Source organism: Vigna unguiculata, chromosome 8, assembly GCF_004118075.2.
Source record: "Vigna unguiculata cultivar IT97K-499-35 chromosome 8, ASM411807v1, whole genome shotgun sequence".
Taxonomy (NCBI): Eukaryota; Viridiplantae; Streptophyta; class Magnoliopsida; order Fabales; family Fabaceae; genus Vigna; species Vigna unguiculata.
This window is the reverse complement of record NC_040286.1, coordinates 3,447,263-3,583,462: the sequence shown is the minus strand read 5'-3', so window position 1 is coordinate 3,583,462 and position 136,200 is coordinate 3,447,263. Positions and strand designations below refer to the sequence as shown.

Here is a 136,200-nt window from a genome sequence, read left to right as displayed (position 1 = left end):
CTAATACTATGATACTTGTATTCGGCCTGCTAACATGTGGATATTAAAAATACTCGTACCTGTTATCTATTTATAATATTCATTTTTTATTTGTTGTAGATTTTATCCGTAAATACTTGTAAGTACGAATTTTGTTGACATTCCCAATAAATAATGTTAAGAATCATAGTATGTCGTTAGTAAATGTTGTTCATATATTGAAAGACTATACATATTTTATTATATTAAATCAATAATGATTAAATGATTTTTTCTTTTGTTTTTTGCTATTTTATCATAAATGATGGTCATAACTTCGTTAATTTTTATAATAATTATTTTTAAATATTAATAATAAGTTTTTTACAAAAGTATATAATAGTGTAAACTAGCATCGGTAATTTTTTGTTATAGTTACTTTCAAATAAAAATAGAAAAGCAAAAAGTAATTTTTTTCTCTAGTTTAAATAATTTATACCTAATACAAATTTTGATCTTAAAAAATTTTATCCAAAAAAAAGTTCTACAAGTTTACTTACATTAATTTATAAAAGAATATTTATTTATTTTCTTATTTTAAAAGTGTGTACTTAAAAACAAGTTCATCCGAACCTAAATCATCCGAACAATACCAAATACTAATATGTTAATAAAACTGAAGATTGGGCCAAATCGCGATTTAATCTATTCTATTTTGAGGGGTAATTCAATCCATTTGAAATTTTTTATCTGATTTTGTTTAGTTTGGAAACAATCCAAAATACCTTAATTTTGAATTCATCAATAGCAGAATGCATGTTATAAAAAAAAACAGAAAAATTCATGACAGAAACAATGATACTTTTTAAATATGTTAGTATTAAATCTGCAGTCTCCTAACCTTAATTATATTTCTTATTCTTTGAATAATATTTTTAAGAAAATTATATATGATTGATACAAGTTGTAAAACTATCTCAATTAAGGTTGCAACTTAAATAATAATAATGAATAATAATGAATAAGTAATATATATATATATATATAAATATTTTACCTTGTATCTTATTTGTTGATTAAGGGTAATAGTAATTTATAATAATAAATTATATTTTAATTAATTAACAAGAAATTATTCATAACATCAATCAAATAATTTTAAATTTTCATAAATTTTATCCTCAAATTCACTCACTATTATTCAACATTTCTAAAAAAAACACAAAAATTTATCCACTCAAATTTATTTAAATCCATTCTAATACTATCTTTTAAATTCATCTCTCGAAAACAAACACGCTATAAGGTAATACACTTGAATGCATGCTCGGTTAGTATAGAGGAAAAAAAGGTCTTTTTGAGAAAGTTTAATACTTTCAAAAATTTACAATCTTAGAAAACTAAAACCAAATTAACCATGTTATTAAAAAACACATCTTTATCGGGAAAACACGATTCTTACTACTAAAAGCTCCGTTTTTTACAACTTGAGATTGAAAAGAAAAATGCAAGAACTCTGTAGACATCATAGGGGCCCACCACGAAAGATAAAAAATTGAAAAGTGAAGAAAGGTTCATGCACCTTTCCCATTTCTCGGTCTTTTGCTTTGGTTCCAAAACATTTTTCCTAAATGAAACAAAGAATAATTAAATCGAAATTAAAATTAATATTTCTAGGAAGAGAATAATAGCTTGTGGACTTTGTGAATCTGTGTTGTGATTTTTTTCCCAAGTGGTTGGTTTCATCTTAAACATACATAAATTGCATATCAAAGTGCAATAACTCCTCAAAACTTTCCTTTGTGATTTTCCTTTGAGCTGTGATTTCCTCACACATATGTTCTGTTCTCAACTTCTCTGGTTCTTCTGACATCTTATGCACATTGATGAACCGGTTGAAGTGTTTATCGATATCTCCAATGTGGGGATTCATGCTTATATAATGAGGACAGTGGAGAACTATTCCCACAGGGAAAGGTAAGTTCTTTTCTGCTTTTCTGTTCCATTTTTTTTTCTGGGTTGTTTTTGAGGGGCTAAAGTTAATTGCTTTCATGGTTGAGGGATTTTGTGGTAAAGTAATGTGTGATTGATTGTGTGTTTTTCTCTATGGTCTTTTCTGTTGGAGTTATGATTGACTTTCTGCTTGAGTCTGTAGTTTGACACTGGACACTGTTGGTTTTATGTTTTCCATTTGGTGGGGTTTCAGCACTTGGCGGAATTCACACGAATGTTTTTTGATTGGTGATATATATATAGACATTTCATCTCATTTAGACACTTTGATTATGGTTATGGATATGGTAATAGTTTATTATTATGTTCTGTTTAGGAGAATGATAGGTGTAAGAAAAGCACTATTCTAAAAACTGTGGTACTTTTCTGTGTTATGTAATAGGACCAAAAATTATGTCAATTTTTCATATTATAAGAACAAGTTTAAACCAGATGTAGGAATGTGCATTGTGCAGGCATGAAAGTTTTCTTTTAAGATTGTAATATTAAATTCATATATGCTGATAAGCTCAAAGGCATGAAGCAAGAGAACTGTTTAGCTTATTAATGTAAAGTAATTACAGAATTGATAATATGGGAATTTTTAAAGATCTTATAAGAAGGTTGCTGTGAACTATTTACAAGCATGCAACTTAGGTATTTGTGTCATAAGGTTTGCTGATACATGATTAAGTATATCAAACTAACAAAGGAACAATTGTTTCACTGTGCAGAATTGGGATGTGCAGAGGACTAGTTTGTTGTGCTATAGACTTTTACTATGGAGTTAAATACAAGTTATGACATTGAACTTTCACAAATTGAAGAAAGGACACAGCATGAGTTGTGGCCTCTAGATCAAATTGATCCAACCAATGCAAAGTTTCCATGTTGTTTGGTTTGGAATCCATTTCCTGTGGTCTCATGGTTGGCTCCCTTCTTTGGTCATGTTGGCATTTGTAGGGAGGATGGAGTTATTATAGATTTTTCAGGATCACATGAAGTGCATGTCGATGATTTTGCGTTTGGTTCGGTGGCAAGATACTTGCAACTCGACCGTGAACAGGTAGTTTATCAAATTGCCCTTTTTCTACACAGATTGTTCTTATTTATGAATGCATTCATGTTTTTGCAAAATAGTATTATGCCAAATTCAATTAACTATCTTTTGTTGGTTATGGGAGTTTTGTCTACTAATGATCTTTTATAGTCAATATAGTTATGGGTTAAATTGTTAAGGTATACATTGATTTATTAGGAAAACTAATTTACCAACTATGACAATGACTCAGAAATGAGTTACATTTGGAGTTAGAGGTTCTTTAAGGTCAAAACATAAATAATCACCTCTCATTTGAATCTTAGAGGTTTTACCTTGAGATATGTATTATATGAATCATTTACTTTAAAGTAAGAATTTCCTTATTTTTTACCCTTCCATACATCAAATGAAGTCTGAACTTTTGTCATTTTACCCCTTTTTCGCTCACTCAAAAGGCTTCACACAAATATTTGTACTTGTCATCTTTAAAGAGATAGATATCTTAGATGCAATTGGTTTTGTATACTCTTATTAATTTATTGGCGCTTCATTTGTCATTCTAAACCTTAATGGTGTTAATGATTGTTTGTAAATCCACCTACTAGATAATGGAGCATACATTCTAAATTTGAACTAGATAATGATTGTTTTTAAAACCTCAACAAGCTCAGATTATTATGACGACCCTGATTTTGGAAAATCAATCAATTCAATCATAGATGTGTTGACATATTAACTCAGAACAATCAATTTGCTAAGCTATTCTTTTCACTCTACCCTATGAGGCAAGGATGCGATACAGTGTATCAGATACGACACTATCTAATGCATCGATACATTTATTTTGAAAATAATAAAATACGATAGTGATATATATATATATATATATATATATATATATATATATATATATATATATATATATATATATATATATATATATATATATATATATATTGAAAATGTACAAAATTCTTAAAAACATGATAAATATATGATTGATATTATACGAATCCAAAATAAAATTAAAATTAAATGTATTAAATATTGTCAAAATAAAAAAGTTATAAATTATTGTCACCATAAAAGTATTAGTGCTTTATAGACTGAATACTTCATAGATAAGTATTGACAAATTATCTTAAAGTGTTGGATATAGATACGTGTTAGACACGGATACATGATACAAATTGAAATTTTGGTCCATCATAGACTCTATCCATTAAATATCTGGTTGGTGTCAATTCTTTAATTGTTTAGAAGCACAATAAACTCTTAGTTTACATTCTTTATAACCTCAACTGTTGTTGCAGTGTTGCTTCCCTCCTAACCTATCTGCACACAAATGCAAGCAACGTTATCGACATGTTGATTATGGCACTGCAATCACATGGGATGATGCATTACAAGCTAGTCTGCGGGATTACGAGACCAAAACTCACAACATTTTCACTTGCAACTGCCACTCATTTGTGGCCAACTGTCTGAATCGCGTTTGTTACGACGGATCAATGGACTGGAACATTGTGAATGTAGCAGCTTTGATTATGTTGAAGGGGCACTGGGTTGGTTTCTGGGCAATTGTAAGATCTTTCATGCCTTTTTGTATGGTTGCTTTCTTAGGAGTTGTGATGATTGGATGGCCCTTCTTACTTGGACTACTATCAGTGTCTCTACTTTTGCTGTTGTGGTTTGTGGTGGGGACTTACCTTGTTGGAAACCTATCACATTGCTAGATCTTCATCTTCATCTTCATCTTCATGCTTTGGTTCTTCCCTCTTCACCAAGTAACACTTTAGATCATATTTTGGAATAAGAGTTATCTCTTTTGGGAAGTTAATCAACTAGTTTTTGGTGTTTATTAGAGTTTGTATTATGCAGTCATGTTTGTGTAGTTAGTTGGTGAAACTGGTATGCAACTTATGAAGAAGCTATTTCAAGTTTCAGATTCTCATCTTTTTTAAGCATTCACACATTTTGTTGTTTATATAGCAAGATGGAATGACTTTTGTGAAAAAAGATTGATGTTTATCACACTTTTTGAAGCAGTTGTTTTAGTAATGAACTCTTTAGTATTGGTTAACATTTATTACAGATCATCATCAAATTTTATTGGTGATATTTTAGTTTCTAATAGATTTTAATGCCTCAAAGAGAATAAGCATAGAAGAGAATTTATTTGTAGGAAATGTTATGAAAGCAAAGATAATATCCCTAGTAATTTTCTCAAAAACCAAATTTGTTTTTGGCTCAAAAGGTTTCTGTGTGCACATTTTGAAACCAATGGAATGGAAAGAGAACTAATTTTGTTTATGCAATTGGGATGATTTGATTGATATTGATAAAAAAATTATAAAATTCATATTGTTTTTATATCAATCATAATTTTTATTAATGCAATAATTGAATTATAAATATACATTATTTAAATTGTTTGTGTTGATTTTATAAACATTAAATGGTTCTTATAATTATTTTAGAAATATATATTCTCTTTATTTTTATATATATTAACGAGATATTAAATTGTTTTAATTTTTATAAATAATTTATACAATGTAAACTTCTATTCATGTAAAACATTTACACACAAATATCTAACAATATATTACTATGCGTATTAAATTTATGGTTATTATTTTAAAATATTCATGTAATAATTTTTAATAGCTTTTTCATGTTAATAAATATATGAAAACGAAATTATTAGACGTTATATAAAGTATAATCTGGTTTTTCCTTTAACTTGGCATTTCAAGAGTGAGTTGGGTGTAGCTTATTGTTTTTTTCTTTGTTTCTTTTTAAGGAGAAGTTTGGTTAAATAGTTTTCACTAAAAATCGTCGGAAATATCATATTTACAACAAATTATGTTCTTAGTTTCTGAATTTGTATCAAATTTTCTCAAATTAGAAAGAAGTTCATTCTAATAATTCAAATTTCAAATATGGATTTAGTCCCAAAACATTAAATTTAAAAAATTAAAAAGCTCATTTTAGTCATTCAAATTTAATATTTAGAGATTAAAAATATATTTTATTAAGTAACTAAATTTTTTTTTTTTAATTTGGAGGACCAAACCAGAAAACATTCTAAATTTTGAAAATTAAAACCGTTAAGCCAATTTGTTTAAATCTCAAATTAAACTCTACATATATTCATTATTGATTTCAACATACGTATAAATATATTACAAGAAACAATTCATACAATATACGGAATAGGAAAAAAAAATATTGTTGTTGGATTTATTTAAATCCTATAGATACCTTGTTTTATTTTCTTTCTTTTCTCCATTTAATAAAATAATAGAAAATTTTGGAAGTGATAATGCTAAAAACGTATTTTTCTTCCTTCTTAAGCTCACATGACATTTTTTATATAAGCTACTTATTCCCACAAACCATAACAAAATGTATGAGAACAGGAAAAAAAAGCAAAAATATTTAGTTGAAACTATATGTACATTAAACATAAATAGGTTTATGTTTATAAAAATATAAATAGTAAATTTTGTAAAAATATAAAGGATAAAACATACGTAGAAATATAGAGTAAACTTTCTAAATTAGAAGGGATGTGTAGAAATGTGTAAAATATGTAACCTAAAAAATACAAATTAATGTACGAACAGATTTGTGTAATCTATATTGCTAGACTTGTGTAATGTATATTGTTAGTTCATCTAATCAATGTATTGTCAAACTTGTCTAATGTGTTGTTACACTTGTTTAATCAGTGGATAAACACACTCGTCGAATTCGTATTGTTACACTCGTTTAATTTGGATGAAACTTGTGTAATGTATATTGCAAGACTTAATTAAAGAATGGATAGAATCGTCTAATGTGCATTAATAGACTTATCTAATATGTGTATAAACAAACTCATCTAACTTATATTGCTAAACTCATCTAATCACTGTATGGACAAACTCGTCTAATGAGTGTTGTAAGACTTGTGATTAGTGTATATCTATGATGCACCGATACTTCAACTTAGGTCACATATCTGTGTCCGACACGTATCCGTATCCGATACTTTAAGACACTTTATCGATACTTATCAGTGAACTATCTAATTTACAAAGTCGTAGTACAATATAATAAAATATTTGAATAATGATTAATTTTAGTAACAAAAATAACTAGTCACTATATAGTGACCAATTTAAGTATCAATTTAAAAACAAAAAATTATTGGTAACTAAAATAGTTCCAAAAAATTGATAATTAAAATAATTTTTATTATGAATTGATTTCTAAATTGGTCTCTAACATTAAATACCAAGATTTTGACTACCAAAATAATTGGTTTCTAATTTGGTCACTAACATTAGCTACCAAGGTTTTGGCTACCAAAATAATTAGTTTATAAATTGGTTTCTAATTAGGAAAATGGTCTTTAATATATTTTTTGTTACTAAAATTAGTCATTATTTAAGAGTTTTCATATAGTAGTACTTTTATGATGACAATAATCTATATTTTTTATGTTGATAACTTTAGTACATATAGTTTTAATTTGGATTAACACAATAACAATCATATATTTATTATGTTTTTAAGCATTATTGTACCCATTTTTTAATATTCATATATCACGTATCTATCACGTATCGTGTCTTATTATTTCCAAAATAAATGTATCGACGTATCGGATACGTGTCGTATCCGATACACGTATCATATCCGTGCATCATAGGTGTATATACATACTTGTATTTTATTCTTAGACTCAATTAATCAATGTATAAAATGACTAATTTAATTTTTTTTGTTATACTCATCTAATCAATATATGGACAAACTCGTCCAACATGTATTGTTATAATCGTGTAATTTTTTCCCTATATTAATCTAATCAATTTATGAATAGACTTGTCTAAATGACATAACTGAGTTCAAAAGATAGTCATTTGAATTTCAAAAGTTTTTAACAATTAAACGTTGAAACTAAAATCAAATATCCAAAGTATAAAAAATGTTAACATATTGTTCGTTACACTCCCATTTTATCAAATCATAATCATAAACCAAACTTAAAGATTGAATAGTAAAGAGAAGAAACCAAGAGTCAAATATTTATATTATTTCATTCTAAAAAGAGAGTGACATTTAGTTGCTTAATCAACTTGATTAGACTCACTATTATCATTAAAAATGAGAATGAAAGAAAATCATGAAAAATATCATATGCCCAGCAAGATCTCCTATATAATCGATTGTGAAAGGTTCTTCATGAGAACCATCTTGACAATCCTAATTAATAATTACAAACCAATATTGGGGTGGTGTATTAGAAAATTTATATTATTATCTTTTAGATTATTTTGCAAAGTTTGACCTAAACCTCTAAAAAAATGATGATTCGCTTCAAGAGCAAAGTTGTAAAACACAGCATGTCACCTATTTTTGTACTCTGTTATCACACCGATAAGGAGGCAACTCCCCTCACAGTGAGAGTCTTGTATTTGTATATTACCAAATCAAAACAATATCCATTATCATCTCTAGCAGTGCTTCTAAGGTACTTATACTCACGACATCTTATCTTCAAATTATTTAGTAAAACGTTTAAAAATACATGTCATTACAAAAGAAAAGATTGCCATTTTTTTTTATATTTACTAAAAGAGAACCATACACAACAAAAGAATGAGTGTATAGGTAGATCGTTCAATCATCAAGATCTTATTAGTTATTTCATGATGCAACAAAGTTTGGACTTTAGAGCCCGAAGTATACATGTTAATCAGAACTTTTAAATAGCTATACTGTTGTGACAAGTGGGCAACAAAAAAGTTAAAAAGGAACACAAAAAATGAAATCAAGCTCCATACTTGGGAGCTTTCCAAAGCTTAAAGGCTATCTCATGCAAGAACCTATCTGCCGGTATTGTAAGATTTCCACCACGCTGCATAACAAGGAAAGAGAGAAATAGTGAAGCAAAGATTATTCAGTAACCATGAATTACATTGTAGCTTAAACAAATGACAAGCCTACCAAAATTCCACAATGGTTAGCACTCAAACCATAATACTTCACAAAAGTGTAAACACTTGCAGAATAAAAATAGAAACATTAATCGGAAAAAAAAAATTTAATACTACACAACCTAACAAAAGTGTAAATACTTCACGAAAGTTTTAAAGATTGAAGTATGTTAGGTTGTGTAGATAGGATAGGACACCTTTAAGATCAAGAAATAGAGGATGGCCAGCCAAAAAAAAAAAATAGAAACATTAATCGGAAAAAATCATTGCTCAATTGTAAATAAAATATGAAGTAAAATCTTTAAGCAAACCTCTATAAAATCTTCAAAAGAAAATCTCTCTGCATTATCCTTGCGAGTCACAGCATATTGCCATTGGGCAATTAATATGGGAGAATGTGACCTGTATAATTTAATACGAGATAAATAATCAAGTCAATCCAAAGAGAAAGCAAATATTACTAATCTTCAATTACTATAACTTAGGTAGTATTTGGGGGACATGTGCATATCATAACATGAGTTCTATTTATGTTTAGCATATTTTGAAAATATAAAAGAACACAATAAGCGGTAAAAAATTTATCCATTTTGGTTCCACTTAAAAGCATAGACCCAAGGAAAAGAAAAAAAAAATTATCTATTTCATTCTGTCCATGTGCTGAATATTGATTTAATTACCTTACATCCTTTCGAGGAATCCCTCCTTTCATACCGTAACTTTGTAGAGGATAAAGCACTGAAAGATGAGGGTTCTTCTCATCAACCATTTTTGAAACAGGAAACTTAGAATCGTCACCCTCCAAGACATTGCCATAGCTCATGACAACGGACAAATGCAGACGTGAACCGATGTCAGATCCGGGCTGTGCTTGACTCATTATGCCTCCAACCAAAGCATCCATATACCCCACATCAGCAGCAACCGCTTCCTGTTCACCAGCTCCAACGTGAAAGAAAACAAGATCATAATGGTCATTGTCCAGCACCTTCCCTTCTTCAAGGCCAAGCAACTTGAGCAGCTCAAGGGCCACAACCTCAGCAGAACGACCTCCCAGTAACTCGTTCAATTGAAGAACATTAAATCCAAGTTTGGCACTAAAAGATTTCAAGCTTGAATTGTTGGTCAAAATAGAAGCTTTCATTCCCATAAACCTGTATTTCAAAAAACAAAAACATTTATTTCATATATTTAAATCAATCATTTGATTCTTAGAGATGACAAGTCCTTATTTAGTACAAATTGGTCCTTGTTGTTCCTAGGTTTCTTATGTCTTAGTCCCTTAAAGACTAAACTTTTAGTCCTTAAACTTCTAAGGACTAAAACTTAAATTTTTTTCCTATACTTGAAAGAGTGTCATCTATAGATCAAGACCCTGTTTAGAAATCTTATCAATAAGCACTTGCAAAAGAAGAAAATTAAAAGGTAAAATAAGTCGAGTTTCTCATATAAGCTAAAACCATCTTATTCACTTCAACTTTAATAGAAACTATCTCATTTAACTTGTTCAAAAAACTCATTTTAACTTGCACACAAACTAATTCTACCAACTAACTTATAGGAAGAACTTAATTCATTTACCTTGTTATTTTCTTCTTTTAAAAATCCATACATGACCCAAACAATTATAAATGCTATAGAGAAGTTTATCCACACAAGAAAAAACGATTAATTTAACATTTACAAACAAAAAATTAAAAATGGAAAACAAATAATGAGAATACCTATCAGACAAGGTTTGTTTTGGTGGATCCTCTTGGCTATCACCACCACTGATTTTCCCCTTCTAACAAGGAATGAAAAAATATCACAACGATGAAAAAATAAAAATAAAAACTTGAGCAAATGGGCTCACCATATTAGAATAAGTATGACATGCATCCAGCAGCACTGCAAATTCTCTAACTGCCCTCTCATCCCCGCTTTCTGAAAACTACATATCCAAGTGAATTTGAATGTGGCGGGAGCAAAAATGGGAGAAAATAAATTGAAAAGTGTGTTAAGCATTATTACAAACAGGTGGAGGTTGTGGATTGAGAATAAGGGAACCTGAGGGTGGAGAATTGGGGAGACTCAAGAGACCGCATGAAGATAGAGAAGCGAGAGAGTGAAGGTGGGTGTGCGATGAATCGACGAAACGAGCAAAGCCATCGCCGAATAAGACCAGGGATCGACTTGGCTTGTCTGCCATTGTTTCTCCTGCTTCTGAGTTCTTCACAATTTTGGAATCAGATGCGGAGACAGAATAAAGTGAAACCAAGAATGAGTGTTCTGCAAAGAACAACTGTAATATAGGCTCTTGCTTAAATTTAATAAGGCATAAAACTTTTATATGAAAATATTCACAACAGTTTAGGATGTCTGAATTATTACATATTTAGTTTTTATTATTATCTATATATTATTATATGAAGGGAATTTTCTAGTTTGATGTAAATATTATTTTTGCCTTTTAAATAACTGTTTTTTTAAATAAAAGTAATTACTTTATTAAATTTATCCTTTAAGTGATAATTATTTATTAAATAAAAAACTAACCTCAACATGTAGTTAGGATTCTACTAACATGCAATTAAGATTATATGGTCATGCTTGATAAGTTTATTCTTGATTTCTAAATTTTAATTAATAATAAACAATAAATTTGAAAAATACATAGCTAATACTTTTTATTCATAAATTTAATTTGTGTTTGTTAACTATAGATCACAATCTATCTTTTTTCAGAACCTGTGAAATCATAAGATGATAATAGAAGAATTCATTTGACAACTATTCATCAGAATTTTTCTTTTTTATAAACTTAAATGTAATAAAAAAATTATCAGAAATAATTTTTTGAAATAATACTATAAGAAAAAGTGGTTGGTAACTCTATTAGTAACATCGTTTTATAATATATATATATATATATATATATATATATATATATATATTATATATATATATATAGTATTTTTTTTATACTTATCTAACATTTATCAACTCATTATTTAATATCATACAAATGTTTGGTATTTAATACATAAGTAAAAAGAAAAAATATATTTTTTAATTATTTAATTAACATTTTAAATAACAAAAAGACTGTATAAATACCGGATATGAGTATATTTATTCCGGAATCAAAATAAGAATGAAAAAAAAAATTGATATCTTTTGAACATAATAAAATTTTAGTCTAGCTGTCATTCATTCAGGTATTGAGAAATTCAAATTAGTTTACATTTTCCATTTTTTGTAGGTGCATGAAATTGAGCACCCGAGTTTAGCAAGGTGAGTGAGTTAGTTTTCTACGATTCTCGAAATTTTATCTCGGAAATCGTTACTGAGCCGACTCGTTGTTTCGGTGGCCAATTTGCATCAAAACATCTCCCATTCTCCACCACCGCCGTCGCTATCGCTGTCGATGTCGTCTTATTCCGAGAACGACGACGAGGCTCTCCGGCGCAAGCGCATCCTCTCCAGCAAGCTATACTTCGATGTGTCCCCGTCCAAGGTAAGCGAGTTCAGTGCACTCGCACTCTTGGCGCGTCGAGTGTTTATGCCTTCGGTTTTTGAATTATTCAGGTTCCGCTAATCTACTCCGCATCCTACGATATATCGTTTCTCGGCATAGAGAAACTGTAAGCATTTTTTTCGCACTAACATCTTCTTCTTCTTTTTCTGAAGCTGTGATTTGAATCGAATGGATTGTGAATAGTGTGGGGAGCTTGTAACTGTTTGATGATTGTTGCAGGCATCCGTTTGATTCGTCGAAGTGGGGACGCATTTGCCGATTCCTCGTTTCGTTTGGTATTCTCGACAAAGGAAGCATCGTTGAGCCTCTCGAAGCTTCCAAGGATGATCTTCTAGTGGTAAGCGCTATGTAATACTTAATTAGGAAGAAGAATAAAGTTAAAAGCAAAGTGAATTACATATGTCAAAATCAACTAATGTGCTCCAGTTTTTGGAGAAGTTACATGAGGAAGTTTCTATAATGTTGAAGTTTATAAGTCGAGTTTAACTAACAAGAAAAATGCATCCCATTTTTTCTTCTTTTCTGCAAGTGTTTGTGAATAAGTTAAAATCAACTTATGTTCTTCAATTTTTGGAGAAGTTAGATAAGAGAGTTCATATGAAATTGAAGTGCATAAGTTGATATTTATTAATGAAATAATGTATCTCATTTTATCTTCTTTTTGTAAGTGTTCATGGAGAAAATTAATTAAATCAGGACTTAAATTGCATTTGACGTGTCTTTGTTGTGCATGTATGTTTAAATCACATGTCTAGCTGCAATAAGCAATATATGTGATTGAAACTGAAAATGATGTAATTTAAAGTACATGTCTAGTGCTAAATCTGTTTCTTTCATTCCTTTTTCTCTAAAGGTTCACACAGAATTGTATCTGAATAGCCTGAAGGAGAGTTCAAAAGTTGCTATGATAGTTGAGGTACTTTACACTTTCTTGTGGCACGAGGCAGCCATCTTTTTGTTGGTGATACTCTTTGTTCCTTGTTACTCTTTAACCCTGGAGCTCTTATATGTTGTCTTAGAATAGAAAGCTGGTATGATTGTGCTGGAGTTCTTTATTATATTTGTCTTTGCTATTTAGTGCTGCAGTTGTGTATGATAATTGATAACTGATATGTGGTTGCTGAGGCTTTATATAGTTGATGCATTATGATGGGTTATTTACCGAGATACTAAAATATAGGTCCCTCCCGTGGCATTAATTCCCAATTGTCTTGTGCAACAAAAAGTTCTTTTCCCATTCAAGAAGCAGGTAAGTTAATTGTCCTATTTTATAGTCTGTTTAGCAATCGGAAAATCTGTTCTTGTTCCTAATCTAATGGCAGGTTGGAGGAACTGTACTGGCTGCAAAACTTGCAAAGGAGAGAGGATGGGCCATTAATGTGGGAGGAGGTTTTCATCACTGCTCTGCAGAAAAAGGAGGTGGATTCTGTGTTTATGCAGATATTTCTCTTTGCATCCACTTTGCTTTTGTTCAGTTGAATATATCAAGGTACTATCCTCTTGCAAATTAGAGTATTCTGTTATTGCTCGTGCAAAAGTTGATTGCGAATTTTTCAGGGTGATGATCATTGATCTTGATGCACATCAAGGAAACGGCCATGAAATGGACTTTGCCTGTGATAGTAATGTCCAAAAAAATTTACTCTAGTGTTTGGTTTCTTATCTTTTAGGTTTTTACTAATAGGGACTTTGTAATGGCAGGCCGAGTCTATATCTTGGATATGTACAATCCTGGAATCTATCCTTTGGTAATCTGCTCCTTGATTTGTTTAACACATTTTGTCTTCCTGTCTAGTATTTTGAACTGATTTTTCTCTGTTTCTCTTTTCACATTTGTCTTATCTATTCAACATTGCTGGCTGGCATCTGACATGCCGCAGTGTCCTGTTATTTTGTACATTTGAATTGTCCTGTCCTTTTTATGGAATGAAGGATGTTTTTTTTCTGTGTGTATATCATTGTGGAGTGCATGAAAGCATATATTGCAATTTCATTTCTACATTCCAATGGTAAAAAGAGTGAGTGTTTGTACATCAGGAAGGTTTCTGTCTTGTGAGTCGGTGATAATCCTTTTTCTACTGAGTGGGGAACCTTAAGCAAATCACATCACAGGCTAACCATTGTAATCGGAGAGCCTAATGCCCAACGAACCTCACACTAGAATTCCATACCTCCAATGTGGGAGTCAAGTCTCATACTTGCAACTGGGTCCTAATATCCCACCATGAGTCACAGCTCCAACACCAATGCAAGTTGGTTGTGTTCTAGCTATTTAACTAGTCCCCGGCAAACATTGCAATATTACCATTACCAGCCCCACTACCTGATTGCAGCTAAAAGATATTTCCAAGAACTTGATAATAAAATTGGTACGACCGTACCACAAAAACTTAGCCATTGTAGTTGGAGAACCCAAATTCGTGTAACTCCACACCTAAATTTTGTACTTCCTATGTGGACTTGAGTCCCATATCTTGCAATTGGATGCGAACAGTGGGTCAAATGAGGCTTTTGTATTATAAAAACTCTAAATTTTGGAAAGGCCATTTAGATCAAGGTATTTTTTTATTTAATGATTCTCGTTAAAAATTGTGTGGTCATACATGTGTTTGTGAGGGTTAACTTCCATATAACTTCATTTATTGGGCCAATCTTGATATTTGTATTATTTATTGGGGCCTCCTTTACTGGCCTTGTTCACACTTGCTAAATCCAGTGATGAAAACCTATTCAAATGTAGGAAAAAGGCATTTATGTCAAGCACTCAAGCTAAAGCATGCTAATATTTTCTCTGTTTGCATCTGCAATTGACTTGTAAATGAAGTATGCAGGAAGCCATAAAATGATTTGGCTAAAAAATTTATTGAAATGGGCTCAGCAACACATTAATGCCTACTGTTTCCTAAATAATGATGCCTCATCGTGATGTTGGAAGTATGTTTCTTCTGATTATTGGAAAAAAAGGCCTAAATTGTGTGAAGATAGATGGTCCATTGTCAACTGCTAATTAATATTTGTGTTTACTTTAAAATATGCATATAATCTGATACAGTGGTCACAATTTTATGACTGATACAAGCAAAGAATTAGGGGGGCAAATTAGGAAGGCCCAAAAGGTGTATGAGAGGAAGAAGTGGAAAGCCATTGCACGGGATCCACAGACAAACGTACTATGATTCTGTCTCTAACAGAATTGCCTACGTGTCAGATTGGGGACAAAAATAGGCAATGAGAGTATATGAGATGGGGGACGTGGTTGGAGCAGGGGGGTCTGGCTTTTGGGAGGAAGAAACCAGAATCCTGGATCGGTTCTTTTGGGAAGAGGAATACTTTGTCCTCTTGTTTTGGGATTCTGAATAATACGAGTTATTTTCTTCTCTTATTACTGTTTTATTGGTTCTTAACAATCACCTTGAGACCAACTTATATCAATTCCTTGCGATCCCTTTTACCTTCTATATCAGGATTACGAGGCGAGAAACTACATAAATCAGAAAGTTGAAGTAAAGGTATATTAAACTATTATCCATTAAACATTAATCATAATTTGTTTTTTTATCATTCTCTTTAAGATTCTGTGTCTCATGTTTCCCCCTGAACATTCAGAGTGGGACACTTACAGAAGAGTACCTGCAAAAATTAGATGAAGCACTAGAGGTATCTTATATTATCATAGAGTGTAATTCTCTAATATTATTGGCTTGATAGGATTATGTGTAGCTGTAGATACTTTTACATTTCTATAACCAATCCAAGTCCAATGATATTGACTGTTCATTTGATGCATGGTGCGCTTTATCTTATCGATCTCTTTATTTTAAAAATCAAAAAGGGAAAGGGAACTGTATCTTTACCTCCTAATCTTAATCCTCCCATTCCCATTTAGTTTCCTTCCCTCCTTTCCCCTTTACTCTTAACTTCCAACCATACCCATAGCACGCCACAGAATTGTTTATCTGGTGAAGAAGGCATACTAACATTCAAGTTCTTATCCTAACTTTTGATTTTCATGTCAATGTGATTCAAGGTTGCTGGGCGTAGGTTTAACCCTGAGTTGGTAATTTATAATGCTGGAACCGACATCCTACAAGGAGATCCGTTAGGAAGGTTGGAGGTAATGTCATTCTTGAATTTGCTTTATTGCAGTAAATATCACCTCTAAACTCAAATATAAACAGAATTAACTACTTCCTCACTAGTTAAGAATAGTAATAAAAAGGTCCTTTTACTAAATTACCTCAAATGTATTTGTTAGGGGTGATACTTTGGTATAAAGATAAGGGTATTTTTGAAATAGTAAAATGAATTTGGGTTGTGCTAGTTGAAATTTGCTATATGTAGGCCCACCAAACATGACTCTTTTTTTGCTTATATTTTAGTGCAAAGGGAGTGTACGTTTATATTAACTTTAGTTGCCTAGTCATTTTCTCTTATATGTATATGAAAAGAATGGTCATTATTCTGAGTTAATGTGTTGGTTAATTCCTTTACCACTCACCATGCGCAGTGCTTGTGCTATTTTATATACACAGATCAGTCCTGAAGGAATTGCCCTTAGAGATGAAAAAGTTTTTCGGTTTGCTCGCGAGAAGAACATTCCCATCGTCATGCTCACTTCAGGTTTGCGATTGTTTCCCTCTGTATCATATGGTGGTTGCTTTGGCCTTTTTTGTGCAAAGGAAACTTACCTAACAAGAACCTACTCTAACATTACAAACTTCCTTTAGGTTATAGTTTGTGCATTTTTCTTTACTTTTTGCAAGCATCTTCTTATGTTAAAAAAGGAATCTGAGGGAAACCTGAAATTAGCCCGTGTTTTGTCTAACTTCTAAGTGTTTATCTTCGTACGTATGACCACATGCCCATCTATGCAATATTTTTTTTAAATACTATTTGTTAGCGATTATCTTATCCAACATTAGTTTGGTTAGAAAACCGTTTAGATGCGCCTAAAAGCGTCAAAACGTGCTTTCCAAGAGTAAAAGGGTATAAATTATGTGTGTGTGTGTTTTTTTTTTGTTGAGATGACATGTGAAACAAAAACACGAAAATTTCCTCCTGTTCCGAATTGATATAATTTGCTTAGTGGAGGGGGTTCTGCATAACCAACTGTAGAAATTGGCATATTCCCAACCCATCCATGTCACAAATCCTTTTTAGAAACTTCAACCATTTTTTCTTCGTATTGTTTGTTGTTTTATCCAATCGTCTTTATTTGTCGCTCCATATTACAGGTGGTTACATGAAATCTAGTGCTAGAGTGATTGCAGATTCAATAGTCAATCTTTCCAATAAATGCTTGATTGAAACGGGTGGAGCTCCAAAGTCTGCATAAAGTGCTCCTGTACTTACGTTGTGAGATTTTCCGTGGTTTACCTATCATCAAATGGCCCGTTATGAGAGTTTTCCATATCCTTGGTATTTGGGTATATTATGTTTCCTTTTATTGGAAACTTTGGTGTATAGTGTTTTATATAAAAAAAAAAAAGAAGAAAAACTTAAATAGTTGTAATATATGTCATAAACTAGTGTATATTTATAAGAAAAGAAGATAAATGAGTTGTAATGTATATTATGTACGTGCTTGTGAAACTAACAAGGGCTGAGCACGGTCCGGTTAATAATGTATCCTACCCTCTTCATTTCCTCGTCGAGATGAAAGAAGAGAAATTTTGCCTCCAATTCAGTAAATTATGACACTTTAATTAATGTGGTTGGTGGAAAATGACAGTGCTTGTCGAAATCTATGGTGCGGATTTTCATCTCATTAATACTCTCCCTGGTAGATAGGAAAGCACGGAGAAAGTAAAAGCAAAAGAAACATATTGGTAAGCAATAATTTGCGTATTATTTTGCATATTTTTCAGCAATATACCTTCAAATTTGCTCATTTATGTTCAGACAATATTCCTCTAATCACAAATTTTTCTTCTGTCTTTTCCTTTCATTGTCCACCACCTTTTTTCTCAATGGTAGTCATCTATTCTTAGTTTTGAATTCAGTAAATACTTAAATTTTTTTTATTAAGTGTAATTTTGTGTGTAAATTACTAAAATAGGGAAATTTTAATAATTTTATCTGTATGAATAAGTCTATAGTTACGCTGGCTTTACATGATTTTTGGATGAAAGGAAGAGTCATGTGGTTAAATAGACAGTTAAATTGTACCATTATAATAAATATATTTTTAGTCTTTCAATTTTGAGTGAATATTTAAATTAGTTTCTCTTGAAAATTTTTAACTAATGTAGTCTTCCAACTCTCTAAATGCGTTGATTTAGTACTTTTAATAAAATTTTATTAAGTTTGGTTGACGTTTTAAACACATTTCATTCTAGTATTTTAGTTTGTTTACATCGTTTTGATACATGTTCGTTTCAATATTAGTTGAAAAATACGTTTGAAACGATAAATAAACATAAAAAATTTGGTTTAAAGGACTAAATTTGTGCATTTATAAAGATGAAAGATTAAATTGGTTAAAGATTTTCAAGAGGAATTAATTTTAATTTTCACTAGAGTTAAAATTCCAAAAATATATTTAACAACTAAAATAAAACCTTAAAAATTGGTGTGCAGCTATCATGTCTTTTCCTTTCTTCTATGTAAATGGATCATCAAATTGTTATCACTAGTTCTTCCATTACACTGTATTTGTATTTAATAATTTACTGTTGATGGTTGAAGGGGAGGTGCAAAAAGTGGTTGTTTATCTTTATATATTTAGGAAAGATTTGAGATTATGGAGACCTAAGGAAGGGTGAATTACTTCTCTCACATGACATGAGCCGAAAAAAAATATTTAAATTATAGTTTTGTCCTGCTATTATATAAAGGATAAAGGTGATTATAATTGGTATAAATATACTATTTTAATCCATAGCATTTCTGTCTGAAGAAATAATTAATTACATATTTATGTATATTTTTTATGGAAAGGCCAAAGTCTAACAATTTAATTATCATTCTAAAAAGATATTTTAAACTTAGCATAAAATAATTGTTCAATTTTCACAAAATTAACACTCTTAAAGTATGTTTTCATGTATGCACACATGATACGTGTATCGGATACAATACATGTATCATATTTGATACACTGATATATTTATTCTAAAAATAATAAGATATATGTTATATTTTCATATTGGAAAGTGTACAATAGTTCTCAAAACACGATAAATATATGTATTAAAGTTTCTAGCATAAAAAATTATAAATTATTATCATCATTAAAGTATTACTATTTTATAAATTAGATGTTTTAGTGATAAGTATCGATAAAGTATTTTAAAGGATCAAATATGGATACGTGTCAAACATGTATACATGTCAGATACATGTAAGTGACTCAAATTGAAATATCAATGTACCATACATTTTCATGCTTTCTTATTGGTTAGCTTCTAAATTTAGTAGTTTTTATCTTTAATTATTACAATTTCATCTTTACATTAAGCTGAATAAATGTTTTTTTATATGATTAAAATTATGATTTGTAAATAATTAATATATGAAATATTTCAAAAGTATATCCATTAATATATATTGTGATATAACGTTGTTTAATTTTTTTGACATATTTATTAAAAATATTAAATTCAAGCAAAATTATTGTTATTAAAATTAATAGTTGAGTACAGGGACTCCTCGAATCATTAAAAACCATCTTATGTAAGACATTTATTTAAATTTTTATATATAGAGATATTAGTTCCCATATATTTAAATAATACGTTTTACTTTTGAAAATTTAATTAGGATGTATTAGCAGTGTCACTGTTGTCTAATGATAATGATGTTATTATAATGTTAGGTTCTTGCGTAATCCATTAATTAGGGAAGGTCAATTGCACAAAGAATGAGGTAAAACACCATTAAATTTCTATGATTTGGAATGTTTTGTGGAGATGGATTTGCTTTGAAGTCTTTGTTTGTCGAATGAGCTTATTTAAAGGTTTGCATGTCAATCTTCAATATTAAGGCATCTTATACTTTTTTATTGAGCAATCCAAACATTAATTTTTATTTATTTGGATGTGATGCACCACCTTAGTCTTAGTTAGGTGAAATAACAATAATTAATTATTTTCATTAATGAGACGATCATAGTATATGACAATTAAGCACCATAGATAAAAGTGAATATAACTTGATAATTATAGAAGTGCCAATTTTATTCATGGATTGAAAAAAAAATAATTAGAAAATGACACCAATGACAATAACAATGGCAGAAAATATATATTTTCTACATGATGATATAAATTGATAAAAGGTAAAATTATCTAGATAAAAAATGAAACTGAAAACAATTATGCTAACGGTCTAACAAAATAATAATACTGCTAAAGGTTTAGTGTGTAACGATGTTGTTATTGTAATGTCATTTTTACATAAAAAATTGCAACTTTTTACATTTTTTTTAATATATTTATTAAAAAGATTGGCAAGTTGTAAAAGCGTCACGTGTAGAGTGTATGCATACTGCGTATGCATATTGCCATTGCCAGCTATAACGTTTTTATTATTATTATTATTATTATTATTTATATTTATAGCATATACAGTGATCGTTGTGTTTGTGTATATGTATTTTTAAATATATGATATTATATTAGTAGATGATGATAATGTAATGTTATTAAATTATAATATATAAAATAAAATTATATTTATTGAAAATAAAGTAAAATATATTATAAAAGGTGAAAGAATAATTGTTGATAAATAAAAAAAATTTGTAAAAATAACGGTCAATTTTTCAAAAATTTTATAAAAAGTTATATTTTAAAGGATAAAATTAATATTTTGAAATGTGAACACAAAAGAGGAATATCTTTATACATTGTTGTAGATTATTATTATTTGGTTTCCTTATGCCTTTGGTCCCCATTTTAGAGTTAAAATCTCAAAATGGTACCCAAATTTTTAAAAGTCTCAAATTGGTCCATTTTTTTGTTAAAACGTATCAAGTTTGCCATTTCTGTTAAGTCAAGGTTGACGCCGTTAGAGGGACTGTCACGTGCCAGTTCCTCAAAATTTTGATTTTCTTTTTTGAATTTTTTTTATTTTTTGAATTATTTAAAAAATATCAAAAAATTGTCACGTGTCAAGTTGTCATCGTGTCACGTGGTGGCAGTAATAGAGTGATGTGCCAGTGACAATGACATGTATCAATATTATGCCAGGTGTCATTTCTTTAGTCTCAATTTGGTCCCTTTATTTTAATTTTTGTTTCAATTTAGTCCCAATTTTTTTTTAAATTAGCAACTTTGTCCCTCTCAAAATTGAAATCAAATTTAATTCCTATATAAATGTACACAAATATTTTCATCAAAATTGATATTTCAAGTAAATATTTTTAACCAAATTAAGTTCATTTAATTAATATTTTACATTGAACTTTATTTAAAATTGTTTTAAAGTTGTTAATAGAAAATAATGTTAATAGAAAAAAAATTCATAAATTAACTAGTTCATGTAACAACAAAACACATAAATTTAAAATTTGAAAACAATTTTAAGTAAAGTTGAATGTGAAACATAATTTTAAATAAACTTAGCTATGTTAAAAATATATAATAAAAATATCAAATTTAATAAAAATATTTGTATAACATTTATATAAAATTAATTTTTGTTTTAATTTGGAGATGGACGAAATTGAATTATTTTTACAAAAATAGGGACAACATTGAGACAAAAATTAGAATATAGAAACCAAATTGAGACTAAGGAAATGACATCTGACATAATACTGACACGTGTCACTGTCACTGCCACGTGACACGATGACAGCTTCACACGTGACAATATTTTGATTTCTTAAAAAAATTCAAAAAAAAATCAACAAAAATAATAAAAAAATAATAAAAAATTCAAAAAACTGAAGAACTGACACGTATCACTCTATTTAATATCGTCTAGCCATACTTAACAAAAAATACAAACTTGACACATTTAAAAAAAAATGATCAATTTAAAACTTTTAAAAGTTTGGTACCATTTTGAATTTTAACTCCAAAGATGAAATGCATAATTAAACCTTATTATTTTAAGTAAATTATGGAAAACTAGTCCACACGTTCTTTATTACCGAAACGAAAAATAATACGAATAAAGGATACATTTTGACCTTTGTTAACATTTATTATCTGATTTGACTATTTTAGAAAAATAAAAATATAACTTTTTTTAATTTAAATAAAATTCATATAAATTGTAAAAAAATGATTATACCACATATTTTTATTTTATTATTTTTTTCTGATGTTTTCATCGTCCTTTTGTACGAAGAAAATAAAAATGTGGAAATTAAGAAAATTAATTAAGTACAAAAAAAATTTATTAATCTGTTAATGTATTTTCTGATATTCCTTAATGTACAATGAGAAGTATATGTTATAACACTTTAATAAAAAAAAGTACAGTAATTAAAGTTGATATATTTTAAATTCATATATAAGTAAATTTCAATTACATTAAATTTGTGACATATATTTTAAAATATCATAACTTTAATCGGTGTACACTTTCTTATTAAGAAAGTATTATAACATATGTTTTTTTTTATTTTACAATAAGGACATCTCAAAGAAATATATTAAGAGATTAATATATTTTAATATAATTAATTGATTTACCTTATTATTTTTTGTAAATGATGACGGAACCGGTAGCAAAGAATAATAAAATAATACTATATCCTATATATTTTTTCTACAATTTACATGACTATTTTATTTAAATTACAAAATTATGTTTTTATTTTTTAAATAGTCAAATAAAACAGTAAATGTTAATAAATGTCAAAAGTGGTTCAGTAAAACGGATAACTCCTCGTCCTGTTTTCAATATCAGGTTAGTTTAATTTAACTTGATTTTGGCAGACCAAAAACTATTTTCTTTGTTTATTTTTCATGAACGTATATGTTTCTTATTAATAAATAGTAAATTTATTTTGGTCAAAGTCATTATTAATGGAAATTAAATTTAATACACTGATGGTATTAAAAAAAGTAAATAAATTGAATTAATTGCTTTCCTTAATATTCATAATTATACTATAAGTATATTGTACTAATGGTGGGTAGTTTCGATGCATTTTTATTACAAACTTAGTAAGAACTTTTACTTCGTTAATTTCGTAACTATGACCATCATTAAATAGAATCATTCATATTTAAGTGGTTGTTAAGTCAATGTCATTAAGTGATTAACTATTTTTTCTCAAACAATTGTTAATGCTTATTTGATGCATAAAACACACCAACAAATTGAAGCCTAAAATTGAAGTTAGACCTTATTAATGTTTTATTTGATTTTTAAGCCTTTTGATAAGTATAAAGAGTAAAATGGTAAAGTGATTTGAATTAAAATTTCAAAAATAACCTAAAATTGTCATTACAAGTGATTTGACTTGTTAACAATATTTTCAATTTGAAAAATATCTCTCATTTTCTTTTACTTTTAAAATAACCTTTGATTTTTTGTTCAATTATGATAGTTGCCATCACTATTTCATGAACAAAAAGGTTAGTTATGGAAACGTCTATTGAATGACAAAAACATCTATAGTTTTTGCTGATAATATTGTTTTACTTTAGATTATTTATATCTCTAATTGGTAAAATACTTGTTCGCAATATTTAAAAAAAAATTAACTAATTATTTTTTCTTCCTTGGATTAAGTTACTGGATTGGGTTTTGATTTCTTTTAAAATTAATTATTTCTATTATAATAAAATCATGAAATTATGTCTTTTCTTTAATTCTTTATATTACAAACTATAAACGAAAATATTTACATATATAAAACAGGCAAAGATGTGCAAAATTGACAGTGAAATATTTACATATATAAAACAGGCAAACATGTGCAAAATTGACAGTGATGTATTAAGATTGTAAAACTTCATTTAATACATTTATAAAGTACCCAATCAAATATCTACCTGATCCTTTCTTTATTGGGATTAAATTGTTATATTAGATTTTTACTTTTCTATTTTTTATTTACTATTTACTTTCTTTATACTACCATCGTAAAATGACTTCATAATAAGCAAAAACAAATATTAACATCATTTTTATTATACTTTATCATTGAATGAATTCCCATTTTGGTTTTTTTATAATAAGCAAATTTGATTTATTTGATGAAATTAATACAAATTTTATCTATCATAAAATAAGAATATAAGTAAAAAAAAAATGTACTTATAATACTTTAATTATATTAATCTTAACAATTTTATTTAAAAGAAATAATAATAGTAGCATTACAGTTTATAGTGTAAATTATTTTCTTTCTCCTTTCAGAGATAAGTTAAATAAAGAAAGAAGTTACCGGCAAAGAATTGCGCAAAAAAAGAAAATTTTAGAAAAAGAAAGAGACAGAAGGCTACCACCGTCAAAACCACATTCAAAACATACTAATTAATTAATTATTAATAGCAATAATAATTGATTACAATAAAAATAATTAATGAACACTGCAACTTGACTCTTCACCAATCACCACTTCAAACTCGTTCACTCCGTCTTCTTTGGTTCAGTTTTTCTCGCACTTCTCAACTCTTTCGCCACCGTCACTCTCCGTGGCCAACGGTCGTCGCCGCCTCCGAACTCGCACCGCCACCTGCTAACGTGTGCCGGCGGAGCAATGTCGTTGAGAAGATCACTGTCTCCGTCCCCGTGCTGCGGCGACAGTCACTTCGTGCTGCTGGTGCCTGTTCTGCTAGTTATTATCCACTCGCTCCTTCTGCTTCCTCACTCCTCACTTGCTATTCGGCCTACCGAGTCGGATCAGATCGAACTCGCCAACGCGACCGAGTCCAACGTCTCTCTCTCACGACCTCGCGAAGGAAGCTTTGCCGACATGATTGATCGCGCGCTGGAGCACGAGTTCACCGAGAACGACCAGAACGAAGGTTCTGGATTCTAGATTCTACACTTTTCTGCTCTCGCCGTTCGATTTTTTTTATCCACTTTTCATTCTTTCGTTTCCGCTACTGAGAAACTGAATTTGTGTTTTGGTTTACTGTACACGCACATTCGTAGGGTTTTGGTTCCTGATCTATGGACATAAACCCTTGTTAAGTGCCAGATTCATTCAAATTCAAGTCACGTGGACCGTGTTGCCGCATTTCATGATTTTAATTCTTTTTTTTTTGGCTCTTGTTTTAGAGATTCGTTAGTGCTTTTACCTGTGTTTGAATTTTGTTTTTCACTACTAGGATTTAGAATTGAAGAATTTCAGAAGCTGATTTAATGCTTAGTTTATTTTTCTTTTGCCTCTTCGTGTTTGCAGCAGCTGATCCGGGAAGTTTCAACAACAGTGTAGCAGAACAACAGGTTAGTATTTTTCCTTGAGCAGTGATATAGTGTTTAATTTAAGACTAGTCGCTGGTTGGTCATATTAAGGATGTAGCAATCATAATTATAATTGATTAATAACAATAATAATAATTTGCCAACAACGAGAGTGGCTTATTTTAGCAAGTGAAGTCAGTTACATGATGGATCACATGCCGCTGTCATTTGACTCAGTAGCAAATTGAAGTGTTAGAGATATTACTAAATATCATGCAAGTTGCCCTTCAATTTGGTGCCTCGTCTGTTATTAACTGGCTTTTGTCATCTTTTCCTCAATCGGTAAAATGCTAATCACTTTTCCTTAGAGTCATTACGTATACTGCCTTTTGTTGTGTGCTGCCACTCACACATGTTTCTCTTGTTATCCTGTCTCAGCTAGATTCACTCTTTTAATATGTAATTAATGCAGTAAATTTATTAAATTTGAACGAAACCATTGAGTTGCCCCTTTCTTTTGGTTATATGGTTTGAGTTTATAGACTTGTAGCTTTAGTTAGTGTGAATCTACCTTTCTTGTTCTACCAATATGCATCCGTGGTACCAGTGTATTCTGCCTTCGCTTAGTGTCATGATATACTGAGTTACACTTTCCTTGTTTGTGGATCAGGCTGTTCTGGAAACTGTGGCACGAGTCACACCAAACAAGAATGACACAAAAGATGAAAAGTACTTAATTTGTTACTTCGTTTGTTGGACAATGTGGTGTCTTTAATGCATGATTTTGTTATAGTGTGTTTTTCTAAACTTACAGGTCATTTCAACTACATCATGTATTCAATAGAGGTGAGGATACCCCAATGTTGATAGATCGGAAGGTGGGACAGCTCAATTTTGGGTTTGTTATTGTTTTTAACATTACATTGAGTTTTGCCAATTTGAAGTGTATAAATTATGCATCTTCTTTCAGGATAATGTCTTTATCATTTCTAACTTTAAATCCAAGTATCCGGTGCTCCAGCTAGATTTACGGTAAGTATATTTTGCTCATGTTCTTTTTGGCTTAAAATGGATTTTATTACTTACGAAAGCTTTTATTATTGCCATATAGATTGATTTCAGACCTGGTAGTTGCTATTGTTTCAGCAACTTGTGGGGGCGTTGCATTTGCTTTTGCTGGACAACCGGTCTGAACATCCTTATTCTAACTTCATTCTTGACAAATGCATACACAGGGTCTACTGTAGTATAATTTCTGTTAACTCTAACAGTAACTCAGTACTGATTGGCAGGTGATAACCGGATATCTTCTAGCTGGCTCCATAGTTGGTCCTGGCGGCTTTAACTTCATCAGTGAAATGGTGCAGGTATCTGGAAACATTAATTGATGTCTTTTATCTCAAAATATTGTCTGTTCTTTTTTATGTTATATTTTTGGCTCAGTTGAGTGTTCTCGTATACTTTTTTTTATATGGTATGTGCAAGCCTGAATTGAATTGTTAGAATAGACTTAAAATAGCTACCTCTTTGATTGACAACCAATTTTGTTGGGCCAAGGCAGAGACTACCTTACACACCATCATCCCTGACCTGTGTGTGTTGCCCATGCAACAACTTCCAGCCACTGAAGTGACGCTGCACTGCTATGATTGGGTTTGCCGTCCTTTGTATGTCCCATTCCAGCCCGTGGGTTGGTTGTTTGCCTCCCCTTTTCTCTTTGTAGAATTTCTGTTTTACCCATCTTTTTTGGTTAAAAATGGTTTTTGGGCCAACACTATTTTTCAGGTTTTCCCACCATTACGTGAAAAAGGCTTAATGGAATAAGTTACATGTATAACATCTTTTGAGATTTGGTTTCTTCGACTAGGGTTTGAGATCACTTGGAAAAAGTTGTTAAAAAGATCTCATCATAAAATACTACACAATAGCAAAAGTTGGACTTTCAACTCTATGCTTTGTTGTGACAATTTATGAGACCCAATAAACTGGGAACCCAAAACTTTCAAAACATTCATATGCTTTTGGAAGGCCCAAAATTTGTTTGCATATGGAATTCAGATTCTGCCCACAAATTGCATCTCTTATATAGACAAATCCTGATATGATGTCTTTTATGGTTGAAGGTCAATCAGTTGTTCAAAGAATTGAAGATGTTCTTAGAAGCTTATACTTTAGAGGAAATTAAGAAGCTGAACAAATAATATATAGTGATGATCCTTCTTGCAATCAATCCAGATATTGATCATATTAGGAATAAGATTAACAGTTTAAAAAGTTCCAATCATGGAAAGCTTAACAAACCGACTTCATCATGCTCAATTTCAAGAAAATTTCAAGAATCCACGTAGACTTCTTTGTTATGGTAACTACATGTGGAAGAAGAGGCCCTAACATTAGAGAAGGATGTGGTGGTAGAGGACGTCCTCTATGCATGTATAGTAAGAGAATGAGCCATGCCCATACCCAAGAAAACTACTACTCTTTCCATGACTTTACTAACTAGACAACCATTATCTCAGAATCAGAGATTGTTGAACCAAATTATTTTCATGAGGAATATTAAGAACATTTGAGGTTGAAATCCAACAACCTAGCACAATCATCTACGAAGCCCAATTTGTCAACAACTTGCATTTCACAATTAGTGGAAGGTTAAAAGTCCATAGATAATTGAATTAGGTGTTATTTCTACCATTACCTCTTTGTTATTTACCCTTTCCCTAAAAGTCCTCATTTCATTACATTATTCAATGGATTTAAATTTACTTCTCAAGGAGTTGGTCAAGTTTCCCTTTCTCCTTAAAATTTGTTCTCCTTTTCCCATATCCCTTCAACTGATTGATGAAGGATATGCATTTAGAGGCTTACACTTCTTTGGAACTACATCAATTGTGTCTTGTTTTGCATTCCCATTTCCTAAGCTTTTGCATGATCCTCACTTGTCAAAATTCAGGAAAATGGTTCCTCAACTTACTAGAACTTTAAGCCTTAGAATGTGAATCATGTTAATTGGGAAAACATGTTAGATATTTTCCTAAGCAATTTGAATCAAGATGTAATCTTGTTTTTTTATCATTCATTTTGATATTTAGGGGCCAAGCCATTTCTCAAACAATCTTCGTGTGCTTGATTTGGAAAATTTAGCCATGTTGTTCAAACCTTTGTGTTGAAATGCAGTGAGGAAGATTATTCGATTTTTTAATGTGATACCTCCCTTTAAAATGTGTTTACTTAATAATGTATGTTGATGATATAGTCATTGCAAGATACTCCTAGAAATTTTAAGCTAAAGGAACTTTTGTGTAATCATTTTTAGACTGAGGATTTGGGATGTCTCGTGTTTTTTTAGCAGTGAAGTAGCCCAATCAAAGGAAGGTATTGTAATTTCTCAAATGATATATGACTAATGACAAACCAGTAGATAGTTCTATGGGCCCAATTAGAAATTAATAGAAGAATATGGTGAATTTTGCTTTGTCCTAGAAAGATATAAAAGATTTGTTGGAAAACTTATTTATCTTGCTATTACTAGAGTTGAGTTGTCTTTCACAGTTGTTTTTAGTTAGCTTATGCTGAAGTTGAATATGGGGCAATGATGTCTCTCACTTGTGAACTTGTGTGGGTAAAATTCCTTAGAGAACTATAATTGTGAATCAGCAAATGAAGATGTATTGTAATAATCAAGAAATTTTCCAATGTGCTTCCATTCCTATGTTCCATGAGAGGACCAAACACAGAAATATATCATTTTATTCACAAGAAAGTTGTTGTCTAAGGAATTTTGTACAATGTATATCAGATCTAATGATCAACTTGCAGAAGTGTTAATAAAATCCTTGAGAGGGTCTCAAATTAAATTTATTTCTTTCAAGCTTGGTGCATTCAATTTTTATGCTCTAACTCGAGGGGGGAATGCTAGAATAGGCTTTATGGAAAAGTGATTTGAGTTGTACCTTTCTATACCTGTGGTTCTCGAGTTGCCTTTACTTGTTTTCTAAATGTTTCTCTCTTTCATCGTGCCTTAGATTATTCTACGTAAATATGAGAACCTAAGAGAGACTAATACAAGCTCCTTAAATTAAAATATGTTTTCTCTTTTCATTTTTTTCAAGTCAAATGATGAAGGTGTTAAAATGAATAACACATGTATATAGTGGGAAAGTTATGCCTTGTACTTTACAGTGAAAATTAATGTTGCAGAATGCTAGAATTACTCAATTACCCCAACTAAAATTAAACATTACTCTGATTGGCCAACTTAACTATCAGCATATTAGTATTACTTTCTCGGCTTGCGTCTAATGTGGTTAGTATTATAGGATCCTTTAATTTTAGTAATATGTGGTTATCACCCTATATGGTCTTTTCCTTTCCAATGATGACGTTAAACCATTGTATTTTAAAAAGCTTTGTTGTTATCCCCTCATTGTCCCAAGGAATGTCCTCTTGTTATTTGTGTCTTGTAGAATCAGAAATAATTTGTATATAGTTAACTTTTACCCTGTCATTTTTGTGAAGCTATCTACAACTTATTAGCATCAAGTTGATTGTCTGAATGCAATGAACTTTCTTCATTAGGGGGCATCTAAGATGCAATTCATACTCCTTATCCCGAGGACTGTCTTCATCATGTAAAGTTTGAGTCACCCTCTTGTTTTTTGTGTCTTAGAATCACATAATTTGTGATATTAACTTCTGCACTATCATCTTGTCAAGCCATCTACAACTCTGGCATTAAGTTGATGGTCTCAAACCTTATCAAAAGTGATCTACTGAACTTCCTTCCTCATGGGGCATCCATGATGCAGTTCATCTTTTCAAGTTGGTTGTGTCCTTGTATAAAGTACTTTTTGATACTATTTTAATTTGTTATGATACAGATGTACAGCGTATGCAGTATACAGTCCTAATCCCTAATTGAATATGGAAAAAATTAATCAAAGGAAAATACAAATGTACAAAGAAAATTCTAGTTAAATAGAAAACTATTGAAGTATTTAATAAAAGAAACTGTGTTCAAATATGTAGGTGGAAACAGTGGCACAGTTTGGTGTGATATTTCTTCTGTTTGCATTGGGCCTCGAGTTCTCCACAACAAAGGTTGGCTTGTTTTCTGTCTGCTTATATTTTCTCTATCTTATTTCTGTTTATGTTTTAATTAGCTCTGAATACCATGCTTTTTCCTATGTGATTGCAGCTTCGAGTTGTTCGAGCTGTTGCTGTTCTTGGAGGTCTACTTCAGATTTTTCTATTTATGTGCATGTGTGGACTTACTGTATCGGTATGTTTTATAAATGTGATTCACCCAATATCTGAAATCTTGTTTGTTGTTATTCTCCTGTATCATTGTATAGATTAATGGGGAAAGCAAATCCCTAACAAAACAAGTAACCCGTGGTTCCTCTAGTTATCCTTTATGGACATATGCATCTTACCCAAGATTCATATGGCATTTTTGCTACCTTGTCTATTAATTTTTAAATGTAGCTCGTCTCTTTTAAATACAAAAAAATACTGATTTTAAAACTAAATGTATGCTTCATAAGTTAATCTTAAACATAGTATACATGTTGGTTGAAAATTGCGTTTCTCCTCTAATAAATAGATTTTGGAAAAATCAAATTCCACTTGAATTCATCAGGAATGAGAAATTTGGTGGGTTGAAACTGCTGCCATGTACTTGAATAGTGGAAATAATTCATGGGTATACTAATCAAGTATCAGTTTCTATAATCTAATTTGTCTCAACTGTCCTGAATTTCCTTATCTTTCATTGGGGATGTGTTCCCTTCCAAATTTTACAGAATCCATAATGTTTGATGCTAGTAAACTATAGTTATATAATTTGACTTCAATTGCTGGTGACATAGATGGAAAAACAGTAGCAGCATTATACAGAAGTAGATAATGAACATACTAATTTAGTCAAAAGGGAAGTTGTGTTCATCTTGTGTCTTTATTATCTCTTTTTATAATTTAGTTATTTTGTAATGCACTTTCAGTGAATGTTTATGGGCTAGAAGCGTTTTAGTTTAATTATCTTTTTTGGCATATGGCATTCTGAATGCTTCTCTGATTGAATGCTATTTTGCAGCTATGTGGTGGTAAAGCTTCAGAAGGGGTTTTTGTTGGTGCTTTCCTTTCCATGTCTTCAACAGCAGTGGTATATCAATACAACCAATCTGATTCCTTCTAATCTAATTTTGAAACATATGCTTTTGAACTTCTCATTGTGTAAGTAGTTTTTAGTTTCTTATCCACTGTTTTTTGGTTTAGGTCTTGAAGTTTTTGATGGAAAAGAATACCACTAATGCTCTTCATGGACAAGTCACAATTGGGACCCTTATTTTACAGGTACTTAGTCACTGGTTGCTTGTGAATTAACTTTTCCTTTGCTTTGTCGTGTCCCTGAATTATTCTTTGCTCACTATTTTACTCATAAGGACCGTAAATGTCACTATTGTTATTTTTCTTAAAGGATTGTGCTGTTGGATTGCTCTTTGCATTGCTTCCAGTTCTGGGTGGCACCTCAGGTGTTTTTCAAGGAGTGTTATCAATGACCAAGCTGTAAGTGTAGAAAATCTGGAGTTTTTGGATTGAACTGATATTTCCATTAAGTGTCCATCTTTGGTAGTTTTTTCTTCTCATTATGAAAATGCATTTTTGTCTTTTGAAATGACGTGATTACTAAATGCCCCCTCTACTCCGTTTTAATAATAACCAAATTAGATGTGTGACTTTGTCCTTTTTATAATGATTAATCTAGAAAGTTTCCTGCATTAATTTTTTCAATACAATAAGCTTAATTATTTGTCATTTTTCTGAGTTCTATATTAATGATTAGAGAAATTAAAAGAGCTAACACTAATAAAACTATTTCAAAAAATAAGAGTATGTCTCATTATTGTTAGGGCTAATTCTGTAAAAATATATCAATAAGACAATTTAATTCTACTACTAAATTAACTAATTTCCATAATCTAGTGAGTCGGTTAATTGGGTGTTATAAATAGAATCTGAAGGAGGAAGTTTTTCATAAAATTTATACTTAAATTATCTCCACTTGAGCTTATTGCTTAGTTTCTGAAGTGTATGTTGTGTAGTTTGAGTCATTAAAATAATATTAAATTTGGAAAATCTAAAAAAAGAAAGTAAAGGAAAAGAGTAAAATTACGTGTGGAAGTGTCCTCAAACTAGAAAAACCACAAGTTGATGTTCTAGAGAAGGACAGAGGGGAGTATGTATTAATGTATTACTGCATCAGTCAAACAATAAAGTTATAGAAAATTAATAAATCATCTAAAGCAAGAAAATGTTACTCTTATAATTTGGCTTAGGGACTAACTCAGCTCAACTAAAGTTTAAGAGACTTTATTTAAGCTATATCTCTAATCAAGGTGGAACGAAACACCACTCCTGAGGTTCTGATTAAGGGCAGCCTCGAAAGAGGTTGCTATTAAGGTTGCTTTCCAACATATCTCTTCATACCTAAAGTTATGGGTCTTGAGTTTGACAACTATGCAGGTTGTTTGTCCAAACAATGGATCTAATGTAGACTCTGATTTCATTTAGAATTTGGACTTTAGGACTTAACATGAATCTCAAAACCAGTTTGTAAGGCAAATATTGCCCAAATAAGTTATATTTAAGTCATATATATCTAGTTGATTTGGGATTGAACACCACCCTTGTGTCTGCAAGTATAGCAGCCACAAAAGAGACTGCAATTAAGGCAAGTTACCGCAGACCTCAATTAAGGCCGCTTCCCATTGTCTAATTTAGGCTGCCATTTTTAAAATTAGTAAACGGCATGAAGATTCTACATATTTAATAGTGACAGGTTCTACATTAGGGACATACACAATAAAGATGAATATAAACTATATGATATCTTCAAACAGAACTGATACTAATCCTCTGTTATACAAAGTATCGTTGGGTGAGAAAATGCAGTTAACAATATAACCTATTCTATTTGAGAGTGCTTGATCTCTCCCAATATTCCCTCTATATTCACTTCTGGTCCCTCCCCTCTCTATCCGAATAATTTGGTCCCTAGTTATGTCTTTGCTTATGTCCATATCGTCAGTTAGTTATTTCCACAAACATGGTAAGGGTGAAAATTTAACTCATTTGGCTTCTAACCATATCATCCAATAGATCCATGTATAAATCTGACCAATCCATCCTATTATAAAAGTATAAAATTGATGGATTGGTTGGTTTAGAATACCATTTGTTATTGGATATACTATTGGATCTAGTAGTCTAGAGTTCATTAATTGAGCATAACTATTTAAGGGAAGAGTGTTGAAATCTGTATTTTGGCTCACGAATGTGCATAAATATTGAACTTTATTTTAGAAGTACTTTTTGATAACTAAAACATAATATACTTTAAATTGATTGGTTGGACATTCATCCATCAGAAATGCTTCGTTGTTGAGTTTAATGTTTTTTGCATTAAAAGGGATGTTTTAATACAATTTTAGTGGATCATAGATATGGTTTAACAGTTTATTTCTAACCCATCTACCGTAAAACGTGGTTAGCACCGATTAATTTGGGTTTTAATCGAGTCCTTCCCATTCGATCTCCAATAACACACTTTTGGGCACTATACACACTTTCACTTATGTCTTGTCATTTTTCCATAAATATATCCTAATGCTGTTTAATTAGTTTTTTCAGCTTTGCACTTTGTCTGTTCTGCATTCAGTGCAAGATTTTATATAGTCTCCAACCTACTACAGCTTTATCAAGCATAAGCATAACATTATACACCTTTCCTAATCCAGGTTGGTGACTTTGATTGCTTTCCTCTCTGTTCTGACTATATTGTCTCGCACTTGCCTTCCATGGTTACTTAAACTGATGATAAGCCTCTCATCACAGGTTCATACTACTATCCCTCTTTAATAATAAAATCTTACTTGTGGAAGTGATTACTTTTTTTCCTTCTCAACAATATTGGCAGGAAGAATATGTGAAATTCAATTTGTAATTTTGTTTAACTATTTATTTCCATCTTATGGCTAATTAGCTATACACTTTTGTTTCATTGTCTTAGTGGTTCAATGATAATTGCTAACGTTGTTTGTGCAGACAAATGAACTCTATCAATTGGCGTCTGTTGCATTCTGCTTGCTAGTAGCCTGGGTTTGTTCTCTTCCAAATTTGTGTTTCTATTTGAAATGCTTTGTTTCGCAAGTGTTTTTATAGTAGGCAGAAAAATGTATATGTTAGTCATGGATTCATTATTATTATTATTTACATTTATGTGATCGATAGAATTTGCCTAATAATTGTATTATTAGAGATCCTTTATTAGCTTGTACAAATTAAGAATCACATTGATTTTCCATTAATGGCTGTAAGGATTTATTATTTATATAGAACGTCCGTTTTCTACATGCTTAATTTTTTGAACCACAGGAAAGGATATATTTGCCTTGTTTAATCCTTGGAATCAGATCAGCTAAAAGGAATCTTTATATGTAGGAAATAAATTTAGTAAGAAACTGATGAAATGGTCATTTGCCAAAGTAGAGGGAAATTTTACCTTGTTTGTCTCAGCAGAAACTTTCATATTCATCATGATTTTGAGTGTTCGGTTGTGTTTTTTCTTTTCTTGCTTTTGCATTTAAAGGACTCCAACTTCTCAGATAATATATGCTTGTTCTGTTGATTAATCAACTTACTGTTACTTACGCATAATCTCTTGAATCTCATTACTTTTTATATTTGCAGTGTAGCGATAAGCTGGGATTAAGTCTAGAATTAGGTTCCTTTGCTGCCGGAGTGATGATTGCAACCACTGATCTGGCTCAACATACACTAGAGCAAGTAAGGCTACATACAAACTGGAAAATGCTTGTGTCATTACGTACATGGCATTTTTTGTATAATTTCCTTCTCAACAATCTGATTTCATTGACAAATTTGCCTATTATTTCATGAACCTATACTCTGAACTAGAGTCTGTAATATTTGGTGGTAAGATACGGAAGAAGTTTGACCTCTTGTTTTTTTACTTTTCAGATTGAACCTATTCGCAATCTTTTTGCTGCTCTTTTCCTTGCCAGCATTGGAATGCTGATTCATGTTCATTTTCTTTGGAACCATGTTGATATTTTGGTAGCATCTGTAATATTGGTGATTGTTATAAAAACAATCATAATTTCATCTGTCGTGAAAGGATTTGGTTACAACAACAAGACCTCAATACTTGTAAGCTTCGTTTCAGAATTTGTAGGTTAGATACAGTTCTTTCCCCCCTCTCACTGATTTAAATACATGAAATCATGAATGTTCTGTAGGTTGGAATGTCGATGGCACAGATAGGAGAATTTGCTTTTGTTCTTCTGAGTCGTGCTTCAAACCTTCATCTAGTTGAGGTTAGTGACAAAGGATTTATCTAAATATGGTATAATTAAGTTCAATTGTTTTTAAAGATTTCTAAAGTTGGCCATAGGATAAAAATGGCAGTTAAATAGCTGAAATGGTAGAGCTTAGACTTGGGGATAGGGCTGGAACTAGAAGTGAGTCAAGTCAAGCTATTCTTGAACCTGCTTGTATCTCGATTTAACTACTTAGTTGAAAATTTTGGCAAATGAACCTAGCTTAAGCTTTCACTTTTTTGATTCATTAGGTGAAAAGCCAACTTGATCTATAAGCATACTAACACATTTTAAATAATATTAAAATTATTATTATACTTAATTTAATAAACCTTAGCATTTAATTTTATTCTTGGTTTGACAATTATATTTTATTGAGATATATTAAAATATCATTCGTATCAAGTTAGAAATTTGAGAATATTCACCTAAATTTACACAGCCCTATATTGAGTTGGTTATGAGCTGTAGATGAGCCAAGAAAATAGGCTCAATTTCGTATTTAGCCAAGCTTTAGCTGGGACTAGCTCAATTCATTTTCGCTTCTACTTGGTGATGTAACTTGAAAATTGAAGCTTAAATTTGAAATTATCACTGGCTATTATGGACTCTAATATTTGATTAATTTCAGGGTAAATTATATCTGCTGCTGCTTGGCACCACAGCTCTTAGTCTGGTATCAAATTGTTTTCTTTTGTTTGAATATCAGTTACTAGATTCTATAACTGACCCTTTGTCTTCATAGTTTTATTTTGTCTTTGATCCATGATGAATTTTCATTAACCAAATCTAAAAGAACTTTATTCTGAATGGAAGCTCTTACCTTTCCCTTTGCCTTATACTTTTGACTCATTGGGATTTAAATATTCTGTCTTGGTGAAAGATAAAGTAGCCTTAAATTAGCTTTTGTATTAATTTTTGTCCCCTACTCCTATATGATTTGCCGTATACTTTTGACATAATGGTTTTGTCAGTACACAAATTTACTAATAGCACAAAAAACGATGTTCTTTTATCCAAGAACACAAAAACTGAGTTAGGCAAATTCCGGTCTAACTTTTCTAAGCTGCCCCAAGCTACATCTACAAATTCGAAGTATCTCAGTAAATAACTTGAAATCTAAGGATCATAAATTGCAACCAGTTTCCATGATTTAAAGTCTCAGTGGCACAACACTATAACTATCATTAACTATAAAGCAATAATAAATAGTCCCATTTATAATTTCTTTGCCTATTTCTACAGGTGACAACTCCTCTACTTTTCAAGCTTATTCCTGCCGTAGTGCATCTTGGTGTGCTATTGAAGTGGTTCTCTCCTGACAGTTCAGTGGAGGTAATCACCTGTCTATCTTGAAATTGTTTGACTTCTGTTTGTCTGAAAGTCTATACACGTGTTTTCTTTATTCTGAATTTTTGTCTTTGTTATCTGATTGCAGATAGGATATAATAAGGTAGATAGTCTCCGCTCAGAGAGTGGTAAGCAGCGGGTAATTTTGATGGACCAAGAATCACATGACTCTTGATCGCTGAACAAAGGGATTTCCATTTTTGCATGACCATAGTTTTGACAGGGGTTTTCCAAGTGTTGTTGAACAAATTTAATCTAACTGCAATTTTTCTCAAATCATGCAAATCGTCCATTTGACGTTGGATGCTTGCATACCAAACTAACCAAATACTAATCAAGACAACTCATATGAACCCCAAAATTGGAAAGGACGGGGGAGAGGAACGATAAAAGATTGAAAGGGAGAGGACCGATAGAAGATTGAAAGAAACCTGACAAGCGGACAAATGAAGGTACGTGGTAGGCATTCTTTCCAGAACTCCGATTTACATTATTTTCATTTTTTGGCTGGAAGTTCTTGTAAATGTAAGATATGGTTTGTAATTTTAATAGTCACTGTCCTTATTTCTGTAAGCGTAGTTTTAACGTATGAAAAGTTTTCTTCCTACCATCTAGGCCATCAGCTGCATGGCTGGGCTTTGTATATCTTTTAGGCAAGTACGCAGCCGTGCTTTGAACAAATCAATTGATATGTGTAAGTGTGAATAAATTATAGTAGATGTCATGTATCAACTTTTCTTTGCTTATTTTAGTATACTGATTGTGCTGCTTCTATGCTTTCTTTATTTCGTTTATCTAGAATTAATGCCCCTGGTTTTGCTTGCAATATTAACTTTCAGAAACTGAGTTTAATTTGGAAATTGAGATCTTCCTCCAAATCTTGCAATAAAATAATTTTGTTTCGAAGAATTTAAAATATTACGATGTAAATACTTTTCACCGTGTATTTTTCTTTCTATTGATTGTCATATTATTGAAAATTGTTGACTATTATATTAATTATTTTGAAACTTATGTTTAGTTAGAATTATTTGTAATTCAAAGTATAATTGCCTGTTTTTTAGTTCTTAAAGTGTTGAAAATTATTCAGAAATTTGTGAAGTTACGTGACATTCGTTTAGTTTAGTTAACGGAACTGTTGAATTGAGCGGTTAAACTCGGACTATTATCTTTGAGAAAAGAAGTTACAATGTTTGACTAAAGGATTTATTTTAATGTAATAAGTTTAAGCATTTTTTTTATTAGTTTAATTTGCTATTATTAATTTTTAACACATCCTTGAAGATTCGGAACAAGAAAAGGTTTCTGGGAGTGATCATAATATTTTTTTTGTTGTTGTTATTGTACGTCATAACTAAGACAATGGACAAAACAAAAAAAGAAACCGCTCATTATAGAAGGAAATTATAATTACAAATATTAAAAGTAAAATGCATGTTTTAGTATGAGGTGAATATAAATAGCATACACTTTTAGAAAGAATTGAATGCATTTTTTTTCTTCAAACTACTATAAAAATTTATTTTATGTTTAATTTAAATTTAGTAATAAAGCATTTCTCTCTGCACGTTATAAGAGTAATATGAAACAGCTCTAACAAATAGATGTAGAAATTATATTATACACAAGATATATATATATATATATATATAATATAACTCTTTTTAAAAGTATTTGTCACATACATTTTGATGAAAAAATATTTTACATAATAAGCTACGAAACAAATTTTTAAAATAATTTAGAGACAAATAAATATATATATATATATATATATATATATATTTAACTCTTTTTAAAAGTATTTCACATGCATTTTGTTGAAAAAATATTTTGCATGACTTTAATAAACTATGAAACAAATTTTTATAATAATTTAGCGATAAATATATATTTAACTCTTTTTAAAAATATCTTGATTTGTCCGTAAATTATAAGATGTCAAAGTACTTCAAAGTTTACATGTTTAAATTTAACTTTAATTAATTTTGATTATTAATTTCATCATTAATCGAGTAAAAGTTTTATATCCAATAATTTATGCCAAGTTAAAACCTAATTATATTAGGTTAATGACTTAAAGTTAGACAACTTTAATCAACTCTAGACCCGACTTTTTCATAGCCGCTCCTAGACTTACCTTCAACCCTTTACTATATGAGCACTACCCAACATGTTAAAAAATGTGTCTCACCAAATGAGACAACAATGCATCTCTCATTTTCACTCCCACTATGCTTAAAGAACACACCAACAAACTTTGTTATAAAAAAAATACTTGTTTTCTCTTTTTAAAATCATGAACACTTATTCTCTACACCAACTTTTTTCTTTCTTCATCTTCTTAAGAATGTATGGATAATTCTTCTTTCATGTGGTGAATATACTTTCCCTTTTATATTATATTATATTTTATATATATATATATATATATATATATATAAAAGTCAAGAAATACAGATTCATAATTTAAAACACCATATTAATACTTCATAGTACTAATTAACCAATCTCAACATGTAAAACTAAAATTAGTTTCCCTCACCTACAAAAAACAACACAAACAACTCTTGAAGCACCAAACTACCTCCAATTATACAAGATGTTTTATGTACAATAAAAATATTACAAGAACGATCAAGACTTACCATTATAATCACTGATCAAGAAACACTCATATAAAAGATTACAATGACACATACAACAGAAAAATCTCATATGAAACAAAAACTAAAAAAGAACAACGAAGAAGAGCTAAAACTTAACTTACACGAATTGAAAAACTCAATCTAAATCGAACAGAAAATAAAAATTCTTAGAAAAAAGTTAGAGAACTCTAAAGAAGTGTGGTTTCTAAAAAGATGTTGTGTTTTGTAATAAAATTATTTATACTAAAATTTTTAATATTAAATAATGGAGTTCTGTTATTTTTAAATCAATATCACTTCTAAAATATCATTTTTTAAGATTTTATCGTTCTTACTTAAATAAATCAATTTTAAGTCTAATTTAATTTATAAAATTAATTTATAAAATTAATTTATAAAATAAAATGTATACTTATTTATATAAATTCATTTTACCTTTAATTAATATAAAATTTCTAACACGTTCTCTTACACCTCTCTTACACATGCATTTTAAATGTGAAATTAAATAACTATAGCCAATGAGATAGTAGTTGGATAGATACAACATATTCAACGAACAATAAATTTTATTACAATAAACTTTTTAAATAAATTTAATATCATCTTAAAAAATGATATTTAAACATAATATAAAATAAATTTAGTATTAGCCCAAGATTTTTTCCATTTGTAGAGTAGTTGGTGTCAGTAGATGTAGTATTGTTAATATTAATATATTAATGAATGGAGATAATAATTGGCATTTAGAAGAGTTTTTAATTGTTAAAATAAAAAGTGTTGTTGTATTGTAGAGGGTGTTTCCTGTTCTGTGTGCTGAGTGGTAAGTGGTAACCCTAACATCACACAAATATCCATGTGCAACCATTGGGACCATCAAACCTTAGCTTGCTTCCCAATGTGGAAATTCATCCATGCCAATTCCAGAACCTTCAATATTCATCTTTCATATATTATGATCATAAATTATGTTAATAAAAGTGAAATAGTAGTAAAATTCTTACATGAAGGAATAGACAAATGCAAACAATGATGCTTTTATTAATGAGACAGTGTCAGTGTCTGTTGTTTGAAGATAACTTTTCTTGAATTTCTCACCACTTCTCACCTTAATTATTCACCTCATTGTCTGCAAAATTTAGTCTTATTCTATTACTTGGGTTCAGATTATTTTCACATGTTTCATCTCTAAAATTTTCGTTTATATAAAAAACAATAAATCTGATCACCTGTTCAAGTAAATTTGGCAGGATCATATATGCTTTTTCTAGACTTAAATACAATTTTTTTTACTTCCTCTCTTCTTATTTATGTTATTGTCTAAATTAAAATTATTTTTATTTGTTTTATGATTGAATTAGTAAAATATTATACCAGAATATATTATGAGAAGTATTACTTGCAGGGATAATTTTAAAATTTATAAACTTTGTACACTATGAAGTGAATTAACCACTTATCTAAATCCTAATAAACTAGGCAATTAAGTCTTAAAAAAAAAGAACAGAGTAACTATTTTCACCTAAAAGTATTTCAAAATTAATAAATATATCCTTTTAAAAATATCTCAAATTAATTATCTAAATCTGATTTTAATCTTTATAAAATGACTTTTTTTTTTTTAAGTTTTGGCACCTCATTTTCTCCTTATATAAATATGATTTAAATTTTTATAAAATATTTTCTGCATTATACGCTCTTGATTTCTGTAAAATAATGGTTTAAATATGATGTTTTTAATTCTTGTTCCAATCCCCAAAATCTAAAATCACCATTAAATTAGAATTTCATTTTAAAGAAGATAAATAATAATTAACATTGAACTACATATATACAAGTCTTATTACTTTGATATTCATATATAAACTATCTCTAAGTATATTAGTGTGTGTTTGCAACCATTTTCAGTTCTACTTTTTCTTATTGGAAAGTGGAAAATGTCTATCAATAGTAGCTAACAAATAACAGACAATAAATACAAAATTTGAAGACTCTGAAGAAAATGAAAAGCAGAGAACAACATCAAAGTTTGCTTTGAAGCAATTTAATTATGGTCACTTTTCTGCAACTTGGTGCTGACATTTGTGCAAACAGGTGGCGACACAGATGCAAAACCTTTGCATGGAAGAAACTCCCCAATCATTCAAACACTTCCAGAATTCAGATCAATCACTCTCTCTTCTTTCAGTATGGGTCCATTCGAGGTCAACAATCCTGCAAAGTGAAGCTATATCACGAGGATAAGAGTTTGTTACACTTCTCACATGATCCTGCAAAACCTTTTCAACCTTTTCCCAATACTTCACTCAAATTAACCTTCTTTTTACTATATATCAACTTTCACATAACTCATGGTTTATGTTATCAACATTCACATGACATATAGCATTTCTTTTTCTTTACTGGATTTTATTATAGTTAATATTTAATTGGGTCAAAAGAAAAAAATCGTACCTTAATATATGAGTTTCCTCTTATTGGTAGAAAAATGGAGTTGTCAAAAGTTGACTTCAACTAAATGTGAACTATAGAGTTAGTCTATTTCAGAATTGTGAGTTGTGAAATAAAATATATAAAAAGAAGCTACTAATAATTAGTTGTTACTATAAATATATTATAAATCTAAATCTACCCTGTCTACTATTTCTATGGGAAAATTAAATAATTGGAATAAACAAAGTACTCCATGGTTTTGACATATCTAACATGCATCACTTTTAGGAAAAAAACAAATTGAAAAGCAAAGGTCAACATGACGCATAATTTGTTATAAACCTGTCCCCACATATTATTAATACTAGTGGCCAAAACAAAAATTAAATTTAAAAAAAAAAACCTCAAAAGCATCACCGAATCTGCTTCAAATTTAAGACAAAGCTGCGAATTCAATACAAAATAATTAAAAATACATGGTGTTTGAGACAACACATTTCCTCATATAGCTAAAGTTAAGGTCCAACCAGCAAATGCTACCTTACATATGAAGTAAGAATATTATTACATATTACATAAATATGGTGTTTGAGACACACACTATAACTCAAACTTAATATTTTACTAAAAAAAGAAAGAGTTCATTACCCATATAATATTTTTCTTTCCTTATCATATTTCTCTGTCTTTCTTCTGAAGCAATAATAAAATAATTTATTTGTAAATTATTTAACATGGTCCTGACGTAGCAAGTGATGTTGTGGTGTCATATAATATAATATAATACAAACAAAAAGACAAAAACCTGATACATAACCAACCAACCATACACATATGAATTCTGATGTATATATAATATATTTGATCATGTTATAACCTAAATCCTCTCTGCAACTCTTCTTCCTTGTGCATGAAACATTAAAAGTCCACATCCATGGCTTCAACTCAGCACCATGTGCAGGGCCTAACGGCGGAGGAAGAAACAGAACTAGAACCGGTGATAAAAAAATACCACCTTTTCGAACACTGTCCCGACAAATGTTCTTCCATAATATCGTACCGCATCGATGCTCCTGCGAGCACGGTTTGGCCGTTCGTGAGAAGCTTCGAGAACCCTCAGAAATACAAGCACTTCATCAAAGGCTGCAGCATGAGAGGCGACGGTGGCGTCGGAAGCATAAGAGAAGTAACCGTTGTTTCTGGTCTTCCGGCGTCGACCAGCACCGAGAGGCTCGAGATTTTGGACGATGAGAAACACGTGCTCAGCTTTAGGGTGGTCGGCGGCGAGCACCGACTCAAAAACTACCGTTCCGTTACGTCGGTGAACGAGTTCAAGAAAGAGGGTAGGGTTTACACCATCGTATTGGAATCGTATATCGTAGACATACCCGAAGGGAATACGGAGGAAGATACCAAGATGTTTGTGGACACCGTCGTAAAACTCAACCTTCAGAAACTTGGGGTCGTGGCCATGGCTTCTTCTTCTTCTTCATCCATGCATGGACAATGACAACAAACAAACACTTAACTTCTATGGTATGTTTGCAAATTTAAGGGTTTTGGTATTGTCGTGTTCAAACTCATTCAAAAGCATAATAACGGTATCAAAGTTCTTAGATTTGTGTTGAGATATCATAGCAATTTGTTTAGGAAAATTAGGTAGGTTAATTAATTGGAATTAGTGTGCTTGTTTTCATTTTTGTACCAAAATGGAGAAACAAACACGCATTTGGACTCTATTTGTTGTTCCATGGTTAGAGTAATATTGCATGCTAATTTCATTTCTCGGGTTAATTATGTTTAAGTAATTAGGTTTAAAGTATATTTTTTAAGATTGAGAGAAAGTTTTTGACTTTTGATAATCAAGAATGATGAAGAGGAAGATAAGTTTGTGGGGTTAGTTGGGTTTTATATATCGTTGTTTGCATGGTTGCAATTTTAAATTGAATTGATTAGATGGGTTGTGGTTATGTTAATTTAGTGATTAATTGTATATGGAATAGAAAAATGGTTGGAATCTAATGAACAGGGATTGCATTGGATTTGAAGGTTTCTTAATGAGGAATGGGTCTTAAAATATTTAGATTTGGCCTTCTTTTTAAGGCAATTGACTGAGTCAGTCTGAAGAAGAAGAAAAAAATAATGTTGCTGGGGAGTTCCCATGCATACATACACTTTTTTTCATGTTCCAAACTTCTCGTGTGAATAAACTTGGGAAATATTATTATATTTGTCGTATTTGAAGCTATTTCTTTCTGCACTCCCACAATTATTAACTACACCTCACAATAAGAGAAAAAGATTCAAACACACTCGTTACAATCACCACCATTTCCATCCTCACGCTGCTACAGAGGTAGAAGAGAGGAGGAACATTGCAGAGGAGCAGAAGAAGAGAGAAAATACGCACAAAAAAAATGTTTTAAAAAGTTCTTTCTAGAATGTGTTTCATGTGTTTACGTAGGAGTGTTTTAAAAATATGTATTCTGGAAGTCACTTTAACAGAGGCTAAAATAAAATATCATTTTGAAATTTTGAGGGGTGCAGAAAGTAGAATCTGGAATTGGGCTCTGCGTGCTATTTGGATGGGCTTAGTGGGTTCGACTGGTTATTGGAGATTGATATGAATTTATGAACTCTTTCTTAGGCGAAAAAATAAATTAATTATTTATTGTAAACCTTATAGTTGAATTGGCATTATATTCCACTTGAAATTCTAATGTTTTTTGCGTATTGTGGTAGCATTGATTAATGGTGAAGAGAGAAAAGAAGATAGGTAGATGGTAGTTGAGTTAGAGTTTAAATGTCAAAACCCTTATTCAAAGTAAAGAACAGCAAAAGAGAGAAAAATCTCGTGATCAAACTTCACAAACATGTGACTATGAAATATGAATGTGAAAAGCTCCTTTCACAACTCCATCCACCACTTTGTTTAGTTTTTAGAGTTAAATATGTTTTTAATCCATCAAGTTTCAGTTAAATTTAGAATTGATTCATCTTCGAAACTTTTGACCACTTTAGTCTTTTATTTTTAGAAATGTATGGATTTAGTCCCTTTAACCAGATTTTGTTAAGTTTATATAACATTTTAAGCACGTTTCATAATAGTATTTGAATTGTTTACATCGTTTGATCCATTTTCGCCTAAATGCTAACTCAAATATTATCATAAAACATGTTTGAAACTTTAAATAAACTTAATTTTATTTGATTAAAAGATTAAATCTACGTATTTCTAGAATGAATAACTAAATTAGTCAAAATTTTTAATGAGTAACTAATTCTAAATTTCACTAAAACTTGAGGGATAAAAAACATATTTAACCCTAATTTTTGCAAGCAAGTTTTGTTTTCTTTTTAAGCTGCAAACAAGATTAAAAAAAAAAAAGCAGAAAAGTACGAATATTGGGTATAAACAAAAAAAGTGCGAACAATAATAGTTGACTTTACACAAAAAAACGCGTTCTTCAATACAAGTGTGTATAACTTATTTGATACAATTTTTTTTCTTTTTGAATTGAACATGTCACGTTTGAACACGCTTTTATGAAACCTAGACGAGGAATTGATAATGGCATTCTTAGATTAGACGAGAAAAATGTAAGGTTGGTTTCGTAAGTAGTTTCGGAATCGATTGAAAATGGGCCTGAGTTGTTATTATAATTTCATGGGAAGTTTCTTTTTACACCTTCGTGCGTTTCTTCTTGCACCTCCTTATAAACAAACTTTCCATTTTGTTCTTTAAGAATTGTAGAATCTAGAAGTAAATAATACTTTCAAATTGTACAAGTCGAAAGTTATTTTTGACTTTCGGATTACATAATTTGAAAGTTTTTTTTTTAAATGGTTTCTGAATTGTAGGATTTTAAAGTAAAAAATATTTATGAACTGTGAATCCATAAGTGAACAATGATTTCCAAATTTCGCAATCCAAAATTTAAAAATAATTTGAAAATTTGAAGAGGGGTGAAAGAAATATTTTCTGATTTTACAAATGACTTTCAGATTACATAATCAAAAAGTCATTTTTAACTTCTAAATTACATAATTCGAAAAATATATTTAGTTTTTAAATTATATAATAAAAAAGGTAAAATAATTTTTTTATATGAAGGTGGAGGAAAAATAGATAGAAGATTTAGAAAGAAGATGCTATCCAATGTGTATTTGGGTCTATAAAGATGTGACTACAAAATATAAGGGCCATTACTCAACCATGCTCATTCAACTTTCATCTATTTATACCTTTATTTACCTCCAATTTTCACAAATTCAAATGTTGAACGAATTCATTCAAAGTACAAAATTTTATCCTTCATTAATCGTAAATTTTAGATTCTAGATTAACTTTTTTAACAATGGAAAAGTATAAACTTCGCACAGTACAACCGTGGAGAAGTATATATATATATATATATATATATATATATATATATATATATATATATATATATATGACAATTTTGTTATTTCTGTATTTTTTATGAGCTAACTTTATATAAGTTATTTTTTCTTATAAGTCATTGAAAGTAATAACACAGTGTTAAAGCAATTAAACAAATAGTAGCAATGGCCGGTCTAATTTATCTAGACTCGTCTTGTTTGGAAAATCTAAACTCAAAAGTCTAGTTTTTCCTGCGAGCCGATCCAATTTTTTATTTTTAATTCTTATGATAAAGATTTCAATGTTCAACAAATTTGGAAATATTAACAAATTTATAAAATTAATCAAAGACTTTGGGAAGTTGAAGGTAGACATGTCAAAGTGAGCCAACCCAGCTCACACGGGTTGGCTCATCACGGGTCGGGTTTAAAATTTGTGAGCTCAACCCGACTCACTTTCTGGTGAGCCAGAAATTTTACAACCCACCACGGATTGATGGGTTAAATGGATTGGCTCACTAACCCGTATAAAAATTAAAAAATATATTTTTTTAAAATAAAATTCATATTTGTAATTTTTTTTATCTATTGCAAAATAATGCTATAAAAAAATTGGTTAATAAGATCCACAATTTGTAACGGTTGGAAGGTGAAATCAGTAAGTCCCATGACAAAATAAGTTAATAACATAACCAATATTTCAAATTTCCTATGTGCTTTTAGTGGACCTAATCATTTACAGTCCCGTCTAAAAACATAGGTATTTACTAATTTAGCTAAGACGAAAGGGGGAAAAATCAACCACTCTCATTCATCCAAGCTAGTTTGTACAAACAAGGGTTTGCCTATAAGGCAACCGTGAAAATTAAAAAAAAGAGAAGGAACTAATAGCAGGACTACCATGTACAATGAACCCTAAGGGAAAATGGGTGAGTGGAAGGAACCCTAGCAGAGATGTTAAACACTAACGGCTAGGGGGCGTGTTCCTCGTGTGGCAAACACTGGCTGGTGAAAGCAACGCAGAAACCAGAAATGGTAGGATGAAGAATGCGTGAGGAAAACCCTAGTAGATGTGATCATGCGTGATGAAAGTGTTGGCTTCGTGGTTCACAAATGGCCCTCAATCTCACGGTTGGAGACTCTGTTGGACCCATAATGCTTATGGCTACAGATTGGGCCAGCCTAATGACATCAAACGTTGAAAACGCATGTGTGCATGACGCATTGGCAGTTGGCAGAAACATCCTTAAATTCGACACGCGATAACGTTGGTAGCAGCTTCCAAATTGGGTTTCTCAACATAAATGACATGATTTGGGCCGCTGGCAAATGGTCGTATGAAAATGTGGGCTGCATTTAAAAGGGGCCCAATTATTAAGCTAAAAATAACATGTATTTATTTAAAACAAATAAAAGGAATGAGCCTAGCCAATGGTCCAAACTATGAGCCTTGTTGGGATCACATCAGAAGGTAGTATGAACTACTTTCAATGGAAGAACCAATAACAAAGTTGAGTTTAGTGGAGAAGATCTTGCATACCCTTTCAACGAAATTTGACTACATTGTGTTGAGAATTGCAAGGATCGTTAAAAACACATGAGTTGAAGCTTCTATCACATAACTCAGAGAAGGTTAGTGAAAGACAGGCAAAAGATGAATTTTGATGATGTGAAGCACAAAGCCATATGAATGTCTTTGCAAATTAACCACTTTATTCAAATTTTTTTCAATCCGTTGAAATAGAATAAAACATAAGATGATACGATATTAGAGCTCATTTCAAGAATTAAATATATTAGTTTAATGGATTAAATAATATTTTATAAAGTAATATCATATTAGACTTCATTTATTTTGTTAAATATTAAATATGAACATTACATATATATATATATATATATATATATATATATACTAATAAATAATAAATATGAAATATTTTGTTATATATTAAATATTTTATGGTTTGTTTTCAACCTAAAAAAATCAAACTGAAGACATAAACGGGGCATCTGTATTAAAAAACATAAATTGTACTACAATTTTTTTTGTTTGGAAATAGGTTGAAATGTAAAATTTCATTGCATTTATTAGGTCAACTATTTTACAGTACTAAAAAAAATATAATTTTAGTTGGGATTTTTTACTTGGAGGTATAATAACCTCTAGTAAAATATGGTATACTTGGGGTTTTAAAAATCCTCGGTAAGTACTAGGGATTTTTAAAAGAACCCTCGTTAAGTACCTGGGGTTTTCCAAGAAACCCCCGTAAAGTGTAAATCCTAATTTAATTTTTAATAGACAAACCTCTTTCAATAACATACATTAACCTAGAGGAAATCAAAACTCTGCCTCCACTACCATGGTAACCGAGAAGAAATCGAAACAGAATCATACACTTGCCTCCACCGATCTTCTCTACCGTTCTTCTTCACCGTTTTATTCTCCACCGTTCTTCTTGTCTCAATTTTTGAAGTTTAAGGTAACGAAGATTGATCTCCCTCCTTCTAATATCATCTCTTTATTTCGTCTCCCGACATTTTATCAATCTCCTTATTTCGATTTTGATTTCATCTCCATATTTCGTCAATTTCTTCAATTTTGATTTCGATTTCGTTTTCGTTTTGATTTTGTTTTCCTTCGTCGATAATTGCGATTCTGATTCCCTAACTCACTGCTTATTTTCCATAGTGCCATAGCCACTGCAGTGTGATGCAACATCCACGACAATCATCGTGATTGCTACTTTTGTTCAGGTGCTTCATATCAAATTTTGCTCTTTGGTTGGATACTTCCTGCTCTTTTTCTTCCCTTGTTTCTTCTTAATTCTCACGATTTGCACAACGAATTATATAGCATAATTATATTGAGGAAGGAATAAGCAAGATAAAAGTCACACGTAACATTCGAAAATTGAAAATTTGTGAGTGTGAGAAAAAAAAAGGTAACTAATAAAGGGATTGCGAAAGGAGGGAATCTCAAATGGTCTCAAATCAATTCACACGTGATAACAACAATAAATCACTCGTATTAAACAAACACTTGTTTTAAATTAACTTTACTTTTACACAACAAAGAGTAACCAACTTCAGTAGTATAGTTGTCAAAATTATGCAGAAAAGAAGAGTGAAAAGATTGAATGATTGAAAGAGAGGGAAAGTGAAAGAAAATTATTGAATAAGAATATTGTTTTGCTTTATCGTATTCACATTGATATCATAAACAATGTTGTAAGTGTAGCTAAGATTTAGGTTCTCAGCCACAAAACAGAATTGCTACTACTGACGAACAATGACTTTGATATCATATATTTTTTCTTTAATTTTATAGGAAAAAGAGTGTGGCCACAAGGTTAGTAGAAGAGAGGTATGTATAGCAACACATAAACATGATAATGGAGCCTTTATGAGTGATGAAGCGAGGGAAATCGATGTAAGTTCAATTCTAATAAAGTCTATAATTGTCAACCATACTTTGTGTTATTTTAACTAGTTTCTTCTTATATTCTTTGTAGGAAAAAATTCAAGTATATGAATCAACATCATCATCATCTGTATCAAAAGAAATATCAAGTACTGATTCCTTAGCTTTTGCTTTCAGAAGCCAAGAACACTGTGGACGTGTTAGGGGTTTGGGTTTGGGTCCTTGCCCATCTAAAGTGTTTGGTTCCAAGGGTCATTCATATAATGAAACATCTTCAAGTTATCATTCTAATGCCCAGTTACAAAATCAAGTTAATTTTTTAGTTTCATGATGCATTACTTTTATCAAATTTGACGTTTGAATATATTTAAAGTAATATGTTATGTAAACCAAAATTGTTAAAAGAGCTCCATTTTTTTTCTTCAAAAGTAGAAAATAAGAGTTATTTTCTCTATTTTGATTAATTTTGTATTTTAAAATAGGTTTCTACATTGACATCTCAACTCAATGAAATGAAGGCAATGGTTAATTTTTTGGTACAAAATTATCAAGGAGAGTTGCCTCGTGATTTTACTATGCATCATGCACCAACGGTAATATTTAAATCTTGATTAAATTAATATATGTTTGATATTATTATTTGGAAAGTTATTAATTATCATTATTTTTATATGTTAGATATCTGATCAAGAAAGTGTTCCTAACGAAGAAACAAATGATCAACATCCAACACCGCATTATATGATATTTTTCGTTTAATTTTGGAATTTGTCAACAAATATGATTCTAGGAAACTTTTCGTTAATTTTGATTTATTGTAGGTAGATAGTGCACTGCTTATTATGTCACTATCATTCAAATGCTACCTCTCCAACACTTATTATGTTAAGAGCATTATGACTGCTAGTCCACTATTGGTACCATTTGAATGAATATTTGTATTGGTACCATTTGAGTGAATATTTGTATTGATTGCTTATTTTGAAGTGGCCTTGAAGGTTTTGTTTATTTGTATTGATTGGTACCAAAATGTTAAGTAATAAATAGGAAATTCTATAGAATAAGGTTCTTTTCGTACTCAAATAATTAACTAAACAAATCAATTATCAGGAAAGTACAACTTTAGCATTATAACAATGTCATAATAATATGAGCACTAACTTTTTGGTATTAACAGGGGTTTTTAAGGAATTAACGAGGATTTTCGGAATCCCATGCATTACTAGAGTTTTCGGAACCCCACACATTACTGGGAGTTTTCAGAACTCCAGACATTAATGGGGGTTTTCGGAACCCCAAGCATTAACAGGGATTTTCGAAACCTCAGGTATTAATGGGGGTTTTCGAAACCCCCGATCCCCGGGTAATCCGTTAGCCACGCTTGCTCTTCCGGACACTTGCTCTTCCGAGGAAATTTCAAACCCCTAGTAAAACCATTAGTGGGGGTTAAAATCCCTAAAAACACCAAAAAATTATTTTTCTAGTGAGTTTATATTTTATTTAACTAAATATTTAATATATTCTCATATATTTATTTCAACTATTAAATATTAAAGGCATATATCAAATATTTATAATTTATAATTTGATATATATTTACAATAAAAGATTGAAGAAGAGTATACTTTTTAAAATTTGGAAAGCTTACTGGAAATACACTGAAATTAATAAATGGATTGGGCTGTAACTGATATATGTATTTTGGAAAGCTTACTGGAAATACACTGAAAAAACAATGTTTCATGGGAAGACCTGAGAACATTACCATGCTTCTAAGTTGTGACTGTGTTTACATTTATTTAAACTCATAATTTTTTTTATTAATTTATACTTAATTTTGTTTATTTTATTTACAATAGAACATTAAGCTACGATATTTTTTTATACATTTATAATTTACAGTAAATCTTAAAAATAATCTCATGCAGGGTAAGAAAAACTAGTTGTTAAAAATAATAATTCACGTACTCATAAACATTTAAATAAATACGGTGTGTGCATATCAGAGAGTGTGAGTAAAATTACCAGAGGCATCGTCGGACTTGTCTGGGACCAAGGAGAGTCATGTTTCCCGAAACTTTTTATTTTATTATATATATATATATATATATATATATATATATATATATATATATATATATTTAAAATTTATATTATTATATTATTTTTATTAAGTTATTTATATAATATATATTTTTATTGTTTAAAATGTAATTTGATACACCTTGGTTAATAATTGAATTAAAGAAATTAAGGTTCTATATTTGATTATGAGGTTTTTTCATGCAAGTCATTAAGAAAGTGTGAAACAAAAGAAAAATAAATTAGGAAAAAGAAATTGGAAAATAGAGAGAAAGAATAATATATCTTATAAATCAGTATCCTAATATGATTTATATATATTAGATTTATAATTCTTCCATTACGATACTTTTTTCAAATTAAGTTTCTCGAAATTTGTATGAATCCTAACTTTGATTTTATGATTTTTTTTTTTTTGTATAAAATTGGCATGAAACATAATTATATTTTCTTAAATTAGTATAACCTAACATTATCTAATGTTGATATTATGTATTTTCAACTGCATAAGATAAATTAGTTGAATAGTCTTAAATTAAAATAAGAATTAAAATAATTGTTTATGTGAATTTAATAAATTAGAAAGATTAAAATTTGAAAAGTTTAAATTATATTATTCGGAAATATATTTTTTTAATTAAAAAAATTATATATAAAAAATTTATTTTTATATCCTTAGATATTTTCTCCGAGTTACGCCCGTGCGAAGAGGATACTTTTCCTCTACCAACAATGTAAAAGGATGGTGTAATATATTTTATAAAAAAATTTTGTAAAAATTCCCGAATATGTCAATATAATTTACTATAAGGTTTATTGAGACATGATAAGGTACATGTTTGTCGGTTTTGGAGGAAGAAACAACATAGGTACATTTGATGCCCCTATGAGAACTTGTCTCTTGTACCATTTAATAAGCCAACCAATAATAATGGATCAAAAACAAAAAATAAAAATAAACAAAAACAAAAACAAAAACAAAAAGTCCCAACCAAGTGAAGAAATTAACAAAGAGGATGAAAACAGAAGAAAATGAGACAATACTCATATTTTTCTTGATTTGATATTTTGATAAAAACACACTACTACTCCTCTTGATTTTAATATATGTAGTTGAGACTTACGGACAAACAGTTTAAGATACTTTTTAGAAATAATATTATATATACTAAAAGTATAATATATAATCTTCAAATAGAACAAATTGATTATATATAACTAACATAAATAATTAAACTCTTTCGATCTCAACTAAACATATACAATTTAATACAAATTAAATAATTAGTATTTGGTCATTTTAGAACAGGAAAAAACTTACTATAATTTGAATTTTGATCGAAGAAAAATATATTTTAATTTTTTGGATGTACATGTGAAAGAAACAATAAATAAATATTTTGAGAAAATAGTTAGAAATACTGTATACATAAACAATAAAAAGAAGTTGGGTGAAAAAAATTAAAAAGATCATCACTTCACATGGTTATAATTTTAAAGAGAGGAAAAAACTAACTCTTTTTCATAATTGAGACCATCATTAAAAAATTCATATATCCGGTCAATTTTATTTTGAATTTTCTTTTTTAAAAAATACTTATAAATTTTGTTATAATTTTTTTTTTAAAAATTTGTTGTCACTTTTTTTAAAATATTTTATATAAAATATTTTTCGCAATAAATTTTATAGAAAATACTTTGCAAATTTTATAATTTTGTAAAAAATAATTATTCTTAACAAATTTAAAAAAAAAATCATGTAATATGAAAATTTTTAAACAAGAAAAAAACTGAGTATAAGATAGAAATAAATATATGATTCTCACATAGTATAAAGTGTTAAATACAAGACATGAGTATAGAAAAAAAGTGTGATGTGAAGCTTAATATTCATGAACAATTATTGAACATATTAAGTTTAATTAATTGCTTTTAATTTTCACATATCCCTTAAATTTGATTCTTTTAATAACTTAGTAGCATCCAAATAGTGTTGAAAATATCTACCACTTTGATAATTGCACCTTTGCATAAATCGAAAAGGTTACTCTCTTTCTTCTCATCTCACACCTTTATAAAATGAAACTTTGTATTCATGTACTTCTTTTTCATTATGGAATTGGGATTCTCCCTAAATGCTATATTAGATTTTTGTTGTCCATCAATGTATTAGCATTTTTATATCATTTTGCATTACATGGTCAAGATATAAAAATATTTAATTGGTATTATTCAAATAATATTATATTATAAAATTTTAAAATATAAAGTATTACAAAGTGTGAAACTTGGCCCTAAAAAAAGTAAAGTAGGTATATATATTATTATCCCGAGCCTAGAGAAGAGAGCAACACAACGGCTACACACAAATTAAAATCCCACAATATATGCAAAAGGACACCCTCTATTTTTATTATTTCCCTTGTTAAATAATTCTGAATTCTATATAGTGTTTGTTATTGATTTTTAATTATTAAATGAATTGAGATGTTAGATAGGACTATTTTCATCTCATGTTTTTCATAAAATATTTAAAAATAATACATGAGAGTTTTTTTCTTTAATTATATGGAAAAAATATGTTAAAGAAAAGAAACACAAGTTACCTTACTCTTTCTGTTTAGTATAAACATTAGATATTAATCTTTTCTCATAAAAAATATAATTTATTTTCATTTATAATTTCTCTATTTTTTTTTCTCATCTAGCATGTTGCCAGAATTATGATGGTTAAAAAATCATAAAAGTAAAATCTATAATAGATATTGAATTATTTCTTTAATAAATATCTATAATTTTGTAGAATTTTTAATATTTGATTAATGAATATATATATATATATATATATATATATATATATATATATATATATATATATATAAAAGAGAAAATAAATAATTTTTAAGTTTAGGTACTTAAAAGGTGAAGTTTTTGAACTGTAGGGACTGGTTTTATTGTGATATTATTTATTTTAAAATGTACTATCAAATATATCTTAATTGTGATAATACATATTAATCTAACTTTACAAAATATATATATATATATATATATATATATATATATATATATATATATATATATATATATATATATATATATATATATATATAAGAGAAAATGAATAATTTTTAAGTTTAGGTACTTAAAAGGTGAAGTTTTTGAACTGTAGGGACTGGTTTTATTGTGATATTATTTATTTTAAAATGTACTATCAAATATATCTTAATTGTGATAATACATATTAATCTAACTTTACAATTTAATTACGTGTGTGTGTGGAGTTTAATTTCTATGTACTACTAGCAGCAGAAGCAATAAAAAATAATGATAGATATTATTTTGAATGTGAGTGAATGCAAAAACTGATGCAATGAGCAGTGGATGAATGATGATGAATGAGATGATGAAGGAGGGTTTAATGAGAGGAAAAATTGTCGTCATTTATTGGCATGCTTACATCAGAAGGTCTATGTCTGAGAGGTAAAGTACAATGAACAGCTACACTACAAACCCTATCACACTGTTCTTTCCATTTCTCTCTCTCATTCACACGTCAAAACAATTCCCTCGTGCCTTTGTTGTTACATTGTGTAAGGAAAGCCTTGGCTTTTCTTTACCCCATTCGAGTCATGTTCCTGTTCACGTTACCATCTTGTTTAAAAATGGCTAAAAACCCAAAGGGTCTTCACCAAAGTGTTTCTCAGGCCCCCCCTACCCTTCTTGTGAGAATACTCATATTGCATTTGTTGTGAGAATGAATACTCAACAAAATCATAATAATAGTCATAGAAATAGTAATAGTAATAGGTGTTTGTTGTTTCGGTGTGAGGACTGAGGAGGACAAAAGAGATCAGAGAGGGCCCGTTAAAGGCTGCACCACAAATGAGTGGCACTGCACCAAAGGCTACTACCAATGTATACTGTGTTCTCTCTCTCACTCTCTCTCACTCTCTCTCCTTCCTTGTTTTTACTCCTTCGTGGCCCTTCTACCTCCATCTATCTCACACACCTTTTTCATCCATCTCCAACACTAGGTGCAACATCTACCTCTTTTTGCTCTTTGTTTGTTATGTAAGCTATCTTTTCTTCTTCACCCTTTACATACACTTTACACACTCTTCCATGCTTTTCCTTTTCTTTCTGTTTGCAAAAACACCACTACATATGTCTTTTGTTAGACAATTTAATTTCATTGTTTAGTCTTTACCATCGTGCTTTCTGCTTATGCTTTATGAGTTGCAATCTTTGAGGTCATATTTGATGACTATATAACCTTTTGAAAACTTAGTATAGGAAGTTTCTTGTTTTTTCATGCTCCTTTTTCATTTTTTTTTTGTTTTCTAGGTTCTTGGAGGGAAACTAGACATCCTTTGAAGAAGTGTTTTTTTTTGTTTTTTTCCGGTGATGGCTCAGCTTGTTCTGGTGGGTGATAAGGTTGTTTTACTTGGTTTTGCTTTTGACTTGGTTCTTTTCTCTTGAAATCATCTGTGTCAATTTTAGTTTACATAAGTAGTTCAAAAGTTTTGTTTTGTTTTTTGGTAATTTCCCCTTTCATCTTTCAGTAAGTGTTCTAGTTTGGAATGAGGATAGATTAAGTCACAATGTTGGAGAGTTATCTACTGCTATTTTTGTTGCTGCCTTGTTTTAATTTTCCTTTTTTGTTTGTAGCATGGAGCTATTTCCATTTTCTTCAAGAGAGTGAGGTGATTCTTCCAAAAAAGGGGATAACTACAATTCTTCTAAGAAAGGGGAGAAGGAGATTCTACTGGTCTAGATAACCATGAATCTGAAGAAAAACCAAGTCACTATGGAGGTAATGCTGGTTTGAAAGGCTATTGAAGAAGCATCAAGTGCCTCTTTTTACATTTCCTAGATGGAGAATAATATGTACAGTGCTTCACTGGACATTGGTGGCAGAAATTCTGCTGTCATAGAAGAAATTGCACAGCATTTAGCACCGAAGCCACTGATTCAATGCTACTCATTTGACCTCAATAACCAAAACCACATTATAAATGGAATTCCAGTTCTTGCTGCAGAACAAGGTGAACCTACAAGCGATGTCCATGTAGATGGTTGCTTCATAAACCCTGCTACAATTGCTGATTCCAATTCATTTGTCTCGGTACAAGGAAAGAGTATTGTAGGAGATGCCTCAAATCACATCAATAACAGTGCCATTCAAGAACATTTAGCTGGAGGAAGGACAATTGCTTCTGCTGCTTCACTTGCTGACAGAATAGGCCTTCAAGAAAATCTGCAGAGTTCAGCAGCTTTGCCTCATTCAATGAGTTCATTGGAGGCACTGGGACCATACATCTTCAATAATTGGCAAGATACTTCAAACCCTTTGGCTGCAACTTTTGGTGATCATGCCTATGATGAATTATCAAGTATTCAGAAGTGGAATGTGAACAAGTTTCTTAAAGCTCCAGAGGCCAATGGGACTGAGATCCAGGCCTATTCTTCCATAGGAAACCTTGTTCAAAATGGATGGACATCATCAAATGTTGCAAGCTTGGGAAATTTTGCCTATAATTCTTCTAATAGTAGTAAAGAGCTATCACTGAGTCTTTCAAGATCTCCTCCAACTACAGGTCAGTGCTCAGAGATGAGCTGCTCCAACGCATCTCGTAGCATGAATGGAACAAGTTCAGGGTTGGAGCAACCTTCCTGCAGCAGCAAGGAACTGTGTATGAGATTAGGTTCTAACAAACATGTCCAGTTTTCACCAGCAATATTGGGGTCCAGATATCTTGCTGGAGTTCAAGAGATATTTTCTCAGATTGCAAGATATTCATTTGAAAATGTAGAGCTGATGAATTACTCAGCTTCTGGTGTTAAAAAGTCAGCTTCAGCTTCCACACAAAAGAGAAGGGTGGCGAGTAATCAGAATGAAAATTCCATGTATGGAGCACATGCAGAAGAATCTCCATCAGAAAGACATGCAGCTGATTCAAACAAATCCCAACTTCTCATGCTTCTACAACTGGTAAAATGCTACCTCTTACACTCATCAGTAGGACATAAATTATGGTCCTGATTTAATATATGTTCAAATGTGCTTACTTTGCAGTTATCATTTTTCCACAATAAAATTTATGCATGGATAAAGGGCAAAAATATATTTATGGTTTCCGTCTGGTTCTGCTAAATGCCCCAATTACACTAAGATGAACGTTCAGTCAGTTTAACAAGCTAATTTGATGGACTTAGTTACATGTGACAAACTGTGAAAGATGTGACATTAGATTAGCACTTGTCATGCTAGTAAAAACTACAACCGTTTGTGCAACAAAACTGACAGAAATTGTCAAGAATTAGATTTTAAACTTAACTCAATCTTTTAAAATCAACTTTTAAAACCGATTTGTAAGTTAAAGTTTGCACCCACTTGTATATTGTAAACTAATCTTATCACTAGTCGACAAGGGACTTCTGACAAAAACACGTGTTGGATTTTACGAAGACACTTTGAGAGACCAGACTGAAATCTTTAAAGCATATAAGAAGAAATGGAAACAAAAATAAGATGATAAACCAAATGTACATTAACCTTGGGAAAACAAATTGTGAGAAGTTGAAAAGTAATATGTGAAAGTTTTCATTTTGACATAGTGATGGTAATGGACTAATGCCCTTTATGATTGTTAGGTGGACAATGGATATAGTCAGTGTCTGGATGAGGTTCATACTGTGGCATCTGCATTCCATGCTGCTACTGAGTTGGATCCACACATGCATGCACATTTTGCACTTCAAACTATCTCTCTCTTGTACAAGGACTTGAGAGAGAGGATTAGCAATTGTATTCTTGCCATGGGACCAGATTTTAACAGCTTGTGTTCAGAAGAGGAGAAGGAATGGTCTCTTGAAACTTCGTTCATTCAAAAGCAATGGGCTCTGCAGCAGTTGAAGAAAAAAGATCAGTTATGGAGACCCCAAAGGGGCTTGCCAGAGAGATCTGTCTCTGTTCTACGCGCTTGGATGTTTCAGAATTTCCTCCATCCGTGAGTTTCTTTGTTCCAAGATGTTGAATGCAACAACTTTTAGCTTTTAGATTGCAGAGACATTAAAAACAAGAGAACTTACATAAGTTGTGATGGATTTCAGGTATCCTAAAGATGCGGAGAAGCACTTATTGGCAGTAAAAAGTGGGTTGACAAGAAGCCAGGTACTTGTTTGTTACTCTCTTGTTAGATACATCCTTTCTGCTATGAAAAAAAGTGTAAAACTTATATAGGAAGAAAAAAAATAGCAAAGTTGTTCTTGTTTGAGATGATATTGTGCTTATGGTTGATTGAGCAGGTATCGAATTGGTTTATCAATGCACGTGTTCGGTTATGGAAGCCTATGATTGAAGAAATGTATGCTGAAATGAGCAGAAGAAAAGCTTGTAGAAATGAAGAGGGATTGGAGAGCAGTCACAGAAGCAGGATGAGCATGAACACTCAAATGTTGAATATCAATTGAAGGTGAAGGTGAAGATAGTCATATAATATAATATGACATTATTATTACTACTACTATGTTTTTGGATCAAGTAAGTAATTTGACACTGCTGAAATCAGAATTGTGAATAATGCTGTGCTTCGGTAATTAGGAGAAGTTACGTTATCTTGAAAGAGGTGCTTTCATGGAATGGATGATAGAGTCCAAGGATTATGATTTGCAGTTGTTAACATGGAATTTATTTGACTATCCAAAATGCATTTTTTTGGTTTGGTTAGATCTGCTTTGTGAGCACTTTGATAGTGTTAGCACAAGGTAAGAGAAGTGATTTTTTGGACTAATCATCAAATGGACCAAGTATTTATACATGTGAAAAAATACACCTAAATTTAAGAAAAAATTATAGTGTAGCGAAAACACAAATTTGTTGTAAAATTTTGCTGACAAAAAAGTCTTATTGTAAAATAAACTTCACTTGAAACAAATGGTCTGTTCTTTTCGTTGATTAAAACAATTAAAATTATATTTTCTTTATGAAATGTGTTTACTACATTTATGTAATAGATACTTTTGATGAAAAATATCATTTTTACATGTTTAAAATCAATTTTAAAGTGTTATGTTTATAAAATTTATAAAATTAGCATTTTAACGGCTGTAAATGTATAAAAAAAAAATACATCTTTGTGTACTTATTTACAAAGTTAAAATGATATGAAACTAGCAGAAAAACGACATTTGGTTTAATTGAAATTTGAAAATGATAGTATAGTTAAAGCAATTCTATTTTAAAAGCATTTTAATGTTAAAATCAGTTTAACAATAAAATAAAATTATATAGAGTACACGATACAAAAACATTATAACGATATTAAATTGGATAATCATTTAATATATATGCTGAACTGGATATCCTATAATTGTGCTGAACTTTATAGATTCCTCCTCGCATACAATTCGCTAATTAACTGCATCCTATTTATCAGTATGAATGCAGCGTAAAAAAATAATAAGTAAAATTCATTTTCTATATATGAATGAACCCTGAATAAACATTTGCCTGTGAACTTTGAATGACAACTTTTTCGTAAGAAAATGAAACAATTGCAAACACGGGCAATTAAATTCCAGGAGTACTTCATATTTTCAAAATTCAATTATATTTATCGACAGCGAATAAGATGCCGAAAACAAGAAAATAGAACAGTAATCGGTGTTTATACAATTTGAACCCGAACTTTTATCTCCCCCAACCAATATGGAAACAACAATATCGAAGCTTTACAACTATTAAGGCTCGAGACTCGATGACTAAAATCTATGACTGATTACAAATAAAAGAATGACTATATTGATTTCTTATTTTCTTATCTCCTTATTATCTACAAGGATCACTCCGTTAAATGACCAATATCAGAAGGGGCACCAGTATCCCAGTCTTTATTCATCTACATCTAGATTTTCAGGGAAATTCGTGTCTTTATGGGTTTCAATTTTAAACCCATACTCTCTGGGGAGTAAAGCTCCGGAGATATGCAAGATGGACTCAAGGGGCTTCTTGGGCTTACGCTCAGCTTGGATGGCTTGTACAAGCCATATCCCATGAGAAAGTACTCCATCGGTATTAACATGGCATGAGGCTGCTCCTCTGTTACCATTGATCCACATGCTTGAACCTATTACATAATGTTAAAACCCGATTGCAATATTACATAATGTTATCACAGATTAATAAACTATTTTCAATACCTCGACTAAGGCACTGAATCGTCTGTCCAATTTTGAAGTCATGTGAAGAGCCTCCGAGTGAAATGGTGACATATCCCCAACAAAAATAAGTGAACGGCACTGTAATTTTCTCAATCCTTCACTTATGTCAGGTCTCCTGTTAGGTCCCAAAATGAAGTTAAATGAAAAAGAAATATATTATAATAAATATCTTATAAATATCTACAGGGGCAATTGCCTATTCTAAACACTACGCCCCCTCAAAAAGAAATACGAGAATCACTATTTTGGAACTGTATTCATACCCGTTAATAGCTTCCAGGAATCGCCACACATTCAAGCTCTGCCTCTCATCCAACAACTGTAAGAAAATATAGAGTATAGTGTTCAGGTTCAAACAACTAGCTACCAGTAAAGTGTTCACATTGCTCGAGCTCACTTAATGGATGATGCAGTAGGCATCCAATTTGTGAGGGTTTTTTTTCTTTTCTCTTTTCTCTTGTTTTTTATTTCTGACGCATAAAAAATAACTAGCTATCAGTTATTACCCTGTTCCTAGATGAAAATGAAACAAACAAAAAAATGTTGACCAACCCTTCGGCAAGCTTTAACAATATCCGACTCCGGCAATTGTGTGCCACCTCGAATTTCCTATCACCGCCAATCAAAGTCAATGTTTCAGCCCAACACAATGGAGGTAAAACAAGGAATAATTTTGGAAGCAAAGATATACCTTGCTGAAGTACCGCTTCAGCAATATTTCCTTTACTACGCCACACATGCCATAGAAGTATAGCAAATTTGACATGACCTGCAAATATTTTAAAATCTTTAGAAAAGAATGAGATTAAATTTTAGAACAAAACAATCTTTCAGCATAGGAACAGAACCTTGTTGTACAGCCATTCAGCCCAAGATGGTTCTTTACATAGAGGCGAAACAAGTATCAAACCAAGAACACGTTGTCTATACTTCATCTGTTGTCAAGTGTTAGAAAGACCTGAGTATCTTAGGGACATTTAAGGAGACAAACACGCATGAATACTCACAGCAAATAAGGTAAGAACGTAAGCCCCAGCAGTTACTCCCATACACATAACCGCGCTAAGACTGCAAAACAAGAACAAGTAAAGGATAAATCAGCTTCTATGGCGAGTACCCATCACTTTCAATCTGTGGAACTAGGAGTCAACTTAGATATTAAAAACGAATAAAAATGGCTCTAAAATAATTTGTTCATGTCACTAAATGGGAAGCAACACTAATTAAGCTAAACACTCACCCGAAAAAGTTGAGAACCTCAGCTATTTGATCAGCTAAGTCATCTACAGAAAGAACTGGGTAATCTGAATCAATTGGAACAGCTCCTAACTGCAATAACTCTTGAAGAAAGCACAGCATGATGAGGAACCAGGTATATTATAAACGTTCAACAATGTAGAAATTGAAAAACAGAAGGATACAAGAATCAAGCAACAACATTGTACAACTTCAAGATACAAACCTCATGCCCAGGTGGACTAATGTGATAAATGCAGAAATTGTGGAGCAAAAGGTAATATGCCTCGGGACAAAATAATAACCCCTGAAAGCAGGAGACATCTGATGAAACCACATGCATGAAAACAAAGGTTAGATTGTCAGTGCATTACAAAAAAGAAGTGTTGAGTTGAGAATAATCAATGTTTGTCAAAAATCACTAAACGGCAATTGTGGACTTGATTTTGCCTGCATCAAAACTTTTCAGAAAATAAATAGAGTTTCAGGAGCGGAAAGAGCAAATGTCTAATTTTTATAAAAACTGATACATACATTACAAACAAACAAACAAAAAAAGTTAACTTGAGAGTAATCCATATCTGGCAAAAATCATCAAACAAATACATAGTTTCAGGAGAAAGAGCAAATGTTTAATTTGTTTATGAAAACTAATACATATTTCAATGCCAGCATGTACCAGATTTAAAACTCTGGTTAAACTGAATCTACTTAAATGTAGTGGGAAAAGATTTTTTAACCATAACAATAGGAACAAATCCATAAAAGCTATAACTTGAAGACATAAAGTGCAATGTTCTGATGCAAAATTAGAGGGGGTGGTTCACGAGATATACGTAAAATGTAAAAACTTACAATTTAAAGCCAAATCTGGATATGTGATAAGTGCTGGTTTATCCTGGTCTCCGTATACAGAAACAGATATAGAACCATGGCGTGTTCTGATGATATGTTCCTGCACAAGCATATGAGTAGCATACTAATCACTAACGGCACAGAAAGTTAACCGAAAAGGACAACAAAGTGCTCATTACATATCATTGCCTTTATATTTTTATAAAAACAAACAGGGAAGGAATCATATAAGTGAGCAAAGAATAATTTATAGCACGTTTGAGTTTTGTTGACGACGAGTAATGGTAGAATACATTGTTTGAAGCTCCTTTTGAAAGAAAATCATTATTCTACTCTTATGACAATAAAAAATGAAATTCATTTTCATGAATGGAAATATTTTATTCAACAAAAGGTCTTTAATCATGTGTGACCAATTAAGTACGTGCACCAAAGACGCGTACAAAAACTTGGGGCAGCAAAATGAAATCACAAAACGTTACTCATGCAAAGAAGCAACCCATAACAAGCCACAAAACCTTTCAAGGCGGAAACAATGTAGATTGCATGTGTGAAGAAGCACCTTTTGAAAGAAAATCATTATTCTACTCTTGTCACAATAGAAAAAGAAATTCATTTTTATGAATGGACAATATAAATTTTTTTTTATCATCACCTAATTACAAATCAATTAAAATATTATTTTTAAATTAGTTATTAATCAACAATATTAAAATAGATGTCAAGCTGTAATGAGACAATAGTGCATAAAAGTATATTTAAATTAAACTCTAAAAAAAGTTGGTTTTCTTATAAGAAACAATATTCCGTCATCAACCAATAAGAAATCATCATCAGTATTACTTTTGAATTAGTTATTACAAAACTAAACAATGTAAAATATTTCCATATTACCCGTCCAGACTATTAACTAAAGAAAAAAAAACAAAAATTTAAAAATCTAGAACCACAAACTAATTTCTTTAACCATATAGGCATGATAACAAAATAATACAACGTCTTCACCATTTTGCAAAACCCTTGGACAACATCGAAAAGCGAACTAGTAAAAACTATAATTGCAGTAACCATTTGCTTTGCGGAGATTCACAACTCAAAAGCTGGGTTATTCTTGACATCGACCTCCATTACAGAACATCAGAAACAAAAAACGAAACGAAAAACGCCGTTTCCGCTCGGGACGAAGAAACAAACTAACAAAAGCCCAAAAACGCAATTGAAGCTATTGTCAGTGTTACGAGGGAATAGCAGTCAAACTTAGAACTCCGAAATTACAAAAAGAAAAAGCCGAGAAAAAAAAAACATAAAACAAACAAAACGAACTAAAATCGCAAAAAGAGATTTGATTGATTATAGTGTAACTCCTGTAATGAAACATAAGATTATTATCGCTATTCTTATTGTTGTTGTTGTTGCGTATAACATCAAATCGATAACAGAAAATCCAATGCAGAATCACAATAATCACAATTATGATAACGCTAATGATAATGATGATAATAAAATTAATGTACCTGAGGTGAAGGAGAGAAGGAATCGATGTCTAGCGAGAGAGAATCGCTTGAGGTTGAATCGGCCATCGAATGGAAAGTGATTCGAGAGTGGAATCGCGAATGCAGAATCGCGTTTTGTATCGATGCTGTTGTTATGGCAACACAACGAAACGAAACGAACAATGATGTGTTTGTTTGAGTGAGTGATGGTGGTGTTAATAAACTCGAGCGAGTCAAAACGAGTCACCGACGATTCCATGGCGTGGCACTTGTTTGTTTGGGGCCTCACCAGCCATCTGCATCAAACAAAAACAATCCTAACCTAACCCCACACTCTGGTTAACTTAACCACACTTGGGTAAGCCGACACATTTTTTTTTCTTTTTTCTTTTCCTTTTTCCACTTTTCTTCTTAGGTGGAGAATACATCACTTTAAATACATTCTGTTTATCTTTAATCTTTTATTTTGATAACATATTTATGAGGTTTCCTTTTATTTATTTTTACATCATGTATGAATTGGTGATTGTCTTTATAGAAGTTTAAATTTTGTTCTAATATATAAGTTTTCAAGTGAATTTATATTTTATGTGAAGAATAAATTATAAAGTTAAGTGATATATAAAAAACTTCATGATTTTATTGATTTAAAGATTTGGAGTTCACATAGTATTCATCATTTATATAATAACTTAATAGTATTTTTTTTTATATTTATAATAAAATTTGAATATGTTTTTAATTTTTAAATTTTGATATAAGATTGAAATTAATTTTCTTTCAAACATTAATTTAGTCTAATTTTTAAATTTTAGAAATAATTAGATAAAAATTTTAGACTTGTTAAATAGTGTTTTAAATTAACATTTAAATTATTAACATATTTCATACGTTTTGATTCAGATGTTAATATATATAAAATATATATATATATATATATATATATATATTATTTAACATGTAGAAAAAATTATATCAAATCTTTCTTTTTAATTTAAAAATTAAAATATATCAAAATTTAAAACATATTAAATTCTACGTACAAATTTATGAACTACAAAATATTTAACTATTATATCAATAATTCAATATTTTTCTTTTACATTTTTATAATTTTTAGAAATACCTGATACACCAGATATATCAACATTAATGTCATTAACTTCATTTTGTTCCCAAAATTGACAATAAACACATAAAAAAATTGATTAATTATATTAATATATTCGTATTCATCGTCTTGATCTAACAAAAAAAAATACATTAATTATTTTTAAAATATAAAGAATACATTGAGTTAAACAAAAAAAACATTGAATTATTGTTAAAAATTAGAACTAAGTCTTTAAAAATTAAGATTTTAGATTAGAAATTGTTTTACTGATTCATTAAATGTAGTGAGTAGATGGAATATGATTAATTGGGAATGTGATTCACATGAATATATGTTGTGTGTTATTATTGAGAAGCATAAATGAGAGGTAGAAAGTCAAAAGAGAATAACATTGCAATGGGGCCATGGAAATTTAGATTATTTGTTGAGTTTTTTTTATCGTTTCTCTGTTATGTTTTTCTAATATATTAATTATCATTCATTTTAAAGTTTTAAAATATATTAAAAAAATATTTAAAATGTGAATACAATATATTTTTAATATTTAATAAAAAATAATAAAAAAATCATTAAAAAACCTAAACTCCCAACAATGATTAGAGAAAAGAGAATGGGATGCACTTTTCACACAAATCACTTTCAATTCAGAAAATTGCAGCATCTGTCACATTCAACTAAATTGCCATTTCACGTAACTCGTAAACAATAACTCTCTATTCATGCAACAAAAAACAATTTCATCAAGTGCCTTTAGAAAATCATTCTCAACTACTTGTTGCTGTCATCTTCTTTTTTCTCACTTTCTGAAAAACATTTATACTAATTACATATATAACTTACAACTCAAACAAATACTTAATGAAAATTAAAATAATTTAAAAATACTTCAAATAAACTAATGCATGTCTTAATCAATCAACATATATCCTTCTTGAAAATAATATTGCATAGTTTAAATGTCTACTTTTACGTATTAACAACTAAAGTGCCTCTAATAATTGATCATTCTCCATCTAATAATAGTTATTTTGTCTTTCTGTTTTTTATAAATGGGTCACGTACGTAATTTTATTTAAATTCTACTTTTAAAATAAATTTTAAATATAATATGTAAAATCAATATTTATTTAATAATTGACTACAGCATGGTCAATTTCAATATATTAATTAAATGGTGAAACAAAATACCTTCCATGTATATTATTTAGTCTTTCTACACAATAGCTATTAAATAGCATTATCTAAAATTTCAAAAGCTTACCGGATAATTAACACATCCAGAACATGATAAAGTGGTGATGATTAACATTATTTATAAAAATATATATTTAATATAAACTATTTCAAATACTTAAAATATTCTTCAAAATGTATCAAGAAAATCATGACAATTATGAAAATCACATAGTAACTCCAACCACTTATTCAAATGTAAATTTTTATATCCAAAAAACAAACCAGACAAAGCTAAATCAATGTAGTATAATATTAAAAAAATCGTTTTATTTCGTTTTTTCCATAGTTACAAAGACAATTTAAATCATTAATTTTTTTTCAATAATTAAATGCAGATATCCATCTAATGACTTTTCAAACATTCCAATACCGTTGAAGTTGTATCTACAAAATATATATATATATATATATATATATATATATATATATAGGCAAATTCAAATACATATTTTTATTGATCATCTTTTACATAATGATAATATTTCTATCATTCTCATTTCCAATACTACATTGAGAGATAGTGAAGGTGAACACGAAGAAGATGTCACGTATTCTCAATGATGCATTAAAGATACTCGTTGACTTTTTATCTCAATAAATTCTTTTATTCTTTTAAAATTATCTTTTTTATGTCTTTGCAAACTCTTGTTTTACTCTTTTTTTGTTCTTTTCTTTATAAAAATTCTATGAACTAAATTTTTTAAAGCATCCTCACGCTCTAGATCCAAGCCCCCGCAGTTGGGCCAGAGTATGAGGATGTTCACACTTGGGTCGGGATGATCCCGGCCATTTTCTCCTTGCTGGGCCAGGGTGTACTCGGCCATACACTAACACCAGCCCCCGGGCTCGTAGTGAACAAAGTTCACAAGAGGCTATGATGTGTTGTTTTGGGAAATGGTGTAGAGGCGTCCTCAACCACTTGCGTTTATGAGACTTGCTTTAATTATGGGGAAAAGGAAGTATTAACTTGGCTCGCCGCTCGAGGCTGTCTTGTCATAATAATGAGATGGTATAGGTGAGGAGTTTTAAAGGAGATGTGCCGACAACCGTTGGATGGAGCGAGATCTTATGGTGATGAGGGGGTTACTCTTGTGAAAGTGGTCCACTATAAATAGAGGTGGGGTCTTGATGTTGTGAGGCAAAGGATCCATTTAGGAAGTGAGCCACCACCAGCCGAGCATTTCCTGTCTGCGCCATCCCAGGTATGTCCTCCTCCTCTACTTATTATCTTTCCAGTAGGCATAGCAACTTTGAGGAGGAGGGGACTGTGTCTGACTCCCCGTGCAGTGATAGTGTTCAGAGGGACGATGAGGACTCTGTGGGTGCCAAGGAGTTCTCGACCCCGCGTCACTCGGGGAGTGGGTAGATCCCCGGGTGAAACTCCCTCTGTCTAGGTTTAGTAAATCTGCCACCATAGTTGATTTTCGTAAGAAGTATGATATTCTAGCTGATACAGTAGACGATCGTATTATTAGTGTAGAGCGAGCCAGGAGTGGGGATAGTGTATGTCACGGTCGAGAAGGTCATTTGCATGATTTTTTCTACATGTACTCTACCTTAGTCTCTGATTTGCATGTGCGTCTCCCCTTTGATGATTTTACAATGGGAGTGCTAAGGGTGCTGAATGTAGCACCCAGCCAGCTGCATCCTAATAGTTGGGCATCCCTTCAGGCGTTCTGACTGGTCTGTCGAGTGTTCCATTTGAGACCCTCCTCGCAGGTTTTCTTGCAGTACTACTGTACGCGTCCGGGGGAGTTGGTTAGTTGGTTGTCTCTAGTGGGTCAAAGCCATTAGTGTCTACTCGCGTCTTATACGTAATCTTTTAAAAGGTTTAAGATTGGTTTCTTTAAGGTAGTCATCCGGTCCGCTGGGGCTGGATATTTTTACTTTGAAAATGGCGAGCCCAAATTCCCGTTCTACTAGACCAAACGTCCCACCCCATATCGATTTTGGCCGAGAACATCCCTTACCCAGGAGTTCCTGTATGTGCTATCTTATTTGGACCAATTGCCCAAGAAACTCTCCTCCAAGAAAATTATTGGTGTGTTTAGTTCCTCTCGTCCGCACGATGACCTTTTCGGTATGTGTGTTCGTTTGACTCCCCATAGATATGTGTCTGGTATGTTTGGACTAACGCTTATTTCTTTTTGCAAATACCATGGTTGCTGCTGGTCCTTTTGGTAAAGAAGTGTTTCTGGAACTGAGGAGGAAAAAGCTAGAGGAGGAGAAGAGGAAAGGGGATGAGAGTGCTAGCCGTGTTCCTGCAGAGATGACTTCCTAGAAGGGCGACCTAATGTCTCCTGTTGTGGAGAAGAAGAAAAGCAAGCGTAGGGATCGTACCGCAAGGTCGAGTACTCCCCCGGTCATCCTCCCCTAAGAAGTCTCGAGGCACTTCCTCTGCTGATAGTGCGACTGACTCTTTGTCTGCAATGTTTGATGCGCAACTCAAAATCAACCAAGGCATAGAGGTTTCCTTATCGTCGTAGGAGGCTGAAATTGTGTCAGCCATGCGTCCTGAAACTGTGTTGTATACATTGAATGAATTTCATGCCATGGCAATGGTGATGGGTCGCCATCTGAACACAGTGCTAAGCCAACTGCCAGAGACGAGCAAACTGGCTGCTGAGATAGAGAGTCTACAGAGGGAATTGGCTGAGGCAAATAACAGGAGGCAAGAGGTTTTGCTTTAGTTGGGAAGTGTGAAAAATGAGCAATCGCAGCTGCTAGCAGAGCATAATGTCTTGAAAGCGCGCTGCAGGGACTTTGAGAAAAAGGATGAGGATTCCCAGGCGGCCGTGGAATGTCTAGAGGAGGAGTTGGCGGCCGAGAAAAGGGATAATGCTGAGAAAGCTGGCCGAATTTACCAGTTGGAGGGGTACGTGATGTCCCAGCATGAGGAGGGTTTCCACAAGGCCATGCGCTAGGCTGCTCACTATTTTAACTTTGACGTGAGAGATGGGCGTTTTAATATTGATGAGGATGTGTACGAAGGCTCCGTCATGGCTGTGGAGGACATCCCTGTTGCTGGGCAACAAAAACCTGCTACTTCTCCCGAGGATTGACATGTTGTTTTATGTTTTCTAGTTTTAGAAGCTGTTTGTCGAGCTTTGGTTTACTGCCTCTAACACACATTGTATGTTTGGATGCCATGCTTTGAACTTTTTTCTTTAGATTTTTGTGTTTGCATCTGTTGCTTGTGCTCTTTGTATGTTACTAGCCATTTGTATTTGCAGGTGAAGGTGAGATGTACTCGGCCACTTCTGGCCATGATGTGGTAGGCCTCCTCTGGCCGGGATGTACTCGGCCACTTCTGGTCAAGATGGTGTTTTCCTTTAGGTCGTCTGCTCCTTAAGTTTTTGTATGGTTGTGTATTACCTTAAGTTTTTGCTTGTATGAGGGGATCATCTAGGGCGATGAAGCTTCCTTTCCCATTGGTATAGATATGGGGGATCATCTAGTTCGATGAAGCTTCCTTTCCCATGAGAGAGTGCGAAATTTTAACTATTTGTTGTGCTTGATCGGGATATATGCGTGTATTGACAATAGATAATGAAATAGTCATGCTTTATTTATGGCTATGATGCCTCGTTAAAACCTTCTTGACCAAAAACCCTCCTTAGGGAAAAAAAGATCAAGGTAGGAAAGAGTACATCATTTATTCCGCAATCGAAATCACAAAAGAGTCTGAAAAATAAACGTTTGACAAACTAACTGTAATAAAACTTGAGATGTGAGGCGTTCCATGTGGCTGAGACAGGGGCACCAGATAAGTGCTCCAACATGTATGTGCCGTTTCCCACAACTTCGTTGATTCAAAATGGTCATTCCCAATTGGGCGAGAACTTCCTTTCATGCTTTCGGGCGGCACTTGCCATACGCCATACTAGATCTCCCTGGTGAAAAGATCGGGGTTTGACTTTGGTATTATAGTGGCGCTGGGCCCTTAGTTTGGATGCCTCTTCCCGAATGCGCACTTGATCTCGAAGCTCTTGAACCAGGTCTAGGTTTGTTAGCATACTTTCTTCATTAAGACGCGTGTTGGACAGATGGCGTCGTAAATAGGGCTCTCCAATCTCGACCGGGATCATTGCGTCTACTCCATAGGCTAAGCAGTAGGGTGTCTCCTGTGTTGTTGACTGCGGGGTGCAGCGATATGCCCATAGGACCTCTAATAACTCGTCAGCCCACCTTCCTTTGGCATCTCCCAACCTCTTTTTAAGTTCTCGTAGTATGACCTTATTTGCTGCTTTGGCTTGCCCATTTGTTTGTGGATGCTCGACCGAGCTGGTAATATGTTGTATATGGAGTCCCTTATAGAACTCGGCTAGCCCCTTGTCGATGAACTGTCTACCATTATCTATTATGACGATGCTTGGTATGCCAAACCTGCACACAATATTCTTCCAGACAAATTTATGTACCTGCTGGGCCATGATCAGGGCCAATGGCTCCGCCTCAATCCACTTAGTGAAGTAGTCTATAGCTACCAACAAGAACTTTACCTAACCTTTCCCTGGCTGAAGGGTCTTAGAATATCCATGCCCCACTTGGCGAAAGGCCAAGGGTAGGTAATACTGTGCAACTCTTCTGACTTGAGATGTATCATGTTACCGTGTTGTTGGCACTGGGTGCACTTCCTTACGTACTTCTCGCAGTCTTCTTTTACAATCGGCCAATAGTATCCTTCTCGTAATACTCGAGCTGCCATGGTTCGAGATCCTGAATGTAAGCCACAAATTCTTGTGTGCAACTCCTCCATGATATATTGGCCTTTGCGGTTTGTGACGCATTTTAACATAGGGTTGGAGAAGCCTCATTTGTACAATTCTCCACCAACCAAAGTGAATCGAGAAGCTTTTCTACGCATGATATGATCATCAATTCCGCTTGTGTCACCATGTTGAATGAACTGTATAATAGGAGCCATCCACTCTTCCTCCTCTGGTATGACTGTCTCAGTAGCATTGCATTCTGCCAAGGTTACAATAGGACGGTCGAGTGTGGCATGGATCACTGTATGATGTTGCCCCTTTACTTTGGTAGTCGCCAACTTCGAGAGCAAGTCAGCTCTGGAATTCTGGGATCTATCAACATGCTCTACGCTGGCTGTTCTGAATCTGTTCAACATGCCCTGCACAACATGGTAATATCGTAATAGGAGGGGGTCATTTACCTGGAAAGTGTCGTCCAAGTGTCCTACTATCAGCTGAGAATCAGTTCGGCATGTCACCGTATCTGCTCCCATGTCTGCTGCGAGGGTCAACCCTGCTATTAATGCCTCATATTCTGCCTGATTGTTAGAGGGTTTAAAACCAAAGCACAAGGCTTGCTCAAGTAGCAAATCATTTGGTCCTTGCAAAACAATTCCAGCGCCCCCGCCTTTCGCGCTGGAGGAGCCGTCCACTGACAGGATCCAACCTTCCTCGCGTGCGTCAGGATCTCCTGTTAATTCGTTGACAAAATCTGTTAGGCATTGTCCCTTAATCGGTCCTCGGGCTTCACATCGAAGATGATACTCAGATAGTTCTACGGACCATCCAACCATTCGGCCGGCAAGGTCAGGTCGCCTCAACACTTTGTGTATTGGGTAGTCAGATTTGACTATTACCTCATTCCCTTGGAAGTATGGTCGCAATCGTCTGGTTGTTATCACAAGTGCTAGAATTATCTTTTCCACCGTCTGGTACCGCAATTTTGCATCGTGTAGGGCTTTGCTGATAAAGTATACGGGTCGCTGGTCCCCCGCCTGATCTTGTACAATGGTCGTGCTAACAACATTGGTAGAGATGGCTAGATATACTAATAGGGGTTTTCCCTTGCTAGGCTTTTGTAGTACTGGGGGAGAAGACAAATACTCTTTCAACGCTTGAAAAGATTGCTCGCAAGCCTCATCCCATACGAACTTTTGTGCTTTTCTCATGAGCCTAAGCATCGGCTGGATTCTTTCTGCTAATTTAGGCATAAAACGTGATAACGCAGTTAGCCTCCCTACCAATCTCTGTATCTCCTTGATGTTGGCTGGACTTCTCATGTTAACAATTTCCTGGCACTTGTCGGGGTTGGCCTCTATTCTCCTGTGGGTTAACATGAAACCCAGGAATTTCCCGCCTGCAACCCCGAAAACACACTTTTCTAGATTCAGTCTCATGTCATACTTTCGTACGACTGCCAAGACCTCGTCCAAATCTTTGACGTGTTGTTCGAGTGAATCTGACATGACTACCATGTCGTCGACGTAGACCTCCATACACTTTCCGATGAGATGACGAAACACCTTGTCCATCCGCCGCTGGTATGTGGCTCCAACATTTTTTAGGCCAAAAGGCATGACTTCATAGTAGAAGTTAGCTTCTTACGTGATGAACGCCGTTTTTTCTTTATCAGGAGGATACATTGGGATCTGATTGTACCCAGAGTATGCATCCAAGAAACTAAGCACTTTGTATCCAGCTGCACCGTCTACCAATCTGTCAATGCTTGGGAGAGGGTGCGTGTCTTTAGGGCACGCCTTGTTGAAGTTGGTGTAGTCTGTGCACATTCGCCATTTGCCATTCGCCTTTTTTACCAACACTATGTTGGCTAGCCAGGTCGTGTAGGTGGCTTCCTTGATGAAGCCTGCCGAAATTAACTTATGTACTTCCGCTATGGTTGCCTCCCTTTTTTCTCCCCTCATCTTTCTTCTCTTCTGAGCGATGGGCCGAGCTTCCCGAAAAATAGACAGTTTGTGACTGGCTACTCTTGGGTCAATGCCTGGCATATCGGCCGCTCATCATCTTTTTTGGGTTCGGTCTTCAGGTGCCTTCTCCTTCCCTCTTCGTGGTTGTTCGTACCGTTTTTCTCGTTCTACCCTGGAAAAGAATCCCCCGCCTTCCCATTTTACAAATCTTCTTAGGTGTCCGACTATACAATCCTGCTTGGGTGGTGAAGACGTCCACGTGCTCCCTCTTCATTGCTACGGGATTCCTCCCTTTGTGGGGCATTCTGCTTAATTTGCACTCGCATCTGTTGGTTCTCCCTTCCCGTTTTACAAATCTTCTTAGGTGTCCCACTATACAATCCTGCTTGGGTGGTGAAGACGTCCACGTGCTCCTTTGCATCAGTAGTGCCATCGTACTGGCTCATAGTCAACCCCTTCCAGCGCGCGGGAAGTTCCACTTCCATGATCCCGTCCACGAAGGGGTGGCGCATAGCATAGCATCTGCGAACAGTCGGCTGGTCTACGTGCACAGTGATTATGTCCCCTGAGGCTGACGGAAACTTCATGGCCAAGTGATATGTGGAGACTACTGCTCCAAGTGTATTCAACGAGGGTCTCCCTAGCAAAATATTATAAGAGGTGTGAGCATCAACAATAAGGTATCGAATTTTTACCGTTCACGTTACCATTCATGTCCCGAACTTGGTGAACAAGTCAGCAGAGCCTTTCGTATTCACTCGCTCCCCTGAAAAGCCCACGATCGGTTCTGAGTACCGTTGGATCTCCCCTTCTGGAATTTTCAGCTTTCTGAGAGTGCCCCAGTATAGGATGTCCACCGAACTACCTGGGTCCACCAGGGTTTTCCTGACCGCGAAGTCCTCGATCTCTACTGATATCACCATTGGGTCGTCATGTTGGGGTCGATCGCTTGGAAATCGTCGTCTCGGAACGTGATGGGTGGCATGTGCCGCCTGGGACACACTGTTACGGCATTTATGCTCTGAATCGCTCGTACGTACTTCTTTCTTGCGGACGTAGTGGCTCCACCTCCTACGAAGCCTCCTGAAATGTAATTAATTACTCCTCTCAGTGGTCTCTTAGGTGTCCCGCCTGTATCAATTCCTCGATTTTGTCTTTCAAGTCTGCATGAATTTGGTGGCCCTGGTCCGAAGCTCATCCAGATTGTTCCCTCCCTCTTCATTGCTACGGGATTCCTCGCTTTGTGGGGCATTCTGCTCAATTTGCACGGTGGGCGCCAATGTTCTGATTCCGACCCAAGTTCGTCCGTCGTTAGGAACAACCACCGCATTCCCGAGGTATTTTCCGATTTGGAGCATTTTAGCTCCGTCACGATTTTGTCCTTAAAAGGCGCCTCGGAGGGTGGAAGGAAGTAGGAGTATTTAAACTTCGCTTGACCTCGATTTCTAAGCAATGTAGGACTTATTGGATGTACCGGAACATAATTGAATCAATTCATATATCTTAATCAAATGAAATTTGGATTGTTCACATTGTTTACAGAAGTTTGAGATGTTGACTTTTTTTTTTAATTTGTTAAAATTTATCATTCAAATAGTAACTTTGGGATTTATCTTTCAAATCCCCTTCTGTTTGATAATTACCGACCAATCAACATCATCCTTTTGTTGCATAGGATAAGATGATAACTAAACTTGAGTTGCACTTTTTTTTGGGAAAAACAAATGGATCAAATTTTTCATATTTTCTCATTTTATTCAATTTTATATTGTTTATGTGTTTTTATCCTACCAAGTCTCAAGAATTAAAACAAAATTTATTTGTTAATTTTGTCATTCCAATTCTAAAATAGTCTCAAGAACACACCATAGCTTAAAGTTTCACCATATCCAATTTAATTAACACATACCCATTATTATATCAAATTTCTTTAATTTCAAATTTCATTCATCACGCCCTCCATGGTGTTAAACAATGTACATAACTCACACACCAATTTAAAACATTGATATGTCAAACAAATTTAATTCAATTCGGTTGTGAGAACTATACTTATTTGTTTTTAAAATTTGAAATCAAAACTATATTTGAGTTCCGCAATTATAGTTTTGTTTTATGATATAAAATAGTTGCTATTACAGTTTATTAAAAACAAAAAAAATATTATAGAAATAATCTTAAAAAGAAAATGGTATTTAAAACCAATTTTTTTAAGCAATTTATATCATACAAGATTATTACCTCTAATTGAATGTGTACAATTAATATGATTTTCAAGATTAAAATAAAAATTTCAATTACAATAGTAAATCAGGTCACACAATTAGAGATTTTAATATTTCTTTAACATCTTTGTGTATTATATATATCTTTACACTCTATATTTTATAAGGTAAAAAATAGTTTTTAAAAGATAAACGTGTTTTTTTAAGTTTTAATTTTATAATATATATATATATATATATATATATATATATATATATATATATATATATATATATATATATATATATATATATATATATATATATATATATATATATATATATATATAAAGATCTTCTTGTTGTATTCTATTGGAGGATTTACATTACATACATATATCTTTAAGAATAACGCTCGGTTACGTTAAAAAAAAATCATTTTTGATATCATTAATAATTTGTAGTACAATCATAAGATATGAAGTATCAATATGTATCAAGATGTAGTAAAGCTATGATGATAACTTGAAATTAATTATTATTATTTTTTACAAGATAAGAAACACATTAAACTTCAATAACAAAAAGGTAAAACTAAAAGTTTATATAACAAAAAATATGTAAGCTCTAATATGGAAAATGATAACGAAATAATAATAAAAATATAAACATTTTATTTGGAAGATAAAAATATAAAAATTAATATCCAAATAAAATGAAAACTAGGGTTGATCCAATATCCAATTATGATATATACTTTGACAGAAGATATTGCAGAAGTTTGTGGGCCAAATGTTTCCAAATTGCTAGCACCAAAATGACAAAGGATGGTGATAAAAAGTTATTAGCCCAGTGTCCTAATACAGTTTCACCTATCATCTAGTTATATTGCTCCATTTATTTTTGGAGGCTAATTAGACCAAAATATCCAATGCACTGTGCTCCCAACATCCAAAGCATCATTGTTGTCTGAATGTAAAAGGGTTTTCTCTAACTGAAGTCTCATGAACATGACATCTCATATATTTTACCGGTGTTTTATTAGTATCATCCTCGATCCCTTCTTTGCGTTTTCGTGTCCCATCAATAACTGAGTTCAGATCATCAGCAGCAGCCAAATTTGCAGTGTCCACAGTATCAAGCATATCTATGTCAGCATCAAGTTTATCTGCCACGGCTTCTCCATTCATAGAAAAGAGATTCTTATCCAGATTGTTGAAGAAATGCTTTATTACTGGAAGTAAACACTCGGTTCTTGAAGTGAAAAAGTTAGCTTTGAACATTAAGTCCATCTGCTTCGCAGTTTCGCCAGCAAACACAGAAATTCCTTGTTCCTCAACAACTAGAAGCCACTCTGAACATGAAATCACTATTAGATACAAGAGGGAACAGAAAGAGTAGTCTCACAAAGAAAACATTCAGTTAACAACAATCATAATTCAACCACCAGTGACACTGTTTGATTTAGCGCATGGAATCTTGATTTCAGGTTTTAGGTGTGAAAAGTGAAAGCCACTTAAAATAACTCTAGCTAGGATATGAATTGCAAGAAAAAACGGAGGAACTCACTTATAAGAGCTATGGGAGTGGAAACATTTGGTCTGGTGATCTTCCTGCCTATGTAATTTTGACTAGTAACCCAGTTGATCAATTGAATGGGTATGCAAGATCTACAGAAGGCATTTATGTACGACATAGCTTTCCCCTGGTCACCTTTTTCCCTGTGACCAAACCAGAGAATGAGACTTGTCAGGTGAAATATTCGAGAAACCCTTCATCCATCAGAGTCACAATAGCCTTTTCTCATACCTAGCAGACTGCACAGCTAACTCAGCAACAAACAACCAAGTTATAGCAACATCTTTCAAGCTGTTGGCATACAATGAAAATTCTGCCTGAGGGTTAATGAATGAATAGTCTATCATCATCACAGAATTGTACAGGACTTCTTTTAAAAGAACTTGATTTTCAGAACCCTACAGTAAAACAACTAGTTAGTCGTCGAATGTAATAGAAAAAATTAGAAACAAGTAATATACTACACATCACACATTTATTGAAGGTAAAAGGAATAAAGTGATGTCAATAGAACTAAGAGCTGAAATTACCACCAGAAGAAGGGTGCCCATTATTGGATACAACAATGACCGTGAAGACGATGGCAATGAATAATTAATGTAGCTAACCAAGCAGTAACCCCTTTTCAAAGACATTATACTGAAAATCAAACTAGTGAACCATCCATGAATAATCGGTTATGTAAAGAATTTTACTGGTAAGGTTGAGTTTTAAATTTCCAAAATGTAACTCAGTTTTCCAACAATAATCAATACTCCAACTCCTGGTCTTACATCCATTATTTTAGCCTCCATTAAACATATGCCATGCGGGGTAAGTGGGCTTGTAGTTATTTGAAGATAGTCTTAGTTTTGAGAGCCATAAAAGTTTTCAGGAGAAAAAAGTGCTTTGACTAAAGCCCTTAATTCCAAGTTATGATCAAGGAAAATAAAATCAAAGAGACATGGTACTGACCAGTAGAGAGGTCATTGGGAAAACTGGCTCCAACATCATCCTGAAAAGGGTATCTGAATGGAGACCAATCAGCAATCAGGAAGAACAAACATGAAAACTGTAATGAGGTCACCCCAGAAAGCACAAGGATTGGACCAATGTCAAGCTGACAAATAAACAAATACGGGTAAAAGAGAGATTGAACTAAGATAATTATCAAACACTTATCAAATGATCTTATTTGTTTGGTTACAGGAGAAAACTATGATCAAACATAACTGAGTTTCATCCAGAACTAGCTTCCTAAAATGGTGAAAGAACATGATTAGATGAAGACATTTACGAGGTATGATTAAGAAACAAAAATAAAAAATGTATTCTCTGTGCAAAAATAAAGGGCATATATTGATATTTTTTTGTTAAACACTTCTTAAAATCTTGTCACTTAAATAAACATATTACATATTCTTAAGCGTAAAACGTAAGGAATATATGCTTTGACACCGCTGTTTTCCTTTTACATCATTATTACACCTGTAAATAATAATACATAACAATAATAATACATATTAAAATATAAACCAAATTATTGAATATAAAATTAAAAAAATGAGTTGTAGAGTGGGAGTAAAAATTTAAGAACATAATGCTTTTCTTTGATCAAGTTTCTCCACATTTGTAGAAGAGAAAGAAAAAATGAAATTATTTTATACAAGAATTAATTTGTAAAGTTCTCGTATAATTTCTTAAAAGAAAAATTTTGGGACTAATTTTAATTACTAAAAAAGGAAAAAATAAATAACAATTGTCCTAGACTTCTAAAGAAGCTAGTCCAAACTGGTCAAATAAAGGAACACTTAAACCTTGATCCTTAAAAGACTGAAAGAATTATACTCGACATCGTCAAAAAAAATTACCATGTACAAATTGACCTCAATTTATAGAATAACATAATAGTACGTGTCGTTGCACTTAACACACTTTACCATGTATAAATCAAACTTAATTTATAGAATAACATAACAGTGTCCTTCCTCTTAGCAAATATCCACTTACTGACTGTTAATGATGTCATATTAAGGGAGAATATAAATGTAGTGCCAAAAAGAGAAACAGGCACAAGGTATAAAATTTAAATAAGTTAGAGTTCAAGTGTGATTAGTCATATAATTATATAATTCTACAATTTTACTTTCCTAACATACAAGTGTTCAAGAGTATGAATAGAAAAGAAATGAAACCGAGCCTAGTCCTGGCAACTTACCAGTAGATAAAATCCATAATGGTTTTGTTAATTGAGAACCGAGATAATGGGTTTTTCTTTCTTACTAATTTATAAATGAGTATCCGCTTCCCGTAAAATTAATAAAATACTCCAGATAATAAAATTAACTTTTCCCTTAAAAAATAAATAAATAAGATATTTTTAATGAACTTAAATTCTACTTTTAAATTGTTTAAAATTGAAACTGGCCAATAAAATGATTAAAAAATAAATATATATAAATAAAAGAAATTTTAATTTTGTTCTATCATGTAATGTTACTTGTTTGTTTTGATCCATCAATTTTAGAGAAACGAATTTTATTTAAATTTTAAATTATTATAGTTAAACTTACAAAATACATCCAGAAAAAAAAAATTATCAAAACAAAGAATAGAATATTGTTCTAGTGTTCATGATACCCGTAGATATTTTATAAACCTATGGATAATGATCAATTCCAGGATATTAATGTAATACTGAAAATGAAAAGTGCAACTTCACCCAATAGTCACACAGATGTCACATTACGGGACCAAGTAGCCACTATAAAAGCACATAGAAATTAAACTGTAATTCTAAAATGCAAAAATAGTTGAATTCAGAAATCAGAGTCTTACCCAAAAAGCGAAAACTTCGAAACCCTGTTATGGTCTGAACTGCGGAAGCGAGCAAATTCTTCTCCAGCTCCGCTCTGCTAAGTCCTTTCTCGAACGCCAAACACAGCTTCAACAAAAGCGCTTCGCACATAACAACTCCCGCCAAGACCCCAACCTCGCAACCCCTCACAATCCCCTTCCGAAATTCTTCACTCACAAGAGGGAAAAACCCTTCCACGGCGCAATCTCCAAAAACCCCACCGCCACCGCCACCATCATCGTCCACCGTCCACACCTTGATCAAATCCCCGAACTCCAGAACCGCCACGTCGCCGTCGCAAACCTCCTTCCCGCAGAAAATGCTGCAGTAGCTAACAACACCTTCCACCAGACTCTCCACCTCGCTTCTAAACTCCCCTCGCCGAAGCGCCAAGCGGTGTAGAACAAACACCAGCGGCGCGAGCGCACCGATCCGCTTCGTGGACCCGCACGCATCGGTACACGAAACGAGCAACTGGAACAGGTCCCTGACGCTTCGTGAAGGCTCGCGCGCTGCGCGAAATTCGAGGGCAGCGTAGAACCAGAGGATTGGGATGGGAGGGTTGGGAGCGGCGTGGAGCATGCGCGAGAAGATGGAGGCGAAGTCTGAGAAGTCGGTGACGCCTCTGCGGTGTTCGGCGAAGAACCGGTTGATGGATTCCTTGAGCATGTGCTCGTAAGAGTTAGGGTTAGGGTTCATCATTTTGGGAAATTTGGTTGGGTGTGAAGGGGAAGAGTGAAGGTGAAGGAAATGAAGGGAATTTGAAGAGAGAGAGAGAGAGAGAGGGAGAGGGAGAGAGAAACCCTAGGTTTTATGGAAGGTGCAGGGAAAACGGGAGGGAAAGGAATATACACTTTGGTAACGGACAACTTTTTTGAATTTCCTTTTCTACAATATTCAAATTGTTTATTAGTTTGATTTTATTTTGTTTTGTAATTAACATGATCAATGCCATGCTATGTTTTGTTTATGGTCAATCACTTGTTAGTTTATTTTAATTATTTTAATGCTTGTAATTAAGCTTAATAGTTTATTTGTCATGAAAGTGCACGACCATCAAACTTATTTATTAATTTCAATAACTAAAATAAAACTTGTATCATATCATTAAAATATATTTGAAATAAAAAATATAAACTAATTTCCATGTACTTCTTTTGTTTATGATTATTCAGCTATTTTAACTTGAAACATTCATATATTTTATAATATCAAATTTACATCTAGTCTCTAATTATAATTATAATATATAATTTTTATTTTTCTATATTTATTTGTCTTATTATTCTTTATTTGTTAATAGTTAAATAATTATGTATAGTAATAACATGTTTAAAGAGAAGTTATGTCACTAAATGAATTAGATAGTTAAGTTAAGGTTTGACTTAGACTCTATGCTTAACTCTATTGTTTGTTTTCTCTAAAAAAAGTTACTAATAACAAAATCTTAACATCAAAATTGAATAATTATCTGGATTTTTTTTCCTTTATCAATCTATACTGAAAAATTAAATAATTTTTGTCATTAAATTCAAATGATTTTATACATAAAGAATTTTTTTATGTAATTTTTCTAATTTTTTTAAATTAACCTTGGAAAAGTTTTATTCTTTTCCCGTTGGAAGTTAGTTATTTTGGTAAAATGTTTTGGTGATATGTAGCAATCAGCACCAAAACTATAAACAAGGAAGGTTTGTTACAAATTGGTCCACCCATGATCCTAAAATGGCGACAGCATATTGCAGAGGAAATTGCCCCAAGAACAAACAAACAGTTTTCGTGAACTATACCATTCATTCCTCAACAAATCACAGAGAGAAAGAAGAAGAAAAAAAAAAACAAACGAAAGTGCGTGTTGTGTCTCCATGGCTCTCATCACTCGAACCGGAACCGCGTGGCGCCTCCCTCAGCGGCTACTTTCAGCGTCCCTCCTCCACAGCGGTTCCCCCGGCGCGGTGGCTCCGACGAGTTATTGTGCACCGTCTCCGCCGGCGAAGTCCTCCCCAGTGGGATTGTCGAAGCCGGCTGAGTTCGTAATCTCGAAGGTCGACTCGCTCATGAACTGGGCCCGTACGGGGTCTATCTGGCCCATGACGTTTGGGCTGGCCTGCTGCGCCGTGGAGATGATGCACACGGGCGCGGCCCGTTACGATCTTGACCGCTTCGGAATCATCTTCAGGCCCAGCCCACGCCAGTCCGATTGCATGATCGTTGCTGGCACCCTCACCAACAAGATGGCCCCTGCTCTTCGCAAGTTCGTTTTCTCCTTCTTTTCATGCCACCATTACAGTCTTCATCATTGCACACAAAAATTCATTCTTTTTATCATGCACGTAAAAAAAGAAGTAATTTTTACAAATGGGTGATAAATTTACTGACACAAAATGGTAAAAAAATTATTAGGGTTTATGATCAAATGCCAGAACCAAGGTGGGTGTTATCAATGGGAAGCTGTGCCAACGGAGGAGGATATTACCACTATTCATACTCAGTTGTGAGGGGATGCGACAGGATTGTTCCTGTGGACATATATATCCCAGGTTGTCCTCCAACTGCAGAGGCTTTACTCTATGGCCTTCTCCAGCTTCAGAAGAAGATCAATAGGCGCAAGGACTTTCTCTGGTGGTGGACAAAGTGAACTATTGCTTCTTCCATTTCCTTTTCTACATCATATCTTATAACAATAATAATCACCATTTCCTTTTCTTTCAATGCATGTTTAGAGGAAGTTTCTCAAATCTTATAATTTTTGCTTCATTAACGTGATATTCTCATGTTGCAGTCACTGCTGTAAGATTAGTATTTAATGTCGATTCTAGTTTTGTACACAGATTTAAAAACTATGAGTATGAAACTATTATAGTAACCTGATGTTTGCTATGATTCATGAATGACCTTATGATACATATTCCATGTTTGATAAAAGTAAATAAATTGAAATTACATGTCAGAAAAAGGTGTAAAAAAATTTAAATGTGTATATTTATTATTCTTATATTTCTTATTTTGGAGAATGACATTTTGAAAACTAAAAAAATGTGTATATAGCTTTGTAGCAACTTATTCCTTACTTTTTTTCTTCCCAAGTTTAAGCAAACTACAATTAAAAATGGTTTTTTTTCTCTCAAAATCTCACTGAAAATTCGCTTCCAAATAAGGTTGATGATATACAGCCAACCGATTTTCTATTACACTTATTTAACATCAGTAAAATAGCATATGTATAATAATTAGAGATCAATAAACTAAAAGTATTTTGTGATGTGAAATAACTCTTGCATTTAACATGATTATTTAAAATACATCACCATACTATTCATTCATATGCATCTCTTTTCATATTTCTCTCTCTCACTTACCAAATGAGTTGTCTCACCAATGGCAACCTATTGTCTTACACCACCACATGGCTCCTTCTATTCACCACACACACCTTTCTCTTCAATAATAATAACCTTCTGAAAGATTCTCACACCATTTTTCAAAGTTACAGGTGCATGAAAGATTCTCTCTAAGATCATTATTGTGAATAGTATTGTGCAAGAGATAAAGCATGCATTATTTTGAATAGCATTGTGCAGAAGCGTGAATTATTGTGAGTGCAGAAGCGTGAAGTTGAAATAATATTATGGCGGGTGCAGCAGTCCAGGAATCACGGTGAAGCGGGAAAATCAAAAGGTGTAAGAAGAAAACGTCATGAGGGCAAACGTTTTTAAATTGAAAGTGTATGGGGGGTGCACGTTTTCTAAATAGAAAACGTGTGGGGGTGCACGTTTTCTATTACAAAACGTGTGGGGGGTACACGATTTCTTTAAGAAAACGTGTAGGTGGTGCACGTTTTCTTTAAAACAATTTTTTTTTCTTTTCGCACCCCCAACCCACTTCTTTCGATTCTGGAAACTGAAACGCTTATATATCCATGCACACTACCATTGGTTCTTCTATCAATACTTCTCTGCATACCAAGCTTCACATATCAAATCTCCTAATCTATATTTCCATACCAACGTGTTCATAATGAGTTCATGGAATTATGGAGGATCTTCTTCGTCTAATCCAATCGAAGACGAACCTGTCATTCCAGACATTGTCGATGGGTTTACTTCCGATGATTTTTATGAAGACAATGCAGATGATCAAGAAATTGTTCCGGTTCCTACTATGGATTACAATCTGTATGGGGAAGTCGAACTACAAGAATGCATGCAATTCGATTCAAAAGAGGCAACGATGTCTGCCATCAAACATTATCACATCACCAATGGATACAACTTCAATGTGGTAGAATCAAACCCGCATCTTTATGTTGCACAATGCATCCATTACAACAATGGATGTCAATGGCGTCTAAGGGCTAGTTATAGTAAAATCAGACACCATTGGGAAATCAAGTCCATTGATGGTACACATACTTGTTTCTCTACATTAATTTCACAAGATCACTGCAATCTGGATTCCACCCAAATTGCTTCCATTGTTTTTCATTTGGTCCGCACACATCCAAGCATTCGCATCAAAAGCTTGGTCGCTGACATCAAAAGTTGTTACGGATACACGATCACATATAGAAGAGCATGGATTGCGAAGGAAAAAACAATTACAATAGAGTATGGTGATTGGGACCAATCTTATAATAATGAAGTTCCCAGATGGTTACTAGCTGCCCAACAAACCAATCCTGAGACAATTTCTCAACTTTCCGATCCTCCAGTTAATGTTGATGCTGAGGATGGGACATCCACAAACATTATGGAACGTTGCTTCTGGGCATTTGGACCATGCATTGAAGGTTTTAAGTATTGTAAACCTGTTGTTCAAGTGGATGGAACCTTTTTAACAAGCATATATCATGCCACCTTGCTAACTGCAAGTGCTCAGGATGGAAATAGAAACATATTTCCTTTAGCATTTGCAATAGTAGAAGGTGAGACAAAAGAGGCATTGATTTGGTTTTTTCAACTACTACGAGAGCATGTAACTCCTCAACCAAATCTATGCCTAATTACTGATAGAGGCAAAGGCATCTTGTCAGCCCTACGATCGGAAGAAGTTGATTGGGAATTAGACAATCTTCACTCTGTCTACTGCATACGTCATCTGGGTTCCAACTTCAACAACCGTTTCAAAAATTTCGATCTCAAGAAACAATTCATTAACTTGGGTATGACGTTTTCCTAACTTTACATTCCACATGCACAAAATATTTCTTTTAAACATAATATTTTTTCATTTCATTTTATATTTCTTTTTCACAACTTACGAAGTCAAACAACCTACCATGCAAGCAAAACTTTCAGCTATGAGGTCCCAATTCCCACAAGCAGTAGCTTTGATTGATAAAATCCCCTTACATAAGTGGTCTCAGGCTTATGATGGGGGGCGCAGGTCCACTCACATGACAACAAACTTGGCGGAGTGCATGAACTATGTGCTTAAGGGGGCTCGGTCATTACCTATCTGTACACTATTGAAAATTACATTTCAAAACATAAATGTTTGGTTTGTTGAACGCGGCTTAAAGGCAAACTCTATGTTAAGAGCTGGTCATCAATATCCAGAAGATGTCACTGCCTTGCTCCAACAAAATCACCAGAAATCTGCATATTGTCATGTTCAACGCTACGATCGAGATAATTCAGAATTCGAGGTGTAAGAGATATCGAACCCCCATCAATATCGGTCAAAACCAATCTCATTCATTATTAGATTAAATGATTGGTGGTGTGATTCTAGTCACTTCCAAGCAAGTCGATTACCCTGTCATCACGTCATAGCTATTTGTTCTTTTGGTCATATGCCACTTTCAAATTTTATCGATCCAGTTTACACCCTTGATTACATAAATAAGGCTTATCAAGTCCAATTCCACCCCCTGCGAAATGAGAACTATTGGTCAACATATACAGGTCCTAATTTCAATCTGGACCCCCAAACTAGGCCCAAGGCTTCCGGACGACCTACAACGACTAGGATCCATAACGAAATGGATCATCCCGTTACGGATAAGCCAAAAAAATGCTCTTATTGTCGCACTGAGGGTCATCATAGGGGACAATGTCCATTTCGCCAATAATTTGTACATTTTTTATTTTAATTAATTTAATTTTCAATGTTTTTTTTCTTCTTTCTACAATGTCAAAACTAAGACAATTTTTTATGAACATTAATATTTCTTATGCCTTCATCAACTATAATTTGAAATACTTTATTCTTTGATGGACCAAAAAACTCTATAAAATCATTACAAATTATTATGCTTGCCTCTGTATCCAATTCTAATTTAATCACTTTTTTTTTTTAAAAAAATTGGGACTTTAATCGATTACAATACATTTGTAATCGATTACATTTCACACGGACATAATACATTAACCATGTAATCGATTACACTTCGTCTGTAACTGATTACATTACACCCAGAAAACTGCAACGCATGCAGTAATTGATTACAGCATACGGTAATCGATTACTGCATGAAAAACGTAACCCCCTGCACGATTTCATGTAAAAACATATAGCCCCACAACGATTTTTTTTAAAGATCGTTCACCCCCCCACACAATTTCGCTACCTGACAAATTTTGACCACAAAACGTTTGGGGGCTACACGATTTCTACATACGAAAACGTACTCCCCAAACGATTTACCCATGTCCATAATTTTTTAAAAAACTACCTAGTTCCGTAATAATGAAGAGTGAATTGCCTGTAAGGGAAAAAAAAAAAGCTTCCATTGTTTTTCTTCTTCTTGTGATGTTTCACGTGACTCGATAAGAAACTTGGTGGTCTCTGAAGCTCATTTGAGAGAGAACATAGTGACCCTCCGTTCCAAGGTTGATTCTTTGTGCAGCTACATGAACTGGTGTGAAGTTCAGCTGCTGCATGTTCGGGAGAAGAAGCATGCGGTTTGGAAGCAAGAGCTGCTTTAGATGTTTTTTTCACTTTTTCATGTTTTCTGTTTTTTTTCTTCTTTCCGATGTTATTTGATTTACTATCTTTACGAGATTGATATTTTGACACATTTGTTTTTACTATTATTTAATATTATCTTTTGGTTACTATTCATTTTATCTTTCTTCTAAAAATATACAAATTAATTCTTGTCAAAACTAATTTACTTATGTAAGATTATTAAATGATTTCAAACAAACTTTTTTCCTAAGTTTATCAGTGATATCATTCGCAGTAAATATCGATGTTCCAAAGATATTCTTCTTATCAATTTAAAATAAATATAGCTCATTTAAACAATTATCTTAAAAACACAACTTATTTTCAGCTTAATATACTACATGTCCAAAAGGCTCTAATTTTCTCATGCTGGTCTCATAGATACTTGTTAGATTAATCTTATGTATATATATATTTTCTTTATAAGAAGAAATAACTTAATGTAGAAATATACATCGGTTAGAAAAAGAAAAAGTAACTAAAATTTGGAGATATACAAGAAATAACTTAAATGTATAAATATACATCGGTTAGAAAAACTAGTATTTATTATATATCCTAAATATTTTAAGGGTGAAAATATATTTCTATTTTAAAAGAAAATATTGGTGTTTTTTAAATGCTTAAAATGCTATTCCAGGAAAAAAAATTAAGATTTTTTTTTTCTTAGTTTGAAAACCTAATATGATAACGAAAACCAATTGGCAGGCCGACAAGGGTTTTTCTTTCTGCACCTCAAAAATTTGTTTTACACCTCCAAATAAAGTTTAAATGCAAAAGTACTCTTTGACTATTTAAGTAAAGTCACATAGATCACACCTCTCCAAAATACTTCCGGATGTTGATTTCCGGTAAATAATACTTTTGAAAGTCAAAATATATTATTCAAAGTTGACTTTCAGAAGTCAAAATATATTATCGGAAGTTGAATTCTGAAAGTTAAAAAATATTACTGAAAATCAACTTCTGAAAATCAAAATATATTACCGAAAATCGACTTTCCGAATCAAGATATATTACCGGAAGCTGACTTCTGAAAGTCAAGATATATCGTCGGAAATCAATTTCTGAAAGTTAAAATTAAATAAAAAAATATTTTCGTTTTTTTATTTAAAGTTTAATAATATTTTAGTTTTATTTGTTTCTATATTTATATTTATTTTTTGGGTACATTAAATAAATATATATATATATATATATATATATATATATATATTTTTTCCAAATATATATTAAGAAATATGAAAACATAAAAAATAATAAACTAAAAAACAATTAAAATTTAGAAAACATAAACATTAAATAAAATTAAAAATAGTTAAAACAAAATTAATATTTTTGTAATATAAAGTTTAAGTATTTTTAATTTAATTTATTTCTTAATTATTTTTAATATATATTTAAAAATTATATATATATATATATATATATATATATATATATATATATATATATATATATTTCGGAAGTCAACTCCCATAATATATTTTGAATTTCGGAAGTTTACTTTCGATAATATATTTTGACTTTTGAAAGTTGACTTCCATAATATATTTTGAATTCAAGAAGTTGACTTCCAGTAATATAGTTTGACTTTCGAAAGTTGATTTTCGGTAATATATTTTGATTTCCAGAAGTTGATTTTCCGTAATATATTTTGACTTCCTGAAATCAAATTTCGATAATATATTTTGACTTCCTAAAATCAAATTCCGGTAATATATTTTTACTTCTTGAAGTCGACTTTCAATAATATATTTTAACTTTCCAAAATCGACCTTCAGTTATATGTTTTGGAGTGTGATGCTTGTGACTTTACTTAAATGATCAAAAAATATTTTTGAGATTTAAAAAGATATTTGAAGGTGTAAAAAAATTTGGAAGTGCAGGAAGAAAGATCCGGCCGATGAAGTTAGGTGGCCCAAACCTGCTGGATCTTTTGAACAGATTTTTCGGAAATTTTGACGCCGAAAAGATATTGCCAAAATGTTTTTTTTATAAGTTGTATGACAATTTTACACATTATAGAAAACATATAATTAAAATAACTAAAATTAGTTACATTAAAAAAAATAACTGAAATAAAATAAAATTAGAAGTAAAATAATTAAGCAGGGTTTGTTTTTTTCAATGCAAAATTTATTTTTTATTATAAAAAAAATATTACATACAATACAAATTTTATTCATATTCAATGTGTTTTAACCTACTCTTCATTTCAAATTGCTTGGTGTAATTCTTCATGAAGTGGTGCAAGTTATAAATACTAATAAATAGTAGAGAACACACACTAGTGCTGTTGTATATAATTAGTAAAAAAAAATTTGTATAATATCTATCAATGTGTCTGACAACAGTTAGACTGAAACAATAAATTGTATACTCTAGTCTATTTATATTTTAGTTTATTTAGTGTGAATAGAATTCTTACTATTAGGGTGTGTAAAGCTTTGTTTAATCCTTCAGAGAACTTCTTTAAAACAAACCCACAAAATAAATTCAACAATTCAAAAGATATTGATACGAGAAGAGAAGATATAACAATTCATTATCTCAATGTTAAGTTAGTTATATTTAGTCATTTATACTTGAATATCAAGGGTATAAGTATATAATAAATAGAATAAAATTATTTATATTTTAAAACTTTCATTGTACTTTATAATTGTCATGTTGAATAATTTTTTTAAAAGTTACGATTTTATTAACGGTTATAATTACAGCAAAATATTATGTTTTTTTTTTTCAAAACAAAATATGATTTTCTGAGCCATTATAACTTTTTTTAAAATTATTTTAAAAATGATTAAAATCCACTTTAATATTTTTAGTCACAATTATTTTGACAATTATATTTAATCGATGTTATAATATTTCTGAGGTATTAAATTCTACATCAATAAATTAACTAACAAGAGTAAAAAATAATGCGTTTAAAACTGTTACTAAACCACACAAAAATTTAAATTTGCAGTAGTGACGTAGAACAGTAGTTTTTATTGTATCATACTCTGATATTTTCTAAATCTTTTACAGTTCAAATATACGTTTATTTCAAAAGAAATATTTTTTTTTTCTAAATACAAAAAGAAAAGTAATTCCAGAGATGAAAATCAAGAAAAAGATTTCTTAGTTTCAAAACCTAATGTAATAACGGAAAATAAATTAAAAAAATTAATTTACCTATTTAATCAGTTAAAAAATCTGTGATGATAACCCAAACGGCTTTAAACAGAATCAAAATAGCAGGCCGAGAAAGTTATCAGGCCCAAACCTTTCGGATCTTTTGAACAGGTTTTTCGGCAAATTTTCACGCCGAAACAACATTAGGGTTTACAGCACAAGTATATATATAAAGCTGTGACCACATCATCTTCATCATCTGCCTCTGATGACACTGACACTGTTTGTTGAATTGGTGAGGTGAGTTTTTGTTCTTCTTCTCTCTGTCCCAAAAGTTGTGTAAAATTTATATCAATGTAGGTGTTTTGTGGTTTGGAGATTTTCCTATGTGGAACCAAACCTTAGTAATTGTAATGTGAATAAGAATTAGGAAGAAAAATGGTGAAGGCTCTATATTACGAGTCAACAGCAGGAGCTTGTTCAATAGTTACCTGACTGCCGCTTAGAGCCAAGATGAAAAAACAAACCAGTTGAAGATCCTTGAAACATAACCCCTTTGTTTCAAGACACAATTTCTGGTCAAATTTTTTGTTTTTTGTTTTCGTCAATTGTTGTGGTTGGCACTTCAGTCAGACACGGGTGTTTGTTGCTGAATCTGAAAACAAACAACCTTTTGCATGGTGCCTATATATAATCGGCTATTGATTCACGATTGGGGGAACTTTTTTTTTCTGTGGTTCCTTCAAATTTCAAGCAGCTATATATGTTCTTGTATTTCAGCTCTTGATTTTTTAACAAATGTTTTTTTTTTCATTAATCAAAATCTGACTTAATTAAAAGATCATCAGACTGAATTGAATTAACTTTTATAAACCAAACATCTTATATTTTGGTTACCAGAAATGTTTTGAATATAATATATAATATATTAATTTGAATAAAATATACATTTTACAAATCATAAAATGAATTTAAATTGTAATCTAATATGTAAAACTTGAACATAGTTTGGGGGAATTAAAATATTTAAAACTTTATATTTTGAGAGAAATAAAAGAATTTATACCTTCATTAATAACAGATGATCTTTTTAATGCAAAAATTATGAACACATTATTATTGTATGAATTTTATGGATAATAATTAATATGAATGTTAATAATTAATGATTAATGACCAAAATATCACATTTGGACTGATTTTGGTTCATTCTTACTGTTGTATATGAAGTGCATCATGCTACTTATGGCACATGTTATTTGTTTGTCACAAAATTTTGAGGTTCAGTTGTTTTGTATAAGCATATATAGTTTATTCTTATCCAATAATGTTGTTATTTGTTCAGGTATAATGTGAAAGCCAAAAGGGGAGGAAAATGAACATCATTTCTGGATTCTTTCATTGGAAGACATATTTCTTTCAAAAACTGCATAATTTCTCTCAAAATTCTTCTCAAGGTGCTACGGAAATGGAGTTTCACAATGAGAAATTCAACCATTCTTTTAAAAGTTCAAAGGGCTGTCCTTGGAAATCAAGATTGAGATGAAGAAGAACCTAGGAATGTAGTTGTGCATAGTCTAGTGCTGTAAATTTTCTTGTATACTATCTGTTTGATATATGAATGTATCTGTTAATATTGTATCTAACTTTCTTATTTGATTTATTTGTATATTACCCCTATCATTGACAGAATCTATTTTTTATTTAATGTGGCACATGACGTATCTTTAATTTTTTTAATTTTGGATCACACTTATCAGTTGAGCTTATCATAGAAATGATATGATAGGAGAAGCTTGTCCTTTCACGTAACTCAATGTTCTTCACTTGAATGGGGTCAATTCATACAAGCGTATCCTCAATATGAACAAGAAGCATGCTGTGTCACTTGCTGATACATGTTCATTTTTTAAAAAATAGCAAGTTGTGTTTGCTGATACATGTCCAATTTTTAAAGGAAGAACGAATTTTATATATGATAAACAGATAATTTGTAATTTTGTTTTAAGTTTTTAATACGAGAGTACATAAGAAAAAGATAAAATATTATTTGACTCTTGCCTCAGGTAGGAGGTTAATATTTTCAATATTAGGCCATGCCAGTTCATCTTATGAAGTGGTGATCTGATCTCTCTAACCCTTTATATTATATTACATGCACAAGATTATTAAAATAATGTAGTGTTTGATATTTTCCCTTTGTTGATTTTTTATATATTGCTTAGGAATACAATTCCATCCCAACAAGGTCTTTTTATTTTTTTTTAGAATCAAGTAACCTTCCTTGTTATCCTAATGGAGATTAGGAAGAAATTTGGACTATTTTCATATTCTTTTTTCTCTTAAGACAGCAATATTAACTTTCATTGTTTTGTTTATAGGATCTTTCTAATATCAACTTGCATTTTCAAAGAGTACTTATTAAAGGGTAGATAAAGATAAAGATAACTTTATTTTTTATAATTAAGTAACTTGTCATGTTATTGTAATGGAGATTACGAAGAAATTGGGAATATTTTTATAGATTATTTCTTTTTCTTTTTCAATTAAGACATCTATGTTAACTTTCATTTGCTTTATTTATAGGATCTTTCTAATATCAACTTGCGTTATCAAATAAATTATATCAGGCCTAGAGTATCTGGCTTTATGACAGAAAGTAGTAAAATTGATTTTTTTGAGTCATTAAAGTTATTAAAGGGTAGATATTTGTTGGTAAATAAAGACAATTATTCAACATTAAATCATCTCACTTTAAGAATAATTTAAATAAAAATTTGGTATTATAAGAATGTTTTTTTGTTTTTCGGAAAACCTTGACCGACTCACACACCTATTTGTTTATGCAGAAATCTTATGATCCGAATAAGAACTTGTAAACTTTATCTATTTATTTTGCAGACCAAACTTATAGTAATACCAACATCAATATTATAAAATGATCAATATCATAAAATGATGAGATGGTTTAGAATGGAAAGTCTTACCCTTTTGAGCAGTGGTTTAGAATAACAATTCTGAAAAAATACCCCTTAAAGTGAGTATTGGGACGGCCCAATTGAACAAGTAGCCCTTAACAGAAAGTCAATGATTGTATTTAAAAATGCTTCAGCTTTCAGGTATGTGAATGTGATACAAGCCACCATGGATCTTTATATATTTTATTATCAAACATTTTTCATATATTTAGGTGCAGTGATTTCACTGTATTCATAAAATTGAAGAATTAGCGAAATGGGTATCTGCATATCAGTTTCAGAGAAAGATGATGATGAGAATGTGACAATATTTGAAGAAAGGAAGAAGGTTCTTAACGAGAGTCAGAGACTCTTCTCTGTTTACTCCAAACAGGGTACCAAAGGACTCAACCAAGATGCTGCCTCTATTCACCAGGTTTCTTCTGCAGTTTCATTCTTCAAACAAACTACAGAATTTCACTTTTTTTCTTTTTCCATTTCTTAGGAATTTATGCATCTCGAAGATATAGGTTAAAATCATATGAGATTTTAAAGAGGTTTAGAAATCATATCAAGTAATAACCCTTAAAAAACCAATCTATTTAACATATGTATTGTACATGATCATATGGTTGATTATGAACTGTTTTCTCTTGCTTTGTCAGTCATTCTTTTTGTATCTGATTAAGATTTGTGGAGTTCATAATAGGGTTATGGAACGGAAGATGGAACGTTTTGTGGTGTTTATGATGGTCATGGAGGGAATGGACACAGAGTGAGCAAAATAGTAAGCAGTCGTTTATCTTCCCTCATTCTGGACCAAAAGAATGTTCTTGAAAAGATTGATGCTATAAAAAATGGTTGTCACAACACCACCTCAAAAAACCATGTTGGCACAATGAAAGAGAACTCAGATGCAAACAACTTTCAGAAATGGAAAGAAGCAATTGTTAGTGCTTTCAAGGTGATGGAGAAAGAGTTCAAGCTTCAACATAATCTAGATTGCTCTGGCAGTGGAACCACTGCTGTTGTTATCATAAAACAGGTAAAAAAATTGCCAGAAACTCATTTTCTTTTGAACACATTAGTAAAAATCACAAAGTTTTAGTAAACTAATGATGTTTTATCTAGATTCTATCATAATTTGTAATCAGTTTTAGGAGAAATGACCAACTATGAAACATGAAACAAAAGCACTACACCTTTAATAAAACTTCCTATTAGTTTTCATGGTTATTGTGAAAAGAACATAATGAATAACAATACACAGGGTGAAGGTCTTGTCATAGCAAATCTGGGTGATTCAAGAGCAGTGATGGGAACAATGTGTGAAGAAAAACTCGTAGCCACCCAATTGACCACAGATTTGAAGCCTGAATTACCTCGTAAGATTCTTCTTGTAAACTATATACCTTGCATATTCTTCTTTTGGGCACCACTTTTCTTGAGGTCTAAACCTGCAATACTTGTATCACTTGATGGTAACACAGTGTAAGTCAATCTTTATTATCACTATTTTTAATGTGGGTTAAATATATTTTTAACTATTAAATTTATATGAAAAAGTGAAATTCCTTCATGTCTTAAACTTTGATATATTTTAAACTCAAACTTTTAAAAATAATGAATATCTAATCTTTAATCTTTTAGAATAGTATAACTGGGAGAAATTTCTGGTTTATGTAAATAACAATGAATGGTAGCTTTAAGAAATGAATTAAAGTTGTCTGCATGCAAAACTATTGAAACCAAGTAAATTTATTTGGAACCAAATTTGGAATGCAGGAGAAGCAGAAAGAATAAGAAGGTGCAATGGTTGTGTGTGTGCATCGAAGGAAGAACCAGAAATCCAGAGAGTGTGGATGCCTAACAACGATAACTCCCCTGGCCTAGCCATGTCTCGATCTTTTGGAGATTTCTTGCTCAAGGACTATGGTGTTATTGCTATCCCAGATATTTCTTACCACCCTCTAACATCAAGTGATCAATTTATTGTTCTTGCTAGTGATGGGGTAGGTGATACTTGCAGAACAGAGAGTTATGTTCGCATGCAAGATTCAAAAGAAAAACAAAGAGTTACTGTTGTACAGTTTGTTATATTAGTAAGATTTTCGAAGAGATTATGTGTTCAAAAGGGTTTTACTAACATTTTAAAAAGGTTATCTAATAGATATTACAATGCACACAACAATTTCTACAACATTTTTGTCGTGTTTATCTCTTTCCATTACATCATTTATTACATTTTAACATTTTCATTGTTCTTAGTATAAATTGTTATACAATTTATTGGATAAGTAGCATTTCTTATTAGATATTGATCCTGTTATTGTGTGTGGAATTTGCCAGTGGAGTGTATTTTTGCACCAGCATTCTCTAAGGAACTTTTTTTTTTCTTGCTTTTAGGTGTGGGATGTACTAAGCAACAATGAGGTTGCATCAATTGTGTGGAGTGCAGAGAGTGAAAAGGTTGCAGCAAGAGCAGTAGTGGAAGCAGCCAGTGCTGCATGGAAAGACAAGTTTCCTTCATATATGGCAGATGACTGCACTGTGGTTTGTCTCTTCATGCACCAGAAACCACAACTTCAGTCATTTCAAAACTAACCTTCGTTAGTTAGTGCTCCTTCACTAATATTCTAGTCACCATTTCCTCAAATCATGCTCTGTGAAAAGGCCACAATGATGTTCATTGAAAACTAGATCTTGTTAGCAGGGAGGAACTTAATATTTTTAAAATTAAATAAATGTAATGCTTTAGATGCTTTGTTTTAAAAATAGTGATAATACAAAATTAATAACTAAACACTAAAAACTGATTTATTTCGTTGTTAATTTTGAATTCTAAATCAAATCAACGTGAAACCAAAAACAGACCAACAACATTTCATCAGAGTCAGGTTGGATTTTTATCCGTGCTTAGTTCTAGGAAGTCATCATCATAAGAAACGGGTATCCTTAATCTGTCATGAACAGAGCTACGTTTCTCTTCTCCTGATGGTTCAGGTTGTTCTTGCCTTTGCAATGCAGAAAAGGGTTTGTCAGAAACATTGCCCTGATGCCTGCTACCAAGTGTAGAGGCCTCCCCTACAGAAGAATTCTCTTTCCTTTGCAGTGGTGGCTGCTTAACATTTGGCTGCCTGAACTGCTTCTGCATAATTATAAACAATGACGAGAAACTAATTATTACAGAGCAAATAATGATATGATATGAATAATCTTGGTTCAGACACAAATTCATAACACTTGTTTAAAAGAAAACAGCACAGCTCTAACACTAATCAGGCTGCTTCTTCCTGTCTTAGATAATAGGAACATCCAAAACAAACTTCTATATTCATTCAATACGAACACAAATATGTTATAAAGTGTTTTGACACAGAAAACAGAAAGGTCAGTCACACACCTCAAACTCCTTTGCTTTTTTCATGATCTCTTTGTAAGCATTTGGTTCTCGAACCTTAATGATGCTCCACAATACACCACCCCTTGTCCGAAATCGGCTACCATCAACAGTCTTCTGACCTCCACAGGACTGTATAGCATCCACCTGTCATTTTCACATTAGTTTATACGGAGTTTACGAGATGTGTATCAAATTGGACAAATCAGAAAAGAACAGCAAGACAATTAAAAAACACCAAATCCATTTATTAGTGATTAAATTCAGTAATACTCTCATTTATAAATAATTTGTAAAATAATGTACACCATCCACTGTGATTCATGAAGAGAATAAACTACAAACAATCTCAAATTCATTAAATTCTAATGAAATAGTAGAAACAAAGAAACAATATATTCATCAACCTTCAAAAGAATCAAATAATTGAAGTGGTTCATCAGCCAGGAACATCAAAAGCTCAGACAGAGGTTTGAAATGATCTCTGATAAAAATCTGCAATGTTAGATACATCATTGTACACATCAGACATTATGAATGGTTGTATGGCGCTATGAAGAGTGGATAATTCAGCTAGGGGGCAAATAAAAACCACAACTCTGATCAAGGGAAAATATTAAAAAAAACAATTTATTTTTAAAACATTGCTATGCACATTCATGCAAGAGATGAAACAAAGAGACAAGCCAAGAATACGAATATCTTATGATGCACAAATGCGATATCACATAACTCCAGTATTCGATACAGGGATACAATTATTCTAAAATTAATAGGATACATGTAAGATACACAATTAAACATGCATAAGTGCAATCATGCAAATCTAAATTACCTGCACATTTTTTGGAAATGCTAAAATAATAAAAAGAATTATAAATCATCTTCATCATAAATTAATTTCTACTATTTACATGCAGGAATAGTACTATTGAACACATTTTTATCTTATAATCATTCATAAAGAGAACAACTTTCATATTTGATTTATCTAGGGACAACCTTCCTGTATTACACAATTTTATATGCTTCATGTAGTTGTATTGGATTACATAAAATGCTTTAAATATTTAAACACTTTACAGTTACATATTGATTAAAAACATATCGGTATAAGATGGGTGAAGCAAATAGAAGTATTATAGATACTTTATTGACACAAACTGGTGCAGTATTCAAGAGCATTGGATATGTGAAACTATTTGAATTATTCTTACTCTTGCATTATTTTTAAATGTTTTCATATAATTCAAACCACCATATCCACAATCCAATTATTATGAGCAATAAATACAATTAAAAGAACAGAAAGTGTTTAATCCAACAATTCAGAAGTAAGTCAAGTCAAGATCCGTAGTAAGTCAAGACACGTAGGTAAGGGAAACTCAGCAGATTCAAGCACCAACCAAAATTTCATTATATGTTCTTAAACTGTTTTCCAACCTCTAAACGACCATGATATTTCACTCTAAAATTAATAGACTAACAGACACAGAAAAACAACTTTCAACATGAAAGCAACATTTCAGTGAGGGTTCCAATACCTCACTGATGAGATCACTTAATGCTGAAACTCCAAGGCAAGCAACAGCTGTATATACCATATATGACTTTTTCTCTTTCAGCCGCCGACATACATCTATCACAAACCTGATAGAAGAAATAAATTTATCAGGAACTGAAAAACTCATCAGTAAATAATTTAGGATAAGGATTAAGGATTGGTGAGCAGTGGTGCAACGATGGTGAAGCTGTCTTGTTACCAGACATCACAGATTGATAGTTTAAAACCCGAAAACAACCTCACAAGTTGCAAAGTTCCTGTCTTTTCCCATTAGTTGGGAGTCTCCTGTGCTGGACCTGTCATTAGATTAAGTCAAGCTGTACACATGCTACAGACTGTACTGAGTTAGTTGGTATTTGTATTTGGTACGTCTTGTGCTCATAGATACTCCTAAAGACTAAAGTCAAATGCTAAAAGTTTGGCCAACTTGATTCCTAACAGGATATGTACAACTTGAAAACCAAAGGAATGATGGGAAGTGTATGGTGATGCTGTGTCCTAACTTCAAACTATAGTGCTGAAATTATTTTCACAACCACACTCTTTTTTTAAGAATTCAATTAATTATGTAATAAATTGTGGTGCTTATTTGAAAAAAAACATCTAATATCAAAGGAATGATGGGATATGTTTGGTGCAGCATAACTTCAATCTACTGTGTTGGCATTACTTTCATAAATTTAATAATGTTATAGGTTGTGGTGCTTATTTAAAAAATCTACTATCACTATCTGTTATCATTTATACAATTCGGTCATATAATCTTCCTATTAAAATTCTTTTTATTCTATATATTTTCCATGGATAAGACCACAAATAAACTTTCTTGAAGACAATATTATTTGAAGCAAGTAGAACTATTACTACCATCATAACTTTCTTTTTCTATTTGAGTATTTAACAAAGTTATATAATCAGACTTATATTCAATATCCAGCATAACTAATTGAGTTAGAAACAATCAAGTACAAACAGGTCGCAATCATACAAACAGGCCCTTACAAAATGAAAATAAATAAACAATCTTGGTTACGAAACTCGAAAGCTTTTCTCTCAATTCATAAAAAATACTACTGTAATTCTTGTTCAAATAAAACTAATTTTTCGAAACCCACTTGCAAAACATCATTTTCAAGCACATACAACATCATTTTCACCAGAAAAAAAAAAATGTCAGGTAAACGAAGTGGTGTCGTGAACGTAAAGTAGACACCTTTTTTTTCTCATACTCTGTCAACAGCAAAAACATAGACGAAACCCATTGATAAGAAATAAGAGGGTTAACAGTTAAAACCTGTTAATATCAACGGCACCGTTTATTCCTGAACCCTTTCTTCTGTTTCTCTTGTTTTTACGCCTTCGGTTCTTACTTTGGGGTTTCGTGTTATCAGCTTCCACGACACCGTTTTGTCCCGAAACGTTTCGTGAGTCATCTTGTTCCTGCTCCACTAATTCCCCTTCTTCAACGTCGACCATTTCAACATCGTTCAAAATTTCCTCTTCGAAAATCGCATCCAGAATGCTCTCTCCATTCTCCATTCAAAGCACTCAACAACTCCAATAATCGAAAACCTCAACGAATCAAATGAAAAGTTTCTAAGTTTATATATTTTTTCACTGCTTCAGTTTCATCACGCTGTGTTTAATATCGCCCACTTAACTTAAACTCCAAATTTAGGGTAATTAATTTCGTGTGCCGCATAATGCTTAGTGTTAATTACATTTTTCTATGTTAGTGTAAACTTAAAAAATGGAAATTCTTAGAATTAACTTTTATGGTTTGAATTTGATTTTTATACATGGTTTGGTTAGTGTCAAATTTGTTTACATAAAATTTAGTTGAATTGTAATATCGACTTAAATGCTGACGAATTATGGATTTGATTTTTAATAATAATACTTCTTTTTGGTTGCAAAAATAGTTTATATGGTATTTTTAATAATAAAATACAATGATTTAGATAGTGTTGATTATTAAAATAAAACAAAATTTGATAATTTAGAGATAACATTATATTTAAGCTTTCATTACGTTAGCATGTTACATTATAAGGTGTGATGATATATTCATTTCTTGCTCAATGTTTATATAAAAAGTTACTATATATACACAAACTCAATTCTTAGAATATATACTAATAATTTAAAATTGGGTTGTGATATAATTAGAAGAATAGCTATAAACTTTTTGTAACAATTAATTTCAAATATGCATTTAAAATTATTCTTAATTGTAATTTAAATTCTAAAAGATATACATGTAATTCTTGTGTACCCTCCAAAAACTAATTAAAATTAATACCAATGAAGCCTCGATAAAAATAATACATGGGTATATTTTTTTAAAATAATATATATATATATATATATATATATATACGTATATTCAAATAAATATTAAAATTTTTGCTTTTTTAATAATGGTTTAGGATTTAATTAAGATTTATCTTTTAGTGATATTACTTTAAATGTAGAATAAATTATATTAAGAAAAAAATACACTCATTTGAATTCAGCGTGTTGGGATCAATTTAAAGATTTCTTATATATTTTACTTTTTTAATGAAATTCACTAAAAGAACCACTTTTAGTCCAAACATCTAATTGTTCTCTTCAAATAGAAAAGGTGAAGAGTAGTCAATTATGTTAAATTGTGATTTGATGAGCCACCATTGAACCTAAAAAATTGACTAGTCATGTTCTTGAATGGCTTCAACTCTTATCGTTCACACATTGCATAAGGTGGTGATTCTTTTTTGGATAAGGTTGAAGAAAGGATTCTATTTGGCAGAATTTTGATGGTAGTTGATGGAATCATAGTTGCAAGTGGATTTTTGTCTCCTATATGTTGCTACTTATCTTTGTTTATTTTTTCATAAATACTTACATTTTTTTTTTCAAGATCTTGTGTGATTATACAACATGTATCTATAAAAACTTTGCACACAAAGTCTTGTCTTATTAAAGATATCAAAAAAATTCGTAATTCGCAATGAGTAGGAAATGAATATTATAAATAGATATTCGTGGATAACGAGTATATGTGGGTATTTTTTATACATGTTAACATGACAAGTATTTTTTTAAATACTCTTATCCGCTACACTTTAATTTAAAATAAAAAAAAATTAAAAAAATATAGTAAAACATTAATACAATTATTTTAAATGTGTTACTTTTTATCAATTGGTTTTAGAAATCCTCAATTATTTGTAAACTGTCATCCAACATTATTTAAATGGTTATTTGCACTTTGTTTGAAATTTATGAATGTTATACATTGTATTTTTTATTTGAATTTATGGCTAAAATATGTTATTAAATATTATAACTTTCTTTTGTAAATATCCGTGGATACATTTAGATATCCTTAGATATTAAAAAATATATGGATACTCACATAACGGATACTTACACAAATATAAGTATAGATATAATATAAATATTTATCCAACGCGTAAGGTATGGAAGAGCTAATACCCGTCCGTTGACCTCCATAATCTTAATCATGAAAGTATTTTAAAAAATAATCACTGCATAATCTTCTAAATTTTGACAACAATGTGTTTAGTGAAAGTAATGTTTTAAAATCTTGATTCATTATAATAGAAAAGATAGATTTTCACGCAATCAATGATCAATTGTTTGTAGAAGATGGTTCTTAGTTTCTCATTTGTGGTGAGAGTGCAAGCCTTTGTGCCAAAGCAATGCTTTCTTGAATAACAATTTGAATACAATGCCAAATAATAAAACAAATCCTTAATTTTAAGGTCTTTTGTATTAGGTTTGATTGGTGTTAGGCTATTTTGTAAGACAGGCCAAGATGGTCCCTCCATCACATGGGATTTATTTCTCATTTCTTTTATTAATAATAATAATAATAATAATAATAATATATTAGTGTAGATGTATTCTTGCAATATTACATAATATCAAATAAAGCAAGTACTAAATTAACTTTTTTCCTTTAGTGCCTTTCAATAAATTTAAATAAAATAAAGCATACGAAGGAAAACATACAAAATCACATCATTTGGAGTGAAATTCCTTATAATTACTTTAGGGTGTAGTTAGCAAATGAACAAACTATTATTCTGAAGTTACAAGAAAAGAAACAAATTACGAGAAAGAAAAAAACATTAATGTCTTATTGGTACCTCATACACGCAAACCCATATGAGTCCAATTCGAAAATAAAATATTGGCCCAACTACTTTACAAAATAAAATCACCCTTCATTTTTCTTTCTCTCTGTTTTCTCAAAATATCCAAAACCTAAAATTTTACTTTCTTACACTGAGAAATAACTTTGTTTTTTTCTTAGAAATTAATTATTAATAAATAAATACTACAAGCTAATAACACGACTAGAAAAAGTATATAGAATTTAGAACGGAATTCACAGTGTATTTTACAGTTAGCTAGTCTATTAAAAGAAACATTAATTAATCATATGAATAATGTTAATGATAACATACTAAATTACTTTTATCCCAGATAATTTTATATAATAAATAACAAAACTTATTAAAGTAAACAAAATGGGGAAAAAATGAATTAAACCGTAACCAATATAATTATTACCCAGTCAAATGAGAAAGCAATAATTTCATATTCATCAAAACCTATATAAGATAATAAATGTTTATAAAAAATTACGTAGTGGGCTTGCACACAAGTCTATGTTGTTTATTTGACATCGACATTGAAATCAATGTCCCATCAAAAGAGACCCTTGAATATGAAAATACAATTATGGAAAAGATTCCACATACAGATAAGTATCTATTGAATGGCAAAAACTGTTGAAGGCAACAGTGATGCACTCAAAATTATTATTCTTTATCTTTTTATGAGATAATTTTGCATAAATTTTTTAATCCAAGAGTTCATTATGTTAAAAATTAAGCAATTGTATTATTAACTTTTTCTTTTAAAATGGAAAAATCTAATTAAGACTCTGGTAGGGTCAATGGCTTAACTGATATTAATAAAACTATATAAAATCATTATAAATAAATGAAACACTATTAACTATTACTATGTCAGAAAGTTAATGAAACAAATTCTGTAAAATTAAGATCTTGAATATATAAAACTTGAAGTGAAAATTTATTAAAGAATTAAATATATTTTTAGTTTTTAAATTTTTATATAAAATTAAAATTTGTTTTTATGAAAATTTGATATATTTTAATTTTAAATTTTAAAAATAAATAAATATAATTTTTTTAATTTAATTATATTAATTTTATGTATGTTTTATATGTTAGTATTTGAGTTATTTATGTATTTTAAAAAATTAAAGACAAACTTTAATTTCAAAGGATTAAATTTATATTTAACAAAAGTCTTAACATAAAACTATTAATAATTCAGTTATAAGAAGATAAAAATGTTTATTGAGAGTAGCAGGTCCACACACTATTCTGAATAATATGATTCCAGGCCCAAGATCCTATAAAAAGAATCTCGCAACATTTTTATTTTTGAATTTTAAATTCTTATATATCAATTTTCTTAACAACTTACGTTGATAATAGCGAGGAGAGGAATAGTTGAAATGCCATGGATGGCGTAAGAGAAAAAGGCAAGGTGGGTCCCACAGTGAAGCTTCCCTTATGAATATAACCAAAAATAAGGAAGGTATCCAATTCGTCACCCGCACGCTACTTGTAACCAACCTTCCCAATTCGCAATTATTGTTTCTCTATATAACCCCTCTTTCTCTGTTCAACTTCCCCAATCACCACTACTTGCTTCACTCTTCTCTCTTTGCTCTTCCAATGGCCACCACCACTTCTCTTCCCACGTTCTTCCTTCTCCTCCTCGCAACCGTCGCTCTTGTTGCTGCTCGCCGTGACCTCGTCGGAGACTTCCTCCGACTGCCGTCCGATTCCGGTAGCGATGACAACTTCCAGGGGACGCGCTGGGCCATCCTCTTCGCCGGTTCGAACGGCTATTGGAACTACAGACATCAGGTCCAACTCTTTTTCACGCGATTCTACTTGTTTTCATGCTTTTATATTTTTCGCTTTATTAGAAATTATTTCAACCGTTCGATTGTGAATCTTTCCACAGAGAATATTTTAGATTCTATGCTCCGACAGTTTGCACCGTCCGATTGAGGACAAATGAATCTCTGATCCTTATCGGTTTCAAAGGACCTACTGAATAAATAGACGTGACAACTTGCTACTGACGTTCCAACTGTCTGTTTGATATCAGTTTTAATATTCAAACAAACTCTCAGTTTTTTTAATTAAACACAATTTTCTTTTTCAAAATTCAGTAACAATAAAAATATTTCGTAAGTTTTAATTTAATTTTTTAAGTGAAACTTAAATGGATATATATATATATATATATATATATATATATATATATATATATATTTTGAAGTTAGCAGATGTAGGTAAGACTTTTGAAAATAATAATAGGAGATAAAACGATACACTCTATCTATATTCAAGTTGAATTCTATGTGAACATAATGAATTGCCATACCTGTTAACAAACTCCACTAGTATAATAAAATTAAGGTATATCTCATATAATAAAATTCCATTCGTCTATGATGACGTAATATGACGAAAATTTTAAATTGCTGAAAATTTTACAATAATTTATAATCTTAGGAAAACGTAAGACATCATTTTTTTTTAAATTGTTAACAAAAATGTTGATAAAAATTTATAAAAGTAAGATCCTTAACCATAGTAAAGTAAAATATCATATAAAGCATTTAAGTACACAAGTTAATATGATATTTTGAATGACTAAAATGAATAATTTAAAAGTATAAATATTACACGTCAAATAATTAAGAACTAAATAAATAATTAAACCTTATTATTGATATTGTTATAAATATTTGTGCTAATAGTTTCAAGTTGTCTCTTGTCTGCGGAGGTGGAACGAAGGGAGATCCTTGCATGTTTTGTGTTTTGAGGAACTTTGCTTTACCAAGGACTTCATTTTGTGTTCTTGCCAAGTTGCTAACATTATTATAATCAGCAATTATCTTGCATGACATAATACTAACCTAAACTGTTGACTTTTAATTTAAAGTTAAAATATAGAGAATAATTGCACACTTGGAGTGTCCTTCTTCAATAATTAAAAAATTGCATTTATTTCCTTTACTTTAATATTAAAGACATACAGATATGTATTCTATTCTTATGTAAGGACCACAATCATAGAAAGGAGAGTCACTGATGGAGAGATGTGCGATTTTCTTTATCGAAGAGGGTGTGACTAGAGTTAGCAATAACTGTGAGGGAGACAAGGCATTTAAACAAAAATACACTCTAAATATTTTTTTTTACTAAATTACATCTAAATTTGATTTCTTAAAAATTTATTTTAACCCAAATTATTGTATTTTGTTATTTATGTATGATGAAATAACTAATATTTTTAGTGTGATTTGATATGTCTTGTATTTTTGTCTGTTTACGTTCGCACTCAACGGCAAACACCTTCTTTTGTGAAGCAATATGACAAATTTGACATTATTATAAATATATGTTTTTATGTTTATGGTTTTAAATGTTTTGTTTTTATGCTCTGTCATTACTTTCCTTTTAAGAAATTCGACTAATGATATTCACATATTCAATGAGACTCACATGAATTTCATCCAAAAGACTGAACCAGAAAAAAACATGTTTTTTAAAAAGCAAAAAAAAAAAACATTATTAACATTTTGATACTCGTAAAATATATGATTAATATCCTACACAGCACTCAATCTCAAATTGGTGCCGTTTACGAAAGTGACTGCAAGTTAGTCTCAAGGCGAAATCATTTACAATGGTATCTAGGAATAAATTGAAAATTAATATTTTTGAAATATAATTTTTTTTACATCTATTTAATATTATTATTGTTTTTTTTAAAGTACATAAATTTTAATTTTTATGAGGATTTTACTTCTGTATGAATATCAAATTATTGTTAAATAGTATCAAATTTTTTTAATCATTCTCTGATATACAATGCTCAAAATATTTTAATTTTATTTAACATTACTTTTAAGTATTTTTTTTATGAATATAAAAATTTATTTTTTTATCATCAGTTTACTCCTGTATAAATGTTAAAATATTGTCAAATAATACCAAACAACCTTTTCCATATACTACAATTCATCATGTTTGGAAACTGTTTTGATTGCTGTCCATCTTTTACTTTTCTTAGTTGTGTTTTTTTATTCATCTTAATTGCAATCTTTATGATGGGATCATAATGTTTTGAAAGGATTTTATAAAACATAGACTAACATAAGGAAAATGATTTAAACAGAGTTTATAAAACTTACTCAGCTCTCATCTTAAAAGGATATACTTTTATTTCATGCTTTACTTTTCTGCTTTTAGTTTTTAATTACAAAACTTTCATCTTTAAACCTGTTTGCTCTTCCGATGATATGCACTCGGAAAACTGAAAAAAAGCTCGGGACTCCCTTGCTTTAACATAATTTTCTAAATTGCATAATTATTTAGTTTTAATGTGTAGTTTTTCTTGTTGCATCAGGCCGATATTTGTCATGCCTATCAAATACTGAGGAAAGGTGGCCTGAAAGAAGAAAATATCATTGTTTTTATGTACGATGACATTGCCTTCAATTGGGACAACCCAAGGCCAGGAGTCATCATTAACAAACCAGATGGGGATGATGTTTATGAAGGAGTTCCAAAGGTATTTTTGTTAGGTTTTTCACTATCCAATATCTTATTGCTATTTATAGTTTGATAGGGTCTAATATGTGGACTTTTTTTATGGTAGGATTACACTGGCGAAGATGCTACTGCTCATAACTTTTATGCTGCTTTACTTGGAGATAAGTCGGCGCTTAAAGGTGGCAGTGGGAAGGTTGTGAACAGTGGGCCCGATGATCGCATATTTATATTCTACTCCGATCATGGTGGTCCAGGGGTTCTCGGTTAGTAGCTCTAAGTTCTCTCACAGAAAATTTTAATGACAGTCATGGATTGTGTTGGTTGTTTATATGGGTTTCAGCATGGTATAGGCCTGGACTGAGGTTATTACTGACAAATCATGGGTTTACTTTTGTTGTTTGGTTGATTTTGTGTGTAGATTTACTTGATTATGCCCGTGTAGAACGAAACATCTGAGTACTTCAGTGTAAAATTTGATTTTGTCCAAGTGATGTTTGTGTTCTTTGGGTGATGGATACGATAACACAGTAAAGTGAAAGTTGCGAACAGATAAATTATGTATCTGAATAGAATGAAATATTTTCAATTTTTTTTTTGGATTTTTTTTTATCTCTAATATGTTTTTCTTAGTAATGATGTATTTTTAGTTGGATCCGAGTGTCTATTCAACAAAATGGTATATTCATTCATCATGTCTAATACCACCTCTATTCATAATTTCTGACGGAGACATTTCAAAGTGTGCTGCAATGAAAATCATTCATTGTGATTTTGTAATCCTATTTTTCTGTTATATCATATTTTTATCCTTTTCTGATCAGAAAAATATTGTCATCCTTTTTCTAGAGACTATTATATATCGCATGATTCAGTAGATTGAACGGCCTCTCTGTATTTCTCTTTTGAATTGTTTTTGAATACGTGTGGGTAACATGAAGGTTAAATTACAGTTACCAGAGCAAAGGAATTTTGAAAAAGGAAAAAAGAAGAGGGAGACAGGGGTGGAATACATGGTCTTTAGTGTTTTCGATATTCTTTTTGTTTACATGACAAATTGGTTCATCATCCTACTGACAATGTTAATATCAGCTCTTTGCTATTTCTTACCTGATTTTTTTGGATATGGGAATCGATTTTAGGGACGCCTGCTGGTCCTTACTTATATGCATCTGATCTAGTTGAAACATTGAAGAAAAAGCATGCTTCTGGAACGTACAAAAACCTAGTGAGTTTCTAAAAGTTCTAATTTTTTGAAATTTGGATTTCATTGCTTTTTAGGTAAATAATCCCCTCCCCTTTCAAAAAGCTCTCACAGGGGCTTTGGCTATTAATATAGCAAAATGTTTTGAACACAAAATAAGCTAATTTGAACGCACTAAATCCTTGGATTATACAATGGTGGTGCAGGTATTTTATTTGGAGGCATGTGAAGCTGGAAGTATTTTTGAAGGTCTTCTTCCTGAAGATATCAATATTTATGCAACAACGGCTTCGAATGCCGAAGAAAGTAGTTGGGGAACATATTGTCCTGGGGAGTATCCTAGTCCTCCCCCAGAATATTCAACCTGCTTGGGTGACCTGTACAGTATTGCTTGGATGGAAGACAGGTATGTGCATCATTGGGAAAAAAAATTACATCATAAATTATATAATTTATCATGCAATACTTATATACTCATGACTTACGGATTCACAATGGAGTTGTTCAATGCATGTGACTATCGTATTGTGTGTTTGTTCTTCGAGACGCTTTTTACAATATAGTTGTCTTTATTTATTTTTGCACTTGCTCTGTTTTTGCTGTTAGATCAGAAGGATTGTACTTCATTTAAATAATAACGTAAATTGTATGTTGATTAATTTTATTTTTCTTTTCTTGTGAGCAGTGATAGACACAATTTGCGAACAGAATCTTTGCACCAACAATATAAAGTGGTAAGTTCTTGTTGATAACTTGTTTTAATTTTTTAAATTAAATGGTATAAATATAAGAATATAATTCAATACCTTGATTTCTGAGTTACAAGTGAGATGTGGTAAGAGTTGTAACTGAGGCTTTATTTATCCTGTCTTTACAGGTTAAAGATAGGACTCTGTCTGGAGGTTACTATGGCTCTCACGTGATGCAGTATGGTGATGTAGGGCTTAGCAAGGATTCTCTCTTCCTGTATTTGGGTACAGATCCTGCAAATGATAATTTGACTTTCGTGGATGAAAACTCCTTACGGGCATCTTCAACAGCAGTCAACCAAAGAGATGCTGATCTCGTCCATTTTTGGCATAAGGTATCTTGTTTGTTCAAAATTCATTATTTTGGTTATGAATTAATTGCTTGATCATGTTCTCACCGGTGAAAACCAATTAACATATGTCATATGCTGATAATGGGAACAAAACATATTGTTTGCTTAAATCAATACTCCTCAGTGTTGAGATAAGTGGGAGCGTCAATGCATTGGATATCATAAGCAAATATTTTAAGTACTAATAGAACTGAACTAGTTAGATATCACATCCGGGGAAATAATCTAAAACCGATAGATATGTAAAGTTATGTGCATCTCATGCCTTTTGATGCTACTTGCCAGTAGTAAGTAACCCTTTTATCCCAGGAATGTTTTCACCAAATGCTAAAAAACTACTAGAAGATAAAGGTTGTAATCTGATGACACATTTTATTTTGTGGGTGATAAATTTTTTCTTAATTGTATTTTATCTTAATTTCATCTACACTGTTTATTGCCAGTTCCGCAAAGCTCCGGAGGGTTCTCCTAAGAAAAATGAAGCACGGAAACAAGTTCTGGAAGTAATGTCTCACAGAATGCATATAGACGACAGTGTGAAACTTGTTGGAAAGCTTTTATTTGGCATTGAAAAGGCTCCTGAAGTACTGAATGCTGTTAGACCGGCTGGATCAGCACTTGTTGATGACTGGGAGTGCCTGAAAACCATGGTATCATTTTTTTCTGAGGCCAATATGATAGAGTGATTTTGTCATAACTAAGAGTATTGTAATAGAATTAGATTCATTACTTTTTATCTTGACCCTTGAAGCAATGTAGTTATGGTTTGTGATGGGTTCTAATTGCAAAATAACCTCTCTGAAGATAAACAAGGGCAAACATTGTTGAACCTGAAACAGAGTCGGGTCTGTTTTGTTGATCACTTTGGTTTAAGAGAAAATAATGGTCATCTTAACCTATTTTAAATGCAGGTAAGGACTTTTGAGACACATTGTGGATCCTTGTCTCAGTATGGGATGAAACACATGAGGTCCTTTGCCAACATCTGCAATGTAGGAATAAAGAAGGAGCAAATGGGTGAAGCCTCAGCACAAGCTTGTGTGAGTATTCCTGACAGTCCCTGGAGTTCTCTGCAAAGGGGTTTCAGTGCATAATTCCGGTAATGTTGTTCAGTGGTAAAGATGAAAGTATGATTATTGTTACATTATGTTATGTGGTTGTACATACATACATATCTTGTCCCGCCTCTGTAAATGCAATTGGGACACTACTAGGAGTCGGAAGAAGGGTCCATAGTTCTATATATTTTAGTTTCGCTGCAACTGCATTTGTATAATCCCCTCCATTTATGGGATTAGGAGGGATGAAGCGCCAGTTGGTTTGTATGCAAACACAGGCTTATGATGTGTTTCGATTCAATAGGCAACTGGCAGATCGGGTTTTCCCTAGTCACAGTCCAACATTTTGTATAATTATTCTCTCGTACAAATTATGATGTAAAAATTATTGTTTAATATTAATGGGGACATTATATTTATCCTTTATGATATTGGGACTCAACAATCTGTTGTTTAACAATTCAGAGAGATTTAACTGTTACATATGACATGTCTCAGAGTACGTGGCTGATATAATTAGGTACTAAGTGTTACATCTGGTAGTATTTCCCAAACACCTACTAAAATAAATTACATGCACACACGTGACGCACCAACCTTTTCTACAAAAGACAAAAACGAAGGTCATGTTTTACTCAAAATCCATTGATAATTCCTAAGAAGTAAGCGACAAAATAAAAAGCCATTATTTTTACCCAAAATCCATCAACATCCCAAAGTCTTCAATCCTGCAATCTGGATCAATCCACAAGGTAAATTTCATAAACCCACACTCCCCTAAAGCTATTACCTGTTTAATTTTCTTCCAATACAAAAAGATTTCTCAATTCATATACATTTGGTTTCCCTGTTTATAATTTCTAAAATTCTAAGGTCAGAAAAGGTTAAGAAACAAACATACAACATTGATTATACTCATGGTTGTGTGTGTTTGTGTTTTGTTCTTAATTTATCTTATTTAGGAATTGGGTTACTTCAATGGCTATGAGGGGTGGTCAAAGCAAGGAAATTGTGACAGAGACTCATAACAATAATGTTATTGAGCATGATAAGAAGAAGTTGGTGGTGACATCAGACACTGAATTTGATATCTCAGAAAAGGAGAAGGCACCAATTTGGGTACCAAAGTTCGTGATTGGTTTGACCAAGAAGGAGAAGGAGGAAGATTTTTTGGTCTTCAAAGGTTCAAAAAAACTTCCTCCAAGGCCCAAAAGAAGGGCTAAATTCATGCAACGCACCATCAATGTAAGCCTTCACCGTTAACTCTTTTGTTTTACATTTTAATTTAGATCTTACATCATCTTACTTCTTTCACATCATAATTACCAAAACTACAAAAATAAAAATACAAAGTTTTTTTTTTCACATACACAAGCTGATATATAATATAACTAATATTTACATCTTTATTTACTATAATAAGTAAAGTTAATAATAATTATTATTTATAATTTTCATGTCTTTCGCATAATTTAAACAGTTTCGTTTTTTCAGTGTTTATCCTCTTTATTTTTTTATTCCGTAACTTCCGTGGTCTAATCCAAACCATTCATTCCCATTAGAAATATTTAATCCTAATTCATTAACGTAAATAAACAAACAAAAGTGTCCATCACGTGAAATTAATTAAGAATTTGAATGAAACGTTTTTGTATGAGTTGTCAAGGCAATTTAAAAAAAGAATGACGCGATTTTTTGAAGAAGTTATTGTATGACAAAATAATAGTTCAATTAATAACCATATTATATAATGTTAAAATGTTTGCTTTATTAGATGTATAAAAAGTTTAAAAACAAAAATAATATATAATAAAATTCGCCTTTTTTTTTTCTCACGCATATTTAATTTCTAGAGAAAGATATTTAGATAATCAATTTTGATTGAATAAACAAATTAAAATTCAATTACTTCTATCTTTATTTTGGTCTCTAAGATGTTAGAAGGGTATCTTTATTCACGATCATAATATAGTGTCTTAATTTGGTGGGTCTATATTAAAACATTTTTAATGTTATATAAAGGTTTTGATTTAGTTATATGTTATTTTCACTTTAATATCAAAATATTTATTATTATAAAATGTTTTTCTAAAACAAAATATAATTTTAAAATAAATAACAATTTTATTTTTATTTTTATGGTTCAAAGTTTTATTCAAAACCAAAAGGTCATAAATTTATTATAATATCAACATACTTCAATATATTAATTTTATAAAACTTAGGTATTAAACTTATTACTTTAAACGTAACTCTTGCAATATAAATGTTCTAAATGATTAACATAAGCTTGAAGCAAGTTTCTACAAGCATAATAAAATTAATGATTTATTTTTATAATAATAAAAGTATTCAATTTTAAAACCAAACTTATCCATATTGAAATACGTGTGAATATGATCTTTATCCAATGAAAAAAAATATATAAAAGAAGAGTACTAGTGTAAACTAATATCATTATCGTATTTAAAAATATTATTATTATTATTATTATTATTTAGTAGATTTTAATACATAATTCATTCATGACCTTGGAAATTCACATGAAATAGAACTAGATAATTTTGTTAACATATAACTATGGGTGTAAGAATAGATTTGGTTGATGACTAAACTCGAATAATCTAAACAATTATAGTACAATTTTGGTCAAAATTAAATTAAATTTGGTTCACTTAAGTAGTAGATTAAATGGGTTAAAGTCTAGTTTGGTAAATAAGTTTTTTTCCAATTTGGTACATCAGTTGCTACACACTTCTTCCATAATATTTATTTTTCAATTCCCAATGGTTTATGCTAAAATCTCCAAATAATTCATCTTTTGTTGATTTTGGAGTGTGTTGCAGGTGGTAAGTCCAGGTACAAGGCTAAGCAAACTTTGTGTTGAACGATATGAAGTTAGGGAGAAAAATATATCCAAAAAGGTAAGGCCAAATTATGTTCTGTAGTTATTTAATGTTTTCATTTTCTTTTTCTGCATAACTAAAGAAACTGAATTTATGTTTATTTTATGCAGAGAGCAAGAGGATTGAAAGCAATGTGCAATATGGAATCTGAATCAGAATCTGATTAGAAAGAAGGAATACAACAACAATGAATGAAGTTGTTTTTGTGTAACCAAATGGTATGAGAAATGTTGAGATATTTTGAACCGAATATTTATTATTTTTTCTTTCATGAACTTTACTCTCTCTTTTTTTCTCTTAATTAGATATTTTATTACAAAATACTTTTATTTTTCTGAATTTTTCCTTTCATGGTTATTCTTTGTGTATTAGTTTTCAAACTCTTTACCGATATGTTAACGCTTTAGCATAACAATAATAATATATAAAAGTAAAAGGAGTTTTATTTTGTCTTGTTGTAGGATTATTAACAAAATTATTTCATTAAATTGCTCATCATCATTTTGCTATAAGTTTAATTGGTCAACCAAATTTACGAAAGTTAAAAACTTTTTATAATAAAATACATAAGTAAAAAGTAACCGATGAAATTTGGTGACGTCATTTCTTGGTAATAAGTGATAAAATTAACTTTTCTTTCAAAATAATTTACTTGTTGGTAATTTTTTATTTATATTCTTTTTATGTAAATGGGCTATAAATTCTAAAAACTGCATAGTAACAATTTTTTTTAAAGATTTATTTATTTATATGATATATTTGGGTGTTTAAACCCATATACAAAAAGTTCACGATTTAAATAAAATTGTACGAGTTTACACACAGACTAACAATTCTCACGGAATACATAAACAAACATAAAATTAAAACATAAATGAATAGTCATTGTATTTTGAGTTAGTAGATTAAACTCATTGGTGACATGTATACCATTCTTGAAGCTTAAAAGAATAAATTTATAGAAGCTTTAAGATGTAAGTAATTCATTTCATTTAAGCACTTGCAACTTTTTATTGATTTGCTCCTACTCCATAGTGCCTTCTACATTATCATGCAAGTCGTTCTACCTAATTTTACCTTGTTTAAGTATTAATGTCCTTCAAATCAGATTTAGGTTTCTAAAACACTATGCAAGTGATTTAATGTATTGGATTGAACATTGATTTAAGTATGCATAGGGAAAATTAAAATTAGGAATTTATGTTAAATACTTAGTTGTGCTATAGTAAGAATTTTCACAGATTCTCCATTTTTTCTTGTTTAAATACAATCCTATTTTTATGAGTACATATAATCCATATTTCCATATGATTGATATCCATAAACACTTCCACAATTTATTTCCTTTGCTGTTAAGAACTAATAAGGAGAATTGTTGAAAATGAACATTTAGTTGGTTATGGTGGACTATATTGATACCTACTCATTTGTTACACAAATTCAAACCCTAAGCAAACAAATTTTCTATAAATGGCGATCCTTTCCTCCTAAGGCTTACCTTCGTCGCCACCCTATTTAACATTACCCTCGAAGCAAAATGTTGTGCTTAAGGGACCACTTTTATGCTCCAAAATTACATATTCGAATGTTCTCCAATATTTAACTTTTGTAATTTTGTATATGAAGATTTGACATAATATATTAGTTCATCGTCTTTCCATATCCATAAATTTTTGCCCTCTCTCTGAAATGTTTTTTGATTTATTACTTGCATGAATTCGGGTCCTTTCCCACTCAAACCAATTTCTTCTCTTTTGATTGTCCATTTCCACCCATTGTCGGTCCATTTTTCAAACTCCCTTATTTTTTTATCCTAATATTAGAATTCATGTAAAGCTAGGAAATCTTACGTGTAAAAGAGCTTCTCCAATCCATATATCTTTCCAAAAATTAATTTTATTTTTTGTTAATTTAAAAAAATCACATTTAATTATATTTTAAATTTCAACAACATTAAAATATAGTGATGTCATTATGTTTTAACTTTTTTTTTATGTAACAAATAAACTATCAATTATAATTATATAACACTTTATGAGTATTTTTTTTCTTCTAAATAAATAAAAATACATTAATAATTATTAAGATCAGAATTCATTTAATATTTGAGTTATCTATAAATTTTTACAAAATTCAATACTCATTAATTTCTAAAAGCACCGATTAACAAGACCCTAATAATTTAATTACTTGTTTTGAGTTCTTATAGAAAATTTATATCATCTAACTTAAAGGTGTTATGCCACGTGAATTTTAAGCATTTAAGCATATAATTTTATTTTTTTTAATTTCTGTTTTATCTTGTATGATTAATCAAAGCTTAAATACCGTGTGCTCTAACTGTTATAAAAGTTGAAAGATTGTAAATAAAATTATATAGATAAGATAGTTTTCAGTCCAGAATCCGTGAAAATAATTTGTATAAAAATATTACTTTATTTTAATAGAAAGAAGAATGTTAACCGGTATCTTTCGAGTATCGATTAAGGAATAATAGATGCTGATTTTATCAGTTTCATATTAAAAGTTGAAATAATTATTTTTATTAATTAAAATAGGAGAATTTTAATTAGTATCTTTAGGACACTGATTAAAAAATAATTGATGTGTATTGATACTATTATTTTTACATTGAAAAGTTAAAATAATTAAGTATAGTAATTAAAATAATATAAATGCACATAAATTATTTTATAGAGACAAAATACTCTTTTAAATTTTTAGACAATTTTCTAATACAAAACAAAGACTTTGAAATTTTAAGATCTTTACTAAAAAGAAAAAAAAAATTCAATGAAGTTTTAAATTGACACTTTAATTATTATTATTTTTTTGTAAAATTTGTAGATGTTTAACACTACTTTTTTTTTGTTAGTTTTTCTCTTAATTTAATTTTTCTTATGATGTTTTTTTATAAAATTTTTAAATGTTTAACACTATTTTTTTTGTTTATTTTTCTGTTAATTTAAATTTTTTTATGTTTAATTATATTTAATTTTTAACAACATTAAAATATAGTTATTTTATTATTTAATTGATTTTTAACTTTTATTTATGAGCAATAAATAAAATATTAAAAATAGATGTACAATATTTATGAGCATTTTGGTCATTTAAATAAAATAAAGTTGCATTAGTAGTTATTAGGTCAGATTTTATTTAATGTCACACTTGTATATGTACTTTTGTAGTATTCAATGCATATTAATTATTCTTACTCAGTGTCTTTAGGACACTCATTAGCTAGACCCATTAAAATAATATAAATGCATATAACTGATTTTATAAAGACAAAAATATTCTTTAAAATCTCTAAACAATAAAAATAAGTATTTTGGAAACTCAATTAAATATCAAATTAATATTTTAATATTTTATTTATTGTTTGTAAATTTTTTAGATGTTTAATACTATTTTTTATTGGTTTTTCTCTTAATTAAAATATTTTTAACACTATTTTTTTTCTGTTAATTTAAATTTTTTTATGTTTAATTATATTTAATTTTTAACAACATTAAAATATAGTTATTTTATTATTTAATTGATTTTTAACTTTTATTCATGAGCATTAAATAAAATATTAAAAGTAGATGTACAATATTTATGAGCATTTTGGTCATTTAAATAAAATAAAGTTGCATTAGTAGTTATTAGGTCAGATTTTATTTAATGTCACACTTGTATATGTACTTTTGTAGTATTCAATGCATATTAATTATTCTTACTCAGTGTCCTTAGGACACCAGTTAGCTAGACCCATTAAAATAATATAGATGCATATAACTGATTTTATAAAGACAAAAATATTCTTTAAAATCTCTAAACAATAAAAATAAGTATTTTGGAAACTCAATTAAATATCAAATTAATATTTTAATATTCTATTTATTGTTTGTAAATTTTTTAGATGTTTAATACTATTTTTTATTGGTTTTTCTCTTAATTTAAATATTTTTATGTTTAATTATATTTTAATTTTTAATAATATTAAAATATAATTATTTTTAACTTTTATCGATAAATATTAAATAAAATGTTATAACAACTGTACAATACTTGTGGATATTTTTGTTTTTTAAATAAAATAAAACTGTATTAATTATGTTTATGTCAAATTTCATTTAATATTACAATTAATTAAGAATTTTTTTAAATTTTAATATATATTAATTATCCTTAACTAGTATCTTTAGGACACTAATTAGCCGGAACTTGATATAAATGTAAGGTGAACTTGGTTTGTTTCTTCACCGTGCTCTTCACTCGAAAACGCTACCAAGCCTTGCGAACGCCGCTACTCGAAAATGGCACAAGCACCAGGTTCATTCCCTAACAACCATCTCTTGCTTTCTCTCTTATCTTTTGAAACGTTTTTTTATTCGGATTCATCGTATTAGTGATTTTGTTCCTCACTTTCACAATCCATCGTGGGAGTAGGTAACCTAAAATGTGATTTTAGGAGTTTTTGAATCTACTTTTTATTCTATCACTCCCTTCATAATTAAACCTATCTTTGTGCTTGATTTCCATTTTGGTGGAGAATACCCAAATTCAAATATTGGTACGTGTATATTATTTAATTTTTCAATTTCCTACGAAATTAAGATGTGTATGATATCCTTTAGTTCTGGATTTTTTTTTCTTTTTTTATTTTTTCAAGTGATTAACTTGTGCGATATCTACCTAGTTCATTCAAAATTTTCAAGTGATTACATATTTGTTTATTTGGTATGGTTTGAATGTTTTTTATCATAAAGAAATCTTTCTCTTGTGAAGTAGAAAATGTAAGTAGATCACCGAATTACTTAACATAGGAATACTGAACGTAATATTTTAACTCAAATCAAATCAACTAAGATGTTTCATGCATAGATAGGCAAAATATCATAAAGTATATGATACACATGTGAATGTGTGTCCAATATGTATAAGTGACGTGACTATTATATTTATGAATAAACAGTTTATCAAACATTCAATTATGTGAATTATCTTCATAATTTTTCATATATTTATTTTCTTCCTTGGACCTTCATCTGAAAATTTGATTTGACGATAGTTTCTTTTATTTCTTTTAATTTATCAAAATTTGATGGATGTATGACAACAATTTGAGACCTAATGAAGGTGTTGAAGTCAATATAAATGCTAATGACTGGAGAGCTTCATTGTCTAAGAGGACACGTTCAATGATTGTCAGCGCAATGTAAGATTATGTTTCAATATTACTTCATTCATATCATTTTCTAATTTCTTACTATTGTTTCACAACATATGTAAATCACTCATTACCATTTTTAATGAGTCTTCTTACTTTTTCACAAGCTTTAACATTTTAGGATTGTGAGTTGAACATAAGATTTCTATAATGTGTAATATTTTGTTATTAAAATGCTTTTGGTCATTTTTATGCACTGCGCAGGGTCAAACAATGTCTTCCCTTTTTTGGTTCAGAGGGATTGGATAGACTTCGAGATCATGCTAAAAGGTTTGAAGAAAAGACTTTTACTACTGCAACAAGCCTGGTGCATATCTAATTTTGGATTAATGAATGCATATAAAACACATATAATATATGATTGATGGGTTAATGTGATGTTTCCTATTTTTAGAGTGAGTATCTACTGACAATATCAATGAAGTTGATTAGTGTGGAGACTAGAGCCTGCTGCAGAGTCGCCAACCCTCGAAATCAAGTTTAGGGTTCAAAATGCCTCAGTTTGTGTTTAATAATTTAATACTTGGTTTTGAGTTTTTGTAGAAGAATTATATCATCCATGATGCTACTTTAATGTCTCTTGCATAAGTACTTTGTGTGAAAGAAATTTAATTTATATTATGAATTTGATTATTGGGTATGTTGTTAACAAAGAATGTTAAAGAAAATGTATGTTGGTACACTAATCCACCATTGTGCGGTGAGTGAAATAAAATAGTTCACAAGTTTTATAAGAATTGGCGTGTCTTGAGTCCATTTTAACATGTTAATTAGTCAAAATGGGAGGGATAAATTTTATTGATATCCCTAATGAAAGTGGTCTTATTAACAAATCTCTTGATCAAGGCAAAGATTTAGTAATCTTGAAATTATGGGGTAACATTATCATTATGATAGTTTCTATTTTTAAATTATTTTGAACTTAATTCATTACTAACGAGGAAGAATTTTAAGCTTTTGAATTGTTTTGTGAAAATATTTGTTTTATCTTGTGACGGTTAATCAAAACTTAGATATCGTGTGCTCTTGTTTTATATTGTTAAGATATAATGATATAATCCTCTTACTACACCAGAGCATATAATGTTAGAAAGAGATACCTATTATTTCATTAAAATTCATATACTAACATAAGTATATGTAAAAAGTGAGGTAGTTGTTCGTTATATAGTAAAAATAATTCTTACATTCTTCCTTTCACAATATCATATGATTTACTCTAACAAACTAAAAAACCTCTCTCAGTGTTGGAAATTAGAAATTCCTAGCAAGTTTTAAGTCCTTGCAATATCCATAGAACTCAACAAATCTTTGTGCATAAAAGTCAACAAATCATTGTGATCTTTTATGAGTGGAAATCATTTATTCAATGAATTTGATTCTAGGGTGACATTATCTAATAGCAAAATCATGCAAATATGAATTTAGATAAAATTTAGGAAAAACTATATTTTTAATCCTTGAAATATTACGAAAAATTGCAAATGATCCCTAGTAAAAGTTTTTGTTTTAAATTGCAAATAGTACGAAATAATCTTTAATTATTGAAATAAAAATATATTAAAAAATTAAAAAATAATTTGAACAAAATATAATAAAAGTAGAAAAATTATAATTTTATCATTCGTAATATTTTTATTGTATAAATATGGTTTTTTTATTATAAGTGATTATTTGGATAAAAAAGTAGATACAGATAAAACTGAAAAAAAAATATAACCAAGAAAATAATCCATTTATCTACTGTATAAATATTATATTATATTAGCGTAAACACATGCGTTATCGTGCCTGTATGTATGATTTTTTAAATATACGTGATATTATATTAGTAGGTGATAATATTGTAATGTTATTAAGTTAATATATAAATTAAAATTATATTTATTAAAAATAAAGTGAAATATATCATAACAGAATAACCATTGATAAATAAAGAAGAAGAGAAGAAGTAGAGACATCTGATTTTATAAAAAACTTGTAAAGGTAACCGTCAATTTTTAAAAATTTAATAAATTATTATATTTAAAGGGTAAAATTGATATTTTGAAATGTGGACAAGAGAAATTCCCTTTATATTGTTATAAATTATATATATATATATATATATATATATATATATATATATATATATATATATATATTACAATAATTATAAAGGTTTTTGGGCCAAGGCCCAAATGTGCTTTATTTTCCATACTCCCTTTTCTTTTTTAATTTCTCACTCTAATCTCATATCACTACCCATTTCTTTCACACATTTAAAAATCAATTACAATTAATCTTAGTTAAACTAAAAAATATAATACCCCACAATAATTATAGTTAATACATACGTTTAAGTTAATAAAATACAATAACATGACCATAATTTGCACAACATCAACCGATACTAACCAAATATAGCACAACAAATGCAAATTATTATGTGAAAGAGAAAAAATGTTAACTGAAATCTCTTCAAGATTTTATAAAGGTTATTCGCAAGTATAATTGTAAAGATTTTAGGAAAATTTACGATCTTATTTCAACTAATTTTATCAACTTTTAAATGAATATTTATTAAAGTCTCCCATAAAATAATATAAAAGAGAAATCATATCAAATTATAGGTTAAAATATTTTTTGTCTCGATCTTCGATAAATTTTATCAAATTAATCCTAACTTTATGTTTGTTCTCAAATAAATTTTAATTTTAATTAATTTTGTTCAATTTTATATATTTTTCTTGTTAATATCGATTAAATTATTGACATCATAAATAGTAACCGCTACATGTTATAGGACAACTTTTTATATAGATTTTTTGGTCTGATGTGAAAATGGTTACATAGAATGTCCCTTTACCTATGCTTTTAAGATGCTTTTATATATATGCTCGATGGAATTAAAATTATTGAAATAATAATACTAATAATAATAATTATTAGTATTATTATTATTATATTTTTATTTTTATTATTAAACTTTACATATTATTACTAAAACTAATCACAATTATTTTAATAATAACAAAAATTAAATTTTATTTTGTATTAATTTAAATTATAAGTGTAAAACAATAATCTAATAATTTCATTTATTAATTTTTTTTACCCATCACATACATCAAACCATTTACCAACTTTATTTTCAAATCTTTTAGTTTTCTCCTTCCGCGTCTTTTGAAACAAACATTCATATTCCTATTTCTATTCCCTCCAACTCATTGGCCGACTCTTCCTTAAATCCATCTTAAGAAATTGTGTAATTGAAAATTTTGTAATTTTTTCAAAAAGGTTATATAAAATTATATAAATGATTTCAATTTTTATAAAAAAAACAAACGTTGAATACTAATATTTTGTTTATTTTTTATTTTTTTTGAAGATATTAGTATTGCATGATTCTCAATCATGGTTTGTTTTTCTGCACTTTTTTCTCTACACCCTAATTTAAACCTTCTCCTTTTGTTATGACGAATGGAATAAAATAGAATAGAATATATTTATAGTTAAAGATAATCACTCATTAGATATCCTTAAATATTGACCATTTAAATATGATTAATAGGTATATAATATTTTATGTAATAAAACTATATAGGTTAGACAGTTTTCAACCTATAAAAATATTGTTTTATTTTAATATAAAACCAAAACATAACATCATGTTTAAAACTAACAGTTTTTCAACTTATAAATAAATCTTTTTAAATTTCAAAAACACGCGTTCACTTCACTCCAAAAGTTTAAACAATTTCAAAATTCTGTTTAACATATTTAATTTATAAACAATTAAATATTTAAAGAGTTTCGATTATAAATATATTAAATAAACATATGAAAGAGTGAATTTGAGAAAATAAAGAAAAACAGAATGAAGTTATCTGAATTGACAAAAAAGTGAATAGTTGATGTGATGGAAAAACAAAGGGTGCATATCTGATTTCAAATTAATGAATGCATATATGAAAAATTGATGGATTAATGTGATGTTTCCTATTTGGGTCTTTCTTCCTGCACCTCCAAAACTTCTTTTACACCTCCAAACTTTCTTTAAATTACTAAAAAATCCTTTGACCATTTAAGGAAATTCGTAGACACTACACCCCAAAAATTATGTCGATTTTCGGAAGTCAAAATATATGACTTATGGAAGTCAAAATATATCACCGAAAGTTAATTTTCAGAAGTCAAAATGTATCATCGGAAGTCGACTTCCGAAAATCAAAATGTATCACCGAAAGTCGACTTCCGAAAGTCAAAAATTATCACCGGAAATCAACTTCCGAAAGTCAAAAAATATTATCGGAAGTCGACTTCCAAAAGTCAAAAAATATTCCCGGAAGTCGACTTCCAGAAGTCAAAAGAAATTCTCCGGACGTTGACTTCCATAAGTAAAAAATCAAATTTTATTTTAAATATTTTTAATTCTTTTTAAAATTTATATTTTTTAACTTTTAATGGTTTTTTTAGTTTATTATTTTATTTATTTTGTATGTTTTTAAATTTCTTAATATATACTTTTTTTAAAATATTAATATCCATATATACAATTTTATTTTTATTTAATATACTGAAAAATAAATATAAATATAAGTAAAATTAAAATAATAAATTTATTCTGCTTCATTTAATTTTATTTAATATTTAAATTCATTTTAAAATAATAAAACTTTAAATTAAAAAAAAAGATAAAAAAGAAAATATATATACAAATATATATATATATATATTCGTTTTTTTAAATTTTAAATTTCATTATTTATATATTATTTATATATGTTATTTTAAATATGATTTTTTTAATTCGTTTTTGTTTTTATTAAATTTTTAATAAATTATATAAAAATAAATTTAAATTTAAAAATATAAAAAATATATAATTGAAAAATTTTTAAAAATTTGATTAAAATAAAATATTTAAATTTTAAACAAAATTAAAAAATTCAAATAACAAAAATTAAAAATAACATAAATTATAATAATATCAATAAAATAATTTAAATTAAAATAGTAATATTAACTTAAAAATGTATATATATTTTCAATTTTTTATTTAGTATTTTTATTACCTATTTTTTTATTTTTTGAAGTAATTTTTTTTAAAATTTATACGTTTTATAATTTTTAATACAGTGTTTTAAAACATAAAATGAAATAAGTTTTAAAATATAAAATAAAATAAAAGTTAGAAAATAGAAATTTAAAAAAAAATTTTAAAAAGAATTAAAAATATTTAAAATTGACAGAATTTTTTTATTTTCGGAAGTCGACTTTCGAGAATATTTTTTGGCTTCTGGAAGTCGACTTCCGAAAATATTTTTTACTTCCGGAAGTCGACTTGCGGTAATGATTTTTGACTTTCGGAAGTCGACTTCCGGTGATATATTTTGACTTCCGTTGATATATTTTGACTTCCAGAAGTTGACTTTTGGTGATATATTTTGACTTCCGAAAGTCATATATTTTGACTTCCGGAAGTCGACATCCAAAAGTATTTTTGGAGGTGTGATGTCCGTGAATTTTTGGGAATTTAAAAAAAAAAAAATTGGAGGTGCAGAAGAAATGCTCGGAGGTGTAGGAAGAAAGACCCTTCCTATTTTTCAGAGTCAATATCTACGGAAATTAACAGTGAAGATATTTATTGTGCAGTCTAGAGCCCACAGAATTAGGCAACCCTCGAAATCAAGTTTAGGGTTCAAAATGTTTAGATTGTGTTGTTTAATAATTTAATTACCTTGTTTTGAGATTTGTAGAAAAATTATATCATCTAACTTATAATATGTTACTTTGATGCCATGTGGCTAAGTAATATGTATGAAAGAAGACTAATTTTATATTATGAATATGGTTATTTGGTATGTTGTTGATATAAAATGTTTCTTTAGAGAGTGTATGTTGGTATGATGTTGGCCCATGTAATGATACTTTGACAGGCAACATTTTTTTTTATATTCATTTGACACTATCTTTCATTATTATATATTTTTTTTCTTTTTTTTTTATAAATACAAAAATTTATTTGTTTTAAGACTAGTTTACCACTACACTATGTTGTGAAATAAATATATTGTGTCAAAATATCATTATTACTCCTAGCCTATTGTTGTGTGGTGAGTCATATAAAATAGTTCACAAGTTTACAAGAATTAGCTTGTTTGAATTTATTTTTGACAGCAATATAAGTGGTTTAATGCTTTACTTTCATGAATTTATTTAGATTTTTTTCAAAATAGGTATAGTTTGTCAATGTTTGGGGAAGTGTATTTTTTATCATGGGTTTGGTGTGGTCCTCATGCTTTATAATTTTTGTATTTTATTTTTTTAATAAATTTTCATGTGATAGCAAATGATTGATGAGCTTTGGGGTGTCAGTATAATTGAGGTATCAAAGTTTAGTGTCTAACATGACCTTATTTGGAGTTCATTTTTTACATTTTAATTGGTCAAATGCGATAGGTCAATTGCAATGATATCCCTAACCAAAGTGGTCTTAACAATCAACATTTAATAATCTTGACATTGGGGGCAACATTCTCATTATCACATTTAATGAAGGTACTATAGTCAATATAGATGCTAATAACTAGAGAGATATACTACCCAATGGGGGATGCTGAAGGGTTGTTAGCATAATGTAAGATTTTGTTTCAATATCACTTCATTCATATCATTTTCTAATTTCTTACTATTGTTTCACAACATATCTAAATCACTGATCGCCATTTCCATTCTACTACATTTTTTAATATAGCTAAGATTTCAATGAATCTTCTTACTTGTAAACAAGCTTTAACATTTTAAGATTGTGAGTTGACTATAAGATTTCTAAAGTGTGTAATATTTGGCTATTGAATTTTTTTTAATCATTATTGTAGACTATACATGTTACAAAGATGTTATCCTATTTTGGGTTTAGAAGGATTGTATGGACACTGGAATCTTGCTAAGAGGTTTGAAGAAATGATTTTTACTACTGTAACAAGCCAGGTGCGTATCTGATTCCAGATTGATTAATGTATATAAACACATGCAATATGTGAAAGATTGATGAGTTAATGTGATTGTTCTATATTTTTAGAGTAATTATCTATGGAAAATATCAACGAACCTGCTTGTTGTGGAGTCTAGAGCCTACGACAGAGCCAACCCTTGAAATCAAGTTTAGGGTTCATAATGCCTTAGATTGTATTTAATAATTTAATACATGGTTTTGAGTCTTTGTAGAAAAATTATATCATTTAACTTACAAGATGTTACGTTTATGCCACATGCATAACTACTTTGTGTGAAAGAAATTTATAATTATGAATCCAATTATTGGGTATATTGTTTATGAAGAATGTTAAAGAAATTGTATGTCGGTACACTAACCCACCCTTGTGTGGTGAGTGAAATAAAATAGTTCACAAGTTTTATAAGAATTAGTTGATAATGGATCAAAATGGGAGGTTTCAATTTCATTGGTATCCCAAATTAATAATAAACTTCTTGATCTATGTGAACATTTGATAATATTGACATTAAGGGGTAACATTATCATTATAATAGAAACTATCTTTAAATTGTTTTGAACTTAATTCATTACTAATGACAAAAGGAGGGAGAATTTTAAGCTTTTGAATTGTTTTGTAAAAATAATTGTTTTATCTTGGTACGGTTAGTCAAAACTTAAATATTGACGCATACTCTTGATATATACAAATGATATTGTCATACAAAAGTATAATATTATTAAGATATAATGATCTAATCTCTAGCGTAAACACAGGCGTGCACATTTATTAATTGTATATGATATTATTATTAGGTGGTGATATTGTAATATTACTAGTTAAGAACAAAGTGGAATAATGGAGGAAAAAAAATCGTTAATGAATGAAAAAAATGATAGAATAGTTATATTGTTAAAAATAATCATTAATAAATAATTATATTGTAATGGGTAAATTAGGAATAAGTAATTGTGGAGAAATACTCTTTATATTTATATTTATTATAAAGGGTAAATTAGGAATAAGTAATTGTGGACACAAAAGAGAAAATCCTCTTTTTATTTATTTATATATATATATATATATATATATATATATATATATATATATATATATATTTATTTATAGATGTATATATTTTATTATTAAACAATTTATCCGATTAGGCCAAAAAATGTCTTAAGTTTTATTCATTTCTTTTATCTAACGTTAGATGGTCTATTTCTGATATTATCTCTTATCAATGTACATTTAAATTTTCTTTGAAATATAAATTTAGAATTTTGGGTGTCCATGATTAACATTTACAAATAAAATGATTTTTGAAAAAAACAAAACTGAACGAAATAAGATGATATGTGTTAGTAATTTTGGGTCATATAAATATAAATATATATATATATATATATATATATATATATATATATATATATATATATATATATATATATATGACACGTAATTAAATGTGTTAGGGCCATTATTTATTAAGCCAAATAATAAAGTGATCTGACTAAATTAAAGATTTGGCTAGAGACATATGTCATAAAAATAAATATTGTGTAGAGACCATAAAGTAATTTCTAATTTGATGAGAGACCAAATTAGAAATATTAAAACTTAAGTAATTAATAGTTTATAAATGGTCGTGGTAGAGTCATAACGTACTTTTCAAGTTCCGGTTCCTTTCTCTCTACCCCCATCAAGAGAGAAAATAAAGATTCTCTATAGGAGGAAGATCACTAGATCAGTAGTGCTCTAAAAAAGGGAACATCATCGTTATGGCTAATTCAGGTACGCTTTCGTCTATGGTTTACAGCATGATTATCAGTATATGATATTACTTATGATTAATCATTAGAATCAATATTAAGATCATATTCTGTTTTTTATGCTAACAATATAGTAAAGCAAATACAGATGTTGAGTATGCACACGTTTTATAGGATACACATTCAAAATGACCAATTTTCCGTGGGATTTCTTAGAGAAACTACATTCAATAATTCCAAAATTTTGACATTATATGAATTAATTTTACCCTATAAAAAATTGATTATGAAAAAAAAAATTGTTTAAGCATTGCCATTGTACTTGAAAGAGCATGAACAAGATTGGAAACCCTTTTTAACTGTTGAGAAGTTGAAAGTGTTAAGGAATGAGTCTCAAAAGAACTTGGTCCACTAACTTCACTGACTCATCAATTGAAAGAGGTACAAAAATTTGGGAGTGATTGAACTCTTCAGATTCCAAAGAGAAGCACTGCAGTTAAGTTCTTTTAATAAAGAAGCTGCTTTTGCCAAAGTGAAAAGAAGCATTAGAAATGTTTGCACTTTTAAAATTTTCTTGTAATCACTTTTTCTTCTTTGAGTATCTGGCACCAGAGAAAATCCCTTTTTAAAGAATGGTTAAACCCATGATCGTTGGTTTAGGGAAGAGATGCTCTTATTCCTTCTTGATTGCGATCATATAAACTACAGCTAAGCATGGAATAATTTCAGGGATTGATTCGTTATTCGTATACACTACTTTGTTCTTGGTATAAACATCAAACTTTTCAAATATTAAATGACATGGACTTAACTATACTTTTATCTTGTAAATTTGGGCTAAGTTTTTAAATTTAAAACCACTTTTTTAATACTTGTGATTTGAAAACAATTGGATCTCTATGTCCAAACGTCTCATACTAGATATTATTAGAATAGGTATTTGATTCTAAGAATATAAAATATAAGATTAATTATCATATAAATGACTTGCAATTATTAATCACATAAATGAAATTTTAATCGTATTCAAGATAATAAAGAAAGAGAGAGTCTAATTTTAAATTTGAGAGACTACAAATAATTTTATCCATGAATAAAAGCATATTAACCCATACAAACATGTACAAAAATAATGTCTTTAAAATGTGAATTAAAAAAAAAAATACCAGAAAAATTTGAGTTATCCTTCTGTATTTCACCCACTTACTCAGAAATGAAGCTTCGGTTTAGCAACAGGGCAAGAGTATTAATTAGTAATGAAAAGTGGGGTAAAAAAGCAACTACCAAAGACTTTCCAAGGAAGTAATTGGGGCAATTTTATTTTTGTGAGTGTTGCTTTCACCACAAACAACGCTTACATGCGAAATGACACCACATTTGTGCTCGGTGCCAATATTGCACACTCGTGTATCACAATTTAACTTTAGTTAAATATAATTAGTGGCAGTTAGTAGTTCTTTAATGGTAGTATCTCCATTTCAAGTTAAATGTTTTTTTTTTAATTATATAAAAATAAATAAAAATGACTGGTGTTCTCGTATTGAATTTTTATTATATAAAAATAAATTATGTTCTCGTATTGAATTTTTTTTATGTCTTCAAATTAATTGCTTTCTCTTTCTTAAAGTGATACATTTATAAGAAAATCAATCTAATTTTAAAAAGTAGTGTATTTACATTTAAATTATTGTTAATACGTGTGGAATAAATTAAAATGGAATCATTATGAAACGAATATAGTATTTAATAATAAATGTTTTTCTTTAACTTGTTTTTTTCTTGAATTTTGAGTTAAAATGCATTAATGGTCTCAATTAAATGAAAGAATGTTTTAATAAAATAAGATTTGTAATGAGACCAACGATACGAAACACAGAAAAAGTTATATAGTTTAGAAAAAAGTGTTGGAAAACTATGTTTAATAAAACGGTAGATATATCTATAAAAGTATTAAATAAAATGTATTTAATGTCTTGAAAATATGAAACATTCAACATTTAGTATACAAAAATTGTTACGCACGAATTTGGAATCATTGTTGGTGCAATTGACAGGAAGCTTCCATTAAGGAATGGCCACACAACTAAGCTAAAGAAAAATGTAGAAAGGTATAAATTCAAAAAGCATTTACGAGGACCTAAGAAAAAAGTGTCCACCAACTCATACTATTCTTTTTTAGAAAACGTAATTCAGAAGGTTTCACTTCAATGTGCCAAATGCCACTTAATTAAAAGAGATTACCGTCATCTTTGCAACAAGTGTTACGGTGTAAGGGACGCGCTTCCATGAGTTGAATTACTTATAATAAAGTAACAAAGAAATTAAATATGTCTGTCTATTTAAATTAAAACTAAAACTCTACCTTGAATCATAAGGGTTTCGACTAAGGAAGTAAATTATGACTCCGTGTCTGAAAACGATACTCTGAATATTAAATTAATTTTAATTAGAATCCAAATTAAATGTAAAATAATAATTATTTGATTTAAAAAATAAAAATACCAACAATTACTCAAATAAATAACGCTTGAAATTTGTTATAAAAATCTCGTATCCGTGTTCAGTTCCTATAAAAATATATTTAAATATTAATAGCTTGTAATATTAATGTTCAATTTTTCAAACTAAATATACATATCAATATTATGCAGCTAAAATAGTGTGTAAATTATTCTAAATTCAAATCTTACAATAAACCAATTAAGATTACTCTGTTCCTACCTCCGTAGGAGGAACGCTACAAATATTTAAGGTAAATTCACAACCAACTCCATGAATAATTCTTACAAAACATAAAAGCTGAAACTCCAAATAGCGCAGCACAAATCTAAATATAAAATAAATTGATTATGTACTAGAAACAATGATCACGATAACAACAGTAATACTACTCAACTCATACAAACAATATAGATCCAGCAATCAACATATATAATCTCTACACAGAGACATGAATAGAGGGAAGGAGAGAATTATACACTAATGCTACTCAAATCTCCACTCCTACTAAAATTCCACGCAGGTAAACGAGAAAATCCATGAGCTAAGCTCAGATCCGGAGAGAAGAACCGAAGGCAAGAGCAGCAACGGCGGCAACAACACCGGCGACGAAGGACGGCGAAAGAGCAACGGCGGGAGACGTCGGACTTGGGGCCGGAGCGTCAGCGGCCGAGATAACGGCGACGAGTACCGACATTACGGCGATGAACATTGCTTTAGAGAAAGCCATTGGTTTTATCACGATTTTTCTGTTTTCGGTGTTTAGGGTTTGGGTTTCGTTGGGCGCAGTGAGAGTTCGCTTTGGGAAGAGGCGAAAATGGTGGTTTATATAGAACGAGAGAGGAGACGTTACGGGCAGTTCGGGTAGTTGCCCGAAGTACAGACTGGCAATAGGTCCATTGCCAGCTGGATCTGCTTCTATTCGGAAAAATCAGGTTTCACATGACAATTTCGCCACGACGCCGTTTCGCCTGAAGTTCCTTGACCCACTCGCTCGTGCTCTCACTTTCACGCACAACGCCTACAATGATTAATATTTAGAATAAATAATGCATGCGTTGGTAAGAGCAGTAATAATAATAGATATATTTTAGTTGTCTTTTAATTTTTATAAAAATTAAAATTAGTTTTTTTTATATTTTAAATTAAGTTAGTCTCTTCTTTTTAGAAATGTGCAAATTTAGTCTTTTAAATTATTTTTTTTAAGTTTATTTTACGTTTCAAATTTTAGTTTAATATTGAAGCGAACATGTGTCAAATGAGATAAATAAACTAAAATAGTATAATAAAACGTAAAATAAACTTATTAAAATTTGATTAAAATGACTAAATCCTCGAATTTAAAAAGTTGAAAAACTAAATGGGTTCAAACTTTTTGGACAGATATTAATCTCAATTTTCACTTAATATTGAAACACCAAATTAAAGTTGGAGCACAAAAAACATATTTAACCTAATAATAATGTAAATTTATACAACTAAAAGTTATTTATAACAATTAGTAAAAATTATTAACTTTGTTATTGTTATAATGTTAAATTATGTCTTTGGTCTCCATTTTCGTAACAAAATATCGATTTGGTTTCTTTATTTATTTATCTCAATCTGGTTCATGTTTTGGAAAATTTGATGCAATCAAGTCTTCTAGTCTTTTCCATTAGTGGTACAGTAACAACATTAAAGGGTGTCACATGTTAGTTCTTATATTTTTTTATTTTTTATTTTTAAAAAAATTAAAAGTTTGCCACGTGTCAACTTTGACGTCATGTCACGTGGCAGTGACAGAGTAATGTGACAGTGAAAATATCATGTGTCACTATTATGCCATGTGTCATCTCATTGTTCTCAATTTGGTCCTATATTTTAATTTTTGTCTCAATTTAGTCTCAATTTTTGTAAAAATTATGCAATTTTGTTCCTCTCCAAATTAAAACAAAAATTAATTTTTATATAAATGTTATACAAATATTTTTAATAAATTTGATATTTTATTATATATTTTTACCAAAACTAAGTTTATTTAAAATTGTTTTCAAATTTTAAATTTATTTGTTTTTTTTTATTTTTACATAAGGTAGTTAACATTATTTTTAAAATTTATATAATTGTTGTAAGATTTTATAATTTTAATTAACTTTAAAAATTACTTTTATTAAATATAAATAAAGTAAGATTTTCATCGTTATATATTTTAACCAAATATTATATTACAATATTTAAATAAGATGACATTACAAGATAAGAAAATTAAATTTTTAACAACTAAATTTTGACAATTTTTTTTATAACTTGAGATAACATTTTTGACTAGAAAATACCATGATGAAAATCTCACTTTATTGTATTTAATAAAAAATATTTTTAACGTTAAATAAATTTATAAAATATAAAATAAAAAAGTTAAATAAGGTATGATTACAAGATGAGAAAAGTGATTTAACAACTAAATTTTGACATTTTTTTCTTATAATTTGGCTTGACATTTTTTAAGTGACTTTTTATTTTTTCATTTCTTATTTTATATTCTAAAACAACTTGAAATATGTCTTCTTATGTCGTAAAAGTAAATAGTTAAAATTTTATTTGTCAATATATGATTGTCATATACTATAAAAAAAATATTTTAATGAGTCAATTAAAAAGTTTTAAAATTTTGAGATTTTAATAAAGACTCAATTGAGATCTCATAAATTCATTCGGGACTCAAAACTTAATTAATTAAGTAAAATAATGTTTTATAAGTTAAATCTATTTAATTTTTTGTTTAGAAAATCTTCAAATATGAAAGAAAAATAAAGAAAAATGAGTAAAAAAATAACCATAATATTGAAATATTACTTTTGACTATTACGTGGGTAGATGAGAAAATGTCACTATCATTTGTAATTATTGGGCCATAGGTAAACATGAGACGAGCACGTGCACAGCCAGGCGCGTGAAGAAGAATGGAGAAACCTAAGAAAATTGAATTTATTGTTATTAATATCATTTATATGTAAGGTAAGGTTCCTTCTAAAGTAAGCAAGTAAAAAACATTTAGTCTTTTACTTAATTGTTAGGAAATTATTAATTTTATTACAAAGGTATTTGGAAATAAACAAAATAGTACCTATGTAATTAAAAATTAATTAAGTTTGAACTATCATTTTTACTATTTATGTATGATTCAGAGGATGGAAAAAGGGAAAAAAATAGACGACTAAAGAAATAAATAAACCTAAATGATGTAGGGAAGTGATGCTTGAAAAATAAAATACCATAAATTATGTAAAAATTTATATTATCTATACTATTTTATAAAGGAGATTTTTTTATCGGTATACACATTTATTTTCCACTTTTATTTTTTAATAATTATTTTCCAAAATTAAAATAATTAAATTATCGATTTTATTTTAAGTGACATTTTTTAAAATTAATTAATTTTTATTTGACAATTTTTTTTAAATTTAACTATTTTTTAACTAAAATAATTATCTATAGTAAAATTGTAAACTATATATATATATATATTTTTTATAATTATATTATTTTTTTAAACAATAATTTTTTTTTGTTTTCCAGTTTTATCTTTAATAAATATATATTTTTTAATTAAAATAATTATCTTATCAATTTTAACTTTTTTTATTTGAGGTTTTTCAACTTAACTATTTTTTAAAATTAAAATAACTATTTATAATAAAAAATACCTATAAAATAAATAAAATTTACTTTTTATTGTAATAATTATTTACATTTAATTTTGTAATTATAATTTTATTATAATAAAAAAATGTGAAAACAATTAACAATAGCTGTTTATAATAAAAAAATATTTACAAAATAAACGAAAATTATCTATACTAAAATTATAAAAATAATCCATATTTATTTTTATAATTATTATTTTATTATTTTATTATTATAAAAATATGAATACATAAATCTTTTAACTAGTATTTTTTAGAGTTATACGTGACTATTATTTTTAAAGTTAACATTTGATCTAAAGACAAAAAAGATAATTGAATTGAGAGTTTGTAGTTGAAGTGACGCGATAATTTTTTCTTTTTTCTCAAGCAAAGTTTGTGATGGCACGTATGAATTGATAATTACATAAATATTGAATTTGCATTACATAAGTTCAACAAACATATAAAATATTAACTTTATCTTTCATATTAAATATAAAATTTTAAGATAATAAATTTATAAATTTTTTTTTTATATAAAATATTAAACTTTTTATTTTTCTTTAAAGTAAAATTTATAGTTATACTTGAATTTTTAATCGGATTCTCATCAAGTTATTAAACCTTATAACTTATTAGATAAAGAGATAATATGAATGTACATTGCTATATAAACTAATTAAAATTAGTATTTTTACGTGTCAAGTGTTAATATTTAATAACACATACTTAATATATATATATATATATATATATATATATATATATATATATTCAAAATACGTAATACTGTATATTAAGAATTTTGATTAAAAATTTTAACAACTCGTGGACAATATTTCAATTCATCCGAGGTGTTGGTAAGGACTACTTTCTTCTTGTTAGTAATATACCAATGTCATTATGTACATACAAGTTAGGCTTATATATTATTGTGAATTAATATCATCATACATAGTAAAAAACCATATGCTGAAGTAGGTGCATGCTACGGAGTGAAAAGGATATATGCATATATTTTTTATATTTTTGTTGTAAATATTCTTTTCCATTTTATGTTTCGAAGTATTATAATATGTCATGTACATGACATTGATATATATATATATATATATATATATATATATATATATATATATATATATATATATATATATATATATATATATATATATATATATAAATTATATTATTATTAAAATATTAATTTAAATAATACTTAGTTAAATATTTTAAGATTTTGACTGTTATTTTAAACTATGTGTTATTTTTATTAAAATGAAGATATTTATATAAATTAGATATAGTTAAATTTTTAATAATTTCCATAAATTAAAAAGTTAAAAATTAATTTCCAATAAATGAGTGTAAGTTTAATAAAAAATATATATCATTTAAACATAATATCCTGGTATTATTTATTTATTTTTCCATACTAGATTGTTATATATTATTCTATTGCATTCTTCTTATTTTATCCCATTTTCTTATGTTTTTATATAATGTACACCACTTTTAACACTAAATGTATCACCTTTAAAAACATTTTCTCTAAATAACTTCACCTTCTAAATAAGTTCTTTATAAAAATAATTAACTTATAAACAAATTAAAAAGAATTACAAAATAAAAATTAAAAACATTGAATTCAAATTAGAAGTGTTCTTACAATGTCGAATGGACTTCACAACTAATTTAATAACTTTACATTATCTCATTCCATTATTTTAGTGTTAGATGTTCCAATAGCACATTATTGAAGTTAATTTAAGTAAAGTCCACGTACACACTTCAATAAAAAAAACCACAAGATTTATCCCAAACACCAAAATCAATCACTTCACCAAAGAATTCACATAGAGATCCAAAATATCATAAAGTTATCAACACCCATAATAATCAAATAGAAATTATGATAATTCATCAAATAAAAAAATAAGATAATTATACTTTAATTCACTTTTTTTTATCCACTCTTAACCCAACACTTCAATCATCATTAGATCATCATATCACTAAAAAGAATCAAAATAGATGATGTAATGGTGATTGAGATAGTGGGTTAAAAAAGTGGGTTAAAATATCGTTATCCTAGAAAATATGTAAGGAGATA

General features: G+C 30.3%; 15 protein-coding genes and 1 long non-coding RNA gene across 27 annotated transcripts; 12 read left to right on the top strand and 4 right to left on the bottom strand.

The window, feature by feature from the left end:
- The first annotated feature begins 1,578 nt into the window (after window positions 1-1,578).
- On the top strand, window positions 1,579-5,075 carry LOC114193252 (protein REVERSION-TO-ETHYLENE SENSITIVITY1-like). The gene is made up of 3 exons (XM_028082978.1): window positions 1,579-1,935; window positions 2,685-3,016; window positions 4,306-5,075. Exons 2-3 carry the CDS (start codon window positions 2,732-2,734, stop codon window positions 4,726-4,728), a joined length of 708 nt encoding a protein of 235 aa, XP_027938779.1. The 5' UTR covers window positions 1,579-1,935; window positions 2,685-2,731; the 3' UTR covers window positions 4,729-5,075.
- A 3,573-nt stretch (window positions 5,076-8,648) lies between these two features.
- On the bottom strand, window positions 8,649-11,276 carry LOC114193413. Of its 4 annotated transcripts, none has more exons than XM_028083193.1 (6): window positions 11,035-11,276; window positions 10,841-10,911; window positions 10,710-10,771; window positions 9,666-10,139; window positions 9,297-9,387; window positions 8,649-8,906 (listed from the first exon to the last, which is right to left on the bottom strand). In XM_028083193.1, the coding sequence occupies exons 1-6, from the start codon at window positions 11,174-11,176 to the stop codon at window positions 8,820-8,822; spliced, it is 927 nt and encodes a 308-aa protein (XP_027938994.1). In that variant the 5' UTR covers window positions 11,177-11,276; the 3' UTR covers window positions 8,649-8,819. The 4 variants fall into 4 exon arrangements, with proteins under 4 accessions (XP_027938994.1, XP_027938995.1, XP_027938996.1 ...); XM_028083194.1 differs by having other exon boundaries at window positions 10,710-10,768; XM_028083195.1 differs by lacking the exon at window positions 10,710-10,771 and having other exon boundaries at window positions 10,841-10,918; window positions 10,999-11,246.
- Window positions 11,277-12,200: 924 nt separating this feature from the next.
- Window positions 12,201-18,214, top strand: LOC114194381 (histone deacetylase 2). Of its 2 annotated transcripts, none has more exons than XR_003606384.1 (13): window positions 12,201-12,484; window positions 12,556-12,611; window positions 12,725-12,842; window positions 13,359-13,421; window positions 13,686-13,754; window positions 13,828-13,994; window positions 14,063-14,127; window positions 14,207-14,253; window positions 15,970-16,014; window positions 16,112-16,162; window positions 16,533-16,619; window positions 17,013-17,125; window positions 17,740-18,214. XR_003606384.1 is itself a non-coding variant. In XM_028084562.1 (13 exons), the coding sequence occupies exons 1-13, from the start codon at window positions 12,395-12,397 to the stop codon at window positions 17,838-17,840; spliced, it is 1,047 nt and encodes a 348-aa protein (XP_027940363.1). In that variant the 5' UTR covers window positions 12,203-12,394; the 3' UTR covers window positions 17,841-18,214. The 2 variants fall into 2 exon arrangements, 1 of the variants encoding a protein (XP_027940363.1); XM_028084562.1 differs by having other exon boundaries at window positions 12,203-12,484; window positions 17,038-17,125.
- Window positions 18,215-25,003: 6,789 nt separating this feature from the next.
- Window positions 25,004-38,344, top strand: LOC114195236 (K(+) efflux antiporter 6). The gene is made up of 20 exons (XM_028085634.1): window positions 25,004-25,440; window positions 25,821-25,864; window positions 26,493-26,551; window positions 26,637-26,700; window positions 26,793-26,854; window positions 26,934-27,009; window positions 27,115-27,189; window positions 30,851-30,922; window positions 31,020-31,103; window positions 31,917-31,985; window positions 32,099-32,176; window positions 32,301-32,389; window positions 34,621-34,717; window positions 34,928-34,981; window positions 35,573-35,668; window positions 35,864-36,052; window positions 36,142-36,219; window positions 36,854-36,898; window positions 37,468-37,557; window positions 37,661-38,344. Exons 1-20 carry the CDS (start codon window positions 25,173-25,175, stop codon window positions 37,745-37,747), a joined length of 1,776 nt encoding a protein of 591 aa, XP_027941435.1. The 5' UTR covers window positions 25,004-25,172; the 3' UTR covers window positions 37,748-38,344.
- A 5,191-nt stretch (window positions 38,345-43,535) lies between these two features.
- LOC114195619 (abscisic acid receptor PYL2-like) lies at window positions 43,536-44,717 on the top strand. The gene has a single exon (XM_028086147.1). The coding sequence runs from the start codon at window positions 43,588-43,590 to the stop codon at window positions 44,161-44,163; it is 576 nt and encodes a 191-aa protein (XP_027941948.1). The 5' UTR covers window positions 43,536-43,587; the 3' UTR covers window positions 44,164-44,717.
- An 11,474-nt stretch (window positions 44,718-56,191) lies between these two features.
- LOC114193991 (homeobox protein ATH1-like) lies at window positions 56,192-60,229 on the top strand. Of its 6 annotated transcripts, none has more exons than XM_028084006.1 (6): window positions 56,192-56,616; window positions 56,890-56,967; window positions 57,214-58,537; window positions 59,200-59,555; window positions 59,659-59,719; window positions 59,854-60,229. In XM_028084006.1, exons 3-6 carry the CDS (start codon window positions 57,419-57,421, stop codon window positions 60,016-60,018), a joined length of 1,701 nt encoding a protein of 566 aa, XP_027939807.1. In that variant the 5' UTR covers window positions 56,192-56,616; window positions 56,890-56,967; window positions 57,214-57,418; the 3' UTR covers window positions 60,019-60,229. The 6 variants fall into 6 exon arrangements, with proteins under 6 accessions (XP_027939807.1, XP_027939806.1, XP_027939810.1 ...); XM_028084005.1 differs by having other exon boundaries at window positions 56,890-56,979; XM_028084008.1 differs by lacking the exon at window positions 56,192-56,616 and adding an exon at window positions 56,652-56,795.
- Window positions 60,230-61,134: 905 nt separating this feature from the next.
- On the bottom strand, window positions 61,135-65,632 carry LOC114193325 (protein NDL1-like). Of its 2 annotated transcripts, XM_028083065.1 has the most exons (11): window positions 65,373-65,632; window positions 63,859-63,958; window positions 63,230-63,327; window positions 63,008-63,096; window positions 62,775-62,835; window positions 62,616-62,702; window positions 62,459-62,536; window positions 62,320-62,376; window positions 62,031-62,086; window positions 61,747-61,882; window positions 61,135-61,673 (listed from the first exon to the last, which is right to left on the bottom strand). In XM_028083065.1, exons 1-11 carry the CDS (start codon window positions 65,436-65,438, stop codon window positions 61,452-61,454), a joined length of 1,050 nt encoding a protein of 349 aa, XP_027938866.1. In that variant the 5' UTR covers window positions 65,439-65,632; the 3' UTR covers window positions 61,135-61,451. The 2 variants fall into 2 exon arrangements, with proteins under 2 accessions (XP_027938866.1, XP_027938867.1); XM_028083066.1 differs by lacking the exon at window positions 65,373-65,632 and having other exon boundaries at window positions 63,230-63,464.
- Window positions 65,633-77,292: 11,660 nt separating this feature from the next.
- Window positions 77,293-81,968, bottom strand: LOC114193138. The gene is made up of 5 exons (XM_028082843.1): window positions 80,977-81,968; window positions 79,114-79,166; window positions 78,391-78,557; window positions 78,151-78,302; window positions 77,293-77,935 (listed from the first exon to the last, which is right to left on the bottom strand). The coding sequence occupies exons 1-5, from the start codon at window positions 81,695-81,697 to the stop codon at window positions 77,541-77,543; spliced, it is 1,488 nt and encodes a 495-aa protein (XP_027938644.1). The 5' UTR covers window positions 81,698-81,968; the 3' UTR covers window positions 77,293-77,540.
- Window positions 81,969-82,609: 641 nt separating this feature from the next.
- LOC114195621 (NADH-quinone oxidoreductase subunit B 1) lies at window positions 82,610-83,866 on the top strand. Its single transcript, XM_028086150.1, has 2 exons — window positions 82,610-83,249; window positions 83,399-83,866. Exons 1-2 carry the CDS (start codon window positions 82,861-82,863, stop codon window positions 83,631-83,633), a joined length of 624 nt encoding a protein of 207 aa, XP_027941951.1. The 5' UTR covers window positions 82,610-82,860; the 3' UTR covers window positions 83,634-83,866.
- A 1,146-nt stretch (window positions 83,867-85,012) lies between these two features.
- LOC114194229 lies at window positions 85,013-86,648 on the top strand. The gene is made up of 2 exons (XM_028084342.1): window positions 85,013-86,156; window positions 86,260-86,648. The coding sequence occupies exons 1-2, from the start codon at window positions 85,013-85,015 to the stop codon at window positions 86,646-86,648; spliced, it is 1,533 nt and encodes a 510-aa protein (XP_027940143.1).
- A 4,576-nt stretch (window positions 86,649-91,224) lies between these two features.
- On the top strand, window positions 91,225-92,784 carry LOC114193870. The gene is made up of 2 exons (XR_003606311.1): window positions 91,225-91,369; window positions 92,415-92,784. It is a non-coding gene; the product is annotated as an uncharacterized LOC114193870 (long non-coding RNA).
- Window positions 92,785-94,032: 1,248 nt separating this feature from the next.
- LOC114195391 (probable protein phosphatase 2C 72) lies at window positions 94,033-96,801 on the top strand. 2 transcript variants are annotated; one of them, XM_028085843.1, is made up of 6 exons: window positions 94,033-94,188; window positions 94,323-94,462; window positions 94,736-95,071; window positions 95,297-95,411; window positions 95,812-96,038; window positions 96,433-96,801. In XM_028085843.1, exons 1-6 carry the CDS (start codon window positions 94,173-94,175, stop codon window positions 96,628-96,630), a joined length of 1,032 nt encoding a protein of 343 aa, XP_027941644.1. In that variant the 5' UTR covers window positions 94,033-94,172; the 3' UTR covers window positions 96,631-96,801. The 2 variants fall into 2 exon arrangements, with proteins under 2 accessions (XP_027941644.1, XP_027941643.1); XM_028085842.1 differs by lacking the exon at window positions 94,033-94,188 and having other exon boundaries at window positions 94,224-94,462.
- A 20-nt stretch (window positions 96,802-96,821) lies between these two features.
- LOC114195392 lies at window positions 96,822-100,615 on the bottom strand. Its single transcript, XM_028085844.1, has 4 exons — window positions 100,285-100,615; window positions 98,971-99,076; window positions 97,430-97,573; window positions 96,822-97,174 (listed from the first exon to the last, which is right to left on the bottom strand). The coding sequence occupies exons 1-4, from the start codon at window positions 100,527-100,529 to the stop codon at window positions 96,920-96,922; spliced, it is 750 nt and encodes a 249-aa protein (XP_027941645.1). The 5' UTR covers window positions 100,530-100,615; the 3' UTR covers window positions 96,822-96,919.
- Window positions 100,616-104,685: 4,070 nt separating this feature from the next.
- LOC114194621 (vacuolar-processing enzyme) lies at window positions 104,686-111,467 on the top strand. The gene is made up of 9 exons (XM_028084964.1): window positions 104,686-104,971; window positions 107,532-107,696; window positions 107,784-107,940; window positions 108,817-108,902; window positions 109,085-109,284; window positions 109,564-109,612; window positions 109,756-109,962; window positions 110,424-110,630; window positions 110,892-111,467. The coding sequence occupies exons 1-9, from the start codon at window positions 104,777-104,779 to the stop codon at window positions 111,072-111,074; spliced, it is 1,449 nt and encodes a 482-aa protein (XP_027940765.1). The 5' UTR covers window positions 104,686-104,776; the 3' UTR covers window positions 111,075-111,467.
- Window positions 111,468-111,672: 205 nt separating this feature from the next.
- On the top strand, window positions 111,673-114,219 carry LOC114194622. Its single transcript, XM_028084966.1, has 4 exons — window positions 111,673-111,790; window positions 112,001-112,283; window positions 113,885-113,962; window positions 114,055-114,219. Exons 2-4 carry the CDS (start codon window positions 112,017-112,019, stop codon window positions 114,109-114,111), a joined length of 402 nt encoding a protein of 133 aa, XP_027940767.1. The 5' UTR covers window positions 111,673-111,790; window positions 112,001-112,016; the 3' UTR covers window positions 114,112-114,219.
- Window positions 114,220-118,200: 3,981 nt separating this feature from the next.
- On the top strand, window positions 118,201-119,783 carry LOC114193106 (mediator of RNA polymerase II transcription subunit 15a-like). Its single transcript, XM_028082807.1, has 4 exons — window positions 118,201-118,264; window positions 119,072-119,150; window positions 119,367-119,469; window positions 119,557-119,783. Exons 1-4 carry the CDS (start codon window positions 118,249-118,251, stop codon window positions 119,644-119,646), a joined length of 288 nt encoding a protein of 95 aa, XP_027938608.1. The 5' UTR covers window positions 118,201-118,248; the 3' UTR covers window positions 119,647-119,783.
- The last annotated feature ends 16,417 nt before the right edge of the window (window positions 119,784-136,200 follow it).

What these genes read in the sequence shown, in the direction of transcription:
- LOC114193413 (XM_028083193.1), bottom strand. Translation starts at nt 11,176, where the DNA reads ATGGCAGACAAGCCAAGTCGATCCCTGGTCTTATTCGGCGATGGCTTT. An exon ending in ATTCCTCGAAAGGATGTAAG is followed by an intron (nt 9,388 to 9,665) that starts GTAATTAAATCA and finishes TAAATTATACAG; the next exon opens with GTCACATTCTCCCATATTAA. An exon ending in CTTTTGAAGATTTTATAGAG is followed by an intron (nt 8,907 to 9,296) that starts GTTTGCTTAAAG and finishes CTTGTTATGCAG; the next exon opens with CGTGGTGGAAATCTTACAAT.
- LOC114193138 (XM_028082843.1), bottom strand. Translation starts at nt 81,697, where the DNA reads ATGATGAACCCTAACCCTAACTCTTACGAGCACATGCTCAAGGAATCC. An exon ending in TTAGCTGTGCAGTCTGCTAG is followed by an intron (nt 78,303 to 78,390) that starts GTATGAGAAAAG and finishes GTTTGGTCACAG; the next exon opens with GGAAAAAGGTGACCAGGGGA. An exon ending in CACTCCCATAGCTCTTATAA is followed by an intron (nt 77,936 to 78,150) that starts GTGAGTTCCTCC and finishes TTTCATGTTCAG; the next exon opens with AGTGGCTTCTAGTTGTTGAG.
- LOC114194229 (XM_028084342.1), top strand. Translation starts at nt 85,013, where the DNA reads ATGAGTTCATGGAATTATGGAGGATCTTCTTCGTCTAATCCAATCGAA. An exon ending in GAAACAATTCATTAACTTGG is followed by an intron (nt 86,157 to 86,259) that starts GTATGACGTTTT and finishes CAACTTACGAAG; the next exon opens with TCAAACAACCTACCATGCAA.
- LOC114195391 (XM_028085842.1), top strand. Translation starts at nt 94,304, where the DNA reads ATGGGTATCTGCATATCAGTTTCAGAGAAAGATGATGATGAGAATGTG. An exon ending in CTGTTGTTATCATAAAACAG is followed by an intron (nt 95,072 to 95,296) that starts GTAAAAAAATTG and finishes AACAATACACAG; the next exon opens with GGTGAAGGTCTTGTCATAGC. An exon ending in TTGTTCTTGCTAGTGATGGG is followed by an intron (nt 96,039 to 96,432) that starts GTAGGTGATACT and finishes TCTTGCTTTTAG; the next exon opens with GTGTGGGATGTACTAAGCAA.
- LOC114195619 (XM_028086147.1), top strand. Translation starts at nt 43,588, where the DNA reads ATGGCTTCAACTCAGCACCATGTGCAGGGCCTAACGGCGGAGGAAGAA.
- LOC114194381 (XM_028084562.1), top strand. Translation starts at nt 12,395, where the DNA reads ATGTCGTCTTATTCCGAGAACGACGACGAGGCTCTCCGGCGCAAGCGC. An exon ending in TCGATGTGTCCCCGTCCAAG is followed by an intron (nt 12,485 to 12,555) that starts GTAAGCGAGTTC and finishes TGAATTATTCAG; the next exon opens with GTTCCGCTAATCTACTCCGC. An exon ending in CCAAGGATGATCTTCTAGTG is followed by an intron (nt 12,843 to 13,358) that starts GTAAGCGCTATG and finishes TTTTCTCTAAAG; the next exon opens with GTTCACACAGAATTGTATCT.
- LOC114194622 (XM_028084966.1), top strand. Translation starts at nt 112,017, where the DNA reads ATGGCTATGAGGGGTGGTCAAAGCAAGGAAATTGTGACAGAGACTCAT. An exon ending in TCATGCAACGCACCATCAAT is followed by an intron (nt 112,284 to 113,884) that starts GTAAGCCTTCAC and finishes AGTGTGTTGCAG; the next exon opens with GTGGTAAGTCCAGGTACAAG. An exon ending in AGAAAAATATATCCAAAAAG is followed by an intron (nt 113,963 to 114,054) that starts GTAAGGCCAAAT and finishes TATTTTATGCAG; the next exon opens with AGAGCAAGAGGATTGAAAGC.
- LOC114193325 (XM_028083065.1), bottom strand. Translation starts at nt 65,438, where the DNA reads ATGGCCGATTCAACCTCAAGCGATTCTCTCTCGCTAGACATCGATTCC. An exon ending in TCCAGATTTGGCTTTAAATT is followed by an intron (nt 63,328 to 63,858) that starts GTAAGTTTTTAC and finishes TGGTTTCATCAG; the next exon opens with ATGTCTCCTGCTTTCAGGGG. An exon ending in TGAAGCGGTACTTCAGCAAG is followed by an intron (nt 62,377 to 62,458) that starts GTATATCTTTGC and finishes TGGCGGTGATAG; the next exon opens with GAAATTCGAGGTGGCACACA.
- LOC114195392 (XM_028085844.1), bottom strand. Translation starts at nt 100,529, where the DNA reads ATGGAGAATGGAGAGAGCATTCTGGATGCGATTTTCGAAGAGGAAATT. An exon ending in GGTGCCGTTGATATTAACAG is followed by an intron (nt 99,077 to 100,284) that starts GTTTTAACTGTT and finishes TTCTTCTATCAG; the next exon opens with GTTTGTGATAGATGTATGTC. An exon ending in TAAGTGATCTCATCAGTGAG is followed by an intron (nt 97,574 to 98,970) that starts GTATTGGAACCC and finishes TGAAAATGACAG; the next exon opens with GTGGATGCTATACAGTCCTG.
- LOC114193252 (XM_028082978.1), top strand. Translation starts at nt 2,732, where the DNA reads ATGGAGTTAAATACAAGTTATGACATTGAACTTTCACAAATTGAAGAA. An exon ending in TGCAACTCGACCGTGAACAG is followed by an intron (nt 3,017 to 4,305) that starts GTAGTTTATCAA and finishes CTGTTGTTGCAG; the next exon opens with TGTTGCTTCCCTCCTAACCT.
- LOC114194621 (XM_028084964.1), top strand. Translation starts at nt 104,777, where the DNA reads ATGGCCACCACCACTTCTCTTCCCACGTTCTTCCTTCTCCTCCTCGCA. An exon ending in CTGGAACGTACAAAAACCTA is followed by an intron (nt 108,903 to 109,084) that starts GTGAGTTTCTAA and finishes ATGGTGGTGCAG; the next exon opens with GTATTTTATTTGGAGGCATG. An exon ending in TCGTCCATTTTTGGCATAAG is followed by an intron (nt 109,963 to 110,423) that starts GTATCTTGTTTG and finishes GTTTATTGCCAG; the next exon opens with TTCCGCAAAGCTCCGGAGGG.
- LOC114193991 (XM_028084009.1), top strand. Translation starts at nt 57,419, where the DNA reads ATGGAGAATAATATGTACAGTGCTTCACTGGACATTGGTGGCAGAAAT. An exon ending in TTCTCATGCTTCTACAACTG is followed by an intron (nt 58,538 to 59,199) that starts GTAAAATGCTAC and finishes TATGATTGTTAG; the next exon opens with GTGGACAATGGATATAGTCA. An exon ending in GTGGGTTGACAAGAAGCCAG is followed by an intron (nt 59,720 to 59,853) that starts GTACTTGTTTGT and finishes TTGATTGAGCAG; the next exon opens with GTATCGAATTGGTTTATCAA.
- LOC114195236 (XM_028085634.1), top strand. Translation starts at nt 25,173, where the DNA reads ATGTCGTTGAGAAGATCACTGTCTCCGTCCCCGTGCTGCGGCGACAGT. An exon ending in CTCAACATACACTAGAGCAA is followed by an intron (nt 35,669 to 35,863) that starts GTAAGGCTACAT and finishes TTTACTTTTCAG; the next exon opens with ATTGAACCTATTCGCAATCT. An exon ending in ACAACAAGACCTCAATACTT is followed by an intron (nt 36,053 to 36,141) that starts GTAAGCTTCGTT and finishes AATGTTCTGTAG; the next exon opens with GTTGGAATGTCGATGGCACA.
- LOC114193106 (XM_028082807.1), top strand. An exon ending in TCAATGATTGTCAGCGCAAT is followed by an intron (nt 119,151 to 119,366) that starts GTAAGATTATGT and finishes TGCACTGCGCAG; the next exon opens with GGTCAAACAATGTCTTCCCT. An exon ending in TTACTACTGCAACAAGCCTG is followed by an intron (nt 119,470 to 119,556) that starts GTGCATATCTAA and finishes TCCTATTTTTAG; the next exon opens with AGTGAGTATCTACTGACAAT.
- LOC114195621 (XM_028086150.1), top strand. Translation starts at nt 82,861, where the DNA reads ATGGCTCTCATCACTCGAACCGGAACCGCGTGGCGCCTCCCTCAGCGG. An exon ending in ATGGCCCCTGCTCTTCGCAA is followed by an intron (nt 83,250 to 83,398) that starts GTTCGTTTTCTC and finishes AAAAATTATTAG; the next exon opens with GGTTTATGATCAAATGCCAG.